This window comes from Microcaecilia unicolor, chromosome 3, assembly GCF_901765095.1.
Source record: "Microcaecilia unicolor chromosome 3, aMicUni1.1, whole genome shotgun sequence".
NCBI classification, from domain to species: domain Eukaryota; kingdom Metazoa; phylum Chordata; class Amphibia; order Gymnophiona; family Siphonopidae; genus Microcaecilia; species Microcaecilia unicolor.
The window spans coordinates 160475712-160619890 of NC_044033.1; positions in this window are offsets into that span (position 1 = coordinate 160475712).

A 144179-nucleotide genomic window follows, 5' to 3' on the forward strand; every position below is an offset into this window, starting at 1 on the left:
AAACAACTTTAAAAACTGCTGCACTATCTTTGACTGGCAGGGGTCGAGGGAGCAGGTGGTTGGTTGAAGGTCTCTTAGGATTTTGTCAAGGCTGTCCTCTGTCATTGGGTTAAAAGTGTCCCATCTGTCTCTGTCAGGAGGGGGTGAGTTTGTGCACTCCTGGTTAACTTATTGGAGACTGGGTGGCATTACCTATAGATCCTGGTGGAGACTTTACATACATTTTCATTCTTTGTAACCCCCTTTCCCCCAGTGATGTATATACAGCAAGACAAGTTGTATTAGAGCTGTTTACGTCACGTTAAGGTGCAAATATTGCAACTTAAGGCCCTAATGCAGCTTGATAACTTTCCACAAAGTAGGGTTACCATATTTGCCCTAAGAAAAGAGAGGACACATGCCCCGCCCCCTGTGTACCCCGCCCAGCCCCCCTGTCACACCCCACCCTGACCCCTGTTGTATCCTTCCTAACCCCACCCCTTCTTGGAATCCGAATTGTGTTTTGTGATATTACAACAGATAATGTCAACTCATGGTGATGATATTTCTGAATCACTTGTGGATTTCGAACAGAGATTTATATTTCAATGGGGCAGTGTGGATGCGGGGCGGGTGGGGGTTAAATAAAGAGGTTGAATGGCATAAACTGCAATAAAGGTTGGGAAAGCCTGCAATTTTTACATACACACTTATGGGGGTGGATTTAATCATATTGGTTGATGATGGGATGTCATTTAGCATTATAGAGCAGCGTAGTAAATGGTTTAAATGCGTATGCACGTACTGCTAGGTGAATGGGTGGTGGTAAGGGCTCAGGCAGTAAATATGCATGTGCTATGTTTAATTCTAGAGCACAGCCATTTTACTGCACCATTGAAAAAAGCTTTTTTTCCCAGTCATGGCAAAAAATGGCCCAGCGCACGCCAAAAACACGTGCCCACACTACCGCAGACCACCTTTTACCATGACTTAGTGAAAGGAACCCATAATAAATTATGTGCCTCACTTGATGCACCTAGGCATGCCAACTTATGCCTACAATTCACATGGCCTAAGAGGGCGCACCTAAACATGGGTGCATGTCAACGCCAACTCACACTAGTATTCTGTAACAGAATCTTGGTGCCAGGATGCAAATATAAAATTGGTACTAAGTGCAAGGTAATGGGGTGTCTAGGCTGAGGTGCCAGTTTAAAGAATTACCCTGTTAATGCACAGTTTATAGTATGATAACTGCTAGCAGTCGTATTAAAGGGCTTTGTGGAACTTTTGCAGCTGGAACACCTTTTGTGTCAGAAGTGTGGCATGGGCAGAGAGTGGGCACGGAAGACTTTGGCAGTAAACCAAGGGCGTAGCCAGACACCCAGTTTTGGGTGGGCCTGGGCCCAAGATGGATGGGCATAAGAACTCTGCCTTGTCCCACAAGTGATTTGGTCTCTTCCTCTCTCACCTGCATGCCATATGATCTCTCAAACATCCCCCCTCCTCTGCATACCTTTTAAATAGCAGATTTTCACCAGTGGCGAGCAGCAGTTAATACACACTGCTCATGTTGACCCTACATCCTTCCCTCTGATGCAACTTCCTGTTTCTGCATAGGCAGAAATACATCAGAGGGAAGGCTGTGGGGCCACTGCAGGTGAAGATCTGCTATTTACAAGGTATGCAGGAGAGACAATTGTTGGGAGTTTGACTGGTGGGGCTTGGGGATCCCTGCCAGCCACATCATAGGTGTGCTGCTACTGGGTGGGCCTGAGCCCAAAGTGGGTGGGCTCAGGCCCACTCGGTCCCACCCTTGGCTATGCTACTGCAGTAAACACACTGAACTTACTAGATACTAACTGCCTAACATAGTTAATGCTGGACCACTTACCACTTTCTAAATGTCTAAGTGCCAATGCTTTAACCAGGAACAGATACCACGTGTTAATCTGAATATGAATGTACAACCTGCAATACAAAATAATGGGACCACTCCCAATTGTTGCCACATTATCATTTGCAGCTACTGAAGGCTAAAGTTCCACGTTAAACTGTGGAAACTGCAAATTTTACTGTGCATTAGTAAAAGAGCTCCTATATTTGACGTTAGCCACACAAGTGGATCGAACAGTACTTATCTGAGACTAACTTGATGACAAAGTTGTCCAAAAGGGTCAGCTTCTCATCATGATAGTCTAATTTGGTTAAGGTCTGCTGAGAGAGTGTTGCTAGCTGGGAATCAAATGCCAAAAATAAAGATTCCATGTGTGTCAATTCTTTCCATATGTCTAGCATGGAAATATTTCTTTTCTGATGACATAAACAAGTCCCACTGATTATCAGTCTTCCCATGAGACAGCTGAACTACTCTAAGGAATGGGACCTTTTCTGGGGAAACATCTAAAAATAAAGCAGGATCAACATTCCTGTTTACCTCTCCAACATTTGTAGGGGGATCCTTCTCATTTCAATGCTGATAGAGGTAGAAGAGTTAAAACCTCTGGATTAAAAGAAGCACCTGAAACATGGGGGAACATCCAGCATCTACTTATTCTTCTAACAAAGCATTTGAAGATGTCATTCTTAAAGTCCCTAAGCCACAGACTGGCCCAAGGGCAGTGAACTGGAAATTCTTTTTCCTATTCCAATGGAACTCTTCTCAGGCCCTTCTTGGGTCCATCATTGGCACCTAAGGGGCACCACAGGGGTGTTCCCCTTTGGACATAACCCTTCAGGTAATACCTGTGGCCACACAACTACAACTATATGCCACTGCTGCACTGGTCTTCAGTCCGTGTGGTGATGATCGCCTGGCATTCCTCCTTGCCCTTGAACTGTGATGACTCTAGTTTGCATTCTGACATTCCTGCTCATGGGGCCACAAATAAGCACTCCATATTGCTGCCACACTAGTCTTATAAAATGGCTTACATGGGAAGATTACACCATAGAAGGTGGTTCTGGCAGTGATGATCTCCCAATGATCCTCCTCACCCTTTAAATCATGGTAACTCTAGGATGTGCTCTGATGTTCCTCTTCTCCCTCTCAGGATTATTTTATTTTTATTTGTAATTTTATTGGGGATGATATTTAAAAGCATTTATCCAGGTAGCAGCACCTGTAAAAAATTTAAAATGTCCTAAAAACTTATCTTTTTCAGTGTGCTTTTTTTTTTTTAGATTAAGGAGCTCTTTTACCAAGCAGAGATAAAATGTGGGGCCACAGTGGCATCGGCATGTGGGATTACCATGCGCTGAGGCCACCTTTTACTGCAGCGGGTAAAAGTGTGTGTGTGTGTGTGTGTGTGTGTGTTTTTAAGAGCAGTAAATGGCTGTGTGGTAGATAAAAAAAATTGCTGCACAGCCATTTACTGCTGGATCCCTGACCGTCTCACCGGTAACCCAGAGGTAATTGGGCAGTGCACGGCACTGCCCGATTACCACTGGGCATGCCCACACCCCAGCCATTAGTGTTAAAAAATAAAAAAAATATTTTCTAGCACTGAAAATGGCATGCAGCAGACCCAGAATTGTATCGCTTCATGGTGCGACCGCACCTCGAGTATTGTGTTCAATTCTGGTCGCCGCACCTCAAAAAAGATATAGTGGAATTGGAAAAGGTGCAGAGAAGGACGACAAAGATGATACAGATGATGGGACGACTTCCCTTCAGCTTTGAGAAGAGGCGGCTGAGGGGAGATATGATAGAGGTTTATAAGATAATGAGTGGAATGGAACGGGTCGATGTGGAGCGTCTGTTTACGCTTTGCAAAAATACTAGGACAAGGGGGCATGCGATGACGCTGCAGTGAGGTAAATTTAAAACGAATCAGAGGAAATTTTTCTTCACTCAATGCGCAGTTAAACTCTGGATTTCGCTGCCGGAAAAAGTGGTTAAGGCGGTTAACTTAACAGACTTCAAAAAAAGGTTGGACGGCTTCTTGGAGGAAAAGGCCATAGAATGTTATTGAATGGACGAGGGAATAATACACTATTTCTAGGAGGAGAGGGACAAATTGCTTGATCTTTTGGCTGCTGTCGGTGACAGGGTGCTGGGCTCGATGGACCCTTGGTATGTCCCAGCATGGCGATGCTTATGTACTTATGTAGAACTACCACATAGAGCCGATTTGCCATGCGTAAACCTGGCGTTAGCCCTTCCGCCTCTTTGTAAAAGGGCCCTTAAGTTTATGGCTTGTAAGTCTGTGATTTTGCCCTGATTTCTGACATATGATTTTAATGAAGATGCTATAATATAAGATTTCCTTTATGTACTTTATTATTTTGTATGTCTTTGTTGTAAACCACTGAGAATGGTAGACTGTGCAGTATATACGTACATTTTTGAAATAAATAAATAAATAAATATTCAGTGGCACTATTCAGATAGTACTATGGTGGTCCAGGGTTTAGTCACTAGCTATCCAGGATGAATTCGGATTGTAGAATGGCATTGATTGGCTGCCAGATGGGTGGAATTCACAATGCTGAGGGAACGCGAGAGCTAGAACCTATATATTTTTTATAACTTACCAAACCCATTGTGGTAAAAAAAAAAGAAAGAGGGAAAGCTATGTGTCTACTAACTAGACTGGGAAGTAAGGCCAGTGTCAAGTATAGTTCTACAATCTGTGTCCTAAAAATTGCAAGGACAGATCAAGATCAAGTATACTAATTTTATATTACATCATATCATATGCTATGAGTATATCTCAGAAGGGGAGGGGAAGATATCTTAAGACTGATACTGAGAAAAATGTAATCAATGTAAATCGCGCATTGTGCACAGCTCTAAACATGAATGCTGTTGGTCACACTGATTCAGAGTTTACATGCAATCGCAATTGTGTTTGTGATATTTTGTGTTTAATAAATTCTAATAAATTATTAAAATAAAATATTCTATTGAGCTTTTTATAATTAAAACATAGTAGACATTACCCTTAAGACAAGATTATATAGTAGGGAAAGTAATTACACATAATAATGATGCCTATAATATGAAAGAACTTGAAGCACATATAATAGTTTCAATTATTGTGGTTTGTCGGTAATGGGGATTTTGTGCATAATTTTATCAAAATGGAGATAAGAGTTCTATGGAATAAAAGGAAAGAACATTATATTGGATTTCCATGTTTAATTTCTTTTATGCAGCAATATTCTGTTCCAGTCACTGTTGTGGTAAGCAGTACATTCATTATGCTTGGAAACAAAGCTGGAATTTTGAATATTCTTTTTTTTTTAATTAAACTTAAGGACATTAAAAATCTATAGTGTCATATTTAGTTAAAAGGTAATTCTTCCTTGTTCTCCCATAAAAAAGGCATTCATATTTATTTGTTATTGTTTTCTTTTCCTTTAGTTCATGTTGAAGACAAAACAACTACTGGTGACTGGTATGTACTTTGTAGACTTGGGGTCACATTTGCTGAAGTTGGGCTGGCGGTACTTCTAGGTTGCCACGTGGCAAGCCTGTTGCTGCATAGCAACCTTTTAGTAAAAGAGCCCCTTGGAGAAGTCTGTCTCATTAAGACATAAAATACAATGCATTCCCTCACAAAATGGCAACCATGTCAGATAGTTTTATCCCTCTGCTATGTTTATATATTTTGTAAGGTGTCTAATGTTTGTCATTATGTTTGTAGCTTTTACTATATGAGACGTGGGGTAAGGAATAATATATTGTAGAGGAATATATTCGAGTTATTCCCCAAGTTTTCCACGTCATCACTGTGACCCCTGACGCAGGTGCTAGTCACCGAAACACGGCCCGTGTCGGGTCTTTTTGTCAAGGCTCATTCATTAAAGAACTGTGTTCCATTTTTAAAGGCCCGTGGTGCTGTTTTTTTTGTTTGTCATTATATTCTGAACATTTGTTTAACTGAGAGAAACATGTATGTGGATCTATTGGCTCTTTCATTAAGTACTATGCTCCTCCCAATAGAGAAAATATGGGGTGTTTCAGTGTATTGCGTGGACTGAACCATTCTCTAATGCACTCCCCTATAGGTGTTCTCACAATGATTCAATTGGGGGATATTGATCAGTGAAGTCAGAAAATATTGCAGTCCATTGAAGAGAAGTTGAGAAATGGAATCATTCAGTCTCCTTTTTCTGAGCTTGAGAAGAGAATTATACAGGGAGGAAGTCTTCTTTCCAATTTGGTATTCTTGCAATTTCCCTGTGGTGGTGCTTCTGATATTTCACCAAAGCAGCTGGTTCAGAAACATAGGAACATTGAAACATGACGGCAGTTAAAGGCCATATGACCCATCCAGTGTGCCCATCCTCTGTAACCCCTAATTCTTCCTGCTCCTAAGTGATCCCACATGCTTATCCCATGCCTTTTTAAATTCTGGAACAGTCCTTGACTCTACCACCTCCACCGGGAGGCCATTCCATGCCTTCACCACCCTTTCTGTGAAATAATACTTCCTTAGGTTACTCCTAAGCCTTGTCCCTCTTAACTTTGTCATATGCCCCCTCATTCCAGAGCTCTCCTTCATTTGGAAAATGCTCTCTTCCTGTACATAAATGCCCTTGAGATATTTAAACATTTCTATCATTTAAACTTCATATTCTGGGTTTCTCTATCAAGAGGAGAGAAGATATTGATTTAACAATGATCTTTGCAGGAGTGGCTATTAGTGGTGAATAGAACATAAAAGGGGCTCTAAAGTGAGAATAAAGGTGACATGGAGCGACCTTGCCGCATACTCCGACAAACCTGGAAAAGTTTGCACCCCATTCACAAGGAGATGTGTCATAGGATCAGAATATAACATTAAAACTGCATCCAAAAACAACCCCGTAGACCCACATGTAATATAACTTACTGGAGAAACTGCCAGTGCATCTGGTCAAACGCTTTTTCCGCATCAAGACTGACCACAAGGAGTGGCAGCTTCAATGACTGGCAGTAAGACATCACCAACAACATCTTCCTGACATTGATGACAGACTGCCCCATATGAACTCCACCTGGGCTGCTCCCACCATCTCAGGTAATAGAACCGCAAGACAGTCTGCTAATATCTGAGACAAAATTTTAACATTCACATTAAGTAAGGAAATGGGTCAATATGCCTCAGGTAATTTTGCCAGGTGCCCTGGTTTAGGTATCAGAGTAATAAGGGCAAGATTAGCATATAGGAGAAATCGATAACCCTGAATGACTTCAACATAATAGGACAGTAACGGGCCTAGCAGCTGGGACTGTAAAAACTTGTAAAATTCCCTAGAAAATCCATCCGGGCCTGGAGTCTTTAAAAAACTGGCAATGTCAGGCTCTGCTGCTTGGGAACCTACTGCATACAACTGCTGAAAATAGTCATTAAAATGTTTTGCAATATCTTCACACTCCAATTCACAAGCCACCCAGTACTGTCCTTAAGCACAGTGATTACATGCAGCCCTTTTCAAGCCTTCACAACCCATGTGAGGAGCATGCCTATCTTATTGCTGTAGCGATGAAACCTATGCTTATGGTACAATGTGCTCAGGAACCCACGATCATGCAAAAGAGTATTAAGGGCCACCTGAGTAGCCAACATAGCATCTTTATTACTCTTAATGGGTCTATGAAGATAGAGCTGTTTCTCTTTTTGCAACTGAGTATCCAAAGTTAATATTCCCCTGGCTAGCCATTTATTCCGGGTGCTTACAAAGAAATCAAATCTCTCCGGAGAGCTGCTTTTGCTGCCTGACAAAACAAAGCAGGATGGTCAATGTGCTGGCTACTGTTTTGTAAATAAAGTTCCCACCTCTGCTGTAAATATTTGGAAATCAGTATCCAGGCTTAAGTACACAGGGAACCACCATCACCCGGGAGCCACATAGTAATGAGAGGATTCCATCTCCACCCAAAGCAAAGTTTGGTGAGACACCTCTCCAGGACCAATCACAGTGGAGGAGATGTAAGGAAAAAAAAAGAAAGGCAGACAAAGATACAGTCAAGCCGAGACTAGGTGTCATGGGCCCTGGAGAGGTGTGTGTAATCCCACTCACCCGGATGAAGCACATGACAAGAGTCTGTCAAATCTAATTCCAAATGGAAAGTAGGGCACCCAGCCACCACCCCAGCCCTTCAAGAAAGGACAAATCACAAGGCCACAGACCCACAAAACTCACATCCAGAAAACACAGTCACCCACCATGCATACAACATAGCCAGCCATCTCAAAACAACAGTGAAAAAAAATCCCAGCCCAACTAAACCCTCACTATCACATCCAACCTAAACAACCCAACCCACCACCTGCCCCCTTCTCCGCCTACCTCTGACATTTCCCACAAACACTCCACTACACAAATGTGTGAGGAGAGAGATATCACCTTTGCATGCCCAGGTTCCCACACTCTAATTATAGCTAGCATATAGAACACAGCCCACATTAAAGATTCTGCAAGAGCATACTCAGAATGGACGAAAAGCAAATTCAGGGTAAAAACAATAACCAGTGGAGCTGTAGAAGCAAAGCAAGCACTACTGAAGCACTATGAGCACTATGCCTAGACCTGCAAGCTTCATATATGGCCATATATATGATATCATACATTCTGCCTTGCCTCACCCTATGCTTGGAACAACCTTCCTGAACCCTTACGCCAAGCCCCCTCCCTGCCCGTCTTCAAGTCTTTGCTTAAAGCCCACCTCTTCAATGCTGCGTTCGGCACCTAACCCTTACCGTTCAGTGAATTCAGACTGCCCCAATTTGACTGCCCCTATCGGACCGACCGGACACACCTATCGGACACACCCATGTCTATTAGATTGTAAGCTCTTTGAGCAGGGACTGTCTCTCTTTGTTAAATTGTACAGCGCTGCGTAACCCTAGTGGTGCTCTAGAAATGTTAAGTAGTAGTAGTAGATGGCACTATCCAGCATTAACAACTTGCTTACAATATGAAAACTCAGGCATTTCATCTATAAAGGCTCTAGAACAATGTGGAGACATCAAGTCTAACAGAAGCATAACAACTCTTGTGTTCTGTATTTGGAATCTGCTGATAAGGTCCACAATGGGCCGAGACAATCAGGCTGTTATAAGACTTGACATCATTGCAGGACTCTTAGAGATACTGTGGTGGATCAAGATGTACTTGTTTATGTTACTCCAAGGACAGAACGTACGCCAGCAGTACAGCTACAGCTTCTGATTTGTCTATAAAAAGGAGCTCTTACCAGAGATAGAGGCTGCTGTGTATACATCACACCTGAGGGGCAAGATCTGCTTTGTATCAGATGGACATCTGAGGGACACATTGACATCTGAAGGAGTACATCAGGTTGTATGGCTCTGTGGGTTAGAGTGACTCTGTACTTTAGAGTCTAGTTAGGGACTTCTATGCATTTACTCTAAGCTTTTGGGGTAATGGGATTGTCTTTGTCATTATTTCTGTCTTCCTTTGCTGCTATTGTAAATAAAATAATACCCTATTTTTATAATACTTGGTTGTAGAGTTAGTTCCTTCTATTATTTTGGTGCAGTGGGCTTGGATATAAGGATAAGGGAAATACATTTGCACCTGACACTTCACTCACTAATGTTGGTCTTGTCTGGGACCCAGTTCTTTCAGAATTTATACTAAGTATCAGGTACCCCAATAACACCCCCAAAAGAGTGCTATCTATATTGTGCCCACAGACTGCAGGTTCTACTAAGATTTAGATCCTTAGAACAGATCTAGATCCCTAAAAGGAGAACTAATTTGCACCTCAGTATTAAGTTCTTAGGGTCCAGGGTTGCAGTTCACTTGCTATTCTTCATTTGAGTGGTGTTAGCCAATCTACTAGAAGCCTTGGACTTCTTCCCAGAAGCTTGTTATCTTTGTTGATAGTTAATTGGGAACATATTTATAAATATTCATACTATTGGCAATCTGCCCAGACTTCCTGTCCATGAAGGGAATCCTTCAGCCTAAGAATTTGTCTTTAGAGTAGAGAGCTGCTTTTTAATACCTAGAGACAGTCTGTTTTATATGTTCATAGGCATGAGTGTCTGATCATTACATATGAACAGTAAACCATATTGCCAGTATTAAAGGCTGTTCCATAGAAGAGTAATTAGTGTGAACTAGAAATGCTGAATAATAAACACAGTAAATGCACATTAATTCCTTCTTTGTTATTGAAGCAGTGCTATACTTCCATATACTCTTCGCATACTTTGATAAGTGGCAAGCTCTATATTTAGAGGCCATAATCAAGGTGCAGAGTCTGCAGACTCTGTGGGACTTAAATATGTTACATATAGGTGACAGGTCAAGGGCTGCAGGGAAGAGAGATGTGTGTCCTGTTGATATAGGGATATTGGGTCCTCTGGGTGGACTAGATCTTTTGGGGTAAATATACAGTGAATATTATCACTAGGCATGTTAAAGGGATGGTGGTCAAATGCTTCTTATTTGACCCTTAAGAACCAGAGTGTAGGGTACAGCCTGAGGATCCTGGTTCCTCTACTTTGTTCCTCCTGAGGGAACTGTTCCTTAGCTTGGATCATGTTCAGAACACTGTTGTAGGGTCTGATTCCTTAACAGTAGTTGTGCTGGAGTGTCATGCTCAATCAAATATCTTTATTAGCAAGGAGCACAAGCAAGATTTATACCTAGACTCTTCCTTTAAAGAGGAAAGTTCTGGTATAATAACAGAACTGCTCGAGACCTCTGCTTGAGATAACAGCAGTGCTAACTTACCTCCAAAGCAGACTGACAGTGTTCATGAACAGAGAAGCTTTAATGTAATGTTAAGGCACGCTCTGTTGTTATCTAACACTCTCAGGGATGAATATAGGGCTAAGAATGAGAATCCAAGAAGCTGCTGTGTCTGTGCCTTTATCAGAATTTGACATAAGTGTGCCAGTTCCTCCCTCACCAATAACAGTTAGCAAATGATAGCTTTCGCTAGTCTGGATGAATCCAGAAAAGCAGCAATTATAACACTGCAAATGTTAGAGGGAGGAGGAGTTTTGCAGCCACCCCATATGCCCAGTGAGTTAAATTCTGGCTATGGCAGAGGCACTGAACTAGATTACAAGGTAGATAATTTTGTTCATAAGCCACATGCTTTGGTAAATACTAACAACTCTTGCTCTGTGTTAAATGCTGATTCTGTTTCAGACAGAAATTCTCATCCTGTCCCTTCAAGTAATAATGAGACTTTGTCCATTATATGTAACCACAGTTCCCCAACATGGAAAGCATTGATAATCCCTTATCTTTTTCTTTCAAGATAAAAGTAGCAGACACTCAGAGTGAACCCATTAGTCAGACCGTTCAGATTAAAAGTTCCTCAGGTGGTCGGGTTGGGAAAGGCAGCTAGAGAATGGTCAAAGAAAAACACCCACATACCAGCAGTACTCAAGGAAGGACATAGATATGTAATGGTCCAGATCCCAGTTTAAGCATAGTCCAGATGGAGGACTGGTCAAGTGCTCTAGACAGAAAGATTGGGATTATAAAATCAGCATCACAGAGACAAACAGGTATGGGAAAACTAAAAGCTTTATTTTTCATGCTATTACTGTTTGTCATGTGTGTGTCTGAAGTAGTAAAGCCTGAGGTAGTGAGATCTGGTCCTAAATCAGGTGTGGTTTTGCAGGAGAACCCTTCCAACAATTTAATAAAAAAGGATATAACAGGACACCTGTGGAAGACAAAATAAGTAACAGGGGAAGTGATGGGTGGCAGCATAGACCTTACAACACCTTACTACCAAGGCACCCATACAAACATGAGGTTACAGGGAAGATCCAGAAAGACATACAGTGGGGGAAATAAGTATTTGATCCCTTGCTGATTTTGTAAGTTTGCCCACTGACAAAGACATGAGCAGCCCATAATTGAAGGGTAGGTTATTGGTAACAGTGAGAGATAGCACATGACAAATTTAATCCGGAAAATCACATTGTGGAAAGTATATGAATTTATTTGCATTCTGCAGAGGGAAATAAGTATTTGATCCCCCACCAACCAGTAAGAGATCTGGCCCCTACAGACCAGGTAGATGCTCCAAATCAACTCGTTACCTGCATGACAGACAGCTGTCGGCAATGGTCACCTGTATGAAAGACACCTGTCCATAGACTCAGTGAATCAGTCAGACTCTAACCTCTACAAAATGGCCAAGAGCAAGGAGCTGTCTAAGGATGTCAGGGACAAGATCATACACCTGCACAAGGCTGGAATGGGCTACAAAACCATCAGTAAGACGCTGGGCGAGAAGGAGACAACTGTTGGTGCCATAGTAAGAAAATGGAAGAAGTACAAAATGACTGTCAATCGACAAAGATCTGGGGCTCCACGCAAAATCTCACCTCGTGGGGTATCCTTGATCATGAGGAAGGTTAGAAATCAGCCTACAACTACAAGGGGGGAACTTGTCAATGATCTCAAGGCAGCTGGGACCACTGTCACCACGAAAACCATTGGTAACACATTACGACATAACGGATTGCAATCCTGCAGTGCCCGCAAGGTCCCCCTGCTCCAGAAGGCACATGTGACGGCCCATCTGAAGTTTGCCAGTGAACACCTGGATGATGCCGAGAGTGATTGGGAGAAGGTGCTGTGGTCAGATGAGACAAAAATTGAGCTCTTTGGCATGAACTCAACTCGCCGTGTTTGGAGGAAGAGAAATGCTGCCTATGACCCAAAGAACACCGTCTCCACTGTCAAGCATGGAGGTGGAAATGTTATGTTTTGGGGGTGTTTCTCTGCTAAGGGCACAGGACTACTTCACCGCATCAATGGGAGAATGGATGGGGCCATGTACCGTACAATTCTGAGTGACAACCTCCTTCCCTCCGCCAGGGCCTTAAAAATGGGTCGTGGCTGGGTCTTCCAGCACGACAATGACCCAAAACATACAGCCAAGGCAACAAAGGAGTGGCTCAGGAAGAAGCACATTAGGGTCATGGAGTGGCCTAGCCAGTCACCAGACCTTAATCCCATTGAAAACTTATGGAGGGAGCTGAAGCTGCGAGTTGCCAAGCGACAGCCCAGAACTCTTAATGATTTAGAGATGATCTGCAAAGAGGAGTGGACCAAAATTCCTCCTGACATGTGTGCAAACCTCATCATCAACTACAGAAGACGTCTGACCGCTGTGCTTGCCAACAAGGGTTTTGCCACCAAGTATTAGGTCTTGTTTGCCAGAGGGATTAAATACTTATTTCCCTCTGCAGAATGCAAATAAATTCATATACTTTCCACAATGTGATTTTCCGGATTTAATTTGTGATGTGCTATCTCTCACTGTTACCAATAACCTACCCTTCAATTATGGGCTGCTCATGTCTTTGTCAGTGGGCAAACTTACAAAATCAGCAAGGGATCAAATACTTATTTCCCCCACTGTATATACCCAATGACCTCTGTACACGTTATCCGCAAACGGACACACATGCCTGGACAATATTGACAGACCCTTAAATGTTCAGGGCTTGCATAGCTGCCCAGATTATTGATGATCCTCTGATTTATTCTAGAGTTTCAAAAAGAAGTTGACACACATTGGATGTGGAACTGCCATGAAGCCGTTCTTGCTTTTGCCATTACATACCAATACTATGTGGTAATGGGATTCCCTGATTTCATCAATGAAAATCAGTCCTGAAGGTGGCATAAGGTACCAGGATGAGATATAGAAACATTCATGTCCAGGCAATAAGCATACCTCCTATAACAGGTGGCTTGGTGGCTCTGCTTTGCATGTATGTGGAAGTAAGTGGACAAAATTGAAGAATGACTCCATCACACCATCCTAAAATATTCTACAGTGGTGAGGTCTGCAATGAAGTGAGAACCTCTGGCCAATATATGGTAAGAACAGACACCGTGAATGGTATCATACACTGCTTTCCCACACCACTACCCAAAACACACATCACCGTTAGTGTCCAATAGAGGACTTGAGGGTGTTCCTCACCTATAGCTGATATGTGCTGCCAAAATAGCTGCACATAGTGTAATCTGGAGTAGGCAGTTCCCTGCTCCTTGTACAGTTAGGAGAGAAGTTAGTCAGGCCTTGGGAAAGGTAGATACACTTCACTCTACCTTACCTGAGTGAGCTTCTGTTTCTCAACCCCAGTTATGGGTACTCCCCCTCACTAAAGTTCACCCTCCAACAGGCTGGGCTCTCTGGTTGGCTGAGACCCTCGTCTCCACAGTCATGTAGGTGCCTGCCTAGTGCAGTTGCAGCCCCAAGTGCAATGTAGCGCCTTGTCCCTGGTTTTCCTCCCCACTCCTCATAAGCACATAAGCACTGCCATACTGGGAAAAGACCAAGGGTCCATCAAGCCCAGCATCCTGTCTCTGACAGCGGCCAATCCAGGCTTCAAGAACATGGCAACCCCCCCCCCCCCCCCCAAAAAAAAAAAAAATAATCATGTTCAATGGACTTTTCCTTCAGGAATCTGTCCAAACCCTCCTTAAACTCCGTAAGGCCAGCCGCTTCGACCACATTCTCCGGCAACGAGTTCCAGAGTCCAACTACACACAGAGTAAAGAAAAACTTTCTCCTATTTGTTTTAAATCTACCATATTCTAGCTTCACCTTGTGTCCCCTGGTTCTATTATTGTTTGAAAGTGTAAACAAATGCTTCATATCTGTCCGCTCTACTCTGCTCATTCTTTTGTAGACTTCTATCTTATCACCCCTCAGCCGCCTTTTCTCCAAGCTGAAGAGCCCTATCCTTCTTAGCCTTTCCTCATAGGGAAGTCGCTCCATCCTTTTTATCATTTTCGTCGCCCTTCTCTGCACCTTCTCCTATTCCGTTATATCTTTTTTGAGATGCGGCGAACAGACTTGGACACAATATTCGAGGTGTGGTCGCACCATGGAGCAATACAACGGCATTAAAACATCCTTGTGTTTCTTTTCAATCCCTTTCCTAATTATACTCAACATTCTGTGTGCTTTCTTGGCCGCTGCAGCACACTGAGCAGAAGTTTTCAAAGTCTTGTCAACAATGACTCCCAGATCCCTTTCTAGGTCTGTGACTCCTAACGCGGAACCTTGCATGACATAGCTGTAATTCGGGTTCCTCTTACCCACATGCATCACTTTCCACTTGACAACATTGAACTTCATCTGTTTAGTCTATAGTAGGAATCCAATTATTAATGATGGTGAGAAAACAATCCACTGAACATCTGTCCCTTCCTCCCACAGCAAAACTCCAAAGTTCATAACAGAGCCCAAATTCACATAGGTGTCCCCCAGCACCTCAGCTCCACCACCAATCAGAGCCCCTTGCTATATGGTTATTGTATGTATGGAACAGTGCTGTGGCTCTCAGCTTCAATCAGAGTTCATTTGTGGGCAGAACAGTTCTGCTGCATTCATTTCCAATCAAAGTTCATTTTTTAGGCAGAACAGTTGTCTTGCACCCAGCTTCAACCCTTGCACCAAGCCAGAGAGCAAGGCTGCTATGTGCCCTTTCAACTGTTGTCCTTTCACCTTGGCCAGAGATGAGACATCCATAGGTTCCTGATTCAACTCTGCCTCCTGAGGAATCCCCTGTCCTCCCTCTAAGAGTTGCCAGTCCATGGGTTCCTCCCTCTGCCTCTTCCCCAGCTACATGATATCCTTCTGATTACACCTCGCCAACCAATCACCCTCCTCCCCCTTAGAAGCCTGGGGATTGTAGTGCTGAACCCTCCTCCTAGCCGGGTCAGGTGCTCTATCCTGGGACTGCTGGGAACTGTAGTCTTCCAGCCTCTCAGATGAAGGGGGAAGACTGCTTTCCCTATAAGGGGAGGGCAATCTATGCCGGGGCCTCTGGGAACTGTAGTCTCCTGGGGCTTCCGGGTAAGATTTATCTGCCCTGCCCTTTTCCCTTCCTGCCTCTCTCCCCCATGCACCATATCCCCCTCCCCTCCATCTCTATATCCAACATGTCTCCTTTTCTTACCCCCTCCCCTCTCTATGCAGCATCTCCCCCTCCCTTCCACCCCAATATGCAAGACTTATCCCTTTCTTACCCCTCTCCACCTCTTTGCTGCATCTCTCCCTTCATTTCCTCCACTCCATGTCTAACAATTCTCCCTCTCCCATGCCTCTTCCCCGACGCATCCCTTCTTCCCTTCCCTCCCCCATATGCAAGTTGTTTCCCTTTCTCACCCCTCTTCACCCCTTTGTTATATCTCTACCTTCCTCCCCTCTACCACATGTCCAACAATTTTTCTTCTCTTGCCCACTCAGTCTTGCAGCATCACTCTTTCCCTTCCCCACTCACTCACAACTCTCCTTCTCGTTTCAGTGGGTCCTCGGCAGCAGCAGCAGCAGCAGCAGCAGCAGCAGCAGCGATTCTATACACTGCCTGCTACTAACCTAGAAGTCTCTCCTCTGCCACGACCCACCCAGGCAGAAACAGGAAGTTGTGACAGAGGAGGGAGGGATGCAGCAGAGGGAAGGCCTCTAGATTGGCAGCAGGCAGCGTGTGGAAATTGCTGCCACTGCCAGGGACCCGTTCAAGCAAGACCACAGTAGCCTAGTTTGCCCTGCAAGCTTGCCCTGCACTCCTTTTCAACACCAGCACTGTCAAGGATGTACCACTGCTGGGTGGGCCTGAGCCCAATTGCCTGGGCCCAATTATGTGAAACAGCACAGATACTGAGAGACAACAGGACACAACTCTCAGACACCACCTAACTTACACACAAATGCAGGCAGACTTCATGTGTGGCTAGGGAGTGAGATGCAGCTTTGCAGATGCCAACAGGGATGGGCTCAGATGAGTCGTGGTCATGAAAGTATGTGGAGGGGGCTCGCAGGTAAGTATGGCGCACGATGGCAGTGGGTTGTGGGGGCAGGAAAGGCATAGGGCTAAGAGCTGGGCGGTGGAGGGAAGGTGACATTGGTGGAACAGAAGAGATCAGACCTAGGTGGACAGTGATGGCAGTCAGGCTCACAGACTCTCTCTAAGCTCTTCTTCAGTTAGCAGCAATGCTAGTAGTCAAAGGGACATGCTGCAGCAGCACTTAGTCATCCTTTATAGGTGGTCTATCTCCTAACATTTACCTTGCATTGTCTGTACCAGGGACAGATGTCAAGAATGTTGCAATGCCCATGATGCACCCCAGTACCAACCCCGATATGCTCCAGCCATCTTAGATGTTTTGGCAATATAAACATTTAGCCCTGGCCTTTTCTAAAATGGCACAGTACATTTTAGGGATTTATGCATGATGTGATGGAACAGGAGCATTTGATATGCAAATAGCACTTCGAAATTGAGTGCTTTAATCTCTCCTGCCTTCTACCTCTTAATTTATTTATTTATTTTTACTAAATTGTGATAAGCACTAACATGTTTTTACCATAGCTAAAAATGCCTTACTGCAGGGCGTGGTCAGGCACCCCGTGGTAGTTTTGGGATTAGCCCATGCTACCCACGTACTAAAAATAAAATTTATTTTTTTAGCATTGGGGGTAGATGTGGGAGTGGAGAGTGGGCGTGTTCTCTGCTCATTGGTTAGCGCAGCCACATTGACATGTGCTAACCGATTAGCATGTGGTTAGCATGTGAGCCCTTAATGCCTACAAAATATGCCAATGGGAAAATTAGTGCATGGTCATTAATACTGGAAATGGAAAAATCAGCCATTTTACTCCTGCAATAAAAATGGCCTTAGCACACGAGAATGACCTGCATAAGGATGTGCTAAGGCCACTTTTTACTGCAGTTTGGTAAAATTACCCCATTGGCTTGTTTTTTTTTTAATGCATCAATAGCGTAAGTACAGAGTAGATATAAAGTATGGAATGCCATTGTATAAATTTTGGATCTTCCTTAAAAATTCAGACACTTTTATTGTCCTAGTTCTCCTGATGATTGTTTCTGCTCTAAACTATTCAATTAAAGTGGCATAATGCAATTCAGTTTTAATGAGGCATTTGTTTTTCCTGATTAGATTCTGCCAGATTGTATTATCTTGATCACCAATTGCACCACTGAAAAAGTGAAGGATCTTGGAAAACACTTTATATGTTCTTTGCTGTTTTGAAGAATGTCTTCTTATAGTTTGAATTCAATAATAGATAATCAATAAAAATTCCAAAATAACAACAGCATAATCTCTCTTAAAGAATAGCTCAGCACAGTGTGGCCCTTGGAAGAGATTGACAATGTTGTGTACAGAAATTCAGTAGGTTTCTGGTTTGATCCCTGCACTAGACAAACCCCCACCCTGAGTCAGCTGGGACAGAGGATAATATAGAAAAGAATTCCCACACCCATTGATGGGAGAAAGCTTTGGTCATTGCTTAATAGTGACATCTAGTGACTATATTATAGAAGAGGTCCTGATGCATAACCCTGGGCCAAGGTCTATCAGATTAACTGTGCTAGGATACGGAATATGAAAAAAAAAATCCTTGGTAGTTGCAATACTTGATGACACCAATATGTATAGCATAGCCCCAACAATATTTTTAAGTTCATAGGAGCTGCATAGCAATTTTAAAAGCAATTTCAGTTGTTAAGAGACATTATAATTGATATAATTTGGTAGTCTAAAAATTGTCCATCCTGTTTGTGGGTAAAAGGGTGCGTACATTTCCATATCATGCATACTTTTACCTGAATGTGGAGGCATTCTGGTGTGTGGGGGTGGGGGCAGAATAAGGAGAATAATTGAAATAACACAATGTACAAATTTCAAAATATGCACATTGTTTTAGTAGAAAAAAGGTATTTACTAGGGATAGGCTGTCATTTGCAAGAACTACATTTTGTAAGAACTTTTTATATATTTAACGGCTGGGGTATTATTTTACTACCACTCTTTTGTCTAAATGCTTTTATATATTTACTCTCTGTGCATCAGGTTTGTCTCAAAGTTTCAAACAGCTGTGTAATTTTATATTTATGCACATTTACTCATTTGTATTCACCAAATGTATTAATTATGTGTTGATGTTGTGTGATATGTATTGTAGTGACTGTTTATGCAGCTCAATCGTTTTACATGCATTTAGTTTTTTAACTTTCCTATAGACACACATGCTTTTTTATTGATGTAATCGTTCCATCTGTTAACTTGTTTCTTTTTATTTACTACTCAAACGCTCTTATTATAATGATCTGTCCATCTTAGAACTCATCTATTAAATTCTTTGCCTTGTTTTTTCACACCAACCTCTTATTTTCTCTTTTTCTACAGAATTGTCAGCCTTTACCATACCGATAAGATTTGATAAGGTACATTAGCTTATCTACTTGCTATATGCCTTTGGCAGTACATAATAGTACAGCGTGATCATTTTTTTTGTCTCCAGTCAATATCCTGCACATAATTTATTGTTGGAGTGCCCTGTTTATATTTTTCTTTATCCATCAAAAGTTTGTGTACTAAACTTGTTTGGAAGTGTAACACCATACACCAGGAAGCTATTCTAATGACGCTTATGTGACATCATTGACACTCTGTACATCAGACATTTAAATTTATTTCCCAAGATCGAGTTCACTTTCATTTTCACTTGAATTCAGCTATCAGCTATATCCAAGGTGTTGAAAGTAAGAAGAGATTTCTTTTTTTTAATGAACAACATATGTGATTGTTTTCTAAAGAACAATAGACTTGTAATAGCCAATTTCTGGGACAATCATCTGATCTAAGTTTGCTGATTTGATTTGGTAGCAATATTGCCTAGTGTTCTTATATTTTGGTTATATTGTTTTCAGAATCTTTTATGCTGTTTCTTTCACTGGATATACAACAGTTTACTATTTGGTGGGAGCTGGCACTTGCTGGTGTCCCTCATGGTATAAGTTCTTTCCATTGGGGCCACTTGTGGATATGATAGGCTTGTTCTGGAACTTCTTTTGTTGTGTAGCCTGATGGGTATAGAAAGCTTAATATACGTCCACGTTTGTTTTTTTCACTTTGCCATTTCATGCACTACTTGCACTGGGTATGACGGGTTGATATTTGAGAACCTCTGTTAGATCTATGTATCTGGGAAGCCTTATAGCATTTAAAGGTATGGACAAATGTGTGCTCACAGTTATTTTCTAATACTGTTATTTTGTCACTTTTTCAAGGCATGGTAAAATGTGCGTTTACATTTGGTCTTTGATACTCTCACATTTTTATGCATGGCCTGGGAGAGATATGACACTGAAAGTAATGCCTCTTTTAACTTAAGATATATCACTTTGTCACTGGCACTCAGCCTGGGGTTGTTCACATATCATTTCTTTCCTCTCATTAAGAATTTAAAGACAGTTTAGTCTTTATACAGAGCACTATATACATTTTTCCTACATTTTTCTTTTCTTTTTTCCGACAGTGATTTCCATTCTTGATTCTAAAGTTTTAAGACGTATCAAGTTGCAAACATCCCTTTGAAGTATTTTTCTGAGTTCTATACTCCATGTTATTAGCTTCTCTTTTAACTTTATTCTCAAGGTATATCGCATTTTTTCTTTAAATGTTTCTGATTCCTAATTTGGAATGTTATTCGCTCTATGGTTCATTGGCTAATATACATCATGATCTTACTGTCACCATTTTTCATTTGTATTTAGCACAATTATGCTGGTATAGCCGATTGATTAACACCAAGATTTATGACTGTGATATTAGCACTGAGGGGTGATCCCTCTAATAATGTGGTTCTATCACAGCTATAGCGTTCCTTTGAACCTTTTATGAATTGTATTATATTTTATTTTCATCCTATTGCTATTTACTAACTTCCTTTATGTTCTGTATTTTACCTTTTCCCTCTGGGTTAGTTTGTTGACTGCATTGTATATTTTTTGATTATGTTTAGACTCCTGATGCAGGCCTATCAGGCTGAAACATGGCCCGTGTCGAATCTTGGGTGTTAATAAATATTTGAACTTTTAGAGCATCATCTGGCCATTTCTTTAGTTACCTTCACTGTGTTTGTGTCTGTCATTTGCAAGGACACAGAAAATGTCAATGACATATCCCATGGTCAGTGGCCAAAAATGGTACTTAAGCAATTATAACCACCAAAGTCGGACAAAGCCAGTATTCAGTGGGTGATGGACAAGCAGATATTGCAGAGACCGGTTTCCGCAAACCGGCTAAGATTGGAGGCATGACTGGGCATGTCAGGGGCCTGTTTATGGGTTTGGCAGCTAAAGTGAGTTATTTTCCTTCTGAAATAAAATGGCATGCAGAGGAAGTTTTTGGAAAGCAGGAAAAAAGGTGCCAAAGTTCCAGTGCATATTGGATGAAAAAAAGCCCTGGCTGTTCCCCACAGAACTTTACCCTGCTGTGAATCTTTGAAATGTTCCCTTGTCTAAATTCTGCACTTTAGGTGATAGGGTGTACCCCCTAAAAAAGTGGCTGCTAACACCTGTGTGACATCCTCAGACACCCCAGGAGGAGCGCTACAATGATGTCACCAAAGGACACGCTCTAAAGTAGAGTGCAACTTTGGCCTATTCAATAGCAGATTTTGTTGCCTGGATAGGACAGGTGGTGACTTCCTGTACAGCCCTTAAAGGGTCTGTGCAATCTTTGCAGCTTGCTGCATATTACACAAAATGGCCACCCAAAGGGAATTTTGCCAGAACAGGACGTCATTGAAAACTATGACAGAGGTGCTACCTTCTGCCAGGATCCACCTGCACTCATCAGGAAACCAGCAGCTGCTACTGCAGCTGAAGCAGCCAGGCAGAGATTTATACAAGAGATGTTTTAGGTGAAAAGGTAAGATATATTTATTTACAAATGCTTTTGAGGGGCATTTTTGATATAGCATCTAAGCCCAACTTTGGACGTTTTGCTAAAAACATCCAAAATTCAAGTAGGGAATATAGCCATTTTCAAAACAGAAAAATGTCTATCTTTTTTTTTTTTTAATGTCTATTTGCTAGATGTGATTATCTTTTTGGTCCACTTTCAAAAAAAAAAAAAAAAAAAAAAGGTCCAAGTGAAAAACACTCAAAATCAAGCCATTAGGATGTAGGAGGGGCCAACATTCTTAGTAGCCTGGCAACACAGACATCCCAGGAGAGCAATGGGGCACCCAAGGGGTCACTGCAGTGGACTTCAAATATATGCCCCAGGTACACATCTCACCATTGCTCCCTTATTTTTCTGCTGAGCCCTCAACCCCCCCCCCCCCCACATACACACACAAAACCCACTACCCCCAACTCTATACCACTGCAATAGCTCTTATGGGTGAAAGGGGCACTTACATGTGGGTATAATGGGTTTCTGGAGAGTTTTAAAGGACTCACAGTTTCCTCCACAAGTGTTACAGGTAGGGGAAGGTATGGGATTGGGTCCACCTGTCTGTAGTGCACTGCATTCACTACTAGACTACTCCATGGACCTGTATGCTATTACTACTACTACTTATCATTTCTATAGCGCTACTAGACGCATGCAATGCTGAGGCTGGCAAGTAATGTTTTTAATCACATTTTCGGGGGATGGGAGGGAGATAGTGTCTACTAGGGGAGTAAGTAGAGGTCATCTGATCATTTAGGGCACTTTTTTGTGGCTTATTTGTTAATAAAACAGGTCTAGACCAAACGTCCGACTTATAGTAGCCCTGGGTGTTTTTCTTGTGTCCCATTATGGCAGAAAAAATGTCCAGATCCCACCCTTAACATGCCCCTGACATGACCCCTTGTGATTTGAGCGCACTTCTGATGACTTCATAGAAAAACATCTACACATTGGTTTCAAAAATATCAATTTGGATCTTTTGTGAGAAAAATGTCTAAATGCAGATTTATGCCACTTTTTGGACATTTTTCTCTTTTGAAAATGAGCCCCTTTATGAAAAAAGTGTGTGGGGAAGTAACAAAAAAGAGACGGAAGAAAACAAAAGGGCAGATAAGAAAACAGTAACCCACCCCCACCCCACCCCACCCCACCCCACCCCACCACTCCATATTGTGACCCACCCTATCTCCCTTCCTTTCCTCCCTCTACTATGAGCCCCGTTCTACCCACACCTAATGGCCCTTCTTCCCCTTTTGATGATCCCCCATCCTCTCTCCAAGCTCCTTTTAACAGTTTGTACACTGCAGCGCAAAGGTGAAGCTTCAGAAGCAGTACTGCCGTTCATTCTCTTCCTCTTGCCTGCCTTCCTCCTGCTGTAATGCAGCTGCTTGAGTCCTGAGTAATTGAGGTCTTTCTGTTGACCTTTCCTCCATGGAAGCAGCTTGCTCCATTGCTGGAGTCACAGTCTGCCTTTTCACCCTCACCAGCTCCCTCAGGGAGGCTGTAATGAAGGTCAGCGCTTTCTCCTGTCTCACTGCTGTGTTGGCCAGGCTCTCTAACACAGAAGACTGATGCTCATTATAGATGCAGGAACAAGTCATCTGCGCAGTACGTACATTACTCACAGATGAGCTCCCAATTTCACTGAAAGAAACTCCCCTTTTTATTAGGCTCAGAACTCAGGCTCAGCTAAGAAAAAATACAGAATGCTTCTCTGTTTAGGTAAACAAGCCATACTGTGGGAACTTGGTCACATGCTTTCCAAGTCCAGGTGGCCAGGCTAAACTCTGAAAGCAAGCACCACCCTCCACATACCAAATTAATTAGAGTTGTGTCTTATCTTTTTTACAAGAAAAGTTACTTTCGGTCAAAGACAGAAGATTTCAGAGTTCATTATCGATCAAAGTAGGGTTGAAAAGCAATCCTTTAAATCTTCCATTACAGGAGAGCAGGAGAAATGCTGGCCATGTATGGTGGAGAGGGAAGACAGGAAGGAGATGCACATGGAAGGAGGACAGGGGAGAAAGGAGAAATGCTGGACTGGACATGGAGTGGAGGAAAAACAGAGGAAGTAGATGCACATGGAGAGGAGAGGAGAAATGCTGGACATGGATGGAGGGGAGGGAAGACAGAGGAGGGGAGGGAAGACAGAGGAGGAGATGCACATGGATGGAGGGGAGAGAGGAGAAATGCTGGACATGGATGGAGGGGTAGAGGAAAAATGCTGGACGTGGATGGAGGAGAGGGAAGATAGAGGAAGGAGATGCATATGGATGGAGGGGAGGGAAGGGAAGGAAGAGGAAGGCAATGCATACTGACTGAGATGCGGGAAAGGGAAAAGAGGAGAAAAACTACACATGGATGGAGAAAATAGACGCTGGATGGAAAGGAGGAAGAGATGGAGCAGACGCTGGATGGAAAGGGGGAAGAGAAAGGGCAGATGCTGGATGGAAAGGGAAGAGAGAGGGGGTAGATGCTGAATGGAAACGGGGGAGAGTTAAGATCAAGGATCTTCCCCCATTCTCTATTTCTGTGGATAGCACTCTCATCAGCTCATAACCTTGGGGTCATCTTCGACTCCTCTCTCGCTTTCTCTGCACATATTCAGCAGACTGCTAAAACCTGTCATTTCTTTCTCTATAATATCACCAAAATTTGCCCTTTCTCTTCTAAGCACACTACCAGAACCCTTATCCACACTCTTATCACCTCTCTCTTAGACTATTGCAACTTGCTTCTCACAGGTCTCCCACTTATCCATCTCTCTCCTCTTCAAAATTCTGCCGCATGACTTATATTTCACCAGTGTCGTTATGCTCATATTAGTCCTCTCCTCAAGTCACTTCACTGGCTCCCTATTCAAACTCCTCTTATTGACTTATAAGTGCATTCACTCTGTAGCTCCTCAGTACCTCTACACTCTAATCTTTCCCTACACTCCTCCCCGGGAACTCCGTTCACTGGGTAAATCTCTCTTATCTGCACCCTTCTCCTCCACCGCTAACTCCAGACTCCATTTTTTTTAAATCTTGCTGCACCATATGACTGGAATAAACTTCCTGAGCTGGTCTGTCAAGCTCCATCTCTGGCCATCTTCAAATCTAGGCTAAAAGCCCACCTTTTTGATGCTGCTTTTAACTCCTAACCCTTACTCACTTGTTCAGTACCCTTATTTCATCATCCCCACCTCAGTAATTCCCTTACGTATCTCTTATTTGTCCTGTTTCTCTGTCCTAATTAGATTGTAAGTTCTGTCGAGCAGGAACTCTTCATGTTCAAGTGTACAGCGCTGCGTACATCTAGTAGCACTATAGAAATGATTAGTAGTAGTAGTAAAGAAGAAACAAGAGACTGAGACCAACACAATTAAAAACAGTAAACGGCCAGAAAACAAAGGTAAGAAAAAAATGAATTTTATTTTTAGTTTAATATAAAGTAGTGTGGTAGCTGTGTTAATAAATACAGAAAATGGAAATAAGGTAATATCTTTATTGGACTAAATTTAATACATTTTTGACTAATTTTTGGGGACCAAACCCTCCTTTCCCGTGTCAGAACAGAATACCGTAACAGCAGTATACTGTCCTGACCTGAGGAAAGAGGTTTTGGCCTTTGAAAGCTAATTGAAAAATGTATTTATTCCAATAAAATGATATTATATTTTCCATTTTTTGTTTTATTTGTATTTGTTAACCTATAGTATAGTGATTGAAATATGTCAGTTTTTGAAATTTGCATCTCCTTATATTTGCATAGTATAGGGGGACTGAGGGATGGGACTGTTCAGGGAAGAAGTCCTGGTGCAGGTTGCAGTCAGCCTTTGAGTGGCACTGCCACTGCCACTGCCCAGGTGACTGCAGCAGACAGGATGTTAAGGGGGGGGGGGGGGTGCACCACTTGTAAAAAATAAAAAAAAATTCAGCACTCCCAATCATTTTGACTCCTATGCAGATAGATAGATAGATAGATTACTACTACTACTACTAGTTAGCATTTTTATAGCGCTACAAGGCGTACGCTGCGCTGCACAAACATAGAAGAAAGACAGTCCCTGCTCAAAGAGCTTACAATCTAAGCTCTAGCAGATCACCAATTAAGGGTCCTTTTTACTAAGCAGCGGTAGGGCTAAAGCGCAGGGAGCACATGCCAAATTGATACTACTGCTGGAGTAGCGCGGGCACCTAGTGGTAATTTCGAATTTGGTGCATGCAGTTTCCCGCGGTTTAAAATATTTTTCTGTTTACTACCATGGAGGGCATTCGCTGTGGTAGTAATCAGCACAGCCACATTGGCACAAGTGGAAAGATTACTGTGCCGTTAGCACGTGAACCCTTACTGCTAGGTCAATGGGTGTTGGTAAGGACTCAGGCAGTAAATAGCCATGCACTACTTTTCATTTTAGCACACAGCCATTTACTGCCCCATAAAAAAGGCATTTTTGCCCAGCTGCGGTAAAAATTGGCACCAATTTCACCACTTGTTACTACAGCTTTGGTAAAAGGACCCCTAAGTGAAGCCTTTCACAACAGCAACTCTGGTCACTCTTTCAGGCTTATTTCACCTAGGCTTGCCTACCTTTACAGGGCACCTCAGTTCTCGTCAATCTCTTCACGCCTTAGCTGATGTGGCTCACTTTCACTGTGGCCCTTCACTGCAATGGCTGTACCACCTACACCTCCAGGAAGTGGGGAAAGTGCATATAGTAGTCCTTGGCAACGCAACCTTTACTATTATTTCTTCTGCTCTTTGAGCAGGGACTGTCTTTCTTCTATGTTTGTGAAGCGCTGCGTACGCCTTGTAGCGCTATAGAAATGCTAAATAGTAATAGTAGTAGTTCTAAATATTATGACAAAATTCTAATTAAAATTCAAACCTAATACTTCCTGTCCTATGTCTAGATTAAGTGTATCATTACTGATCATTCTTTTTAATAGCTCTTTATGCTCTGTATTTGACTACATACTTCAAGTTACTCATTGGTCTTTGCTTTCATTGGTTAAATATTTTCTCATAGGTTACAATGTCTAAACTTATGACTGCTCTTCTGCGTAAGTATATAAATCTCTCTATTATCTGACATAGATAGATAGATAGATAGATACACAGTGCTTTTTTGTTGGAAAAAAGGTACCGGTACTCATTATGGGTAACCTTAGGGGTGGGGTCACCATCTATGACTCAGCCCCTATGGTAGCCACACCCACAATAGCCACACCCCTTTTACCAGCCATGGCACATATAAACAGGCATCACTGAAAATATTATACCAGTATAGGAGAAAAAAATAATGTGATTTCTTTTTAATTATAAATAATTTCTGTAAGCTGTTACAGCTCCAGTATACCCAAAATGGCACAAACCAAATTTGCATACAGACCAGGAATTAGGAGAACAGTCTTGCCAAATCTGAAACACAATCAAACATATAAATGGCAAGTGACCGACTCACCTGCAAATGCGCAGTAGAGACTTCCCTCTCTGTCCCGCCCTCGCGTCAAGATGTGATGATGTCAGAGGGCGGAACAGAGAGGAAAATGGAGTCGGACTGTCGGACGCTGCCACTGCCGCTGGAGCCTGGAAACGAACATCGCGCACACTAACCTCCACCCTCCCCCTCATCCCCGCCGCTGCACCCGCCCCCCTCCGTATCGGGCCCCCTGCACTGACCTGACAGCACCTCTCACCTCCATTTAGAAGCGCTGCAGGCAGCAGCAGAGCGATCTGCTGCTGCCTGCAGCGCTTTCACACGAAGGTGAGAGGCGCTGTCAGGTCAGTGCAAGGGGCCTGGCACAGAGGGGGGTGGGAGCGGCGGCAAGGAGGGTAGCTGGCAATCTCACCTGTTTTAACTGGCTTAATGGCTAGTATGTTATAAAAATCTCAGACCCTAACAAACAGATCCCTATTCAGACACTTGGCCTTGCAATCACACATGCATAACAGAGAAAGCCCTCTTCAAATTATTCAAAAAGTAACCTGAAATCCTAAGAAGCTAGACTCTGCATGCAGCAAAATACCAGAAAAACAGAAAGGAACACGTTTCCTCCTATACAATGCAAAATAAGATGTAAATTCTCAAACTGGACATATTTCAAACACTAAATTGAAAATAAAATGATTTTTTTCTACCTTTGTTGACTGGTGACTGTTTTTCTGATGATGTTGGTTCCGGTCTCTGATTCTGTTGCTCTCTATCTATTCTCTTAACTCTATTTCCAGGGCTTCCTTTCCATTTATTTCTTTACTTTCCACCACTCTTCTTCATTTCTTGCCCTAGGGAGCAGCTTTTGCTTATTTTCTCCATCCATGAGCAATTTTTCTCCTCTCTTCCTTTCCCTCATCTCCATCCATGTGCATCTTCTTTTCTTTTTCCTCCCCTCCATCCATGTCCAGCATTTCTCCTCTCTAATATCCCTTGCGTCCATGTCCAGCATTTTCCCCTCCCCTCCATTCATTTCCAGCATTTCTCCTCTCTCTTCCGCCTCCTGTATCCATATCCAGCAATTCTTTTCTCTCTCCTCTCCTCCATTCTTGTCCAGCATTTCTCCTCTCTCCCCTGCCCTCCTCTCCATTCATCCATGTCCAGCAATTCTCCTCTCTCCCCTTGTCTCCTCTCCATCCATGTCCAGCAATATTCAGCTACCCCGTCCTTCCCTTCATCCATTTCCAGCAATTCTCCTCTCTCTTCCCTCCCCTGTATCCATATCCAGCAATTCTTTTCTCTCCCCTCTCCATCCAAGTCCAGCATTTCTCCTCTTTCCCCTGCTCACCCATCCACCCATTCATGTCCAGCAAGTCTCCTCTCTCTCCTGTTCTCCTCTCCATCCATGTCTAGCAATTCTCTTCTCTCTCCTACACTCCTCTCCATCCATATCCAGCATTTCTCCTCTCTCCCCGTCCACTCCTCCATCCATCCATGTCCAGCAATTCTCCTCTCTCTCCTGCTTTCCTCTCCATCCATGTCCAATATTCTTTTCTCTCTCTCTTGCCCTCCCCTCCCATCCATGTCCAGCAATTGTCCTCTGCCCCCTGTTCTCCCTTCCATCCATGTCCAGTGATTTTCCAGTCCTCTCCCCTTGTCCTGCCCTGCTATCCATGTCCAGTAATTCTCCCTCCCTTCCCCCTGCCTGCTCGAGAGTCTGGACCCCCCCAGCATCAGCCAGTAGAAGGCACAGCACCAGCGCTGATGAGCCTTTGCACCCAATGACATACACTCGGGAAGGCCCTGTTAGTTCCACCCTCTCTGACGCGCCACGTATGCATCAGATGGGCGGTACCAACAGGGCCTCCACGAGCAGATAGGCTCAAAGGTGTGCTGGTGCCGGCTGGGTCTTATACTGATTGATCAAGGACCTGGACTCTCAAGCAGACAGTGGGAGCGGTGAGAGGGGGAATCTAGAGGTAAAAAAAAAAGTAATTCTCTCTCTCTCTCTCTCTCTCTCTCTCTCTCTCTCTCTCTCTCTCTCTCTCTCTCTCTCTCTCTCTCTCTCTCTCTATATATATATATATATATATATGATGGATAATAGAGAGAGAGACTTACATAATTAAGCACAAGAGCAGATATACATATAGAGAGATTATATATATATATATATATAATTTTGTCAGCCTTCAAATAAACAACCACTTTTTATTTTTTGTTATTTATTATCATTTGAGACCATTTGTTTTCTGTGTACAGAGCCTTTGACTTTATTGGTTTTTCTAAATAAAAGTGAATTGCTTTTCAACAGTCTCTTTTAGGCAAATTCTGAAACCATTTAGGTGTTGCCTTGAAGCATTTTAGCCAGAACGGATTAGTTCTGCTTTATATCATAGCAGTAATAACCACAAGAGCTACATGAACACCATCAATCAGAAAGGACTACAGAATAATATGTTTTATGAGATATCCTCAATGAATATTCTTTTAGGGAGTAATTTTAAAGGCCAGATAGGTGCAATGTCTGCAGGATCTTTTTACTCGTGGATTTTGCACTTAATTTTCATAATGGAAGTGAATGTATCCTGTAAGAATTCCATAAGGAAAAGTTTTAATTTTATTTCAGCACTGATTGCAATACAATTACAGCACAATTCTGTAACTGCATGTGTGTAGTTACACTAACCATATATCACAACAAGGAACAGAGAGCACTAATACTATACAACACAACAATCTCTCTGAAATAGTGGCAATAGTACTTTCACAAGACTATGGTTCTGTGAAGTGCATAAAGTTTTAAATAAGAAGAAGGGGAAAAAGCCTCTGAAACAAGTCCAACCACAAACCCAAATAACTGTTTTCAAAAACAAAGGTTGAAGAAAATCAACGGGCTATTTATCATCACTGGCACAAAAAAAAACCCCTTATTTCTTTGAATAGAAAATGCTAAACTTCACAGAACTGACTTTGGATGGATCCACAAAAAGAAGTGAAAAACTACTTAACATATATTTAAAATGCAGTAAACAATGTGTAAGTGGTCGGTCCATCACACCGACTTTGGCCAGAGTTTCGCTGTGGATAGCTGTTTCAAGGCATGGGAGACCACTAATTTAAGACACGTTACCTTCAGGAAGGTTAAACACGTCTTAAATTACTGGTCTCCCATGCTAGAGACAACTATCCACAGCAAAACTCTGGTCAAAGTCGGTGTGATGGACTGACCACTTACACATTGTTTACTGCATTTGAAGTATGTTAAGTAGCTTTTCACTTCTTTTTGTGGATCCATCCGAAGTCAGTTCTGTGAAGTTTAGCATTTCCTATTCAAAGAAGTAAAGGACTTAAATACAAAACAACTTACAGTGTTTTCAAAAACAAGGGTTGAAGAAAATCAATGGGCTATTTTATTTCTTTATTTTTTACATTTGTACCCCACATTTTCGCACCTATTTGCAGGCTCAATGTGGCTTACATAGTACCGTCAAGGCCTTCGCCAAGTCGGTTGGGAATAAATACAAGGTCGTATAGTGATCGAATGAGGTAGTTGTGAAGGGTCAGGAGGGATGAAGATTGTATGTTGTCCAGTACGATCATTGGTCATGCTGTGTTATTGGGTGAAGAAGTTTACATAGGATCGTTGGACTAGGCCTTTTTGAATAGGTTGGTTTTTTTCTGAAGTTCAGGTGGTTATGGATTGTTTTCACAGCTTTCGGGAGTCCGTTCCATAGTTGTGCGCTTATGTAGGAGAAACCAGATGCGTAAGTTGTTTTGCCTCCTTCCACCAGCAACAGTAGTGGTAAAAATGAAAAAAGAAAAAAAAAACATGTGTGGAATCACTCTTTGCGTGCACTCTGTTTCCTGCTGGCTCTGCCTGTCCCACCACCTGTGATATAAACTGTTCCCCCAATATTCAGCCGAGAGCGGTCAGCTTTTTTTAAAACTCTTACTATTGCCTGTTGAATTAGCCACCAATATTCAGTGCCAGTGCCTGAACATGGTCCAGCACTGAATATTGGGGAACAAGTGGAGAAGAGACGGCTGAAGGGAGAAATGATAGAGGTCCATAAAATAATGAGTGGAGTTGAACGGGTAGATGTGAAGCGTCTGTTTACACATTCCAAAAAAAACTAGGACTAGGGGGCATGCAATGAAGCTACAAAGTAGTAAATTTAATATGAATCAGAGAAAGTTTTTCTTCACTCAATGTGTAATTAAACTCTGGAATTTGTTGCCAGAGAATGTGGTAAAGGCGGTTAGCTTAGGGGTTTTTAAAAAGGGTCTGGGTGGCTTCCTAAAGGAAAAGTCCATAGACCATTATTAAATTGACTTGGAGAAAGTCCACTGCTTATTTCTGGGATAAGCAGCATAAAATATATTCTGGGATCTTGGCAGGTTTTTGTGACCTGGATTGGCCACTGTTGGAAACAGGATGCTGGGCTTGATGGACTTCTGTCCCAGTGTGGCAATACTTATGTACTCATGTACTTAAGTATGGGTAGGAAGGCTTCCAGAACTTATGTGGGCCTGGACGATATTCAGCTGGACCCGCATAAGAGAGTTATGCTGGTCCCAGCTGAATATCAGCCGGGACCCACATAACTATTTTTTAAAAATAAATCTCTCTCAATCCCCCTCCCAGCCTCCTACCCATGCCATGATTCCCTAGATTCCTCTCCTATCCCCTAAACGATCCCCCTGCTCCTATCCCCCCACCCTGTCCCAATGTCTAAGTAAGTCCCCCGGGCCTACCTGTCTCCCTGTGGTCCAGCAGGGGTCGTTGGGGGCAGGAGTACAGCCCCCCACTCCTGCCCCCTCACTGCTACCTTTCAAAATGGCTGCCGTGATCTCTCACGGAGGCTCACAGTACTTCGAAGGAATGCTGAACAATGGAGTTAGGGCTGGCTGGAAGCCAAATGTTAAAGTATCGCTTGTAGTCTAGATGGGAGTGTGTGTGTGTGTGTATGTGTGTGTGTGTGTGTGTGTGTGTTGGTGGGGGGGGGAGTCACAGATGTGTCTTTCCTGCTATTTTTTTGGAATATTGAAAATACTAATCTGTTTAATATGTGATATTATTTTGGCATGCACTATTTTGATTTTTAGGGGGCATAATTCCCAGGTTTGTATTCAGTGTGCACAATATCGTCAGTAACAAAGGTATTAATGGGTAGCAACTGGTGAATCTGCACCAGAAACACAGTGAAGTGTCCTTTCATGCTGTGGTCAAAAATGCCCCCACTGTCTCTTTATTGCTGACTTACGTGTTTCCCCCACCCTTAAGATTTTAACTTGCTTTGCCATACTTCATCCCAGTCTCCTAGTACTGCCCCACCCTAGTTTCCCCAAACAACTGAGTTACCGAGTGCCTATGAGACAGGGTAGGAGTCTCTAAAACATGTAGATGCTAAAAATGGGTCCTCATATCCAAAAAAAAAAAAAAACCCCTGTAACTTGTGTGCTAGAAGCACTCTATTGCATCTATTAACATATAACTTTCAAAACAAGGTTGACTTTCCTGATGACAGACACTTTGCACTCATATAATCACTCCAAGAGAAATCAATGTTTCACCATATCTGGTACTGTCATGATCTTTCCCATCTGATCCTTTCTTAATTAATCCTGGCACTTGTAAAGATGCTGAGCACTCTGTATGGTAGCACACCATTATAGACTGAATTAAGCTTGGCAAACATTTTGATGAACAGAAGGAATGTGTGAGTGCACATGAGGATAATACGGGAAATGAATATGCAAAGCAAGAAAAAAAATCTCTTTAAATATTTGAACCAGTTCAGAGATTGATTATTGAAGCACAGGACAGTGATCTACAGGCAAGGTGGTTTAGTGCCAGCACAGAAAACAAACAAACAAACATAAACAAGTAAAACAGAAAAATGCAGATTCTGGAAGAGGTTATACATCCTACTGTTGTGTGTGGCGTGCTGATGTCAGAAGGCTCACATGCATAAAGCCCCAATAAGACAGCTCGGGCTAGATAACATTAGCACAATTTCCCACCCTCCATCACTTCTCCAAACCTCACATCCAAACCTCGGTGCAGGTATAATGCTGTTATCTAGATTTTATGAAGCAAGTGTGTATCACCCAGTGCTTTTTTTGAGGGAAAAAAGGTGTCAGTACTCATTATGGGCGGGGTCATCATCTATGACTCTGCCCCTATGGTAGCCACACCCATAGTAGCCACATCCCTTATACCAGCTATGGCGCATATAAACAGGTATCATTGAAAATACTATACCAGTATAGGAGAAAAAAATAACGGTGATTTTGTTTTTTCATTATAAATAATTTCTGTAAGCTGTTACAGCTCCAGTATAACCAGTGCAAAATAAGACAGCAGATGTAAATTCTCAAATTGGACATATTCCAAACGCTAAAATTAAAATAAAATGATTGTTTACTACCTTTGTTGTCTGGTGACTTTGTTTTTCTGATCATGTTGGTTCTCTATCTGTTCTCTTAACTCCATTTCCAGGGCTTCCTTTCCATTTATTTCTTTACTTTCCTCCTTTCTTCTTCATTCTTTACCCTATATCCATAAGTAAACTCTGAGTCCTCCTCCATGGAATTGACTGGAGGAGGTATAACATGGATCCAGCTTTGGCCTATTTTCTCCGTCCATGTGCAGTTTTTCTTCTCTCTTCCCTTTCCCTCATTTCCATCCATGTGCATCTTCTTCTTTTCTCTTTCCTCCCCTCCATCCATGTCCAGCATTTCTCCTCTCTCACATCCCTTGTGTCCATGTCCAGTATTTCTCCTCTCTCCTGCCCTCCATCCATGTCCAGCATTTCTCCTCTCTCTTCCCTTCCGTGTATCCATATCCAGCAATAATTCTCTCTCCTCTCTCTCTCTCTCTCTCCATCTAAGTCCAGCATTTCTCCTCTCTCCCATGTCCATTCCTCCACCCATCCATGTCCAGCAATTCTCCTCTGTCTCCTGCTCTCCTCTCCATCCTTTTTCAGCATTTTTCCTCTCTCCCCTGCCCTTCCCTCCCATCTATGTACAGTGATTCTCTCTTCCCTAACCTCCCCTCCCATCCATGTACAGCATGTCTCCTCTCTCCCCTGCCCTCCTCTTCCATCCCTGTCCAGCAATTGTCCTCTGTCCCCTGTCCTCCCCTGCCATCCATGTCCAGCAATTCTCCTCTCTCCCATGCTCTCCCCTTCGCAGAAAGCCTGCGAGGGAATCTGTGGGACCATTAGATCACGAAGCAGAAATAGGGTCACTCAGGGAGGACAAGACAATAGCAGAGAAACTGAATGAATTCTGTGCTTCAGTCTTTATGGAAGAAAATGTAAGAGATTTTCCTGTACCAGAAATGGTTTTCAAGGGATGCAGAGGAACTGGAAGAAATCTCGGTGAACCTTGAAGATGTACTGAGCCAAACTGACAAATTAAAGAGTAATAAATCACCTAGACCAGATGGCATACATCCAAGGGTACTCAAAGAACTCAAACATGAACTTGCTGATCTGCTGTTAGTAATATGAAATCTGTTGTTAAAATTATCCATAGTACCCGCCGATTTTTAAAAAGAGTTCTAGGGGTGATCCAGGAAATTACAGACTAGTAAGCCTGATTTCAGTGCAAGGCAAAATAGTGGAAAATATTATCAAGAATAAAATTACAGAACACATAGACAAACATGGTTTGATAGGACAGAGTCAGCATGGGTTCAGCCAAGGGAGGTCTTGACTCACAAATTTGCTTCATTTTTTTGACGGCAAGAATAAACTTGTTGATAACTGTTGATGTAGTGTATCTAGATTTTTATAAAGTACCTCATGAAAGACTTATATGTTGCTTAGCCCCTCCCAGTTCATCCCAGAATGCACCGGGCAGGGGCTGGTTGCTACCATTTTGAGAAGGCAGGCCCAGAGGCAGAAAGAAGGAGGCATTGCTCCTGTCCTCCTGCTTCCAACTCTAGAGGTAAGCTGAGGGGAGGAAGGGGTCATTAGATTACCAGGGATCCTTGGTTCAGGGAGGGTCATGGGGGTACCATGAGGGTTGGGAGGGGATTATTGGACCTCCAGGGTTTTTTCCTTGGGGGGAGGTCAGGGTCCACCGGACCACTAGGGATTTTCTGGAAGGGGAGGAGAGGGAGTCACTAGACCACTACAGAGTTTTTTTGAGCTGTGCAGGGGAGGAATTTTAGAAGAGGTCTGCTGGACTCCAGTGTACCCCCTCTCAAGCCCCCCCCCCCTGTGCAACTCAAAAAAACTCCATGGTGATCTAGTGTGAAATGCATTTGACAGCTTGAGTTGCAAACTGCAACCGATGCACAAAGGAGGAGTTGTGCATTTCACTTATACAGTATGTTATCCCCTTTGTGCATCAGCCACTATTTGTGACTCAGTAAGTTCTCCCGCAGCACCCATATTTATTGGATGCCTTTGTGCATCTGGCCCTGAATATCAAGTCCTTTGGATGGGGTCCTACAAAGATAGGAATACAAGTGTAACCCGGGTCTCACCCATACACTAGCTGTGGCCCCAGGTCACAAAACAGATTAGTCACTTTCAGAGCCACTCTCCCCTCACACATTAATTGTAGTACACATGCACCTGGGTTGCAGAAGAACAACTGGAGAATTCCTTAGTTGAAGTCAGCCAGTCATGTGAGCAGTGCAGACATCTGGACCTTCAGGTGGAAAAGCTGTGCTGCTACAAAGCCCAGCTTAAAGGAAAGTACCATATACTGGTGGAGGCATAGGCGGTCGGTGGCCCAACTGTTTGGGGAGGCTAAAGGGGGGGGAGGGGTTAGGGGTGGGGCCAGGGGTGGAGCTTAAATCCATAATTATCTGATAACACACAGAAAAAAAAAAAAATAAAAATAAAAGTCACAATTAATACCTTTTATTAAATTTAGATATTAGATATGTATCATATGTCAAAGAATAAAGTGGTTGCTCAAAGCATATTCTAACCACAGTCACTCAACTGCAAAACACTATGCACAACTTTGTGCAAAAACACACTCAGAACCTTACTGTACCATAAATATTACACTGGGCAGAACCTAATACACCAACATACCATGACCCATACGGAAAATGCAGACCGTCAACAATATGAAACAAGGGATCATATCATCACAATTCTCATGTAGAGCCACAAAACATCCTAATTCATGTTTAATGTGGGATAAAATGCCATACATAAGTAAATAAATAAATATAAACTTTTAATGTTGAGCACCTGATTCTCAAAGTTCACATATTCCAAACACTATAATGAAAATAAAATGATCTTTCAAATACTTTTAAAACTTATTTTTAGCACTTTTAAAATTTCAGGGGTCAGTGCAACTCTCTTTGGTATGAAGTGCTCATGTGCAGGAATTCAGCCTAGTTAAATATCTCCATGGCAACCCAGGACAAGTCCAGCCAACCCCCCCTGCTCTGCTCTCCCAGCAGGTAATCAAATTACAACTGGTTACAAAAGGCTACAGACTGCTTTCACTGCAGCTGCTGCTATTTAAGATTGGATTCACAGGAGAACTACTACTACTACTACTATTTAGCATTTCTATAGAAACAGCTGATCCATCCTGCTCCTCCCCAAGCCTCTTATACCGGGCGCCTATGGGTGGAGGAGAAAGCCAATTGTGCTAGACTGAAAGGAAGAAGGAACTGCAAGGACAGTGGAGAGGAGTGCCCCAGCTGACCAATTCAAAGAAATGAAGAAAATACTGATCAAAGAGGTAGCCATGAAAGTTAAGCTACTGGAAGCCAGAGATGAAGAGCTGGCATAGCACCAATAAGAAGTCCAGGAGTTGAAGGACCAAGATAGTCTTCAGTCTGGACTGTCAACAGGCTATCAGGCCAAAGCAGAAACTACAGAAGATGAAGTGGACCAGCTACAGCAATAGTGTGATGGTGGCAGCATACTGAGCTGCAAAGGCAGCTAACTGAAATCTTGTAGTGCCAGAAGAAACTACAAGCAAGAGCACAGGTGTTAAATGACCTGAATGCTATGCTCCAGGCTGGCAGAAGTGAATGGGTTGTTGACTCAGCAGCTGGTAGAAATAGAGAAAATGTGTATCGAGCATGCCAGTATATAGAAGCACCAAGAGAAAATGGCAGTGATGGAGAGTAGAGTGCAGACACTGCAAGGCTAGCTGACCCAGAGAGAAGCCCAGATGACCCATGCAGAAGTCTCCAGGGGTATTTCTTTCAATGAGTTGGAGGATATGTATACTCAGCTCAAGAAAGCTCATTGGACAAAGGTTTTGCTGGAGAACCAATTGAAAGAAGTCAAGAGAAGAGTGAGAGGGGTAACAGAAGCAAGGTACTGAAGTTCTGACCAAAACCATGGAGTTATCTATCCAAGTAGAAGATAAAAATGCAACTGGAGGATGAGTCAGAAATCATGAAAAGCATGGCAGATGTGTTACAGATTGCTAGCCAAGAGTTTGGGTGGACTCAGGAACATGAGTCTGAGACTAAGAGTGGATGCCAGAGGGTGCTAGTCTATGCAATTACTGAAATTGTTCAGTGCAGAACCAAAAATGTGCCAAATGGGCAATTGAAAGCAAAAATGCCACACTGAACAGAGAGAGACCTGACTAGTATTGCAAAGAAAGGCCAGTCCAGTGTTCTAGAGAACAGTCATAATAATATGAGTGGTTAGGTGAGCTACTGAAGGAATATGAGGATGTCACTGTGAAGCAGCTGAAGGACATTACATGAAGTTCTCAGAGAATGGGAAACCCATGAGCTTCATGTTGGAATTATACCCTGAAGCAGAGGACCAGGGTGCAGTCTCTTAAGAGACTGTGCAAGTACTTCCTTGGCTGAGGAGTGTGGAGACCCTCAATCAGTGCTAAGTAGCTTGGAAGAGGATGCAAGGAACATCCATCACATAGATATGTAGAGTAAATTAGTAGGATAAGAAGGAGCTCAACTGCCTCAGACAGGGATGCCTCAGGAAGAGAAGGTGTAGTCTCTGGGAGTGAAAGAGAGCAACTGCTGCCTGAGGATGTGGCTTCAGAATGGAGAAGAAATGGCAGAATCCAGATGGTGCAAGGCCATTGGTTACCTTGCCCTGTCTATGTGGTCCAGTGGGGGTGATGGGGGCAGGAGCGAGGCCCACTAGCTCCTGCCCCTAGCTGCAGCTACTTCAAAATGACTTTGAACTCTTGCAGTAGCCTCAAGGTACTAAGTATCCCCCACTTGACCACAAATGATAAGAGGTAGGCTAGGAGGGGAGGGAGCCTATTGAGTTCTTGGAGGATGTTCAGCAGCAATTAACCAATTAGTGAATATCAGCATTAACCGCTAAACTGAAGACCAGCTATTTTGTGGGTTGTCTTGGAGGCAGAGTTGGCACTTGTGCAAAGTGCTGATATTCAGTACTTAGTTGCCTGAGTTATACAGCCAAATCAGACCACATAACACAGAGCCCTATCTTTATGTGGTGTCGCTTAAATGGTTAAGTACTGAATATCACATATAACCACATAAGAGATAGCCACCACATAAACTCAAATATTCAATTCCAGTGTCCAGACCTGGCCCAGCATTGAAGATCCAGGGATAATGCTGGCAGAGGCTAAATAAATGCTCACCACCACAAGCTGAATATCTACCCCTCAGTTTTTTCATGTTTTTTCAGGGTAAAAATGAAATGAAAAGACATGACAAATGTAATTTCAAATGACTACACATTATTAATATTCATCACCAACTGTTAACCAGATATTGACATCGAATATACAGAATAGATTATAATGCCATGGACAGGATTTGCTTTGAAACACTCTTCAGTATAAATACTGACCTATAATCATTGATATGCAAGTAATTTGAAGAAAAGGATTGTTACAAAATTTGAAAAGAAAGAAAAGCATGACCAAAATGTTATTTTTTTCTTAAATGCCGATAGTTATCTGTTAATGCCTTGGTGATTTCCTTGTAGCAAACTTGTATGCTGGTACCTATACTAGTAAAGGGGAGGGGGAGATGCAACTGTAATATATTTTGGGCTCCTATTTATTAAATTGACTAAGTGAGACGAAAGACTGTGTCATACAACCACATGACTTCAAACCTGGTATAAACAAGAAAAGTTTAGATATATAAGTAGCTGGGGCAATAGATGGAATAAAAGCTAAACTTTAATAATGGGTCACATCTTTCTGTGACAGGAAAAAATATCCAAAGCAAGAAATATAAACAAAATGTAGCCAGGCATTGAAACTAGAGGAAGAGGATAGCAGCTGGATGATAATGCATTTGGGATGTCACCCCCAGCAAAAAAAAAAAAAAAAATGACAACAGTGGAAAAAAAATAAGGAAATGAAATCATCTTGATTTACTCATCAGCGATAAAGTAGAAGAGGAAATGAGAAATTAAACCAAACATCAAAAATTGCTGGAAGGCTATGAGCACAAATGTTTATAGTTTAAGCAATAAACTTTCAGATTATGAAGCTGTAATGGTAGAAGTGGACTTGGGCATTGTGGCTATTACAGAAAGAGTGCTCAATGAGTCCCATGAATGGAATACAGCCACAGTGGGCTATAATCTGTTTTAGGAAGGATAGAGAGAACGTAAAGGGAAGGGCATAGCTCTTATATCAAAAATAATATTGAAGCATTTGAAATGCAGGGAACAGAAGCGAAGCACTGTCTTGGAAAGTCATCTCTGTAGTCAACAGCCCTACAACTCAAACAAAAATACTGGACAGATATCTGATCAAACATATTAAAAAGGTAAGAATGAAAGGAGAGGTGTATTTCTGAGAAGTTCTGAGAGAAGAGGACATTTCTCTGGTAAGTGAACGCTACTTTGCTTGTGCTTTGGGAACTTAAAGATTGGGGTTTAAAGGAGGAATTGTAGGTTAGTGTTAGGCAAACTTAAAAAGCAAATTTCAACAGCTAACAGAAAACAGCTAATCTCCATAGTCTTTTCCACTTAGTTTTAAAAGCCTTGCACCACAGCATTAACAGATAGAATCTAACAGCCACTGCAGGATCTAATTTAGTATTCCCACCCACCCCTAGGACAACTCCTCATTTATAGTCAGTTATTGTAATTAGGGTAACAAGCAAGGAGTGCTCTTATAGAGTTTTAAATACATTTCATTACTATCTAAGAAGGAAATACTAAATAAATCATACAATACACTATATAAAGTAAAAGACACTTTTATATTAGGCTAATATCCTTAATACTGTAGCAAGTTTTAAAATATTGGAAAACTCAAAAACACTAAGATGGAGTCAGCAGTCCAGCAGCGAGAGGGGTGCTATCCAGTCTTTTGCATTGAGTGTCACATGTATGATTATCTTCCAGTTGGTGAGATGTCATATGTTTGCGCCCGATGCAAAGAGCTCCTAGCTCTTAGAGAACATGTCCGTTCTCTTGAGGCTAGAGTAGCATACTTGGTGGAGCTGAGGGAGACAGAGAGGTACATAGAGGAGACCTACAGGGATGTTGTAGAGAGGTCCCACCTCCAGTCTAGTAGCCCTTGTGCTACCTTGGAGGATGGAGGTCTCCTAGAAGGAGAGCATCACCCTGGTGAAGTAGGAAGTACTCCTGTAGCCAGGACCTGCCCACCAGGGGATGTACTATCCTCTCGCACTGAGGATATGTCTCCAAGTGCTGCCCGGGAGGGAAAGGTTAGGACAGCTGTTGTAGTTGGTGATTCGATCATTAGGCATATAGATAGCTGGGTGGCTGGTGGACGTGAGGATCGCCTGGTGACTTGCCTGCCTGGTGCGAAGGTGGCGGACCTCACGCGTCACCTAGATAGGATTTTAGATAGTGCTGGGGAGGAGTCTGCTGTCTTGGTACATGTGGGTACCAATGACATAGGAAAATGTGGGAGAGAGGTTCTGGAAGCCAAATTTAGGCTCTTAGGTAGAAAGCTCAAATCCAGATCCTCTAGGGTAGCATTTTCTGAAATGCTACCTGTTCCACGTGCAGGGCCCAAGAGACAGGCAGAGCTCCAGAGTCTCAATGCGTGGATGAGACGATGGTGCAGGGAGGAGGGTTTTAGATTTGTTAGGAACTGGGCAACATTCTGGGGAAGGGGGAGCCTATTCCGAAAGGATGGGCTCCACCTTAACCAGGGTGGGACCAGGCTGCTGGCGTCGGCATTTAAAAAGGAGATAGAGCAGCTTTTAAACTAGAAATGGGGGGAAGGCCGACAGTCGCTCAAAAGCGCATGGTTCGGGAAAAGGTATCTTGCAAAGATACCTCACAAACAGGGAAGATAGGGTTTCTGGATAGTGAGGTTACACAACAGACCGTGGTAGGCCGGGTGCCCTTAAATACAACTAAAGATCAGACAAAAGATGTCAAATCAATAGTGTCAGGTACTAAGCATCATGCAAATAAGAACAACAAACATACTCTGAAATGTCTATATGCAAATGCTAGGAGTCTAAGAAATAAGATGGGAGAGTTGGAATATATTGCACTAAATGGAAAATTGGATATAATAGGCATTACTGAGACCTGGTGGAAGGAGGATAACCAGTGGGACACTGTCATACCGGGGTACAAAGTATATCGTAATGATAGGGTGGACCGGACTGGTGGAGGGGTAGCATTGTATATTAACGAGAGCCTTGACTCAGATAGATCACAAATTCAGCAGGACACAAATCACACCTTTGAATCACTGTGGGTTGAAATTCCATGTATAAAAGGGAAAAAAATGGTGATAGGAGTGTACTACCGTCCGCCTCGCCAGGATGAGCAGGTAGACACAGAAATGATAAAAGAAATCAGAGACGCGAACAAAATGGGCAATGTGATAATAATGGGTGACTTCAATTATCCAAATATAGACTGGGTAAATGTAACATCGGGACACGCTACAGAGATACAATTCCTTGATGAAATCAAGGACAGCTTTATGGAGCAACTGGTGCAGGAGCCGACGAGAGAAGGAAAAATTCTAGACTTGGTCCTTAGTGGAGCGCATGATCTGGTGAGGGACGTTATGGTACTGGGGCCGCTTGATAACAGTGACCATAATATGATCAGTTTTGACATCGACCTTGAAGTAACTGTACACAGAAAGTCAAATACGTTAGCGTTTAAAAAAGGAGACTATGATAAAATGAGAAGAACGGTAAAAAAAAAACTTAGGGGGGCAACTGAGAGAGTAAAAACTGTACAACAGGCGTGGACGCTGTTCAAAAATACCATCCTGGAGGCCCAGGCCATACATATTCCGCAAATTAGAAAAGAAAGATGGAAGTCCAAAAGACACCCGGCCTGGTTGAAAAGTGAGGTGAAGGAAGCTATTAGGGCTAAAAGAAACGCCTTCAGAAAATGGAAGAAGGAACCGTCTGAAAATAACAAGAAACAGCATAAGGAGTGTCAAAGCAAATGCAAGGCGCAGATTAAGAAGGCCAAGAGGGAGTATGAAAAAAAGATAGCATTAGAGGCAAAAAAACATAGTAAAAATTTTTTTCGGTATATTAAAAGCAGGAAGCCGGCAAAAGAATCGGTTGGGCCGCTGGATGACCGAGGGGTAAAAGGGGCGATCAAGGAAGACAAAGACGTAGCGGAGAGACTGAATGAATTCTTTGCTTCGGTCTTCACCGAGGAAGATTTGGGTGGGTTACCGGTGTCGGAAATGGTATTTCAAGCGGACGAGTCGGAGAAACTTACTGACTTCACGGTAAACCTGGAGGACGTAATGGGGCAGTTTGGCAAACTGAAGAGTAGCAAATCTCCTGGACCGGATGGTATTCATCCTAGAGTACTGATAGAACTGAAAAACGAGCTTGCGGAGCTACTGCTAGTGATATGCAACTTATCCTTAAAATCGAGCGTGGTACTGGAAGATTGGAGGGTGGCCAATGTAACGCCCATTTTTAAAAAAGGCTCCAGGGGAGATCCAGGAAATTATAGACCGGTGAGTCTGACGTCGGTGCCTGGGAAAATGGTAGAGGCTATTATTAAAAACAAAATTACAGAGCACATCCAAGGACATGGATTACTGAGACCAAGTCAGCATGGCTTTTGTGTGGGGAAATCTTGCCTGACCAATTTACTTCAATTCTTTGAAGGAGTGAACAAACATGTGGACAAAGGGGAGTCGGTTGATATTGTGTATCTGGATTTTCAAAAGGCATTTGACAAGGTACCTCATGAAAGGCTACAGAGGAAATTGGAGGGTCATGGGATAGGAGGAAATGTCCTATTGTGGATTAAAAACTGGTTGAAGGATAGGAAACAGAGAGTGGGGTTAAATGGGCAGTATTCACAATGGAGAAGGGTAGTTAGTGGGGTTCCTCAGGGGTCCGTGCTAGGACCGCTGCTTTTTAATATATTTATAAATGATTTAGAGATGGGAGTAACTAGCGAGGTAATTAAATTTGCTGATGACACAAAGTTATTCAAAGTCGTTAAATCACGACAGGATTGTGAAAAATTACAAGAGGACCTTACGAGACTGGGAGACTGGGCGGCTAAATGGCAGATGATGTTTAATGTGAGCAAGTGCAAGGTGATGCATGTGGGAAAAAAGAACCCGAATTATAGCTACGTCATGCAAGGTTCCACGTTAGGAGTTACGGACCAAGAAAGGGATCTGGGTGTCGTCGTCGATAACACACTGAAACCTTCTGCTCAGTGTGCTGCTGCGGCTAAGAAAGCGAATAGAATGTTGGGTATTATTAGGAAAGGTATGGAAAACAGGTGTGAGGATGTTATAATGCCTTTGTATCGCTCCATGGTGCGACCGCACCTTGAGTATTGTGTTCAATTCTGGTCGCCGCATCTCAAGAAAGATATAGTAGAATTGGAAAAGGTGCAGCGAAGGGCGACTAAAATGATAGCGGGGATGGGACGACTTCCCTATGAAGAAAGACTAAGGAGGCTAGGGCTATACAGCTTGGAGAAGAGACGGCTGAGGGGAGACATGATAGAGGTATATAAAATAATGAGTGGAGTGGAACAGGTGGATGTGAAGCTTCTGTTCACGCTTTCCAAAAATACTAGGACTAGGGGGCATGCGATGAAACTACAGTGTAGTAAATTTAAAACAAATCGGAGAAAATTTTTCTTCACCCAACGTGTAATTAAACTCTGGAATTTGTTGCCGGAGAAAGTGGTGAAGGCGGTTAGCTTAGCAGAGTTTAAAAAGGGGTTGGACGGTTTCCTAAAGGACAAGTCCATAAACCGCTACTAAACGGACTTGGAAAAATCCGAAATTCCAGGAATAACATGTATAGAATGTTTGTACGTTTGGGAAGCTTGCCAGGTGCCCTTGGCCTGGATTGGCCGCTGTCGTGGACAGGATGCTGGGCTCGATGGACCCTTGGTCTTTTCCCAGTATGGCATTACTTATGTACTTATGTACTTATTTATTTCACTGGGAGACTTCAATCTCCCAGGTTTGGATAAGAGTATCCTGTCTCCAGAATGGGCCTATTGGGACTCTATTTTGCAAATGAAGTAGGCACCTACTTTTCTTTAATTTATTTATTTATTTATTGATCATTTATATCCCACATTTTCCCACTCATGCAGGCACAATGTGGCTTACAAAAATTAGGCAAATATACAACCAAGCCGAAATACAGTGCAGAGGAGACAGAGAATAACTGATTATATATGTATTGTATTGTATTGTAACATTTATAACCCGCGCTTTCCCACTTGTCAGCAGGCTCAAAGCAGCTTACATAATATAGCAAATTTACAATATAAAACAAAATGAGTAAAACATCTAAACATAGTATATAAAGAGGGGGACAATAAAAAGGATAAGGGAGGAAGGTGATACAGGTAGGGAACAGGGAGTGGGTGTAAGTTGGGGTAATGTGTGCATGTGTTTTTAAGCATGAGCCCTTATGTTAGTCATAAAGGTGGCGTACGTGCTCATACCTAGATTGGGAAGATATGTGCATAGCTTTAAATATTTTATGAATTACATGAACAAGTGTATGCTCAACCCGCATAAACACCCACCTGTAAAGCACACACTATCTAAGATATGCACCTACTTACAGAATAGTGTGTAGCCAGATTATTGTTATTTAGGCCTGCATATGTTCATATACATGCATAAATGACTAGAATACCTGCAGCTCCTTATAGCATTACTTCCACTATGTTTAATATCTGGGTGGATGACTACTTATGGACAGGGACCATCAGATGGTATGCTTTGATATACTGTAGCTATGGTGGATTCCAGACAATGCAGCACAAGGATCACCAGAATGGAGAAACAAATATTTACATAAGAATTCCACAGGGCGACAGAGAAATGGAGTGGTGGATCAGTCTTCCAGCTCAAGACAAATGTACAAAAGATGGTACACTTATCAGTCTGATTTGAGTGAAACTCTGGGACCTGCACTTCAGGCATAAGACAGCAATCGAACATTTCTCTGACACTGATCTTCAATGGACTATTTTCAGTCTTTCATATTACGAATGTAACCCTGGGCACACCTCTGGCTCAGCTCCACCTCAGGGTTTCGCTCCACACCACCCAGGACCAGAGTTGCATAAATAGAATACTTCTTCACTCACATTGCTCCTACTTGCTGGATTACTTAAGTTGGGTGCAGGCCGGGGGCGGTAGGCCGATGGTACTCTTACTCTGGGCGTGCTCACTCAAAGATTAGTCAGCAGTCTCAATGTTTATCTTCAACATGACTTACTAACAGTATGTCCTGCCCTTGTAAGCTAGGCTTTACTCTGGCAACAGAGTGGATGGTGAGAAGCGTGGAAGTGGACTGCTGACTCTGAGCCATGAAAATGGACCTGGAGAGTTTGGGGAATGTTGAATGTTGAATTTTTGTCAGAAATGCAAGTCTGTCACCATTAAGGATCAATCCTTTTGATTCGTGAGATATCCTCAAATAGAAAAGAAAGGTTTAAGCTTTGCAGGCACTTGTATTTATGCCATCCAATCTACAAAAATCAAAATGCTAACTGGAGCTCAGGATTCCTTTCTGTTATGGCTTGGGTCTTATTAAATATCTAATTGTCCATTTTCCTCATTGTATCACTTGAACTAACTCAGGCTCTTTAGTTTGCAAAGAGTGTCTGTTAAATAAATGCAGCCCAAATATTGTCATAAAAGGAACCAATGGAATTTTCCAGGGTCTACTAGCCGCACTGAGCAATGATAATACACAAACTTCTGTCAATCATGGAAGGGCAAAGCAGGGGGCATGTGAAGTTTGGATGGGGGTGGGATCAAAAGATTCAGTACTGTTTGGGCGGGGGAGTGTGAAGGAGTGGAGAATGGAGCTGTGGTGGGTTGGACTGCCACAGTGGCACTACTGTTCCTGGGACTGTAGCATTACAAGTAGTATCTGCTAGCACAGGTGCTCCTGCACTATCTGGCACTGCATTAAAGTGGTGCCTGTGTGTTAACCCTCTGTCCTGTGTGGTAAACACAGGGCAGATAATGGCCATGCCCTCTGCATTCACTGCATAGTCCTTGCAGTTACTGCAAGTTAATTTTTACAGTAAAAGCATGGTAACTGCAAAACCTACTACACTAGTAAAAGAGCCACTTTGTCCAAGAAAAATTAACATGTGTACAATTGATTTGCACATGTTAGAAAGTTCTAATATGCATTTTATAACATGGCAGTCAGTGTTTTTAAAATCAGCCCATAGGTTAAATATTGCCCTGTTTATATTAAAACAAATGTCAGGAATGAACAAAAAAAAAAAGCCCCAAAACTGAGAAAACAAACAAACAAACAAACCTGAAAATGAACCAAATCTGAAAACATTCAAACTATGCAGTATGCATGACCAGTCAGATTCTGATTTCCTGAACATATTACTATTGCTATTATCTGTAGGAAATAAAGAGGCCTTTTACTAAGCTGCATTAAACGCTGATCTACACTTAACACAGGAAAAATGGCCTTACACATGAAGTGCTACAGAGTTCTGCGTAAGTTTTGACATTTGTGTGCGCTAAGCACAAAGGGGAGTCCTTGTACGAAGTGGCAGTAAACCCAATTCGGGCTTACTGTTAGCTAAAAGGGAAGTACTGCCAGGCTACTGCAGCAGCCCAGCGGTAGTTCCCACCCTAAGCATGCACTATTTCCGGCGTTGCAAAAATATTTCAATTTTTGTAGTGCCGGTGTGCATCCGGCGGTAATCACTGCCTGGTTACTGCCAGGTCAGCACGGGCCCTTACCGCCACCTCAATGGGTGGCAATAAATAAACCACCCCACCCCACTCCCCAGAAATGGCCTGTGCGGCAAGTGCTTCACGTGCTGCACAGCCATTTCTTTAAGAAAAAGGAAACCTGCCTTTTACCCACTGCTGTAAAAGGGGGCCTTGGCGCATGTCAAAAACATGTGCCGATGCCAGCATAGTCCCCCTTTTCACGCAGCTTCATAAAAGGACCCCTATATATATATATATATTTTTTTTTTATTATTTTTTTTTTTTGGAGGTGGATGTCAGGGATGGAGAATGGGCATAGAAGCACTATTCAGCTAGCATGCTGAAATTACTGGCATGCTAATAGGTTACTGCATCCATAACACGGAATCCCTTAGCACATCCTTAGTAGGAAGTGGTAAGTGTTCCCATATTCATTTTGTTTTAAATTACTACGTGCTCAGGACCGGCGTTAGGGGGTGGCAAACAGGGCAATTGCCCTGGGCCCCTCATACCCTACAGGGCCCCAAACCTGCCTCAAGCTAAAGGAGGCCTAGGCTGAAGGCCAGCTTTTGGGCCCCCTCTCCAGTGTCTGTCCTGGGCCCCTGAATGTCTAATACCAGCCCTGAACATACTAATACTAACATTAGTACACGGCCAGAAATTCAACAAATAGAAAAAAGCTTATTTTACTGCCATGCGCATAAAAGTCCTGCGTTAGTGCGTGCTAAGCCCATTTAGTAGTGCAGCTTAATAAAAGGGCCCCAAAGTGAATTATAGAGTTATAAAGGAACCTGTAAACAGTAGGGATATGTGCTGGTAATACATTTTTTGTTTTGTGTTTTTCAAATTTTATGATGTAATTGAATATGTAGTTAACATGCGGCAGAGATGAGAAGAACTTGTGGGCTTGATCAGGGGCGTAGCCAGACAACAGATTTTAGGTGGACCTAGGCAAGAAGTGGGTGGGCACCAAGTGTTCTTCCTCCCACACACCACCACCAAGAAAATATCCCAGCTGGTGGGAAAACACTTCTTTCTACCTTGGCAGTCTGCAGCAGGCATGCGCTGAAAACTGAGCATGCGCAGGTGCCGGTATCGTGGAGAGTAGCATTTCTGTTACCGTCTTCAGCTGGCAGAGCTTGGGATCCCCACCAGCTACCGCTAAACGTGTGCTACTGTTGGGTGGGCCTGAGCCCTAAGTGGGTGGGCCCTGGCCCACCCAGGCCCACCTGTGGCTACGCCACTGGGCTTGTCAGACATAACATGCAGGCAGCCTAGAATAAGAAAAGATCTGGTATGATTGTAAGGCCCGAAATAGAAAGTTTTATGAGAGCCAGCAGGTACTTGTTTTAGTCCCAGTTCATCAGAATAAACTTCAAGCTAGTTGGGCGGGAACTTACAAGGTCATAAGGCACCTGAATGATACAAACTATGTTATATCTATGGATTCTCAAGACAGAAAGCAGCGTACCTTTCATGTAAATATGTTAAAGGCCTATGCAAATTGCACAGCTATGTTGCTAGCTGTGTGCAGCCTACCAAAAGAGTGTCAGTATAGTGAGCCCATATACTGGCTCTCCTCCTGGCAGAGACCTTACCAGAGAGATCTATACAACAAATTGCAGTGGGAGAGCAATTAACCCCCACCCAGAGACAGCAGTTGGAAGCAGTATTGCTAAAGTATGCTGATGTGTTTTCCACTAAACCAGGACTTACCCATTTGGCTAATCACAATGTAAACATGGGTGGCCATGACCCACTGAAGCAGGGTGCCTATCAAATATCTGCTGAGGTGAGGAGGCAAATAAAGCAGGAGATTGATGAGATGCTAGCCCTAGGTGTTATAAAGAAGTCTCATGGTCCCTGGGCTTCTCCTGTAGTTCTTGTTTACTAAAACGATGGTACAACCCACTTCTGCATGGATTACAGGAGACTTCATTAATGTACTGTGGCTTTTGCCTATCTGAGGCCCCAGATGGACGAGTTACTAGACCACTTAGCCGAGGGTACTGGCAGATTCCCTTAACAGCTGCTGCTCAGGAGCGATCAGCATTTATTACCGCATTTGATCTGTATGAGTTTACTGTAATGCCTTTTGGAATGAAATATGCCCCTGGTACATTTCAGTCCTTAGTGAATAGTCTGTTACAAGGACTCCAGGAGCATGCTAGGGCTTATCTTTATGATATTGCTGTGTACAGTCAGACTTGGGATGACTACCTGATCCATTGAGTAGAGTACTTGACCGGATCAGGGAGGCCCGCTTGACTACGATAGACAGCAAATGTCAGATGGGGATGGCAGAAGTGCAATATTTAGGGCACAGAGTGGGAGGCGGACAGCTGAAGCCTGAACCAGTTAAGGTGGAAGTTATTTAAAATCGGCCCACTTCCCAAACTAAAAAAGTAAGTATTGGTATTCCTTGGAACCGCAGGGTATTTCAGAAAGTTTTGCCACACTACAGCACTATAGCCAAGCCCCTGACTGACTTGACTAAAAAGAGACTACCCCGAATCATTACTTAGTCGCCAGAATGTGAAGCGGCCTTCCAAAACTTAAAAACAGCATTAGCTGCTTATCTAGTACTAGTTGCACCTGATTACCAGCAAAGATTTGTGGTATAGACTGATGCCTTGGCATATGGCATTGGGGCTGTACTCAGTCAAGTGAATAGCAGAGGGGAACAGCACCCCAGTGTGTATCTGAGTCACAAGCTCCTTGACAGAGAGGTAACCTATGTCACTATTGAAAAGGAGTGTCTGGCCTTAGTGTGGGCCCTCAAGAGGTTACAACCATACCTGTATGGGCGAGACTTTTACTGTCATCACAGACCACAGTCCATTGGTATGGGTTAAGAGAATCTTAGGAGAGAATGGGAAACTACTCTGGTGGAGCCTGTCCCTGCAAATGTACAACTTCACCATACATCTTCGGTAAGGCAGTGAACATGGTAACTCTGATGGCCTCTCCAGGAATGAAAAGCCAGAACCACCCTGACATTGGACTATCATAGAGGGGTCCTTTTACTAAGCTGTGGCAAAATGTTTTTGATGCACGCTGAAGCCCCACTTTATTGCAACAGGTAAAAGGCTGGGTTTTTTTTTTAAAGAAATAGCCATGCGGCAAGTGAAGCACTTGCCATGAGGCCATTTCATTGGGGGAGCACTTACCGTCACCCATTTGAGGTGGCGGTAAGGGCTCCCACGCTAATCCGGTGGTAACCAGGTAGCACGTGGCACTGCCCGATTACTGCCAGGTAAACACAGATGCTTCACAAATACACATATTTTTGTAGCGCTGGAAATGGCGCATGCAGGTGGTAGGAACTACCGCCGGGCTGCTGCGGTAGCCTGGTGGTATGTCCAGTTTAGCGAGTGGTAAGCCTGCATTGGGCTTACCGCCGCTTAGTAAAAAAAACCCTGAGGCAGGCCTTCTCATAAGTAAGGTCTTTCTGTGATACAGAATAATCATCAGATTTCCCCATCACCAAAGTATTATTTTTCTTGCTTGCTTCCGCAGTAAATATAAAAGGCTTAAATATCTTCTCAGCTTGCTGACCTGTATCGAATGTCAAGGAGCACACTTGGATTTCCTCTTTCCCTTCCGCAGCACTCAGCTTGGTGGCCATTATGTACCTGGAGAAATGCTGCCTCTGGTCTGGCCTGCTGAGGTTAAAAGCCTCCAATGGGCAGAATTTAACCATTCTGCTGTGCTTTCATTCCTTAATTTAGAAGCCTTTAGTACTTAGGGAGCTGTTCTAGTACTTCTGAAACCATATCTTGCAATCAAATGATCTTTATTAGTCTAAACAGAACATAAATGCATTACAGCATGTGCTTTTTGAAATGCCTGACCTTATTATCTCATGCTTGTTTCCCCCCACACAACACTATGCTAGAATCTGTAGTTCCCCTTCTCTTATGGTCCCCCAAGGGGCCATTCTCACTATAGTACTGTGTGGGCTGAGCAAAACTGTTTAAATACAATCAAGAAAATTATGTTAGAATCCCATATTTTATCTCTATCTTAATTTCTCCACTGAAAACTAAGGCTCAACTGTGATGATATCTTGGCATATCATTATGAACTGCATCTACTTTTCCAGTTCAGGACTTTATTCATATTCCAGTCTGGTACTTTTATTGTTTCCCTAATCATAATATGCAACATTTGAAATCTCAATCTGAATACAGATTCAATTAAAAAAAATAAAAAATTATTATACTGGTAACTTGTCACACAGACTCTGGAATTACAAATTAAGAAAAACAATTGAATAGATAAGACACAATAAATGTGTTCTGGAGGTGAAATAAAGTGACAAATTTTAGTGACTGTGTACAATTAATGTCATAAAACACACACTACCACTTACCTCGACTAAGATAAAAAGTGAGTGCATTATTAACTGCAAAAATGACAAAGAAGTATAATAAACTCTCAAATAAATCAAAGAATAGACATATGAAATACAACCGCCGGATAATTTTTTTCTGCTCAAGCTTGCTTCAGGGGACATGATCACTGTTCCCTCTAAGCTGAGTGGGAGTCCTCCAACTGCAGTGCTGCCAGTAGGGGGTGGTGCTTCAATATTGCATTTTAAACAAACAGATTCCCTGGAGTCCTGTAGAACTTGCCTGTCCCTCACTATTGAAAATGTGACGGTGAAACAGCACCCCCCACCCCACCCCACTAGTGGAACTGTAGGTAAAGGAGTCCTGCTCAGCTTTGAGCAGAAGTTTGGGATATTTGGAAGCCTTTCTGTGCTAACAATCAAAGTGGGTTACATATTATATGCAGGCAGTTATTTTGTACCTGAGCCAATGGTGGGTTAAGTAAGTTACCCTGAGTCACAATTACCTGAGTCACAAGGAGCTGTAGTGGGAATTGAACTCAGTTCCCTGGTTCTCAGGCTGTTCCACTAACCATAAGGCTACTCCTCCACTCCTGAAAACCCTGACTGGCTATGTGTGCCCTGAGGACTGGGTTGAAAACATCTGGCTTAGAGGAAACAGTGGGCATGGTATAGATAGGTAAACATAAGCACATAAGCACTGCCATACTGGGAAAAGACCAAGGGTCCATCAAGCCCAACATCCTGTCTATGACAGTGGCCAATCCAGGCTTCAAGAACCTGGCAACCCCCCCCCCCAAAAAAAAATAAAATGTTCAATGGACTTTTCCTTCAGGAATCTTTCCAAACGCCCTTAAACTCCGTAAGGCCAGCCGCTGCCATCACATTCTCCGGCAACGAGTTCCAGAGTCCAACTACATGCTGAGTAAAGAAAAACTTTCTCCTATTTGTTTTAAATCTACCATATTCTAGCTTCATCTTGTGTCCCCTGGTTCTATTATTGTTTGCAAGTGTAAACAAACGCTTCACATCTGTCTGCTCTACTTCGCTCATTATTTTGTAGACTTCTATTATATCACCCCTCAGCCGCCTTTTCTCCAAGCTGAAGAGCCCTAACCTTCTTAGCCTTTCCTCATAGGGAAGTCGTTCCATCCCTTTTATCATTTTCATTGCCCTTCTCTGCACCTTCTTCAATTGCTTTATATCTTTTTTGAGATGCGGCGACCAGACTTAGACACAATATTTGAGGTGCGGATGTGTGGATTGATAATTAGTAGGGTATTCACAGCTTAAAGTAGCCAGATAACATATCTGGCTAACGTTAATCAGATGTTCAGTCAGCCTATCCATCTCAGTCAGACCGCTGAATATGTGGTCCTACACTTAAACCAATAAGTTATCCATTTTAAGATAAGACTACTATTTATGTGGTCCACCTACATGAATAAGTTATGGAGATAGCAGTTAAATATAACTTCTATCTACACAAGTTGTGGTCCTTCTCCTTCTATAATTAAACAGATACATTTTGGCTATATGATGATTTGGATAGACAATGCTTATATATATGCCTATGGGAAGTTTTTGTTAGAAAGCTCTATTCCCCAGATTCCATATTTGGTGCCCAAATTTGGGTGTGCTGCTGAAATGTGTGTGCAAATTACTTGATTGATGAGCTCTTAACCATCAATAATTGGGTGCCAACAACCTGGGGTATCATCTGCCAAAAGATAAACCACATAACTTGTATAGGGTAAAGGGCCATAGATTTGATATGCCACCTTTCTGTGGTACAACCAAAGCGGTATACATTTATTATGGGCAGGTACTTTCTCTGTCCCTAGTGGACTCACAATCGAACTTATAATACCTAGGGCAACGGAGAGTTAAGTGACTTGCCAAGGGTCATAAGGAGCCACGGTGGGAATCAAACCCAGTTTCCCATAGCTTCAGTCCACTGCACTAACCATTACTACTTGTAAAGACCTTTTCTTCAGAGTAAGCTCCATTTACCACTACTCCTTGTCACCTTCCTCTCAACCAGTTACTAACCCAGTCAGTCACTTTAGGGTCATACCAAGGACATTCAGTTTATTTATGTCACCTAGGAAGAACTATGTAAAAGGCTTTGCTAAAATCTAAGTACACCACATTTACTTCTCTCCCTCCCTCTATCCAACTCTCTGAGCACCCAGACAAAGAAATTAATTACATATGTCTGACAAGACCTGCATCTAGTAAAACCATGCTGCAATCTAGAAACATCATTATTATCTGTTTTAGAAGCATTTCCATTAATTTGTTTACCACAGAGGTCAGACTAACTGGCCTGTAGTTCCAACCTCCTCCTCAACTTTTGATTTTGTTGAGAGGGACCATATTCATACTTCTCCAGCCTTCCATGACCAATCCTGACTCTAGAGAAGCAGTGAATCTGTCAGAACTTCTCTAAGTTACTTCAGTGCCCTTGAATGCTATCCTGCCCCATTGCTTTGTTTAGCTAGCTCCTCATGAACACAGTGCTCTGAAAATTGTTCAGAGTCTATCATACTTCCATTCCTGCATGTATTTGTCTTCTGTGGTCCTACTCCTGGCTCTTCATCAGTGAACACAGAACAGAAATATTTAAGCAATTCTACCTTATCCTTATCAGCTTCTAAATATTTTCTTCCCTTCACCCCTGCCTCTCACAATACTTCTTTTGAACTTTCTCCTATCATATCTAAAAAATGGGGGGGGGGGGGGGGGGGGGGGTTCTTCCATTTGAACCTTGGCTTTCCTGTTTACTTTATCAGTTTCTCTTAGTTTTCCGAGATATTGCTGTCTGTCTTACTCTTTTTTGTGATCTCCTCTAGTTTATAAAGACTAACTTCTTTTTCCTTATCTTTTCAGCCACTACTTTTGATAATTAAAGAGGCCTTCTTTTCTTCTTACTTATACTTACTTTACTTGCAAAAGAGTTGTTGCCAATAAAGTAGCTCTTTTTAGTCTTACCCACTGCTTTTCTACTTCTCCCAGATGATCACTTCCAGCTAACAACTCTTTGAGGTATTTCCCCATCTCAACAGTTAGTTTTTGTGAAGTCTAGAACCTTCACTTTTGAATAAACCCTCTCCATGCCTGTTTTAATATTAAAACCACATCATCCGGTGATCACTGCATGTCAGATGATCACTCCACTATAACATCAAAACTCTCTTTCCATTCATAAGAACTAAGTCCAATATCCCTATCCCATGTCATTTCTTTGGTATTTGTTTTTTCTTTGGGATTCGATATACCACATCATGAAGTCCTTGTCAGCTGCAACTGATATTCTGCAAGCTGAAAATGACTGCTATATTGGACACAATAATGGGAACTCAGTCAAAATTTCAGAGATTGGCTGATGATGTTAACTTGATAAGACAATGCAGCCACTAATCACAGCTTTGGCAAAAGGAATTGCTTCAAGGTTTGGTCCGGTATATTGCAATCATGCTTGTTCCAAAGTTAAAGTTGAGATATCTACCAGAACAAAAATGGTATGAGAAGATGCAGTTGCTCATTCGTGCTGTGGCTGCAACAGAGACTGAAGTCAGAACTAGTGGCATAGTTCCTCTCTTATTTACAGTCAGCCTCCAAGGAAAAGACTGCTATTGGAGATGAAGACTTCTTTGATATTCTGTCCGCTGCAAAGAACAACCTACCAGCAGATGAATCTGGAGCAAAGGAAGAGGTTGAGTGTTACATGGAATGTTCAAACACTTCCACAAACAGCTTGCTTGCATTCCCAAAGGTGAAAAAAGCTTTTATCAGGTTCAATGCTGAGAAATGGGATGTTTTACTCCGCAGTTTGTCTAAATTGCAAGGGGGTGTGTTGGAGGTGTGTTGTGGGTGGGACTTTGGCAGACTTAAATATGGACTTTTTCAGCAATATTGGAACAGAAATAAAGGTCCAGGCAAAAAAAGAAGCTTTTATCTAGACTTGTTGCGTCATAACTAGGTCAGATAAAGGTGTCCTAACTGATCAGCTGACCACTAGAGGGATTAAAGTATAACCCCCTCTTAATCCTCCAGTGTCACTGACCCCTCCCACTCCTAAAGATATGACAGTGACAGTAGATACCAGGCTCTGTGAAAGCTCCAGATATTATGACCATTCCTAAGATAGCAATAAACAAGTAGATGGTGTAGCCTAGTGGTCAGTGCAATTAACATTGACCAATGGGACCCAAGTTCTGTTCCCACTTTAACTCTTTAATTTAGGTGCAAATATGTGAGCACTCCTGAAACATAGAAATACCTCCTGTACACAAATATATGTGATCAGCAAGCCTGAGGGCTATTGCATTGATGATTAGCCCCTCTGCACTGCTGGGATGTCTACTAGAACATCTCGCCAGTTTACTACAAATGTTGTCAGACAGACCTCCCTATGACTTGTTTTTCTCTGTTTTTCAAAAATGGTACTTACAGATGGATGTGTTGAGCATGAAAACATCTAGCTTAAAGTCATAATCAAACCAGAAATGTAGACATTTTTCTGGTTTGATTATGGCTGTGAGCTAGATGTTTGGTTTTTTTTTAGATGTTTCCTGCAGAATGTCTCGATCTGGACTTAGACATATCTAAAATGCCCTCCACATGATCATATATTGTCAGCATCTATTGCAGAAATAGCTTAAAGACCATAAGTAGATATTTATCTATTATGTTTTGGAACATTACTTGGATTTCCCATTGGAAGAAGTGCTCCTCCTATTACTAACTATTGTGGTGTTAAGACTGGCTGCCTGAAATGCCAGATCATTGTGGTGTTTGAGACAAAAATTGGCCACTCCTCCTGGGCAAGGGCTCTTCTAGTTTGGAGCTCTTTTTAGCCTATTTTCCAGCTGTCCCAGAAATTTTATGTTTGCCTTTTCCATATTTTCTCATTTGCTGGGCAGCCATTCTGCTTCTCAAGTGTTCTCTACTGGGTCCTCCTATAAGTGTCTCCAGAAAGTTTTTGTTTTAGCTTTAGTATTTTCAGTGTACTAATGCTCTTTCCCAGTTCCCTGTACAATAGAACTGCTTTATGTTCTTAGTTTATTTTGATATCTCTCTTCTTTGGTTTTTTTTTTTTTTTATATCTCTGCAGTTTTTGTGTCTTACCTGTTACTTTCAATTTATTTTTGGAGTTTATGAATTTAACGTATTCATCCATTAATGCAGCATGTTTCAGTTTGATGGGCTAGATCCTTCTCATTATCTTTAGTGATCTTTATCCTTTTAGATACTCAAGCTATAGAGAACATGGGGTGAGCTTCCACCACTAAATCAGGATTAGGTCCAGGGCCGTGCTGATGCAGTAAGCGAGGTAAGCGCCGCAGGGGGGCGCTTGCCTTCGAGGGGCGCCACTGCCCTGCCGTCCGTCTGTCTGCTCACTTGCAAAATCTTTCACCTGAACTTGTGATTCTCCTATTTCCACTGCCCTCCCCTTTTCATGCAAAGGAGCAGTATTAATTGAGGCAGGCACGCTCTTCAAGTTACATGAGAATACAACCAGATTGCTATTTATGCTTCAGTTTGGGGCTAGCTCTACTACTACTACTACTACTATTTAGCATTTCTATAGTGCTACAAGGCATACGCAGCGCTGCACAAACATAGAAGAAAGACAGTCCCTGTCCAAAGAGCTTACAATCTAATAGACAAAAAATAAATAAAGTAAGCAAATCAAATCAATTAATGTGAACGGGAAGGAAGAGAGGAGGGTAGGTGGAGGCGAGTGGTTACAAGTGGTTACGAGTCAAAAGCAATGTTAAAGAGGTGGGCTTTCAGTCTAGATTTAAAGGTGGCCAAGGATGGGGCAAGACTTAGGGGCTCAGGAAGTTTATTCCAGGCGTAGGGTGCAGCGAGACAGAAGGCGCGAAGTCTGGAGTTGGCAGTAGTGGAGAAGGGAACAGATAAGAAGGATTTATCCATGGAGCGGAGTGCACGGGAAGGGGTGTAGGGAAGGACGAGTGTGGAGAGATACTGGGGAGCAGCAGAGTGAATACATTTATAGGCTAGTAGAAGAAGTTTGAACAGGATGCGAAAACGGATAGGGAGCCAGTGAAGGGTCTTGAGGAGAGGGGTAGTATGAGTAAAGCGACCCTGGCGGAAGATGAGACGGGCAGCAGAGTTTTGAACCGACTGGAGAGGGGAGAGGTGACTAAGTGGGAGGCCAGCAAGAAGCAGATTGCAGTAGTCTAAACGAGAGGTGACAAGGGTGTGGATGAGGGTTTGGTAGAGTGCTCGGAAAGAAAGGGGTGGATTTTACGGATGTTGTAAAGAAAGAAACGACAGGTCTTGGCGGTCTGCTGGATATGAGCAGAGAAGGAGAGAGAAGAGTCAAAGATGACCCCAAGGTTTCGAGCTGAGGAGACAGGGAGAATGAGAGAGCCATCAACAGAAATAGAAAACGGGGGGAGCGGGGAGGTGGGTTTGGGGGGGGAAATGAGAAGCTCGGTTTTGGTCATATTTAATTTCAGGTGGCGTTGAGACATCCAGGCAGCAATGTCAGACAAGCACGCTGAAACTTTGGTTTGGATGCAAGGTGAGATATCAGGGGTAGAAAGGTAGATTTGGGAGTCAGGGTGAGTTTCAGAACTTGAAACAGCATTCAAACTAAAGAGAACCTAAAATTTTAAAACTGCTAAAAATAAGTTTTAAAAGTATTTGCCTTAAATCTAATTGCAGAATTCAGGTGCTGGGAGTCTGTACTTGGTTGTCATATGCTCAGATTTGTTTAAATCATATGCAAATTAGTCCGGTGTTTTTCACTAAACATTCCCATGAGTGTCTGTATGTTAATCTGCATTCAAATAGAGCTCTCTGATTGGATGATCAGCTTCTGTTAAGAAATCTGCCCGGGAAGTGAACAGAGTGAGAGCTGTCCTTTGCCAAGAGAGACATCCAGCTGTGACTTCCTGTGTTTGTTGACTGAAGTTATAAAAGAGTGCCTGATTGTGGTAAATGAGAAAATATAAGTGAAAAGAGATTGGTGGCGATTGAAGTTTCTCTAGTGAGAAAAGGATCTGAATATTTCAGGATTACTTGAAGTTTATGAAGAATAGAAAAGGGTGAATTTCAGTTTAAGAGTGTTTAAATCCTATAAGCTATATAAAGGCTAGGTAGATTTAAGTGACTGTAAACAAGGAAACCTTAATATTTGATCTGAAATAAATATTTGATCTGAGATAGTTGATCAGAGATAAATGTTTGATCTGAATTATATCCTTTGGTGCAAAGGAGATTAGAATGCAATAGAGTATTTCTTTCTGTTTACCAGTACAGTCAAATAATTCCATTCCACTTAAATAATTTTTTGTTATATATATGAGGGAGTAGTATCTGGATTTATTGTAAATCAAATTGATTCCATTCACAGGAATTCATATTCACCTTCATGCATTCATCCGATATTATCTTTTAAGGATGAAGTTTTATTTTATGTTCACTCTGTCTCTTGTGAGCTGAGCACAGTTAGTTTCCTCGGTTGGCACGACTACATATTAGAGGTATTTTGATACTGTGTGAAGTTTTACCACAGACGGGTGACATATATAAAACATTCTCCTTGGATAGGATGTGATATGTGAAAATACATTTTGCTTTAATGAAATTGCTAAACTTTAGAGTCAGAGACTTATCAATGAGGGATACATACAGTGCTATTTTTTCCTGAGGTCCAGCTTACTTGCCTGCTCCCTTCTGTTCCTGCTCTGCTGGACGGGGGGGGGGGGGGGGGGGGGGCGCCAACCGATAGTCTGCAGGGTGCACCAGAGACCCTAGGCACGGCCCTGATTAGGTCAGGTTGTTGTCGCATATGATGGGGTTACTGAGGGTGGTGGAAACTGGGTGGAGGTAATAAAGAAGATCGTTCTGGTAGTGAAGAGTGCAGTCCATGTTCTTTGTGAGGGACTCTGCCTCTGAGTGGTGCAGAAATGCTGGGTTGACAGGCAACTGAGTGGCTTTAGCAAGGAGAAAATCATTGATCTTAGTAGTTGGAAATTTGAAGCCAAGGAACTTGCCTCTAGAGAGTCAAGCTCTGTGGGCAAACAATTTAAAATGTTAAAAATATTGGGAACATTTTTTTAAAATAAGAATTTATGAAGATAGATTCTCTTGAAACAATATAGCAGCAATCTGTATGTGACGCAGAGATGACAATGAGACTTGTGTATGAATGAGGAAAAAGGCTGGCTGAAGTGAAAACTGACTCAAGGTATGGATGTGAAAGAAAAATGCATTACTAACCAGACATGTAATGATAACAGTCTGCTGTTATTAATTCAGTTGTGAAAGCCTGTCTGCGATGGTGATAGTAAGAAACAATTAAGTTATCAGTCTTTTTCAGTCATTCTCAGACATGAAATAAATTCTGGCCCTAGGGGATAGGTGCCTGTCAATTGTTTTTAAAGTTACTCCTGGCTCAAAGTGTCCTGACTGAGTCTTTATTAGATGTATAAGTCTATTCTTTAATTAATGAAGAAATAAGTTTTCATGGGAAAAATCCCCATTGAGCAAAACTGAGACTACCATTGGAAGAGAAAAAAAAATCCTTCTGGTCACCATTGTGAGGAAAACCTTGCAAGATCTGACAGTTTATGAAAATGATGCAAGAGGACGTGTTTATTTTATGGTGGTTGGGGAAAAAAACACAGGGGCCTGTTTACTAAAGTATGGTAATTTATTTTTTACAGTTACCATTGTTAATTCTAAATATTAATGCACAGAACCTGGAAAACATCTGTGGTGACTGTTTAGGGCAATCGCCTATGCAGTTACTGCACTGCACATACTTTTACTTCATGGTTATTGGATTGCTGATAAGGCTGATGAATCTACGTTGATGGTTGTGCTCTTACCATTGCCCGATTAGGTTAAAAAACCCTTACCCCAATATCATAAATAGAACTTCCTCACACCTTACATAGATTCCCCTGTCATAACCACTAGGAATTTCCTACCTCCAACTTCCTGGATCTTAAAGGGGATTCTGTTGTATAGCAAACAGCATAAATAACCTCCAGTTGCTACAACACTGTGGAGTGCCTACACTTAAAATGGTTCCAAAGACCACTGGCAGTAGTCTTATGATACTGCCAAATAATTGTGCACCCTTATTTAGCAACTTGAACCCTAATGGTAGTAATGAAAGGCTACTGCCAATGGTCAGAGGAGCTATTTTGAACCCATGTGTTCAATGGAGTAGGCACAACTGGAAATTGTTTCTGCTCCCTGCTAAACATAAAATAAATCCCCAGTAAGAGCTAGGATAGGTTCATGGGGTGGAGGGTTTCTAGTTATGATGCTGGTAAGTGGGGAGTGTCAAGAGATAGGGGGTTCTATGTAATATGTTGGTGATGCATTAAGGGCATTGATAGTGCTGATGCACTTACAGTTATCATACATGCCAACATTTCCAAGTGATTAGGAGTGCTAAATACTACAAATTATTCCTTCCTGGATACAAGATGTTGCTCAATATTAGGGGTGCTCAGCACCCACTGGCACCCAACGTGCTGGCTTCTATGACAGGAAAGCACATTGTAAATGCGAGGTGCTATCTGCACTCATTTCCTGCCCCTTTTCAACAGCAAGCAAATGTGAATGTGAATTACCATGTAGTAAGTTCAATTGTCAAAGTACGATTCAAGAGGTGGAAGTGATGTCACCGCTGAGAGATGGCTCCTTAATCTTGGTGCTCCGTTGGAGCGGCATAGATAATTGCAAGATACACCCGGTCAAAGTGGTTTGCTGCTTCTTACGTTAACCTCCAACAATTCCTGGAGGCATGGTGGCTCAGAAGAAACTTGCAAAATTTAAATTTGGAGCTGAACAAAAGACTCCAGGATTGAGTGAAGCTCAGAGGGCGATAACGCGAGGTTCCAAAATGGCGGTGGAAAACTCAGACTCTGACCCGGACCATGAGGAGAGTATGAGAGTGATGTGAAGCTTAGCAAAACAGACGTGGCATGGTGGTTTAAAGATCTGAAATCTGAAATAATGGCGGTTCGCAGAGATATCAAAACGGCGGTATCAGAGCTCCGGGAGGAGGTCATTGAGATTGGCAACCGTCTGACAGAATCGGAGGAAGTGCATGGGCTGCAAGTGGACTTCAAGCGAGAAAGGCAGTTGAGGTCAGATCTGGAGCTGGTGTTAGAAGATCTGGAAAACAGATCGAGACGCTGTAACTTGCAATTTAAGGGAGTGCCTGAAGATGAGCATTTCAAGGATTGCATTAAGGTGGTTAAGGAAATATGTGAACAACTACTGCACCCAGGAGAGAAAGCACTTGAATACGCAAGACCAGCCACTGTGGCCATAGACAGAGTGCATCGCAATCTGGGACCTCAACAGGGTACGCTGCCCCGGGATATTATAGAATGCTATCATAATTTCTCTGTGAAAGAAGAGGTTTGGATGAAGGCGCTGTTTGGAAGAACTGTAAAGTGCAAGTTTATCAAGTCCTAGCCCGGTCCACTCTTCAACGGCGGAGGGATTTTAAAGAAGTGACTGGATATCTGCAAAATCTGGCCTGCGCTATTGCTGGCTCTTCCCCTTTGGGCTACAAATTACTGTTAGTGGTCAAATGAGGAGTCTCAGACCACGACGGGAGCTTGGAAAGTACTTTTGGAGTTGGGGTGTACTGACCTACCAGCTGCAGCTCAAAGGGACCAGGGATGGGGTCAGGGTTCATCTGGTACCCCCCGCAGAGATGGCAAAAGGTCCCAGGCAATAAGACACACACCCCAGCAGGACATCTGTATGATCAATCTGCAGCAACTTGACTGGGTTGGAGGCCTAACACTATTGATAAGCGGACCTGGGGTGTTCATCCTCGGGGTGATTAGATCAAGCACAACTACTTATGGAAGCAGCCTCAGGGATTTGACTGGCTGGAGGTGGAGGTGGTCGGTTGTTAGGGGAGTTGGGGAAGGGGGTGGGGGAAGTGGGAAGGGTATCAGGGTGGGATCATGGAATGTGAATAGTCTAAATAATCCTGGAAAGCAGAGTATTATTTTCAGAGAGCTGCAGCATCTTAAGTGGGATGTTGTTATGCTTCAGGAAACATATATTAGGAAAAACGATGCTTTACTACTACTACATCATAAAGATTATAGTGGGTGTTTTACTCTAGCAGATCCAGGGAGAGGAAAAACGGGTGGATTAGTAATATACGTGAAAGCGGGGGTGCCCTTTTCTAAGGAAAATGTGTATATTGGGGAACAGGGGCGATGCATAGTGGTTATGGGGCGTCTGTATAATCAACCGGTGACCTTTGTTAACATATACGCTCCCAATATAGGGCAGGAAATGTTTTTTACTTCCTTAAGGGAGGCCCTCTCACAATTTGTTGCAGGGCAGGTAGTCATGGGAGGTGACTTTAACATAACTTTCTCGGATATGGATCACTCTCGAGGAGGCGCAGGCTATAGCACAGCCCATAGAGATAAGTTATCACATTTGATAAACAATTTAGATTTATTAGATGTTTGGAGCTTGCAACATCTGGGGCAAAGATCTTACTCCTTTTACTCGCATGCATAGTGGACCTATACTAGATTAGATGCATTGTGGTGCAGTCGCTCCTTATGGGGGCAGGCGAGCAACATGGAAGTAGAGAATATACATGTATCTGATCATGCGTATGGATCTGCTTGCAGGGATTGGGAGTGATAAAAATCAACAAACCTTTTGGAGATTGAATGAGTCTATTTTAGGTGACAAAAAGATTTGTCAGGAATTGCGGGAGGGTATAAAGAATTATTTGGAAATTAATGATAATGGGGAAGTTTCAAATGGTATTCTATTGGATGCCCTTAAGACACTGATAAGATGCCACCTAATAAAGTGGGGGGCTATTCGTATGAGGGAGCGATGTGCCAAGGAGTTGGAGCTCCTCATGAATCTTGATCGTCTTGAAACATTGCATCAGAGGAGAGATGACTCCACAGTTCTCTCTCAGCTCCTAGCTTGCAGAATGGAGCTCCAGCAACTCCAGGTGGAGAAGATGGAATACAGTAGGCGCCTAGTTCAGCAGAAGTTCTTTGAATTTAGCAACAAGGCGAGTAGTACGTTGGCATGCTTTCTCCGAAAGCGTCAGTCCAAATGCACCAATGCAAAACTCAAGGGACCTAAAGATGTCCTCTACTATTCAGATGATGAGATTAGAGATCAGTTTGTGAAATTTTATTCAGATTTATACTCTAGAGGGGCAGATGTAGCAGTGTCCAGGATTCAGGACTATTTAGCGGGACTCTCGTTGGAGAAATTGTCAGAAAGAAATAGGAAGGAGTTGGAGGCCCCCATTACATTAGATGAGGTTTTGTGGGTAGTGAGAGGGCTTAAGGGTGGAAAAGCTCCCGGGCTGGATGGGTATACAGCTAAATTCTATAAGATTTATGCCTATAATGTAGCCACGTTGTTGAGAAGAGTAGGAAGTGCGTGTTTCATGGGCTTTGCTCTTCCTCCCAGTATGCTGGAAGTAGGAATATTGATCTTACTAAAACCTGGGAGAGATCCAACAATTTGTGGATCATATAGGCCAATCTCCCTCCTTGCCTTCCTATAATGACGTATTTCCTGTTTCCGTGAGGGTGGGACACTGTCTGTGAGAGAAGGGAAAGGCTGGAGGCAAGCCCACTTGCTGTTCTGTTCTTCACTGTCGTCACTGCTGAAAATAAAAGGTTTAAACGCACCGGGGGAGGGGGGTCAGGAAGGAACGGAGAGGAGGGTTGTTGGGAAGCGAGGCAAAATCACTAGATATGGAGGGGAGAACAGGGGCAGAGAAGAATCGCTGGACATGGAGGGCAGGGGAGGGGAGATAAATCGCTGGACATGGAGGGGAAGGCAGAGGAGTGAGGAGAATTGCTGGATGGATGGATGGAGGGGGCAGGGGAGAGGACATTTGCTGGATATGGATGAAGGAGGGCAGGGGAGAATGGAGAGTTGCTGGACATGGATGGAGAGGAGGGAACTAGAACTCGGGGACTGAAAAGGGGGAGCTGTGGAAGTCACTGGACATGGATGGGAGGGGAGGGTGGGGGTCAAAGGAGAATTGTTAGACATAGGGGGAGGGCAGAGGAGAATCGCTGGATATGGATGGGAGGGGATGGCAGGGGGAGAGAAGAGAAATCATTAGACATGGAGAGGAGGAGAGGGCAGGGGAGAGAGGATAATTGTTGGACATGGATGGAGGGGGCAGGGGAGAGAGGAAATTTTCTGGATATGGATGGATGAATGGAGGGCAGGGGAGCGAGGAGAATTGCTGGACATGGATGGAGGGGAGGAAAGACAGGAAGGTAGATGCACATGGATGGAGGGGAGGGCAGGGGCAGAGAAGAGAAATCACTGGACATGGAGGGGAAGGCAGGGGAGAGAGGAGAATTGCTGGACATGGATAGATGTATGGAGGGGGAAAGAGAGAGGAAATTTGCAGATCACAGCAGTGTACAATATCTAAAAACAAGCATGAGACAACAGAAATGAACTACAATATGAATAGGACAGGCTGGAAGGATCACTCTCACAAGGCAGAAGTAAGTTCAGGGAGAAATAAGGAAGGGATTAAAAGGATAGAAAGTGCGGGAGAAGAGAAAAAGAAAGCAGGTGAGAAATGAAGGATACCTCAGGACAGATCAAAAGCCTGATGAAATAGCCAGTTTTTTTAGGGTAGTTTTAAACTTTTTGAATGATAATTCTGCACAGATTGGGAGTGGCATAGAGTTCCATAAGAAAGGTGCTGCAAAAAAAGAAAGCCCAGTTTTTGGAAGACTCACAATTTCCAGCACAAGTGTACTAGTTAAAGAGGGATAAAGAACTGAATCCCTTTCTGCACTGATCACTATCCTACTCCCGGGACCAGTCTGTTCCTCTAATAGGAATGGCCATAATATCTGAAACAGTCATAGAGTCTGGTATGTATTGCCACTGTCATATCTTTGGGGTGTGGAAGGGGGTCAGTAACCACTGGGGGATCAAGGTGGGGTCATGCCTTAATCCCTCCAGTGCTTAACCTGGTCATTCAGGGCACCTTTTTGTGATTTAGATGTGATTGAAACAGGTTCAGATAAAAACATCCGGATTCTTACCCTAGACAATTTTATCTTGTTCCATTATCCCTGGAAAAACATCCAAATTTTAGGCCCGCCAATATCTCACCCAGAATACCCCCCAATACACCTCCTTGTGATATAGACAAACCGTGAAGAAACCCTTCCCAAATCTGAGTTTCAAAAATCGTGACTTGAAGGTTTTCCCATAAAAAAGAGTCCATCTGCCACCTTGTGCCACTTTTGAGACATTTTCTCTTTTGAAAATGAGCACCGTGATAGTGTGCTTTGATTTCTGAGAATGAAAAGAAATAGTCCAATATTCAAGTCCTGAAGTACTATTGGTATGATTACTTTTACTATTGTTATAATTGATTGGATTCAAACAATAGAGGCAATGGCACATACTGAAAGAGGGGTAATGCAAATACAGTAGGAACAAATGTATCAATACACAATACATTATGAAAGTAGCACAGTGTGTGCTGAAATCAAAACATTTGGTAGTTGTGCTGTTTAAAAATGTAGAATAAAATCAGTGTTGCCGATTACCCAGTCCCCAAACCCGCCCAAAAAGTCAGAAATTTCCCGCAGCGGGTCGCAGAAAACCGCCCAATTGGGCGGGAAAACCGCCCATCTGGCAACCATGATTAAAATTGTTATTTAAAGTTCATCAAAGGCAAAATACAGGATGAGAATGATAATCAGTAGGCTTTATAAGCATCATTGGCTCAAGGGTTTGTGGCCAAGTTTTGCTCTGGCCCCTCCCCTCATCTGCATTGGTGCCCTCCTCTCCCCACCTGCATCAGTGTCTCCCATCTGTATTGGTGTCCACCTCACATCTCCCCACTCCTTGCACCAGCATCAGGTCTACCTGCTCTTTCTACAGCAGTGAGAACATGTTACTGTGCTCTTGCTGCTATGTTCAGTTTCATGCTTGGTCACTGGCACCGCCCCAAGCTTAAACATGAGAACAGGGAATATCAATTCTCATGTTTAAACCTTTGGTAGTGCCGGTGCTGTGCAGAGAAGTAAGCACAATGATGAGAGCAAAACATGCTTTTGCCACTCTGCTGAGCCAGTGAGGCAAGCTTTTAGTGCCCTTGAGCTTTGATGCCCTGAGTCACTGCTTTGTCTGGCTCTTACCTTGAGCCAGCCTTGACCATAAGGAAATCCAAAAAGAATTTTGAAGACAGATTGTAAGAGGACTTTACATTATTAGAGTTAAATATATGGAATCTGTGCACTCTGCCCAGAAGATTCAACTAGATGATACAGTCATTTGAATCTGAATGGTGGATCCCCTGTTCCTTTTGGAATCTCTTCAATTTCTACTCCAGGAACCTGACTAAAGGGGTGCTTTGTTGAAACTCAGGGTCTTTGTGTCACCTGAAAAATTTGAGAATGGAACCCAAAATGTATTTTAAAATACACTCATGAAAATATTGAATGAGGTTGGTAGTGAGAAACACAATAACAAGAGTCAAAATCACAGCAGAAGGCAGCAACAAAATGGAAAGATAGCAAGAACAGTGGTGTCAACATCCAAGACACTGAGTGAAGAGCAAGGCAGGAAGAATAGAGGTATTAGCAGCCCAAGACAGTGATTTAATGAGATTTTTTCCCCTTTCTTCTTCTTTCAGTTTATAAGAAGAAAAAAAAACACAGAGAAAGCAAGAGATAAGTAGGGGAACAAGGTCAGTGTCATGTTTCAGGATGAGTGAGCCCTTGGACCACAATGGAACACTATTGCCTGTATGCCCAGGGGGGGGACAGACAGACTGGAGCAAGCGGTGGGCGAGTTCCCGCAGAAGGGATTGCTCCACTAGAGGCATTGAAGGAAGCTGTATCCAGAACTGGAAGCTGAAGCTGTGCTGGAAGCAGAAGCAGTGCTGGAGCTGGAACCAGGACTGGAAGCAGGAGCTGTGCTGAAGCTGGAACCAGGACTGGAAACGGAAACTGTACCAGGACTGGAATCAGGAGCTGTGCTGGAAGCGGAACCAGGAGTGGAAGCTGAAGCTGAGCTGGAAGCCGGAACCAGGGCTGGAAGCTGAAGCTGAGCTGGAACCAGGGCTGGAAGCTGAAGCTTAGCTTGAAGCTGTGCTGAAGGCTGGAACCAAGATGACTTGTTGCAAGGCAAAGAGGCAGAGAGCAGCGACTGCAGAAGAAGGCCCAAGGTAATGACGTTAGTGACGGGCAGCCGCAGCATCAACTCAAATCCTTCCTCCCCCAAATGAGCGTGCACTGCTGTCGGCAGGCCGGAGGAGGGAGCAATACAGAGGCAGTATACTGTGTCACACAGGGCTCTGATGAGGATTAAGGGAATGTTGGGGTGACCGTGACAGGCAGGTCTTGTAGATTGTTTTAAGAACATAAGAATAGCCATACTAGGTCAGACCAATGCTCCATCTAACCCAGTATCCTGTTTCCAACAGTGGCCAAGCTAGGTCACAAGTACCTGGCAGAAACCCAAATTGTAGCAACATTCCATGCTACCAATCCCAGGGCAAGCAGTAGCTTCCCTATGTTTATCTCAATAGCAGATTATGGACCTTTCATCCAGGAACTTGTCCAAACCTTTTTTAAAGCCAGATACACTAACCACTCTTACCACATCCACTGGCAATGAATCAAGGGATTTGTTGATTGAAAAAATATTTAATCCTATTTTTTAAAAGTGTTTCCATGTAACTTCATTGAGTGTTCCCTATCTTTGTACTTTTTAAATGGGACAATACAGTAAAACACACTGTTTCTGGTGGATTCTATGGTGGTATTTCTGGGGAAAGAGATATGCAGTATATGGGATAAAAAGGGAAAAAAGGAAGGAAGGGGTACCATGATGAAGGGCCTTGAAGGTAAGAATAATAATCTTGAATTGTATACTGTAAGTGAATGGGAGCCAATGATAAAGAATAAATAGTGGTCTTATATGATCAAAGCATTTGGCTCTGGCCAGGACTCCAAGCACAGTGTTTTGTATCATTTGAAGATAGTGCAAAGAAGATACTGTTAGCCCTAAGTAAATAGTATTACAGTAGCCTAAGTGGAAAATAATGAGTGTGTAAAGTGTCTGCTGAGAAGACTTATCAGGAAAAATCTGAATAGTATGAAATTGATGACGAAAGTAGAAAGAATCATGGTCTAAAATAATAATAATACTTCTCAAATAGGGACACAAATAGAACTGCTGGAGTCAACCTGAATATTAAATACAAACTTGCTCCAGTCTATTATTACCAATATCTTTATTGAAAAAATATGCTCCAACACTAAGCACATATCATATTTAAAAACAATAATAACAAAATACTCACTCATTCACTCATTACCCATTCATTCATGATACCTGTCTAATAACATCTCTTTTTATATACTGATAGTTTTTATATACAAACAAATGCTCATATTAGTCTCATTTATAAGTATTTGAGATTTTATGTTCTACTACAGTATCAGACTATTAATATCCTCTTACATATCTTGTCCCAACTATTAGCCCTTGTCTAAATACATCGATATTTTGCTTAATCCCATGGTCAAAAAAGCAGATTCGTATGTGAGGGATTCCATGCATTATATACAAATGCTTGAACATTTGGAACCTCAATTGAAAGAAAAGAACTTTTATATGGTGGGTTTGGATGTAGTTGCTTTATACACAAATATCCCCCAGGACAGTGCTATACGGATAGCATGTGACCAATTTGAGACCCTGCACATACCGCAACCAAAAATTAAGGTGTTGAAACAGTTGTTGACGTGGGTGGTATGTCACAATTACTTTGAATTTGAGGAACGATTTTATAAACAAGTTAAAGGGGTAGCCATGGGGGCGAGTGTTGCGCCCTCATTAGCATGCCTCTATATGATTCAATTTGAGAAAAGACATGTGTATGAGTCTCAGTGGTCTAAATATATTGTGTCTTGGAAACGCTACATCGATGATGTAATACTATTTTGGCAGGGTTCTGTCGCAGAATTGAGGGTCTTCTTGGGGTATTTGAATACCATGGACTCTAATATTAAATTCACTTCTAGGATATCTCAGAATGAATTGGAGTTTCTTGATATTAAAATAAGTAGAACAACTGAGGGAGGGTTTACTACTACCATTTTTCGTAAGCCTACCGACCGTAATACTCTCTTACACTATCAAAGCTTTCATCATCATGGTTTAAAAAGAGGGATACCGGCCGGGCAATTGTTGCGTTTAAGACGCTTGTGTTCCTCTACTTTTGAATTCAAGGTACAGGCTAAAGGTATGATTGAAAGGTTTAGAGCCCGTGGTTACCCGATGGGGATCCTCAAAAATGCGTATAAAAGAGCCCTTTATGCCCACCGGCCGTGGTTATTGTTACCAAAGTCAAGACCTCCTTCAAAAGCTTTGGCATGTGTCATTCCATTTTCACAAAAAGCATCCACTATTTGTGGAATTATACATAAATACTGGCATGTACTCTCAGTACACCCTGAATTCAGGGAACATCCTAAGGTAGCCTACAGGCGTCAAGCAAATGTAGGTGAATTGTTGAAGAGACCAAGAAGGATAATGGAGGAGGGCAGACATTCCCCTTGTGGGAAATGTGTATACTGCCGTTACTCCCTAAACACTGGGACAATTCCTATACCCCACAGCAATAAGGAATTCACATTGCGGCAAAATACTAACTGTATTAGCTCCCAGGTGGTATACTGTATTATATGCCCCTGTGGGCTTTACTATATAGGACATACCAAACGCCCATTAAAGAACAGACTAGCAGAACATGTCAGTAATTTACGACTGAAGAAAATGATGAATCCCCTTGTGGCTCATTGGTATGAATATAACCACACTATTGAACAACTAAGATGCGTGGTACTGACACAGATCCCCCTAAATAGCAGTAAGGGGGCGATGTCAGTACTCGCTTGCTAACTATTGAACAACGGTATATCTACATATGGGGCACAGTGGCACCTGCGGGCCTTAATCAGGAAGTAGAATGGGTTTGAGGGTATGTTCCCTTTAAATTTAATAGGTGGGGCAGTGCATGATGGGAGTATTTAAACATGGCGTTTTTACTTCCCCATTAATCTCAGAGACACGGCAGTTGGCTCCCGAGCTGAGAAGTCTCTTCCAGGCATGCAGCCGATTTGAATCGATTAAAGTAGGTGAATTTAGATGAAGATGGCATTGTAATTTAATGTGTATAAATTGAATTTTCAGTATTTGAATTGGTGGAGTGATAATAGGATTGTGTTGTTATAGATGATGTGGTGGTTCCTCCTGACGAAGTGAGCGAAATGCGGTCCTGCATAGGGGAACCGACGTTGGTATAAGGAACAAGCTGACATCAAATGTGGGAGTGATAAACTCATTCCGTTCATCAAGTACCTGGGAATTACTGAAAGTTGATTTACTTACGTAGAGAACTGTGTCAGAGACTATTACAACAACTCCACGGAGATAATCTTGATACTGTGAAATAACAAGTACCCATACTAATAGTTGGGACAAGATATTTAAGAGGATATTAATAGTCTGATACTGTAGTAGAACATAAAATCTCAAATACTTATAAATGAGACTAATATGAGCATTTGTTTGTATATAAAAACTATCAGTATATAAAAAGAGATGTTATTAGACAGGTATCATGAATGAATGGGTAATGAGTGAATGAGTGAGTATTTTGTTATTATTGTTTTTAAATATGATACTGTATGTGCTTAGTGTTGGAGCACATTTTTTCAATAAAGATATTGGTAATAATAGACTGGAGCAAGTTTGTATTTACTAAAATAATAATACCAAGATATTTCAAGACTAACAGTATTCTCTGATCATTGATTGTGGAAACTAAAGAAGGAACACTGGGTTTACCTGTAATCCAGGTAACCACTGTGTTGTAAAGATATTGAGAGAGATTTAATAGTTATCACCTCTATCTTCTCAAAGTGAGCTTACCTATTAGGCAGCACTTACTGCTTTATAAAATATTCTCTTCATTTTCACATTTTAAAATTCAAGCAAAGGAATTTATTTGCAGATGTTTACATTATGGGTGTTCTGTATCTCTCCTTAAGAAAGCACATACAGTAAGAGAGTTAAATATGCCCATTGTGAGTTGCTACTTAACTATCAGAAGAAAAGAAATCTGATAGACTCACTTGTGTGCTACCCTTATATGGCAGCTTGAACCATTGCTATAGTACTATGAAATTACTGCTGAGGTTTGCATGCACCATTTTGAACCTGGCACTGGCAAGACAGGAGTGACTTGGGATTGCTCCTTCCCTGAACCCACTAGACCCATGGATTTTTCAGCATAGTCCCTGGGAAGGGGGTACTATGGCAGGGTGGAGGGAGTGTTGGTGAAAACAGCCATGTAAGTTTAAGTTGAAAGAGGGGTCTTTGGGAGTATGTTCAAGGCTGAGCATTGGGAAAAGGGATGTGTTGAAAGAAGAAAATAGTAAAAGCCCAACTTTTACCACACCTTACCCCCCTAAATTTTCATAAACTATATTGACTACATACTTTGGGATATGTTCACCCTGAAGGCTTAAATGAGATCTTAAATGGCTGACATTGCTTTGAAATATCTAACTGGATAAGACTATTGTATGATCTGAAGATTTTATATCTGATTGTTTACAAAATGTCTGCATACATGCATGTCTCTGATGACATGTTTTGTCTTAAAATAGCAAATAGCACAGGACATTCTCAGACCACAAATATTTCTCCACTGGCTACGTTAAACTGATTTTGATGAAGATTTTCTCAGAAGAAGAACTGAAGCTCAAAACATGGTCATGTCAGGACATTGGCATACTTTATGAATACCAACTTTCAAATTTGAAGCTAAGTATTTGTTTACACACCTAAGCATTGAGTGGTGACCACGGGTAGAATTTTTTAATGAAATATCTGGAGCCTGGCACTGAACATCCAGCTCTTTGGTTGTGCCTAAAAATGATGCAGTTACAGCCGATATTCAGTGCCATACCCGCATAGCTACCAGGCAAAGTTACAATTGCTATTTATTTGGTCATCCTTGCTTGGTAAGCTACACAGGCACCAGTTTTAAATTTTGCCAGTGCTCATATAAGTCCTGGGTCCGCCAAGGCTCTACCCCTGGACCACTTTGACAGTAACCTGAGGGGGGAGGGGCTGCTGTAGTGCTCACTAATCCTGACCTATTCAGTATGATTTAAGTGGGTAGAATCCTTTAATATCAAGCTATTTCTATGTTATTTCTTTATAACACTCTTTTTGACTTATTGACATTTGTGCTACATGAATCTGATATTCTAGGCTTTTGTCAGTTCTGATAAGTAATATTTGGGATACTCTGATCACTTGACACCACATCAAAATTATCACAGTAGTTTTGAGTGGCAGTCATTAAAGAGAAGGATGCTATTTTTCATGCTTTATATATAGTTTCGGTGCACAGTCATTTTATTTTGTTCTCTACTTGAAAAGACTAAAATATTCATGCAGAAGTCTAGTATATAGACAATATGACAACGATCAGTGGCTTTTCCATTTGTACTTGCTTACTCTGTTATTTTCAGTAATGTATATCATAACTTATCTCTTCTCTGTAAGAAAGAGTGGAAACAGATTGTGCATTTTTGAGGCATTGTTATAGTGTAATATTTATGGGCAAGACTCCAGATCTCCATCACTGTAAGCATATCACTTACAATTCAAAAATACAAACTAGTTCCCTTTGCTTTTTACAATCAAATGGCCCATTAAAAAAGCTGTCAAATGTTAGAACTTCTTCAATCAAAGACTTTTGTTTCAGATTACTTTAACTCAATATGTATATTTTTTATGTTAGTTTGGTAAAGGATGGCCTATTATGCACTTATTAGGGATTTGCTTTTAAATGAATGCTAAAATGAGATGACTGAGGTCATTTTGGGGTCGTTTTATGTGAATCAAATGATAGCAGAGCCATGTGAAGGAGTGTGAGCAAGCCCGGGTAACCTTAATTGCATGTTCTCACTGGGCCACCTTAAGGGAGGCAGAACTAGCCACCAGCAGGGTAAGGCTCAGGTAGAGAGAAAGTTAAAGTCCCTAGAGTGGGAACAGAAGGAGGCCCAGAACAGGTAGGAAGAATTCTCCATGGAATTCTAAGGCAAGGCTACAGTGTCTGAAGATGGGCCTGGGGAAGAAGGGACTGCTCCTCCATATGTGTAAAAGAATAGAAAACTGCTAAAGCAGGAATGGTCTTTTCCATATGAGTCCTGATCCAATATGTCCAGGCCAAAGTTAGGCCTGAAACTGTATAAAGCTGATTTTGATCTGTTGTATACTAGATTTGAGCCAAATGCCAACCTGAGGAGGACTTTCACTGATCCACAAAAGACTTTAATTGCAAGATAGCCAGACTGCGCAGTAACAGGGTTTTGGTATATTTGGTCGAAGCAATAGAGATTTGGTTTACCTTTATCCCTTTGTTTGGCTGTTTCAAGGAGCTGCAATAAGGCCAGATAAGGTCTGGATCTTCCCACCATATTTTAATGTACTGGCACCTGAGTGCCTCAAATTCCTTGTGGATGCCGAATCTCCTACAAATCAAAAGTTGGTGGTCAGGGTTCAGATGATGAGCCTTTTTGGTGTCACATACATTATCTTTTTTTTTAATGATATACTGTGCAATGCTCTTCTCACATACCCTGTGATAGGTGGCTACAGCTGGATGAAGTGGTGAGGGGATGGGTATGTAGTACACAGGCACAAGTGCTGTGTGAGCTGAGGTAGTTATGGGGACAGAAAGTGGCATGGTTGCCTTTTGTGAAATATGTGCACTATTGCTGCCCAGTAGTGTGGTAAACAAGGTGTGCCTTGGGGTGGTTCAATGTACTTTGGTGAGTTGCTGCCAACATTCCCATGAGTATATAGGTGTGGGGAAGAATATGTGTAGCCCCTAATTTCTGCATTGATGAGTCCCATAGTTACTTGTCATTGGATATTCTGGAGAAACTTTCAATAATATGTATTACAACAACAAAGGGACCTCACTGTACTTGACCCTGTCTAAGAATGGTGCTTGGATTCCAAGATGGCCGCACGCTAACGTGCCTTGCTGCTGCAATAGCGTTTTGAAAGATGCCTAAGCATCATGGAAGGGCTGCTGCTCGAGTCTCCCAGACCCCTTCCCAAGTGCCTGAACCATTGGATCGGTTTCTGCAGCGGAGGACCGGCGTTGAACTCGGGGCAGATTCGAGGCGAGACGCTGGCGTTATGGAGGAATTCTCGGCGTCCCTCGAGCTCGAAACAACTCTCAGCCCCGAGCAGAGAGTTTCACCCCCACAGCCAATAGGAGCGAGCTCTCCGCTTCCTGATTCACCGACGCCCACCCTGAGTAGTGAGGGAGCTTCGGCAAAGGAGACCCAGCAACAGCTTCGAGTAGCGGAAGAAGGGAGGTTTTTACCTCCGGAAGAAGCTCGCGACTTAGAAGGAGCAGGGGATCTACAAGCGGCTGGTGAAGGGAGATCTGAACAAGAATTTTCATTTCCTTTAGAGCTCACTACCAAGCCTAAGGAGGTAACTATGGATTCATTGTGGGACCTTATGTCCCATTTGGGACAAATGTTTCTAGCAAATACAAATAAACAATCCTTAAAATTAACTTGCTGGAGGAAAAGATTGAAAAGCAGAAAGCTGTGGTTGAGAAAATTACCCCAAGACTGGAACAAATTGAACAATCAATTAAAAAATTGGAGGACACTCAATTTTTGCTTCTAAAAGATATATCCAGTCTAAGAATTAAATCCAAAAATTTAGAGAACCATGCCAGGAATTTAAACTTGCGTTTCATTAATTTTCCATGTGTTCCGATGGTAAAACCTGGCGATATGTTGAAGAGATATTTGATGGAGAATGTATCTATACCGGAAACTAATTTACCAACATTTTCAAAGGTTTTCTATCTTCCTCAAAAAGCCTTAGATCAAAATGTACAACAAATATCGGACATTTCTACTCTCCTTGAAACTTCGGATACTCAATTGGCCACACCAGCAACCTTGGTTGCTACAGTGGCCTTACTACCTGACAAGCAATGGCTCTTCCAGATGTTTTTCAGACATCGGGAGAAGCCATTTCTTGGTCTTCGGATTTCCTTGTTTCCGGATTTTTCTAGGGAGACCCAGAAAAGAAGGAAACAATTTCTCATAATGAAAACACCAGTTATTCAAGCAGGGGGTACCTTTTTTTTTTTTTTAGGTACCCCTGCAAGTGTATTATTAAGCATGAAAATGTAAAATATACTTTTACTGATCCACTTCAGCTCTCCAAACTAATCGCTTCTAAGTCAACAACTGGACCAAAATGAGATTATCGCCATAATCCTGTGCGTTTAGCTATTTCCTTATTGATTTCCTGATTTGATTCCTCTGTTTTAAATCTTGGAATCCTTAACTGTAGGACTTCAGTGAAATCTGTAATACCTTTGGTATATTTTGATTTACCTTTATTTTTATGTATTGAGGAATATGTTTCACTTTCTTTCAAGATGTTATGCTTGAAAATATATTGTAAAAGCAATAAATATTATAAATAAATAAATAAATAAAAAAATAAGAATGGTGCTTGCACATTAGTGGGCATTGCTTCACACTCATCTTTCCAGGCTGCCTCTATTTTATTTATTTATTTATTTATTAGGATTTATTTACCGCCTTTTTGAAGGAATTCACTCAAGGCGGTGTACAGTAAGAATAGATCAAACATGAGCAGTAGGCAATTAGATCAGTAAAAATATTCAAACAACAATACAAAGTATGGCATAATATATTACTTACAATGTCAACACAATATGTACTAGTGCATTCTAATTGGTAGTGAAGGGTAAGGCAAAGTTGTAACATATAGATGAGTAAGAAAGTAGGAAGAATTAGAAAGTAAGGTGATCGATTTGAAGAAAGTTGCACGTGAGGTCAGAGAGATGGTTAAATATTATGTCAGCTAGGGTAGGAGTGGATAAACATGTCCCACTGCAGTATGTGCAGCCTGAGTCAATCCTTGTGTGTGTGAGTGAGACTAACAAGTTAGTTACTTCTTCCATTAAAGGCTTGGTTGAAGAGCCAAGCTTTCACCTGCTTCCTGAAGTAGAGGTAGTCTTGTGTTAAGCGGAGCCTTTCCAGCAATGCATTCCAGAGTGTGGGGGCTACTCCGGAGAAGGCTCGCTTGCAGGTATCACATCTATTCAATCTCCATGCCCTCATTGAGAGATTGTGGGGTAGAAGCGGTGGTGGCATTTGAAAATTTCTCTCCTATGCCTGAGGCATAGGAGGACTGGGAGCTCTATCTCTTGCACCAAAAAGTTAGGTTCCCTGTGAAGAGACATGACCAGGCACACTGAGGAATGGTCCTCCATGTGCAGGAGGTATACATGCATGTTTGCTACATGGAGGAAATGTGCAGTCATTGCCATGGACATTTTCTTCATGTGGGGACCAGTACCACCATTGCACGTTTTGCGTAGTGTATTTCTTTTTTTAAATTTTATTTATCGTTTTTATACATAGTAAACAAGTACAAACTTGTAAAGCAAAATCCACTATTACAATTAAATCTAAAGATATTATTCATAACACAAATTAAGTATTATAGCTTCATTTAAAGTCCACAACAGGAGTCCAAGATTCCTAAATAGGAGAAAACAGGTAATAAACTTTATAAATCAAATTTTGAGATACAGACAAGTTTCTATTCGACTTTACTTAACTAGGAGTTCTCTTAGATGTTAAAAAAGATGACAATTGGTCAGGATCAAAATAAACATATTTCACGGCTTGATAAGAGATTAAACATTTACAAGGATATTTAAGGTAAAAAGTTGCGCCAAATTGAAGTGTCTCCTGTCTCATCTGTAAAAACTTTTGTTGTCGCCTTTGCGTTTCCATCGCTAGATCTGTAAAAACACGAGTTTGCAAACCATAAAAGGTTTTTTCTTTATTCTGAAGAAACTTCTTTAAAATCCAGATCTTGTCCGAAGGTAACGCTACTGTGGCCAACATAGTAGTGGTGTTATCTGTTCTGAATCTGACATTTCAAGAAGGGCAGAAACATCCAATGGTTGCACATTCTGAATATTATTCCTTTGTAAAGGATCCAAACCCTTCACAGGTATATAAGAAACCTGTGAAAAGGGTGGCATATCTTTATCTTCTATCTCTAGAATTTCTCTGAGGTAATTTGTTTGCATCTCCCTTGCTTAGTGTATTTCTGATTAGTGGAGATGTTTATCTCAAAATGTCTGTGATGTTTGCAGAGCAAACCCTTTCTAAATGGTTTTCTTGAGTATTTTTGAATGTTGGAACACATTTATTTATTTCTTCCTTTATAGACTTACATTTTTAATCGTTTTCCTGTAAATGGATATCAAATCGAAAATGTCCCACTTAGTCTTTCTGCTATAACCTTTCTGAATACCCTTCTTACCCTTTGATCATCTAATGGTCCAATTGATTCCCTTAGAGGCTTCTTGCTTCAAATACAACTGAGTTTTTGCTTCTGGCACACCTCTTTTCAAATTCTCTTTTTACTTTTTAACAAATGTTTTGCATCTAACTTTCCAGTACTTTTTTCAGTTTATTATTTTATTCATTTGGATCTTTTTTTCCCCATTTTTTGAAAGATGCGTTTTAGCAATTCTATAAACTAGGCATATAAATTATTAGAAAAATAACATCAACACTTGCATCTGTGTACATACATGTATGTGTAAATGCCAATATACTACCTAAGTGCTATTCTGCAAATACCCACTTAACAACTTACATAGTATGTATTTGCAAGAAGGCATACACATGAGTGGAGCATGGGTGGTAGTATGAGTCTATAAATTTTAGGTGTTGATAGTGGATCACATTAATGTTCTATAATGGAATCTAGGTGTCTAAGTTCTGTTATAGAAAAGGCTGCTACCATATGGCTTCAGGGCTCTTAAAGGGAGGGGACAAGTTCTAGAATCACTCCCATAGTATATGTTTACCATCTCCTGCTAAATGTATAGTTTCCTTTGAAAATGAACAGTCACATCCTAAGAAATGTAGCATGAAAATGTTTTCTTTTATTATTGTCGCATTTTGTTTTTATTACTGTTAACATGCTGATGGAAGGGAATAGGAGTGAATGTAAGTATATATTGATTACATGTCTTAGGACTCTTGTCATTAATAAGCAACACATGCAATATTAAAATCTATGGGGATGTTTTGATTGGGTTCATTTAGAACATTGAGTGCTGTTGTGCACAGTCTGTAAGAATCCAAATTTAGAAAAAACGGCTTTGTTGCCAGATGCAGCACTGTAGCTATGCATTTAAGTTTCATGTCAGCCTTTTTCCAAAACCTAGATGACATCTCACTTGACTTGAATAACATGTTCAGATGTGAAACAATTGTACAGGACTGAATGCAAGGAGCATACTGGTTTTCTTAGAGGCATATTTTCAAAGCACTTAGCCTTCCAAAGTTCCATAGGTTTACAGTGTGTTTCTTTTAATGTTTTAGGGAAACAAATTCATGAATGCATAAGCGTGTAAGGTACTTCTGGGGAAGATAAAAAAGAAAAGATGGGGGAATAAAAAGACAATTTATTTTAAAAATGTACACTTACTGTGTGAAAAAGAACTGAATGTTATGCCTCTTGATCTCTAGACTCTATAACTATATATAAATGTACTGATAACCTGCTCATTTACTGTTATCCAAGATACAAGAAAATGTTTTCTGTCAAAATGTTAGAAGATCATATTCTGCATTTAGCACTCACACACACACACTCACATACAAAGAACCAATATGTAATTATTGAAACTGAATTTTAATAAGCTGGTAAAATTCATTAAAATGACTAATCATTTGCTGAAGAACCTAAAGTGATTTCCCCTCTGGCAATTAATCTTCCATTGTAATATTCCCCATGTGGAAACTTTTAAGTGCCACAGTAAAAGCAAAGAAGAACTGACCAAAGCATTTGCTAGCTGGCATGAGTTCCACATTTTTGAAGAGCAGGTCTTATCGGGCTTATACTGAATTTCACTCTCTATGGTTTATATCTTACCACCCAAATAAAAGAATTAAAGACTGAAAACAATAAGATCATTTTTTTTCCTGGAATGAAGGAGAATTAGAAATAGTCCTAAAGGAGACACCAAATTTATTATTATTTCAACTGTCTTCATGGAAAAAGAAAAGACAACAAAGCTCTCTTTATGCGTGAGTTTATTATATTTCCAGTAACGACCTTCCTACTCCTCACATACTGAAGTGATTATGTCTTTGCCATGAGGGATTATGATAAAACATATTTTTCATGCCTTGAATCGCTTAAAGCATCACTGTTGTGAGGCAGTCTCCAAACCTGACAGCTGTACTGCACTAAATAGGAGAGCATGCACGAAACAGCAGAGTTGACTCCATTTCAGTGTATTGCAAATTTGGTGCGCCTTTTACAAAGTGGTGCAACTGATTAGCGGATCGCTGAATGAGTGGCATAGTTTATTTTTGTTGAAATTTATTTTTGAACTAATCTACATAAGTACATAAGTATTACTATACTGGGACAGACCAAAGGTCCATCAAGCTCAGCATCCTGTTTCCAACAGAGGCCAATGCAGGTCACAAATACCTGGCAAGATCCCTAAAAAAGTGCAAAATATTTTATGCTGCTTATCCCAGAAATAGTGCATTTCCTCAAGTCCAAGTGAAGAATCAAGCAAGACCCCTAATACTCTGGTTCAGATTCAACAGTAAAGCTTTGACCATTGGTCAAAGATATTGATGATGGGACCTCAACTCCCTGATTTCAGAACCACAAGACCTTGTTTTTTTGTGCATTCAGTTTCAGTTTATTAGTCAGGGCCCAGGTGCTAACAGCAGTCATACCATTTGCTATAGACTGAGTTGGATCTCTGTTTGATGCTGTTACTGGTAAGGGACAAAATTTCTATTTTTGTTGAAGAGCACCCTCAGATATTCCCACCATGATAAGCACATAGTATATCTCCGTAGCTTAGTGGTGTAGCACTTCATTCATTGGGTTGCTCTGTTTTTTTGTATATTATTATTTTTATTTTGTTAGAAGCATCATGTCCCAATAAAAGTGCTATCAGACTGGTGCAAATATTTTTATATATATATATTTGTTTTTCTTTTTTCTTTTTAAATAAAATTTCTTATACCCCACCAGTCCAAAAATACGTGTTCACTATTCACGTGCTCACTGCCTCATTAATAAATGCTGTTATCTCAACATATGTACTGGCATCAAGCAGCTACTATTTAAGCATAAACAATCACTTATCTGAGTCGTGCCTCTGGAACTGCTCATCATGGCTGCATTGTTGTCACAGTATGTATCTCCTTATTCCACCATATAACTGGGAATCACATTCTAATCCTTCGCCTTCCCCTGAACACGCCCGACGCCGCGGGTTTCACTCTTCTTTCTTCAGAGACTAGGGTTAAGGCCCTGAAGAAAGAAGAGTGAAACCCGCGGCACCGGGCATGTTCAGGGGAAGGCGAAGGATTAGAATGTGATCCCTAGTTATATGGTGGAATAAGGAGATACATACTGTGACAACAATGCAGCCATGATGAGCAGTTCCAGAGGCACCACTCAGATAAGTGATTGTTTATGCTTAAATAGTAGCTGCTTGATTACCAGTACATATGTTGAGATAACAGCATTTATTAATGAGGCAGTGAGCACGTGAATAGTGAACACGTATTTTTGGACTGGTGGGGTATAAGAAATTTTATTTAAAAAGAAAAAAGAAATATATATATATATATATATATATATATATATATATATATATATATATATATATTTGCACCAGTCTGATTGCACTTTTATTGGGACATGATGCTTCTAACAAAATAAAAATAATAATATACAAAAAAACAGAGCAACCCGATGAATGAAGTGCTACACCACTAAGCTACGGAGATATACTGTGTGCTTATCATAGTGGGAATATCTGAGGGTGCTCTTCAACAAAAATAGAAATTTTGTACTATACTAGCGGTAGGCTAATGTTTTCCTGGTTTTGATGAGGTAATTGTTACTGGTAAGGGAAGCAGGATGTCATCCGCATAAGATAATAGTAGTTCATTAAGACCTAGGTGTATTGAGGCAAGGAAAGACATAAAGAAGTTGAACAGGATCAGTGAGAGGGGAGATCCCTGTGGGACCCCGCAGTTAGTAGACCAGTATTTGGAAAGTTGGTTGTTTTGCTTGACAAGATAGCTTCAATTTGAAAGGAATTCCATCAACCATTTGAGCATAGTCCCTGTTATTCCTATCAGGCATTTGAATATCAATGTGTGGTGAACCACATTGAATGCTGCTGATATATCGAATAGGAGAAGAATTACTTGGTCATCTTTGCATAGGTTTTGTTTGACATATGTAGTTAGAACTAGCAGTAATGTTTCCGTACTATGTGATGATCTGAAGCCAAATTGTGACCAGTCTATAATAGAATTTTTTTCCAGATAAAAAGAGAGTTATTTATTAATGTAGGTTTCTAATGCTTTAGTGAAAAGGGGTATGCTTGCCACTGGACAGTAGTTTGCCGGCGATGTTACGTCTAGCTCAGATCCCTTCAGTAGTGGAGTGAGAACAATTTTGTCCATTTCAGGAGGAAGATAACCAGTTTTTAACAGCTCATTGAGATCTTCGAGTAACCAGTTTACTGCTTCCATAAGGATGGATTTGAGTAGGTGTTTTGTGCATTGATTCTGGGAGCAGCTGGCTCAGGAGCATTTCAACAGTATTGATCTTACATCTTCAGCTGTTAGTGGCTGAAAAGATTCCCAGTTTTGGTCATTTTGAGTCCTTGGGTTGTAGGATCTCTGGTGATTAAAGCTGAACTATAGATCGGGCTATTTTCCTCTGCTGGAGTAGCCTTAGATAGTTCGGACCTAATTTGGAGGATCTTATTAGCAAAATGATCAGCAAGGTCTTGGGCAGTGGGACATGTTTTCTGTGAATGTTCATCCTTATTAGTGGAAACTAGTGTTTTAACTAAGGAGAAAAGTTTTTTGTTGTCAAGATCATCTTGGCCTATTAGGTTGCTATAATATTGGTGTTTTGAGTCAGCTACCTTCTTTTTGTAGTGTCGGAAGGCTGACTTTCATTTGGATTTATCAGTAGTATTTTTGTTCTTTCTCCATTGTTTTTCAAGGTGTCAACATTTTTTAGGATGGATAGTTCCTCTGTAAACCATGGCAAATTTCCAGATGTCTTGACCTTTTTAGTGGTAACTAGAACAATTTTGTTAGAAAGTAAGACAGTAAGGTGAATGATTTAAAGAAAGTTGCATGTGAGGTCAGAGAGATGATTAAATATTATCTCAGCTAGGGTAGGAGTGGATAAACTTGTCCCGCTGCAATATTTACAGCCTGAGTCAATCCTTGTGTATGTGAATTGAGACTAACAAGTTAGTTACTTCTTCCATTAAAGGCTTGGTTGAAGAGCCAAGCTTTCACCTGCTTCCTGAAAAGTAGAGGTAGTCTTGTGTTAAGCAGAGCCTTTCCAGCAATGCATTCCAGAGTGTGGGGGCTACTCCATAGAAGGCTCACTTGCGGGTATTATCAATTTAGTTTAGGTCTGCAGGATAGCAGGTCTAAACTAAAACAGATAATGTCAGCATGGTCACCACAGTACATATAGATTCACTGCCACTACCTCTACAAACAGTAGCACTGAATATGTATTAATTTAAGCACCGGTGCCTGTGCCTAAATTAATGCAGTGACCATACTGGCTGAATATTGATCAGTAGTATGTCTGAATTTCAAACAGAGAAGACTAATTTAAGGTTTAGCCAGCAAGACAGATATTTGTACATATCCTGGAATATGAATACACAATGTTAGCATATGGGAGCTGGCTAAGATCCAAACAGTTAATATGGAAAATATGATTTCTGCACACTGTGCACGGAAATGATCCTAGAAGCAGTAAACAACTGGTGTTTGATTACATTAGAAATCCAATCTGAAACCATGATATTAGGTAATTAAATCAATTCTACCTAAGCAGATGTAAAACATGCAAGATCTGTACATTTCTTAATCAAATCCTCCATACGCTCATGTTCTCAGAGAAGTTGTTTCTTTTAGGCGCAGTGGATGCCTTGAGGGACATGTTATTATGGAAGACTTCCTGCAGAAGTTCACACAAGGTGGTGCGCAAGGGAGCACACAGGAGTTTGCTCTGTGGAAAGCAGAAGGAGACAGAAATAAACAAAAGCTGATAAAGCATATGCAATGCATGCCAGATTTTAAGAGTTTGCAAATGTAACTGTTACATTGCTTTTAAAAGGCTTCTAATGTGATCCACAATGCAAACAAATAGAATTCATTTAACAATTAATTTTAAAACAATAACGGTTGCTCTGTTTTAAAGATAAATGGTAAAGTCATAAAGGAAACATTTTTTTCTGATTTGTATATAATTCTAAATTAATGTATTTTTAATACAACACAGTATTATTATTATTTTTTTGTTTGTATTTTATTGTTGCTGTTGTTTAGACCTTAACCCAGTGTTATGTAGTGAGTATGGGATCCTTTTACTAAGCCAAGGTAAAAAGTGGCCTGCGATAGAGTAGCCACGTGTTTTCGGTACATGCTGGGCCATTTTTAACATGGCTGGGAAAAAGGGCTTTTTTTAATGGGCCGGGAAATGGGCATGTGCTGAAATTAAAACTAGCACGTGCCTATTTATGGCCTGAGCCCTAACTGCCACCCATTGACCTAGAGGTAAGGGCTCACATCCTACCCACGCGGTAACCATGCAGCATGCACTAACTGCTGATTACCACCAGGAATGCCTGCAAAGGTAGAAAATAGAAATTATTTTCTACCATGGGATTCGGAGTGATGTACACTTGAACATGAAGAGAGAGTCCCTGCTCGACAGAGCTTGCAATCTAATTAGGACAGACAAACAAGACAAACAAGAGATAAGGGAATATTAAAGTGAGGATGATAAAATAAGGGTTCTGAACAAGTGAATAAGGTATTAGGAGTTAAAAGCAGCATCAAAAAGGTGGGCTTTTAGCTTAGATTTGAAGACGGCCAGAGATGAAGCTTGACGTACCGGCTCAGGAAGTCTATTCCAGGCATGTGGTGCAGCAAGATAAAAGGAACGGAGTATGGAGTTAGCGGTGGAGGAGAAGGGTGCAGATAAGAGAGATTTACCCAGTGAATGGAGTTCCCGGGGAGGAATGTAGGGAGAGATGAAAGTGGAGAGGTACTGAGGAGCTGCAGAGTGAATGCACTTATAGGTCAATAAGAGGAGTTTGAACTGTATGCGGAAACGGATAGGAAGCCAGTGAAGTGACTTGAGGAGAGGGCTAATATGAGCATAACGACACTGGAGGAATATTAGTTGTGCAGCAGAATTTTGAACAGATTGAAGAGGAGAAAGATGGCTAAGTGGGAGACCTGTGAGAAGCAAGTTGCAATAGTCTAAGCGAGAGGTGATAAGAGTGTGGATGAGGGTTCTTGTAGTGTGCTCAGAAAGGAAAGGGCGAATTTTGCTGATATTATAGAGAAAGAAACGACAGGTTTTAGCAGTCTGCTGAATATGTGCAGAGAAGGAGAGGGAGGAGTCGAAGATGACCCCAAGGTTACGAGCTGATGAGACAGGAAGGATGAGAGTGTTATCCACAGAAATAGAGAATGGGGGATGAGGAGAGGTTAGTTTAGGGGGAAAGATAAGAAGCTCAGTCTTGGTCATGTTTAGTTTCAGATGGCGCTGAGACATCCAGGCAGCAATGTCAGACAGGCAGGCTGATACTTTGGCCTGGATTTCGGCTGGGCGCACATGCTAGCTCAGCAATAGTGCCAATTTGGCACATGTTATCTGTGCATTAGCCCTCCTGTACCTTAGTAAAAAGGACCCTATGTTCCTTAACTTAGAGGCCATTTTACTAAAAGGTGATAGGGTTACTGCTGGGGTTGTGCTGGTAGTTTTATGTCTGCTGTGCTCCATTTCTGGTGCTAGAAAATAGATTTTATTTTCTAGCACCAATGGGTAGGAGTAGGCACTGGGTTAGTGCCAGAGCCCTCACCACCTCCTAAATAGAAAGTAGAGAGGGATCCAGCAGTAAATGGCTATGTAACTCTTTTTTAAGTAATGCACAGTACTTTCTGCTTCCTGGGAGAAAGAAACCTTTTACCTGCTGTGGTAAAATTTGGCCTCAGAGCATGGAAATCCCACGTGCTGATGCCACCAAGGGACACCTTTCATTGGCACTTGGTAAAAGGCCTCCTTAGTGTTATGTACTGAGTGTGTTCAGAGAAATAAACTTGTGGTTGCTTGTTACCAAGAGTAGACTCCAATCCTCAATCAAATTCTTTAATACAGTTGATGACAAGAAAAAACAAATCAATCACTTATAGTTGTGTTGAGATAGATTAAGAATTTTGTGCATAGAGTGAGTTCATTTCTGTGATTAGCCCCTCTTCCAGAGAGAAGAAACTGTCAGTAGCTGGAAAATATGAAATACTCGAGAAACAATTACCTCTTTACAGTGGCGTAGCCACAGGTGGGCCTGGGTGGGCCAGGGCCCACCCACATAGGGTTCAGGCCCACCCCACAGTAGCACACGTTTAGTGGTCACTGGTGAGGATCCCCAGCTCCACCAGCTGAAGACCTCCCCCTGATGGTAATGAAAATGCTACTCTCCTTGATACTGGCACCTGCGCATGCCTGCTACAGACTGTCAAGGTGGAAAGAAGCGTTTTCTCGCCAGCTAAGATATTTTTTTTTGTGGTGGTGCGGGGAGGGGGACACTTGGTGCTCACCCACTTCTTGCCTAGGCCCACCCAGAATCTGTTGTCTGGCTACGCCCCTTCCTCTTCAGCCACTGTAGCATATCAGCAGCAGCCACAACTGGTGAAAATCACTATGGATTGTTATCTTGAGAGGAAAAAAAGAAGCAGCAGTTTACTGCCCCAGCATGGAGAGTTCAAACCCTCTACATATTGGATCTATGACCTAGGTACAGCTACCCTCTCTCTCAATTTACCTCATGAGAGCAATTGGAGGAAGGGGAGAATTGTGCTCCTCCCAGCATGCTCAGATGCAGACAGTAACAACAAAACTCCAAAAGGCACTGAGAGCACAACACTTGTGGTTATAAAGGTTAAATCACAGAGGACTGCAAAAATGCAGGGACCTTGTTCATTATACACAACTTAATAAATATGCAGACATGCAACTTGTTACACACGGACATAATAAACTGCCCACACAATGATGGCAGACAGTTGTTGTTGTTGCTATGTATTGCAGCTTAAGATAACCATTTCAATTACCATGATTAGTCCTTACACATATACCAATTCACTGTCTTTTTTGATGCCATGGAACAGTTCATTTCTGATTTACTTCAAAACGAATCACAAACACAATTTTTGTGCTACAGTTGATGTGGAGGGGCATAATCAAATGGGGATGACCAGCTCCAAGGGCGCCCATCATAGGCGCCCCATATAAGAGGCTTGGGGAGGCTAAACCTCCCCAGCCCAATCGTCGACTTCCGCTTGTGATGCAGCCCACCCTCCCGCCCCGCGCATTTTTATCTTTTATTTCCGTGGCAGCGACGTCAATGAAGAAAAAGACTACAGGCTCGCCGCCAGCTTCTCCCTTCTCTCTGCTCTCGCGGAAACAGGAAATGCATCACGGGACACTGTGTGCAGAGAGAAGGGAGAAGCTGGCGGCGAGCCTGTAGTCTTTTTCTTCATTGACGTCGCTGCCACGGAGCGTATGGAGGTAAGCTCCGCCCCCTTTAGCCTCCCCAAACAGTTGGGCTACCGACCGTCTATGGCGCCCATCTCTAAGGACGTCCCGGAAAAGGGGCGAGGAAACCTGTATTATCGAAACAAGATGGGCGTCTATCTTTCGTTTCGATAATATGGTCGGGGATGCCCAAATCCCAACATTTAGGTCGACCTTAGAGATGGTCATCCTTAGGTCGTCCTTAGAGATGGTCATCCCCGGTTTTCGGCGATAATGGAAATGGAGAACGCCCATCTCAGAAACAACCAAATCCAAGCCATTTGGTCATGGGAGGAGCCAGCATTCGTAGTGCACTAGTCCCCCTCACATGCCAGGACATCAACTGGGCACCCTAGGGGCACTGCAGTGGACTTCACAAATTGCTCCCAGGTGCATAGCTCCCTTACCTTTTTTTTTTGTTACATTTGTACCCCGCGCTTTCCCACTCATGGCAGGCTCAATGCGACTTACATGGGGCAATGGAGGGTTAAGTGACTTGCCCAGAGTCACAAGGAGCTGCCTGTGCCTGAAGTGGGAATCGAACTCAGTTCCTCAGGACCAGAGTTCACTACCCTAACCACTAGGCCACTCCTCCACAACCCCCCCCCCAAAAAAAAAATCCACTCCCCACAACTGTACAACACTACCATAGCCCTAAGGAGTGAAGGGGGGCACCTACATATGGGTACAGTGGGTTTTTTGGTGGGTTTTGAAGGGCTCCCATTTACCACCACAAGTGTAACAGGTAGGGGTGGGGGTGGGCCTGGGTCTGCCTGGCTGAAGTGCACTGCACCCACTAAAACTGCTCCATGGACCTGCATACTGCTGTGATGGAGCTGGATATGACATTTGCGGCTGGCATAGAGGCTGCCAAAAAATATTTTTAAAGGTTTTTTAGGGTGGGAGGGGGTTGGTGACCACTGGGGAAGTAAGGGGAGGTCATCCCCGATGCCCTCCAATGGTCATCTGGTCAGTTCAGGCACCTTTTTGAGGCTTGGTCATAAAAAAAAAAATGGACCAAGTAAAGTTGGCCAAGTGCTCATCAGGGACGCCCTTCTTTTTTCCATTATTGGCCAAGGACGCCCATGTGTTAGGCACGCCCCAGTCCTGCCTTTGCTACACTTCCAACACACCCTGTGAACTTTAGTCGTCCCCACAACGGAAAGCAGTTGAGGATGCCCAAAATCGGCTTTCGATTATTCCGATTTGGGCGACCCTGGGAGAAGGACGCCCATCTCCCGATTTGTGTCGAAAGATGGGCGCCCTTCTCTTTCAAAAATAAGCCTGATAGTAGAACACACAAAAATTACAACAAAGAATCACCAAGGGTTTTTTTTTACAAAGTCACGCTAGCATTTTTAATGCGCACTAATGTTTAGTACACGCTAAATGCTAGAGACACCCATAGAAATATTTGGACATCACTAATGTTTAGCATGAGCTTATTTTTAGTGTGCACTAAAAATGCTAGCGCACCTTTGTGAAAGGACCCCCAAATGAACTCCCCTTACCATGACTAGAAATGTGTTGCTGTAAGCCTAATACTCAAGCTAAACTGAAAAGGCCTGGGCAAAAGGAAATGATTTTAACTGTTTCCTAAACTGAAGGATCAAAGTTATAATATGTAAGTTCACAGGCAAAGAATTTCAAAGAGATACGACTGCAATCTGAAGCATTCCTGAACGTTTAGCTTCAAGTCTACTACACTTAATGGAAGGAATGTCCAACAAAAGTATATCTGCAGAATGTAAAGTATGAACTGGCTGATACAATATTAAAGATGCATGATTACTCAGGGCCTTAAATATCAAGGTCAACACCTTAAACTTAATCCTGAAGCACAGGAAGCCAGTATAAATTCTTCAAGACTGATGTAATGTGATCAGATTTCGACAATCCTGTCAGAAGTGAAGCACCAGAATTTTGCACAATTTGAAAAGAATAAATCATCGATTACAGAGGCCCAAGTCAGTGTTACGTAATCCAGAGCAGATAACTTGCAAAGCTGTCTGGAAATTTACCTCAGATAACACATTCTTCAAACTTTTTAATAATCTTAACCTCAAGAAGGCTTTCTGAATAACATTCCTTATTTGAAATATGCAAGTTATCTTAGAATCTAATAGAACTCCAAGATACTTACATTTGGTGGTGAAAACTACTACTACTCCTGCTAATCGTTTCTATAGTGCTACCAGATGTAGGCAGTGCTGTACACGTTATATGCAGGTACTTTCTGCGTCCATAGAGGGCTCACAATCAAAGTTTATGTACCTGGGGCAATGGAGGGTTAATTGACTTGCCCAAGGACACAAGGAACTGTTGTGGGAATTGAACCCAAGTTACCAGGATCAAAGCCTGGAAACAATTTCACTATCTGCAAACCTGGATGCACTGGGCCAGCTCTCAGGAAGTGAATGATTCAACAATAACAATATCTATAACAGTGAGAAAATGACAAATTGGAATCAAGTAGATATTACATAGAACAGGTGAAAGAGCAATATACATCTTTAGGGCACCTAAATGGAGGCTCCCAGTTGTAGAATTGCCCCTATAGTGCTACTATAAATTATTATAGACCAACTCTGCACTATTCAGATAACACTGGTGTGAAGCTGAGGCAGAGCATGGACATTCCACTGAAGTCTATGGATATCCAACAATATTCAGCCACTATCAAAATAGTTATACTGATTCTGGCATGTGGATATTGTCCTCATAAGTTTTGTACCTGAGGCAATGGAGGGTTAAGAGACTTAGATATAAGCTTTTGAAACAAGTGAAAATGATAAATGTGACTGCTAAGAACATTATGCTCAAAATCAATTTCCATACAAAAAGTTGCTGAATTTTGAAATGTCTTTACATTGAGTAGGTCTGTGGAGTAGCCTCCTGATCCTGACTTAATAACAACTTGGTCAATGATATTGCAGGTGTATACTCTTCAAGGTCAACTGTTACTAAAGCAGCATTTTAAGTAGAGGAGTGTGGTAGCCATGTTAGTCCACTCTTAAGGTTATCAATAGAAATCAAACAAAATAAAACATGGAAAAGAAAATAAGATGATACCTTTTTTATTGGACATAACTTATTACATTTCTTGATTAGCTTTCGAAGGTTGCCCTTTTTTGTCAGATCGGAAATAAGCAAATGTGCTAGCTGACAGTGTATATAAGTGAAAACATTCAAGCATTACTATGACAGTCTGACAGGGTGGAAGGATGGGGGTGGGTACGAGGGTTCCTAGCCCATTATAAACCATAAAGCTGTATTTCTTTGTTGATCACCCCACCCCTCAATTATCCACACCCATCCTGTTAGAATATCAATGATATGCTTTGATGTCCCCATGCATACCTCATACCCGTCCCCATGCATACCTCGTACCCACCCCCATCCTCCCACCCTGTCAGACTGTCATAGTAATGCTTGAATGTTTTCACTTATATACACTATCAGCTAGCACATTTGCTTATTTCCGATCTGACGAAGAAGGGCAACCTTCGAAAGCTAATCAAGAAATGTATTAAGTTATGTCCAATAAAAAAGGTATCATCTTATTTTCTTTTCCATGTTTTATTTTGTTTGATTTCTATTGATAAAGCAGCATTTGAAATCACAGGTAATATCAATTTTGTGAATAAGTTTCTTGAGTCCACAAATTAACCATTGTTTTTCAGGAAACATCTTGAGAAACTTTTTCACTCTATATTTTGTTTTTCTTAGAAATTTTACTATGTGTTTATCTTCTAATGAAAAACCCACGTTGACCAACTGTAAATAATGATGTCATAATGTCATCATTACTTACAAAGAATATTTATCACACAACATATCTGTTGCATGATCATGATCATAGGCCTATTGGAGAGCCCAGTTTTATTATTGTACATCTAGCCACTTATTTGTTACAGAACCAAATAAAAGGCCTCCAGGTGTTCCCTCCAAACTGTGCAGGGGTCCTTCAAGTGTATTCCTTCTAGTAGGAGGTGATGCTTCAATATTGTGTTTTTAATCACTAGGGACAGGTAGGTCTTCTGGAATTATGTAGAATTTGCCTGTCTCTCACTATTGAAAATGTGATATTGAAACAGCACCGCCACTGGCAGGAATGCAAGTGGAGGATTCCTACATAGCTTAGAGGGAACATAGGTCTCAACTGCCATTTTGAACCGGGAGCTGATATGGGCAGGAGTCTTACTCTAGGCCACAAGGGCATAGTTAAGGTAGTTCCTAGCAGTGGCGTAGCCACAGGTGGGCTTGGGTGGGCTGGGGCCCACCCAATTAGGACTCAGGCCCACCCAACAGTAGCACATGTTTAGTGGTAGCTGGTGGGGATCCCATGCTCCGCCGGCTGAAGACTTCCCCCGATGGTAATGAAAACGCTATTCTCCACGATACCGGCACCTGTGCATGCTCGGTTTTCAGCGCATGCCTGCTGCAGACTGCCAAGGTGGAAAGAAGTGTTTTCCCACCAGCTGAGATTTTTTTTGGGTGGTAGGTCAAGGGGATAACACTTGGGGCCCACCCACTTCTTGCCTAGGCCCACCTAAAATCTGTTGTCTGGCTACGCCCCTGGTTCCTAGGGAGTCTATTGGGAAAGGGTGGATCCTTTTGAGGGGTCTTCAGGAGCTGGGTGGTTGCAGGGTAGGAAAAGGGTTTCTTTTGGGGATGGTCTTTTGGAGGGGATGGTTTGGGGAAGGGATCTGGCAGGGGAAACTGTAAAACTAATCTCTCCTCCCTCCTCCCCCATATCCTACCTGGTTAGATAACCTGATAGTGGGCTGAATATTGTCACTATTTTGTTAACTGCCCAGTTGGTATTGCAGCGGTCAGTGGGGCTATTCAGCTGCATTATCCAGGCAGCTATTAAAAATGCAATTAGCTGTGATTACAATTTTTTAATTAGGCAATTAAAAGAGATTACATTTTTTCCCAACAAATAGATATTAGATAGATAGATCGGGCTTAGGAAATCCTTAGCCAGTGACCTTAAGTTTAGTAGCCTAGTGGTTAGTGCAGCGGACTTTGATCCTGGAGAACTGGGCTCAATTCCCACTGCAGCTCCTTGTGACTGTGGGCAAGTCACTTAACCTTCCATTGCCCCAGGTACAAAATAAGTACCTGTATATATGTAAACCGCTTTGAATGTAGTTGCAAAATACCACAGAAAGGCGGTATATCAAGTCCCATTTCCCTTTCCCCTTTCCAGCATAAAAATTAATGTATGAGAGGAAGCTGATTTTGATGAAAGAGATTCAATTCTATCTCACGAGTTCTCAAACAGTGTAATTTTAAAGTAACGCAAACAAAATCATTCATTACTCGTGTCAGTAGACTTGAGTGCTTGAAAAAAATACGCTTCTTTAAATTTTTCAAAACATGTCACATGAATTATTCATTACGCATGTGGGAGAAACTGATGCTTGCAACATAGTTTTGTGCTAAATTGTGTTTTTTCCTATGGGGCTCATTTACAATGGGGTGCTTTTGGAAATGTTTAACTGAGTAATTTCAGGCATTAATAACAAAGAGCAGACCAACAATTTGAAGAGTAATGCAGTTTATTAAAACAAACACTGAACGTGGCCACGTTTCATTCAAAGGCTGTGTCAGAGGTAAAGCTGAAAGGGAACATAAAACAGTCTTTTCCCGAACAGGCAATTTTTTTCTCTCAAAACAGCCTGAGGTAGTGAGTGACCTCAGGCTGTTTTGAGAGAATAAAATGACTAATAGGGGAAAGACTGTTTTATATTCCCCTTTAGCTTTACCCCTGATGCAGCCTTTGGGTGAAATGTGGCTATTACTCTTCATATTGTTGGTCTTTTCCTCAGAGGTGTAGCTAGGTTTTGATGTCTGGGGGAGCAGACTTTTGTAAAATACTACTACTACTACTAACTAGCATTTCTAAAGCGCTACTAGGGTTACGCAGCGCTGTACAATTTAAACATAGAAGGACAGTCCCTGCTCAAAGAGCTTACAATCTAAAAGACAAGAGAACAATCTAAAGACAAGTGAACAATCTAGAGGACGAGTGGACAGTTAATCTGATAGGGTGGATAGATTGGGCCATTTCATATTTCTAGAGCGGTTAGGCGCCGAAGGCAGCATTGAAAAGGTGAGTTTTAAGCAGAGATTTGAAGATGGGTAGGGAGGGGGCATGGCGTATGGGTGAGGGAAGATTGTTCCAGGCATAGGGAGAGGCAAGGCAGAATGAGCGGAGCCTTGAGTTGGCAGTAGTGGAGAAGGGTACTGAGAGAAGGGCTTTGTCCTGTGAGCGGAGGTTGCGGGCAGGAACATAGGGGGAGATGAGAGTGGAGAGGTAGTGAGGAGCCGCAGACTGAGTGCATTTGTAGGTAAGGAGGAGGAGCTTGAATTGTATGCGATATCTGATCGGAAGCCAATGAAGTGATTTGAGGAGAGGGGTGATATGAGTATATCGGTTTTGGCGGAATATAAGACGTGCAGCAGCATGCTGAACGGATTGAAGGGGGGATAGGTGGCCGAGTGGGAGGCCGGTGAGGAGTAAGTTGCAGTAATCAAGGCGAGAGGTAATTAGAGCGTGGACGAGAGTTCTGGTGGTATGCTCAGAGAGGAAAGGGCGAATTTTGCTGATGTTGAAGAGGAAGAAGCGACAGGTCTTGGCAGTCTGTTGGATATGCGCAGAGAAGGAGAGGGAGGAGTCGAAGATGACTCCGAGGTTGCGGGCTGATGGGACGGGGAGGATGAGGGTGTTATCAACAGAGATAGAGAGTGGAGGAAAAGGAGAGGTGGGTTTAGGAGGAAAGACGAGGAGCTCGGTCTTGGACATGTTCAGCTTCAGGTGGCGGTTGGACATCCATGCCGCAATGTCGGATAAACAGGCCGATACCTTGGCCTGGGTCTCCGCGGTGACGTCAGGCATGGAGAGGTATAGCTGGGTGTCATCAGCATAAAGATGATATTGAAAACCATGAGACGAGATCAGCGAGCCCAGGGAAGCGGTGTAGATTGAGAAGAGAAGGGGTCCAAGGACAGATCCCTGGGGAACTCCAACGGATAGTGGGATGGGAGTGGAGGAAGATCCATGGGAGTGTACCCTGAAGGTGCGGTGGGAGAGATAAGAGGAGAACCAGGAGAGGACAGGGCCTTGGAACCCAAAAGAGGACAGCGTGGCAAGAAGTAAATCATGATTGACAGTGTCAAACGCGGCGGAAAGATCGAGGAGGATGAGGATGGAGTAGTGACCTCTGGATTTGGCCAGGAGCAGGTCATTGCAAACTTTAGAGAGTGCCGTTTCAGTCGAGTGCAGGGGGCGAAAACCGGATTGAAGTGGATCGAGGATGGCATGAGAGGAGAGAAAATCAAGGCAGCGGCTATGAACAGCACGCTCAAGTAATTTGGAAAGGAAGGGTAAAAGAGAGATGGGGCAGTAGTTGGAAGGGCAGGTAGGGTCAAGTGAAGGTTTTTTGAGGAGAGGTGTGACAACGGCGTGCTTGAAGGTGTCAGGGACAGTTGCAGTGGAGAGAGAGAGGTTGAGGATGCGACAGATGGCGGGGGTGACAGTATGGGAGATGGTGTTGAGTAGGTTGGTGGGGATGGGATCAGAGGAACAGGTGGTGCATTTCGAGGAGGAAAGAAGGCGGGAAGTTTCATCCTCGGTGATCTCAGGAAAAGAGGAGAAAGAGACCTGGGTAGGTTGGTTGAGGGAGAGGGTTAAAGGGTGAGGAGGTGGTGGTGGCTTGGTCGTGAACTCAAGGTTGATCTTATGCACTTTGTCGTGGAAATAGTCGGCCAGTGATTGAGGAGAGAGAGAAGGGGGAGTAGGAGCGGGGGGCACTTTTAGGAGGGAGTTAAGGGTGGTGAAGAGACGACGAGGGTTGGAGCTGAGAGAATTGGTCAGTTGGGTGTAGTAGTCCTGTTTTGCACGGAATAGGGAGGAGTGGAGGGAGGATAGCATGAATTTGTAGTGGAGGAAGTCTGAAAGGGTACGAGATTTCCTCCAGAGGCGCTCAGCGGATCGGGTGCAGGAGCGAAGGTAATGGATGCAAGGAGTCAGCCAGGGCTGGGGATTGGTGAGTTTTGTGGGACGGGAGATGGATGGCGCGAGGGTGTCCAAAGAAGAGGAGAGAGTGGTATTGTAAGCGGAGACCGCTTTGTCGACAGATGCGGAGGACGTGATGGAGGGGAGGAGATTAGAGATAGTAGATGATAAGGTGGAGGGGTCAATAGCCTGGAGGTTCCTGGAGGTGGTGGTTAAAGTTGGACGGGGTGGAGGGGGGGGTGAAGAAGTGTGAATGTAATCAGGTGATGGTCGGAGAGAGGAAGAGCTGAGATGTGGAAATTGGAGGGTGAGCCGGAGGAGGAGAGGACGAGGTCAAGACAATGGCCGTCGCGGTGAGTAGGGGTGGTGGAGCACAGCTGGAGGTTGAAGGAGGATGTTAGGGTGAGGAATTTAGAAGCATGGGAGTCGGATAGGTTGTCAGCATGTACGTTAAAGTCTCCAAGAATGAGGGATGGAGATGAGGGGTCAAGAAAGACAGAGAGCCAAGCATCAAAGTCGGTAAGGAAGGAAGGGAAGGATTTATCAGGGGGGCGGTAAATGACTGCCACTCTGAGTGGTAGCGGGTAGAATAGCTGGATGGAATGGGCTTCAAAGGATGAGAAGCAGTGAGACTGCGGAAGGTGGAGGGGTTGGAAACTACAGGAGGGTGAGAGTAGTAGCCCAACGCCTCCGCCATGGCCAACTGGGCGGGGCGTGTGGGAGAAGAGATAGCCTCCATGGCAGAGGGCTGCAACTGAGGCAGAGTCTTCCGGGGAGATCCAGGTTTCGGTTAGGGCGAGCAGTTGAAGGGAGCGAGAGATAAAGAGATCGTGGGACGGGATAGGCGCCAGACATGGGCATAGTTTGACTGTTTCATTTTGGGGGGCAAAGGGTGTAGCTTGGCACATTTGCATATTCATTTGCATATGTACATCTCATACATAGTCGTTAAGGCTATTAAAAAAAAAAAACCAACACACGCACACCATATCAAAAACAATAAGGCCAGACACTTTATGAAATAACACAAAACCCTACAAAAAAAAGACACTCAAAATCTATACAGAAAACTTAACACACAAGAGCCCTAACCCACCTATGAAAAGACACTGGACCCTAGAGCACCAATATACTTGCTACTGGAAAATGGAACATGCTGGACTGTTACACATTCTTACACAAAACAATACACGCTAGCAGAATCTGTCACTTCAGTCACATTTGTAGAACACGGACAGACCCTCATGTGATACAAAATAGGGAACCACAAAAAACATGCCCACAAAAATGAAATATAGATTTCTTCAAGAAAGCCAGACTCTGTAAGCAGTGCAAATACTGATAAAAGAGAAACAGAAATTTATTTTCTCCTGTACTCTGCAAAATACAATACAAAAAAAAATGTACATTTCACAAAGCAGGCACATCTTAGTCCTTAAAAAGCATTAAATAAAAAGAATGTATTGTTTTCTACCTTTGTTGTCTGAGCATTCTAGTCTTCTAGTTGGGCTGGTCCCAGTCTCTTTTCATGTGTCAGTCTTCTCCTAAATTCTTTTCCATCCCAGTCTCTTTTCATGTGTCAGTCTTCTCCTAAATTCTTTTCCAGGTTGGCTTTTCCATTTCTTTGCTCTTCTCTTGTCTTCTTCCTGTCCTTCTCTGCATCTGTCTGCCACTGATCTTTCATTTTATGTCCCCCCCCCCCACACTTTTCTCTCACTCTTTAGTCCTTAGTATCCATCTACCTACTGGCTTTGACCATTTCCCTCTCATTCCCTTTCCAGCACTCCTGTCCCCCCCCTCTATCTCTCCCTTACCCAGTCTCCTAAGTTCCTCTCTCATCTTTCACCCACTTCATTAGTCCCCAGTTCCCATCCTCTGTACTCAATCTCTTTGCCATCATCTACCCTCCACTGCATCTCATCGCCCTATTGGTCCCAGCTCCATCCATGTCTCCTTCCCTCCCTTGCCTCCAAGGTCACTCTTCTGTTACCCTATACCCCATGCCCAATAGCTTCACTTTCACCATCTTTTTAACCCCTTTCTACCCTAACTCAACTCCCTTCAGAAACTCATCCCCTTTTCCTATACCCCTCACCAGTACCCCAATCCCTTTTCAATGCCTCTTATCTTCTTTCCAGTCTTCCAGGTCATTCACATTATTTCTCAACCTTTCCCTACATCATCCCCCTTTCTTGCCCTTCTTCTTATATCCCTATTTTCACATCCTGCTTCTTCCCCTCTCCCACCCCCAGTCCCATCCATCTCCTGCTCCTTCCCTCTGCCCCACCTCTCCCAGTCCCATCCATCTACTGCTTTTTCCCTGTGCTCACCACCCCTCCCAGTCCCATCAATCTCCTGCTCCTTCCCTCTGCCAGTCCCATCCATCTTCTGCTCCTTCCCTCTGCCTGGATCCAGCATCTCCTCATTCCTCCCCTTGTCCCCCCTCCAAAGGTCTGGTATCTCCTCCTTGTTTCCCTTGCCTCCTTCCAATCCCATCAAGTCTGACATCAAGAAGGTTGAAGAAAACAGGAGATGGGACGATGACATCAAAAAGTTGAAGCCAATTAAGTTAGTCTATGTTTTCCCTTTCCCCGCGCAGCAATCATCTAGTACGTTCAAAACAAAGCAAGCAAACCTTTGAGATGCTACATCCTTGTTGTCATTCTTTATTGTTGGTAGCATTTTTATTTAATCTCACTTATTTTCAAACATGCTGGCTTGTGCAGCATATGGATGTACACAGAGGAAGTATTGGTTTCATAGATTAGAGTACTAATTTGTTCTACATTTTAAATCAGTGTCATTTGGAGGGGCTGGCTACAGGGACGCCCCCTGTATTCATTCAGAGATGTTAGTAAAGGGCCACCAAGTGACCAAAACAAACATCAGATGCAGATGTGATTCCATGTGCCCCAATGGAAAGAGAGTTTAATTCTATTTCCATTTAATTTCAATATATCCCATCTTTATAACACTAGACAAAGGCAGATTACAGAAACAGGTGAACAATTAAAATCAAGATCAAGAAACCGGATATTCTCACTGAAATTTCTACATCTGTATTGTATAGAAGAGTGCAGAAAATGAGCACAAAATACAGAGATAACTGCTTGTTTCTACCAGCTTCCCATGTCTAGATTTAAATATCATGAAATAAAAATTGAACATCACTAAAAGCTGTTTTAGTGATGTTCAATTTTTATTTCATGGTATTTAAATCTAGACATGGGAAGCTTTCAAAATAAATTGAAAAGCTGTAAAAAAAAAAAAATAAATAATATATATATATATATATATATATATATATATATATTTTGTCCTCTACCTTTTAAAGCACCCATCCAACTAGAACAGCTCTAGACTTTTTACATATGGACGACCACATACAGGCAACCCCTTATTGCTAACAATCTTTTTGCTATTGTTTTCAATAGCATTTACTATTTTGGGTCAAAGTCTAGGTAGCCTCCCCAGTCTCCTGCTTTATCTAAACTCCTTGCCTTCAACCGCCCTAGCCGAATCCAGCACCACTCCTTCTCTCCCCCCCCCCCCCCCAGTCCAGCACTGCTTTGTTTCCTTCTTCCCCCCCCCCCCCCCGGGAATCAAGCACCGCTTTGTTTCAACCCTCTCTTTCTCCCCCCAAGTCCAGTGCCGCTTTCTGGCCCCCCAACCGGGACTGTCATCAAACATGCTTCATTTAGCCCCTACAGCGATAGCGGCGTCAGACTCAGATCCTTCCCTCTACCATCCACGTGACTGACGTCTCGCTCCTCTCAGACACTTCCTGTGCGCGAGGGAGGGACTCGTTCGTGACGGAAGCAGTGCAACGAATCTGGGATCCCTACCAGCTATACAGCAAGGGTCAGAACTGGTGTTAGACATGCTAGGGCCCCCCCCTCCCTGATCCCCTCTCCACCCTGCCTTCCCTTCGATTTCCCCACCTGCCATTACTGTCACACCAACAGACCCTCACCAAATACAGAACAAGGGATCACAAATCAGAAATAAAAATATTTAGACAAAAATTGAACTGGGAACCCCCAAAAGTTAAACTTAGCATGAACTGCAACACCAGAGAAATAAAAATAGAAATGTATTTCCTTTCTTCTGACCACAATACAAACACATTTGCTATGCAGATTTCCCAAAGTCAACATATTCCATTTAAAACATTCAAAATAAATAGATTTTTTTCTACCTTTGTGGTCTGGACATTGTATTTTTCCATCATGTTGATAGCAGTTTCTCTTCTGCTTTCCTGTCTGTCGTCTTCTGTCAACTCAAATTTCACCCTCTCAAGGTTCTCCTCCGTTTTAGTTTACAGCTACCTATCAGATTTACATCTTCTTCAGTCACCCAGCACTTTTCCATTCCCCTCTTCCGCAGCCCTCCATTCCCTTCTTTACCTTACATTTATCCTCTGTAATCACTATCCTTTCATTCAGTTCCTTGCCACCACCTTTCTCCCCCTCCTGGCCTCTCCCACATGGTTCCACCATTTCCAGCAGCTTGCTCCCTCCGCCTTTTTAGCCCAGCATCTGCTCTCTCTTTCTCCCTTCCCCATTCTTGAAGCCTTACACCTCTCTGTCCCTTCTCTCTTGCCCTCTCCCCCATCCTTCTCTCTTCACTCACGCCCACTGTCTGGCATCTCTCCATCACTTCCTTCTGTTCCTGGATCCAACATCTCCTCCTTTCTCCCCTCTCCACTTCCTGTGTATCTCTCTCACCCTCTCATCCACTCCCAGGTCTAACATATCTTCTTCTGACATGGGTCCAACACTTCTCTCCCCCCATTAAGCATTCTCTACCTTCCTCCCTTCTATTGCCATGTCCAACATTTCTGCCTCTCTCCCACTGTCCACCATGCCTCTCTTTCCCTCCCTTGTGCCCTACCCAACATCTCTCACTTCCCCCTAATCTCTTCCTTCCCTCCACCATCATGTCCAACATTTCACCATTGCCTCCTCCTGACCACCTCATGCCCAACATTTACCATCTCTCCATCCCCACTACCCTATGTCTAATATTTCTCCCTCTCTTGTCCCTCTCCCCTCCCCATGCAGCATGTCCCTCTCCCCTCCACTACCACTACCATATGCAAACTTTTTTTCCTTTCTTACCCCACTCCACCCTATGTCCCACAATTCTCTCTCTTTTTTTCCCTTCCCCACCTCATGCCCCCCCCCCCCCTATGCAGCATCTCTCTGTTGGAAGGAGACCTCCCCCCAACTCTCCCTCTCACTTCAGTGGAACAGCACACTTAAGAGCGCCGGTATTAGAGGAAGCAAGTTGAGCTCCCATGATCCTGCATCTGCCTCCCTCACTAAATGGCAGCAGTAGCGATTCCCACACACACTGCCTACCGCTGCTAACCCGGACATGTCTACTCTGTCATGTCCTGCCAAAGCAGGAACAGGAAGTTAGAAGAAATGGGACGGGATGCAGCAGAGGAGATGCTTCCGGGTTAGTGGTGGTAGGCAGCATGTAGGAATTACTATCATTGCCACTGAGAGAGAGAGGCAGATGCAGGATCATGGGAGTTCAGCCTGCTCTGTCCGCTGCCAGTGCTGGTAAAGGTGCTCCACTGCTGGTGCTGTTAAGGGTGCTGCACTGCTGGGTGAGCCTGAGCCCAAATTGCCCACACGTGGACAGGGCCACAGAGAGACTGGGCCAGGCTGCACCCGGGGTCCCCCCACCGCCCCCCCAAGGTCATTGTCATCGCCGTCCCCTCCGTCAGACGAGAGCGGGACACAGGAAGGGAAGGCCCAAAGGGAGGCGATCTGCAGACTGCTGCTGCTGCGCTTCTTTCACACAGAGCGAGGTCAAGGTGAGGCGCTATGATTTGAATTCAGGGGGGCCCCGGCTTGGTGGTGGACAGAGGGGGGGGGGGTGGGTGAAGGGGACTGCAGCGCCGGGCCCCCCTTGGAGGCCCGGGGAATTTTGTCCCCCCTGCCCCCCCAGCGGCCCTGCACGTGGATACACCCCTGGAGAGAGAGGGGGGGGGGCACCAGACTCCAAAGGCAGCAGTCTTGATCTGCAATTCAGATGGACAGCCCAAGCATTATATTTCATGCTGTTTCCTGTGTCTTTTTGCATCATTGTTTGGTTTGGTTTGGTTAGTCTTAATTCTCATTTTTGGGGTAATGTCACTAAGAATGTGGGCTATTAAAAAACTATTAGAGCTAAAAGAAAATCCTTCAGAAAATGGAAGAAGGAACTGATTGAAAATAATAAACAGCATAAGGAATGAGAAGTCAAATTCAAAGCACGTATAAGGAAGGCAAAAAGAGAATTTGAAAAAAAGATTGCATTGGAGGCAAAAACACATAGAGCGGCATAATCGAAAGGGGTGCACAGGTTTTCCTGGGGAAGCCCTCGCAGGACGTCCTGGCGAAGGGGCGGGGAAACCCGTATTATCGAAACAAGATGGGCATCTATCTTTCGTTTCGATAATACGATCAGGGATGCCCAAATCACGAAATTTAGATTTGGGCGTCCCTGAACTTAGAGATGGTCGTCCCCGATTTTCGGCCATAATGGAAACCGAGGACGCCCATCTCAGAAACAATCAAATCCAAGCCATTTGGTCATGGGAAGAGCCAGCATTCGTAGTGCACTGGTCCCCCTGACATGCCAAGACACATACCAGGCACCCTAGGCGGCACTGCAGTGGACTTCACAAATTGCTCCCAGGTGCATAGCTCCCTTACCTTGGGTGCTGAGCCCCCAACCCCCCCAAAACCCACTCCCCACAACTGTACACCACTACCATAGACTTAAGGGGTGAAGGGGGCACCTACATGTGGGTACAGTGGGTTTCTGGTGGGTTTTGAAGGGCTCACATTTACCACTACAAGTGTAACAGGTAGGGGGGGATGGGCCTGGGTCCGCCTGGCTGAAGTGCACTGCACCCACTAAAACTGCTCCAGGGACCTGCACACTGCTGTCATGAAGCTGGGTATGACATTTGAGGCTGGCAAAAAATATTTTTAAAGTTTTTTTGAGGGTGGGAGGGGGTTAGTGACCACTGGGGGAGTAAGGGGAGGTCATCCCAAATTCTCTCCGGTGGTCATCTGGTCAGTTTGGGCATCTTTTTGAGGCTTGGTCGTGAAAACAAATGGACCAAGTAAAGTCGCCCAAGCACTCGTCAGAGACACCCTTCTTTTTTCCATTATCAGCCGAGGACGCCCATGTGTTAGGCACGCCCCAGTTCCGCCTTCGCTGCATTTCTGACACGCCCCCAGGAACTTTGGTCATCCCCGCGACGGAAAGCAGTTGGGGACGCCCAAAATCGGCTTTCGATTATGCCGATTTGGGCGACCCAGGGAGAAGGACGCCCATCTCCTGATTTGTGTCGAAAGATGGGCACCCTTCTCTTTCGAAAATAAGCCTGATAGTAAAAATGTTTTTTAGGTATATTAAAAGCAAGAAGCCAGCAAAACAAGCGGTTGGACTGCTAGATGATGGAGGGGTAAAAGGGGCAATCAGGGAAGACAAAGCAATAGTATTCACTGAGGAAGATTTGGTAGAGATGCCGGTGCCAGAAATGGTATTCAAAGCTGACGAGTCAGGGCTACAGACCAAAATCTCTATAAACCCTGAGGATATAATGGAGTAATTTGACAAATTAAAGAGCAGTATTTTTGGTCTTATTCACCATCCCTTTCCTAGTAGTTCCTAGCATCCTGTTTGCTTTTTTGGCCTCTGCCACACACTGAGCAGAACATATAGTAACATCATAAATGATGGCAGATTAAGACCTGTACGGTCCATCCAGTCTGCCCAACAAGATAAACTCATTTTAAATAGTATGTGATACTTTATATGTATACCCGAGTTTGATTTGTCCTTGCCTTTCAGCATATTATCTACAACAACACCTAGATCTTTTTCTTGAGTGCTGATCCCCAAAGTGGACCCTAGCAATCAGGTAACTATGATTAGGATTATTCTTTCCAATGTGCATCACCTTGCATTTGTCCACATTAAATTTCATCTGCCATTTGGATGCCCAGTCTTCCAATTCCCTAAGATTTTCTGCAATATTTCACAGTTTGCACATGTTTTAACAACCTTGAATAGTTTTGTGTCATCAGCAAATTTAAATTACCTCACACATCGTTCCGATTTCCATATCATTTATAAATGTGTTAAATAGCATCGGTCCCAATACTGATCCCTGTGGCACTCCACTGTTCAACCTCCTCCATTGAAACTCCCTTTCTTTCCACATGGACTGATGGGTCTACTGCTTCCTAAGCAGAATTAAACCATCTACAACCTGTTCAATGAAGACTATCTTGACTATGCCCTGCTCTGGTTCTCCCCTTCAGTTGTAGCCACTTTCAAGTTCAATATTTTTATTGACAAATTTAACAAAATGGTGGGTGTATGGGAGAAGAAGGAAGAAAATAAGTGAAACAGATGGAACAAAATAAAAATATATACATTGTAATAACTGTATCCCGGTAGCAAACCTTCAGGGGGTGGTAGGCTCCCTTCAGCAGTCCACACACAAAGTCCTTCCAGACAACACAGCTTTTAGTTCCAAACAGTTTATTTCCCCTCCTCCACAAATCTCAGTTCAAGGGGGTTAAAGTCCCATTCAGTTTCCAAAACAAAGCAACAAGAAAAAACTTCCCTTTAAATCCAAGTTCTCCCCCAGTTCAACAGCCTGGGTTTCAGTTTTAAAAGTCTTTCCGCTTGGGTGGTTGCAGAATGGTAGTACACCGCCCCAACACAGCTAATTGACTCCTGTGACCACCCACTGCCTTCAGTCCCTGCAACTCTGCCCCAAAGTACAATTACAGTCCATGTCAACCGGCTCCTCCAAACCTGGTGTGCTGGTCCCTCCAGACTCTCCTTCCTTCCAAGCACTCCATTAACTCTACTTCTCTGCTAGGCTGTTGGTTGGAGACCTCCTCCCCCTCCCAGGTGGAAGGAAGCTTGTACTGATTTCTAACCCAAGGGAATTGAGCTTTGTCATCCCTGCTCCCCCTTCTGGCCCTCGTCTGCCATAGCAGCTGCTCTTTCCAGTCTTTTTCCCCCTCCCTTCCACATGGGAGCCATACCGGGTTTTGGGACATACCCCCCCCCCCCATCCCTTCTCTCAGGGCCTTGTGGGGAATGTAGTCTGGCCCCATACCTCCTCCTGACCTGCTTAGACCCTCCAACCTCCTTACAACATATAATACATTTGTAATGATATTATCACTTAAACCATCTTTAAGAGAAACAAAAACATAAGAGGTATAAAACATATCAATCTAGTAGGAAGAAACAGAAAGAAAAAGACAGCATTAATGCATTTGAAAATAAGAAAATGGTCAATTTTATTTTTTACATAAAAGAGTCAATAGGATAGCAAAGTTGGCGTACAACGTGTAGTGATAAAGTTCTCAGTAGCACAGAGTTTGTATTGTTTATATAGCCAAACTATTCCACCCGAAGATATAATTTAGAAGGTTGGCATTTTTCCAGTTTTTAAAATGTGTTGTATGCCTGTTGCTGTAAGGGTATCAATCAGTTTCGGTTTGCAGTTGGAATTTGCAAAGCAAGGGTAGGGAAAATGTAAAAGCACAATGTGATAGGAAATGTCAGTAGAACTCTTAGTGTTTAATTTGATTGTGGACCATATTTTGTTCCAGAAAGCCAAGATGGTTGGGCAGTCACATAACATTTGACTCATATTTCCTGAAGAAGATTGACAGTGCCACCAGAGATTAATTCTTTGAGTTTGGCTCTCTACATTTTCCTGGGGGTGCAGTAAGCATTGTGCATGAAGAAATAAAGAGATTGAGTCATACTTGTGGAAAGTAAAGGTCTGTTAACTTTATTCCACAGGAGAGACCAGTCAGGTTGAATGAAGGTATTAACAAGTTAAGAGCACCAAGTATTATGCAAGTCAATAGAATGCCAAAAGCTTTGTCTCTAAAACTTTTGTAAGTGGTGGATACAACTTTGCCTTCAGTAAGGATTAAATAACACCAAGCATGAATTGAAGCTAAATCAGATAAAGAGACTATAAAATTAACATCTGAGGATATAGCATTAACTAAAGTTGACCATTTATTTTTGAGTGATGACAATGCTGGAAACTTATCTACAAACTCTGAACATGACATTAAGGTATTGGTCTAAAGACCATAAATTGTGTTTTTTTGCAAAGTTTTCCAGCATAAGTAACGTTTCTTAATCATGATCCTAGGATTATTCCAAAGACACGTGTTTTTGAGATAATAAAGAAATATTAGATATTTTGTAAAGCAGGTTGATTTGCAGCTAATAAACCAAATTTCTTAAGACTGGAGGGTAAGCACAGAGAGCGGAATAATCGAACGGCGCCGGTCATCTCTATGGGCGGCCATCTCCGGGGCCGGCTCCATAAGTGGGCGGAGCCAACCGTATTTTCAAAAAACATGGCTGGCCATCTTTTTCTTCGCTAATACGGTTGGGCCCGGCCAAATATCAGAGATGGCCGGGTTTGAGATGGCCGGCATCAGTTTTCACAGATAATGGAAACTAATGCCGGCGATCTCAAACCCGGCCAAATCCAAGGCATTTGGCATGGGAGGAGCCAGCATTTGTAGTGCATTGGCCCCCCTCACATGCCAGGACACCAACCGGGCACCCTAGGGGGCACTTCTAAAAATTAAAAAAATAAATAAAAATAACTTCCAGGTGCATAGCTCCCTTCCCTTGGGTACTGAGCCTCCAACCCCCCCCCCCCCAAACCCACTCCCCACAACTCTACACCACTACCACAGCCCTAAGGGGTGAAGGGGGCACCTACATGTGGGTACAGTGGGTTTTGGGGAGGGTTTGGAGGGCTCCCATTTACCACCACAAGTGTAACAGGTAGGGGGGATGGGCCTGGGTCCACCTGTCTGAAGTGCACAGCACCCACTAAAAACTGCTCCAGGGACTTGCATACTACTATCAGGGAGCTGGGTATGACATTTGAGGCTGGCATAGAGGCTGGAAAAAAGTTTTTTTTTTTTTTTTTGGGTGGGAGGGGGTTGGTGACCACTGGGGGAGTAAGGAGAGGTGATCCCCGATTCCCTCTGGTGGTCATTTGATCAATTGGGGCTCCTTTTTGAAGCTTGGTCGTGAAAAAAAAGGGACCAAGTAAAGCCGGCGAAATGCTCGTCAAGCCCGTCTTTTTTTTTCCATTATCGGGAGAAGCCGGCCATCTCGTAACCACGCCCCCACATCACCCTGTCCTGCCTTATATACCCTGCCTTGAAGTTTGGCCGGCTCCGCGATGGAAAACAGCTGGCGCCAGTCAAAATCAATTATACCAATTTGGCCGGGTTCAGAAGATGGCCGGCTATCTCCCGATTTGTGTTGGAAGATGGCCGGCGATCACTTTTGAAAATGAGCTGGATAGTATCAAAAGCCGCATTGAGCCTGCCATGAGTGGGACAGCGTGGGGTACAAATGTAACAAAAAAAAAACATAGGTCCCCTTTTACCAAGATGTGGCAAAAGGGGGCCTGTGCTGGCATCGACATGTGTTTTTGACGCACGCTAAGGCCCCCTTTTGCCACAGCGGGTAAAAGGTAGGTCTTTCTGTTTTTTAAGAAATGGCCATGTGGCAAGTGAAGCACTTGCCATGAAGCCATTTTGGTGGGGAGCCCTTACCACCACCCATTGAGGTGACGGTAAGGGTTCCTACGCTAACCTGGCGGTAACTGGATGACACACGGCTTTGCCTGATTACCGCCAGGTATACACCGGTGCTACAAAAATGAATATATATTTTTGTAGCACCGAATATGATGGCGCACTGGAAGTGGGAAGTACTGCCGGACTGCTATGGTAGCACAGTGGTACTTCCTTTTTAGCAAGCAGTAAGCCTGCATTGGACTTACCACTGCTTTGTAAAAGGGGCCCATAGAGAGTGAGATATGGTTACATATCATTTCCTCAGCCTTCATCTAGGGAGGAATATATAATTTAGAGTCATAATTTTGTTAATGCAATATGAGGCCTTTTGCGTAACCATAAGAATGTATTAAGTTTCTAGTCTAGCCAAGAATAGAAGAGTTTAGGGCATTATGATGGTAGCATGGAAAGAATATAGTTAATTTTTGGGACTAAGGTCATCTTGAATGAGGAAATTCTACCCAGCCAGGAAAGTTTTAAGGGTTACCAGGTAGAGACATCTTGATCCTGAGTTTATACTAATCTTTGAACAGTATAAACTCAGGATCTGCTCAAAATCTTTAAGGATAAAGATACCTAAGAACATAAGAACAAAAGGTTTTTGCCATAGTGGGACAGACCGAAGGTCCAGAGAGAGAGAGAGAACCAGAGAGAAAGAGCAAAAACTTACTGCCATTGGGGAATGGCAATCACAAGCTACAGATTGTATTTTTGCTCTGTCAGCCATGGCCCTGGTTAAGACTTTGTTCTCTGAAGTAAAGAGACTTTACCTTTGTTCCTGGGCCTGTGAATTTCAGATTGAAATTTAATAAAGCACTTATTTCATGTTTACAACCTTGTCCAGCTGTGTTGTTGTGAAGGCCCACTCTCAACCCTTGTTCACATTATCACATGTTGTGGTAGCAGTGAGATTTGGAGCTTATCCTGCCCAAGGAAGCCGGATCCTTGATATCCCGGGCTCTGGGCTTATCAATGATACTATGCTGGGACATCGGACAAAAGTGGTTAGCCTCCCAAATATCTTTAGAAGCCCAGGAGAGCCCCTTGATCCAGGTGACAAAAGCCTTGCAGTCTCCCAGGTTTCACTCTTCGGTTCCAGTGTTACCAAAGATGATACTAGAGGATGATCCGGACTATTTCATGACCAATTTTGAATGAAGCAGAATAGGGACAGTAGGCTCTTTCCAAACAGTGGAGGAGACAGATGGTTGAAAGTATTAAATAACATCAAAAGCAACTCGACACAGCTGCTGTGTTTCGGCGCCAAACGCCTGCCTCAGGAATCTACAAAATACACATAGATAAAAAAATATGTAAAACTACAGATATAAAAATATATCAAACACAATGAAATCATACATGCATAGGAAAGATAAAAAGTGTTGTAAAATTGTATAAAAGCAAGCATAATTATAAGTAAGCATTATGTGCGTAAAGAGACACTATGTTTATGGTGAGAGTTATCGTGGAAACACATACATGAAACAAACAACATGTAAGAAATATTGAGCGCCATGACGAATGAGAGGGGGAGGGGTGGAGGGGTTGAGGAGTAAAGGGGAAGGGAGGGAGGGGAGGGAAGGGGGGTCTATATGGGAATAAAAAGAAATCATGAGATACAGGGGGCTGTTGAGGGAAAGATTTTTATGTATTTACTGTTGCGATGTTGTTGATGATAATGATGATGTTGTTGTTTACGATGTCTGCACCTGAACTCGTGAGATAATAAAAACAGTTTATAATAAAGGAAGGGAAAAAGCTGTTATCGTCAAAAAAAAAAAAAAAGAAGTCAGAAGGGAAGTATAAAGTTCATTTGAGGGCATAAGACTTGACTCCATACTTGAAGGAAGATGATCAAAAGCCCTCGCTGTTCCAAACAGCGCTCTAAAAATAGCACTGGAACAGCGCGGGCGTTATTAGACCTATGATCAGAGATAATTACATATAAATTTAAGTACGTAATTCTCTCTGATCATGGGGTGGAAGTGTGTGAGGATTGTGCCTGAGCATACGTTCAGGCACAATCCTCCTGCACTTGTTTGACAGGTCTGGCCTGTCAAAATCCCTGACCTGTCAAACACAGGGGCTGAAGGTTCATGGGACCACCAGATCCCCAACTACCCCTGCCCCGAGCAAGGCAAAACAGGGGCTGGAAGTCAGCCGACCTCTGGTCCTCCTGACACCCCCCTGACACAGCCTACTTAACCCCACCCCCAACATTGTATGAAATACCTGGTGGCCCAGTGGGTGACCGATGACCACTCTCCCCAGCGACAGGGGGTCGGAGGTCTGGCAGACCTCCGGTCCCCCGACCCACCCCGACACAGGTTCAGGGGGGGCTGGAGATCCAGTGGGTCTTCAGCCCCCCCTAACCCCCCCCCCCAGCATTGAAAAGAAGTCCCTGGTGGCCCAGTGGGCCGTGGTCAATCCCCCCAGCTCCCCTACCTTGGGTTGGAGGAGAGAAGTGGCCTCACTCCGCTTCCTTCGATGCCGCCTGCAAAATGGTGGAGCCCAGCCCTGCCCAGTGTATCCTGGGATGCACTGGGTGGGGCTTCACACCATATAAGAGAGAAAATTCTACATTAAAAGGGCTGTATCTACTTCATGAGCCATGTCTCAGTTGTCCCAAGTCAATGATCTCTGGAAATTTTTATTACATCATCTAGGGGCCCTTTTACTAAGCCTTATAAGCGCCTACGTGCGCCCAATGCATGCCAGTTCTGAGGTAACTGCATGGCTACCGTGTGGCCCTTGTGGTATTTTCATTTTTGGCATGAGTCCGTTACGCGCGTCCTAAAAATATTTTTTATTTTCTGGCACGTATCAGCTACACGCATCAAGTGGCATTTGACGTGCGTAGGTCATTACCGCCCAGTTACCACGTGAAACTTAACCGCTAGGTCAATGGCCATGCAGCAATTTTCACTTTGCTGCACATCCATTTTTGGCAAAACTTTTTTAAAAAGTCATTTTTTACAGGTGTTCTAAAAAATGATTCTGTGCACACCCAAAACACGCTTCTACATTACCGCTGGCCATTTTTCAGCGCACCTTAGTAAAAAGACCCCCTAGAGTTTAAAATGGAGGGCCTAATATTCAGCCTGCAGCAGTCAGTAATTTTTAAGGCGCTGATAATAGTGGGCTGAATTAAGACCGGATATTTAATATTGGACTATGTCTAGACTCCAGCACTGAATATCCAGGTATGTGCAGTGAGCCGGAAGTTAACTGAGTGCTGCCTGATATTCAGAATGGTACTTGGTTAATTTGGTAGATAAAATTAGGATAGTAACTATCCACTTACTTAACTGGTTAGTGGACTGAATATCATCACTAACCGGTTAAGTGCTGGCTCCATTTTATCTCTGTCCCTGGACCACCCCTGTACTAACCAAAGAGTGCCTAGGTGGTCACAAGCAATATTCAGAGGCAATATCCACTTATGTCATGCTAAATATTGTCAGATGGCCAATTCAGCAGGATTTAACTAGGCAGGAATCTCTCTGGTCTGGTGAAACCCTTTTGAACATTGACCCCAAAAGCTTTAATATTTATGACCATCTCTGGGAAAAAGTAACTATAGTCACCAGAAACAAAAAAATTAGGTTTTAATGAATTCTTTTAGCGCAAACAATTTGTAATACAGTCCAAACCCCATCCTTTTATGTGAAAAAAAAGAAAAAAAATTGCAGAAGTTCAAGCATGTAACTTTGCAGACTGCTTATGGACCCATGACATGAAAAATTGATGATTCTAAACATTTTGGATCTGCTACTTTAACCCCCCCCCCCCCCCCCCCCCCCCCCCGTATATTAAGCCGCGCTAGAGGCTGCTTTGAGCTAATGCCGACACAACAGCCTATTCACTTTCAATGGGCTGTGTCAGCCTTTCAGTGTGGCTTAGTAAACAGGTGAGTTAGTCACCTTTTCCCAGAGACAATCACATTTTTACTTTCACATTTAACATTAACAGGGAACAAATGTGCAGTTCATGGTATGGGCATAAATACTGAGGGACCCTGATGAAAACAGTATTTGTGCATCTGTATCATCTGTACCCATTAACCATTTGAATGAGCTGTAGGGCCAAATTACACTAAAATTAGATAAACCCTTGCCACATAACTAGCCACCCGAATTGCTACTCAAAGGAGTGAGCAGTTGAACTTATCCTTTGTCACACCCCTTCATCAGTGCATAAGGTCAGTTGATGATGTCACCAGTAACTCCTGGTCATTTAAAATACACAGTACATACATTTAATGATGAATCGATACCCAAATTGATGGCACAGTTCAAAGAAAGAGGCACAGAGGCATATTTTCAAAGCACTTAGCCTTCCAAAGTTCCATAGAAACCTATGGAACTTTGGAAGGCTAAGTGCTTTGAAAATATGCCTCACAGTCTCTTCCAGATTACTTCACAGCTAACAGACTCATCACTCTCAGTGTGTAGGGCTAGCAGTGTTTTTTTTATATGATCAGTTTGGCAAATGATGACATCACCAGAGGCACAACTCACTGACCCCCCTGGTGACTTGAAGTCCAGAGTACATACATTTAATGATGAATCGATACCCAAATTGATCGCACAGTCCACAAAACAAGAGCAGGCTCCTCTAAACAATCTAATACTGGGTCCTCCTAACCCAGACATTGGTTCAGGATCTCAGTTCTGGCAGCCCTTATCTAAACTTTCAGCCATAGGCATCTCAACTAGAAACAAAATATTGTAACTTGTTCTTGAAAAACCTGGATGAACTGGTTTCTTTTAAATTCTGACACCAGGTCTGATAAATATAACATACTACTGTGAGAACTGAGAAACGAGTTTGTGAATTCCACTATGGAAAAAAAAATCCTCAAACAACTCATCTCATTGAACTTCACTCTCGTTATTCCATTAGAAACTCCTGGAGCAGTATGCTCTTCATACCCAGGTAGTCAGTGACAGTTTTATTGCCAGCTTCAGCAGTACATCAAGATTAACAACTATGATCATAAAAACTTCTACATGATCAGTGCTGAGATGATTTTTTAGCCAGGATCTTATAGTGGAGAAGCTTCCTTCACAGGAACGTTGTGTTTTTGAGAGAGTTAGCAGCACTTTAAAGACATGATAATGATTTCGGCATGCAAACTGTAACATTTTGGAATGTGGTAGAAGCAGCTTTGGGATTGCAGCAGTTTTATCATTTACTCTTGCACTGCTTCAGATGATCTTTCTCTGTATCTGGTTCCATGGCATTATCAACACCATCACAACCATAGGGAAATTATCTGCCTCTGGCAATATGATTTTATATTTTTCCTGCTTAGAATCAAATGGCCCAATATTGAAAGGAACTTAGGGAGGACATTATTAATGTGGGCTATAGTTAAGACGTGTTATTTTACTGTTAACCACAGTTATTAGTAATTAGGCCTCATTACATAAAATGGCACCTGTGCTAAAATGAAAATTTAAAAAAAAACACAAAACAAAATGAATAATACTACAAACAGCATAGAGACTAAAGAAAATAAATTATTTTCATTGCATGCCCCTAATATCTCTATAAAGTTCCTTACCTCTTTGCAATGCAGTTGGAGAACATCTGCTTAGCTCAGAGGGAACAGTGCATGCAGCAAAATACCATGAAGACAGAAACATGTTTCCTCCTGTACTGTGCAAAATAAAGACAGTAGATGTAAATTCTCAAATTGGACATTTTCCAAACACTAAAATGAAAATAAGATTCCTCTTAATATATTAATTCAAAAGGAGTGACGCTTGTGAAACTGGGATCACCTTAATCAGTGGGAATTGGTTTAGAGATTCAAGTGTTTGTATTGTTAGATAGTTTCTGGTTTTAAAAGAGAAAAAAATGAAATCAGGTGTATTATTTCCACTAATATTGGACAATAATTATGTTTCCAATGAAATTGGTTGACTATACACTGTCTTGGGTTTGAGGAAGCCAACCAGACGATCAATGTGGACTATTGATTCAGATAAATAATAACTGGGGATAATCAGGTTAATGCCACATTTTCTTTGTTTACTGTTGTTTAATTGATCTCCTTGTCTTGTTTCACTGTCCCTGTTTATTTTGTGCTCTAAGAAAGAGAAAGATTGTATATAATCCTTTTATCTAGTTGAGATTGTTTTTTTCTAGTGTTGTATTAATGTACAGTCACCTCTGTATTACTGTTTGCAGGTGACCCTTGTAAAATGAAAAATTATAAATAAACTAGTAAAAAAAGGCCCGTTTCTTAATGCAATGAAACGGGCGCTAGCAATGTAATGAGTTCCTGCCATTAATGTTTCCACGGTTGTATTCCAAATATAATTGTTGTTTACATGTGTAAGATTTCTTTATATATAATATTTTTTGTGTAAACTGGGTTACAATGTGGTAAAAGTTTTCCTTGTTCAGGACCTTCAATCAGTTTAACAATCATATCAGAAGAGCTCCTCACTCGTGAGAATGCTACATACAGTTGCCCATGTGAGAGACTGAGAGTGACAGTGTGTTTTACAGACAGTGTAAGAGAGAGATACACAGAGTGATTGAGTGTGTGTGTGTGATGTCTGTGTGTGTGTGTGTTTGTGATGTGTGTGAGTGACAAAGTGATTAAATGTTTGTCTTCCCTTCCGTTCTGTGCACTTGCCTCCACTGATGTTCGTACCTCCCTGTATATGATTGTTTGTTAGAGATTCAATCCACTCCACTTTCTTCCTCAGAGTTCCGTTCTGTCTGATTGGTTCTTCGTTGACAGTGAGAGCCAATGAAATGCTGAACTACAGACTTATGAACCCTACACTGCCACAGTGCCATGGAGTCAGCTTCAGAATGTTGGAGGTGCTTTTTATTATATAGGATGGTTGTAAAAAAATGAAAATAAAACTATTTTTCTACCTTTGTTGTCTGATGATTTTGTTTTTCTGAGCAAGCCAGTCCCAGTCTCTGGTTCAGCTTCTCTCTATCTGTGCTCTTAACTCGGTTTCCAGGGCCTCCTTCCATTTGCTATTTCTTTTCTCTCCTCCTTTCCTCTTCACTTCCTGCTGTTCGTGTATCTTTATTAGCACTGATCTTTCACATTCAGCTTTCTTGTTTTTCTGTCTGTTTCTCAATTTTAGTTTTCCATTTGTTCCTTTCACCCTATCCATGTGCAGCATATCCTCCCTCTCTCTTCCCTTCCCCTCTCACCCATCCATGTGCGACATATTCCCCCTCTCTGTTTCCTTCCATTTCCCTTCATCTATACCTTCTACAGTGGGGTCTGCGAAAGATCCAGCTGTTACTTATGTGCTGCCACAGATTCTCTGCTGCCTTGGACAAGGGACTCTAATTTGTCCTGTTCTGTTTGGGATCCTCTGCTGCTTTGGTCTGACCTGGATCCTGTGCTGCCTCAGCTGGATCTTATGGCTGCCCTAGATTCTGTGCTGCCTCAGTCTACCCCGGATTCAGTGCCTACTGTGGCCACTTCTCCACCCTGCACTGCTCAGATTCAGCAAGAGTTACATTGTCCAGGAAATTCAGGGTTGTTATTTTTTTTTCAGAGGTCTCCTCTGAATCCAACTTTTTAGCAATAAAGTCAGATCCAGAGGAGACTACCTATTCAACTTTAATATTAAGGGGGAAAAATCACAAATTTAAAGACACAACCAGGGCAGGTACAGGATCCAGGGCAAATGGAGGCAGCAGTGGTTCTTGGGCAAAGCAGGGCAAGTTGGGGCCCCATGTCCGAGGCAGTAGAAGATCTATGACATTATAAGTGGAGACTATTTCTGATGATCTTTCTGGGAACATGTAGTATTTGATTAAATTCCTAGTCCCTTGATGCAGGCCAGTAGGGCTGAAACACGAGTCGTATCAGGTCTCCTTTACTGCTCTTGAAGTTTGCTGAAATAAAGAAGTTGGTTGGACACCATCTGTGAGAGGTTTTCCTTTTTTCTTCTACTGTTTTTCTTCATGTGTAACTTTTCCCATCTCTTCCATTCCCCTCCTCTCCATCCATGTGCATATTGTCCCTCTCTTTCCTTTCATTCATGTGCATCTCCTTCCTATCTCTCCCTTTCTTCTCCTATCGATGATGTGTATCTCCTCCCTTTCTTTCCTTCTATTCCCCTCCATCCATATGCATCTCATTCCTCTTTTCCCTTCCTCTCCATCTATGTGCATGTCTTCCCTTTTTCTTCAGTTCCCCTTCCCCTCTCTTCATTTATGTGCTCTTCCTCCTTTTTTCTTCCCTTCTGCTCCATCAATGTGAAGTATTTCCTCTTTCTTCCCTTCCCCTCCATCCATGTCCAGTATTTCTCCTCTCTCATCCTCCCCTACTCTCTTACCTCCTTCTCTCACATCCAGCATCACCCATTCTCTCTATCTCCCCACCTTCCTCAGTCCAACATTGCCCGCTCCCGCTCTCTCTCTCACCACCCTCCCAAGTCCAGTTTTTCTCAAGGAGCTGCAGTAAGCTTTTCTGGTTCTCAGGCTACTGCTCTAACCATTAGGTACAGCTAACATAGACAATATATATTTCATGTTTGATAACAACAATAAAATAAAGGCTAGTTGGCAATTTACCAAAACAATAGGCAAATCATTTTGTGTTTGCTAATAACCACAGTATTTCTGGTAAACTGCTGCTGAACACCACATGGCCTACAGGAAAATGCTGGACTTGGGGGGGGGGGGGGGGGGCAGGGGCTCACTGTGAGAGACTGAATGAATTCTTTGCTTCGGTCTTCACCGAGGAAGATTTGGGTGGGATACCGGTGTCGGAAATGGTATTTCAAGCGGACGAGTCGGAGAAACTTACTGACTTCACGGTAAACCTGGAGGACGTAATGGGGCAGTTCGGCAAACTGAAGAGTAGCAAATCTCCTGGACCGGATGGTATTCATCCTAGAGTACTGATAGAACTGAAAAACGAGCTTGCGGAGCTACTGCTAGTGATATGCAACTTATCCTTAAAATCGAGCATGGTACCGGAAGATTGGAGGGTGGCCAATGTAACGCCCATTTTTTAAAAAGGCTCCAGGGGAGATCCGGGAAATTATAGACCGGTGAGTCTGACGTCGGTGCCTGGGAAAATGGTAGAGGCTATTATTAAAAACAAAATTACAGAGCACATCCGAGGACATGGATTACTGAGACCAAGTCAGCATGGCTTTTGTGTGGGGAAATCTTGCCTGACCAATTTATTTCAATTCTTTGAAGGAGTGAACAAACATGTGGACAAAGGGGAGTCGGTTGATATTGTGTATCTGGATTTTCAAAAGGCGTTTGACAAGGTACCTCATGAAAGGCTACAGAGGAAATTGGAGGGTCATGGGATAGGAGGAAATGTCCTATTGTGGATTAAAAACTGGTTGAAGGATAGGAAACAGAGAGTGGGGTTAAATGGGCAGTATTCACAATGGAGAAGGGTAGTTAGTGGGGTTCCTCAGGGGTCCGTGCTAGGACCGCTGCTTTTTAATATATTTATAAATGATTTAGAGATGGGAGTAACTAGCGAGGTAATTAAATTTGCTGATGACACAAAGTTATTCGAAGTCGTTAACTCGCGAGAGGATTGTGAAAAATTACAAGAGGACCTTACGAGACTGGGAGACTGGGCAGCTAAATGGCAGATGATGTTTAGTGTGAGCAAGTGCAAGGTGATGCATGTGGGAAAAAAGAACCCGAATTATAGCTACGTCATGCAAGGTTCCACTTTAGGAGTTACGGACCAAGAAAGGGATCTGGGTGTCGTCGTCGATAACACACTGAAACCTTCTGCTCAGTGTGCTGCTGCGGCTAAGAAAGCAAATAGAATGTTGGGTATTATTAAGAAAGGTATGGAAAACAGGTGTGAGGATGTTATAATGTCGTTGTATCGCTCCATGGTGCGACCGCACCTTGAGTATTGTGTTCAATTCTGGTCGCCGCATCTCAAGAAAGATATAGTAGAATTGGAAAAGGTGCAGCGAAGGGCGACTAAAATGATAGCGGGGATGGGACGACTTCCCTATGAAGAAAGACTAAGGAGGCTAGGGCTATACAGCTTGGAGAAGAGACGGCTGAGGGGAGACATGATAGAGGTATATAAAATAATGAGTGGAGTGGAACAGGTGGATGTGAAGTCTGTTCACGCTTTCCAAAAATACTAGGACTAGGGGGGCATGCGATGAAACTACAGTGTAGTAAATGTAAAACAAATCGGAGAAAAGTTTTCTTCACCCAACGTGTAATTAAACTCTGGAATTCGTTGCCGGAGAAAGTGGTGAAGACGGTTAGCTTAGCAGAGTTTAAAAATGGGTTGGACGGTTTCCTAAAGGACAAGTCCATAAACCGCTACTAAACGGACTTGGAAAAATCCAAAATTCCAGGAATAACATGTATAGAATGTTTGTACGTTTGGGAAGCTTGCCAGGTGCCCTTGGCCTGGATTGGCCGCTGTCGTGGACAGGATGCTGGGCTCGATGGACCCTTGGTCTTTTCCCAGTATGGCATTACTTATGTACTTATGTACTTATAATGGGTTTTTCTGTTTGTTTTTTTAATGGCAAATGATATCCTGGAGTGTGTTCAGTGATTATATTACCATCAATAGAAAAGGCACATGAGTGGAGGAGGGGGGAGGGGGAGACAGCAATACAGAGCTGGGATCTTCCCTGCTGTATTCAAAAGTTAGTACATAAGTACATACCAAAGGTCCATCAAGCCCAGCATCCTGTTTCTAACAGTGGCCAATCCAGGTAACAAATACCTGGCAAGATCCCCAAAAAGTACAAAACATTTTATTCTGCTTATCCCAGAAATAAGCAGTGGATTTTGCCCAAGTCCATTTTAATAATGGTCTATGGACTTTTCCTTTAGGAAGCCGTCCATACCTTTTTAAAAACCTGCTAAGCTAACTGCCTTTACCACATTCTCTGGCAACGAATTCCAGAGTTCCCTCACTACTACTGATGAAGTGTTGCCCCTCCACACCTCATCCCGCCCTGACTTAGCCCTGTCCCAGCCCAGCCCTGCCACACTTTAGCCTCTCAAAACATCTGAGTCACCAATCACCTATGTGGACATTGGTCTCCTGCATTTGTTTTGAATTATTTACTTATTGGGAATAAAGATTTATACTTTCAAGCTGCTTTTTGAGCTGCTTTTGTTTTGGATTATATAAACTGTGCAGACTACTTTGCCTCTTTGGTTTGGTAATGGGATTGAGTAGCACACAGCCACTAGGCCTCAATCACTTACTGTAGTGGGTGTCACACAGCACTATGGGAGGAGAGAGAAAGCAGGGAGAAAGGCTGACAGGGAGCAGGAATAGAGTTGTAATGGGGGGGGGGGGGGGGGGGGGGGAAGCCAGGTTCTGATGTTGCTGATTATAATGATTACTAGCCAATTTCTTATCTTTTATTTTTCAGTAAGGTAATTGAGCAGTCTGTTCTCCCTCAGTTTCAGGGTTTTCAAAATAAATATTCAATTCTTGATAAACATCAACATGATTTCTGTATGACGCAAACTTTGCTCATTTCCATGCTTGGCTCTTTGCTGTGCAATTTAGAGAAACCGTGAACTGCATATATTTTATGCTTCTAGATATATCTGCCACTTTAGACAGAGTGCATCACTCAGTTTTATTAAGAAGATTACAGGATATTGGGATCAGTGGATTAGTACTTACATGGTTTACATCATTCTGTCTGAGTGATCACAGCTGGTATGGGTCAGCTTTGAGAGCTCCAAATGGAGAAATTTGCCATTTAGAGCTCGGCCCTTTCCACTGGAATGTTTAATACATATTTCTGTCCTTTAGGTAACCTGTCAGGTGAACTGTATTGTGACTTCAGTATCCGTGCTGGTGATAGCCAAGTTTTTGCCTATTTTATTCTTGATGCTAATAGTTACTCTATTACATTTCAATGGAAATTTAGGGCCCCTTTTACTAAGGTGCACCAAGAATTGGGCTTAGAGCATTTTAATGCGGGACTTTCCCGTACACTAAGCCCATTTCTAGAGGGTCTCTAAAATAGGGCTTGTTCAGTTTTTTTTTTCTTTTTGCAGGTCCTGTGGTAACTTTTCCATTAGCTTGCGAGACCTGCAAATATTTTAATACGGGAGCACTTACCACCTCCTATTAGGAGGCATTTACCCCCAGATTCTATATAGGACATTCAAATTTAGGAACAGATCCCAGATCTGCCCTATGCCCAACTTTATAACCTGCACACCTAAATTTCATAGGTATTTTTATTTTATTTGTACCCCACACTTTCCCAGTCATGGCAGGCTCAATGCGGCTTACATGGGGCAATGGAAGGTTAAGTGACTTGCCCAGAGTCACAAGGAGCTGCCTGTGCCTGAAGTGGGAATTCCTCAGTTCCCCAGGACCAAAGTCCACCACCCTAACCACTAGGCCACTCCTAGGGGCATAGGTGGGTCAGCGGTATTCCTGGAAATTAGGCACAATGTTAAAAAGTACCAGCATTTGCATGCCTAACTGCCATCAGTTGGACGTGAGCATTTACATCAGCCTTTGGCAGACATAAATTCTTGTGCCCAAAGTTAGGTACAAAGGGCCAGATTCTACATATGTTGTCTAAAAACTCCACATGGAAGAAATTTCCACTTAAGCATATTCTATAAGCAGTGCCTATATTTAGGCACGGTATATAGAATACGCTTAGTTGATATCACAGCGCTAAAAACTACGTGCATGCATTTACACCAAGGAAAATATGACATAAATGCTGGCACAAAGATTTAGGTGCACACAGGCATATTATAGAACAGTGTGCATAAATTTTAGAACATCCTTGAAACGCCCATTTCCCTACCCATAACCACACCTCTTTTTGGCTGCACACATTAGAATTTAGGTGCAGTGCGTTACAGAATATACATAGTGAGTTGTGCGCGTAAATTCTAATTATTGCCAATTAGTGCCCATTAGGATCTGTTTTCAACTCTGATTAGCTTGTTAAGCCAATTAAGTTATGCACATTGTTATACAATACGCTTGGATTTCAGCACGGAACACTAGGAGCTCTGTATAGAATCCAGGGGGAAATACATGCTAAGCTAGTCCTATATAATAATTTGCACCTCCAACATTCCATCGCTGTCTGGCTGCCTGGCTGCCTGGCTTTGTAACATCTCATGACGTCCCTCTCACTGCCCCGCCCTCGCGTCAAAAAGTAATGACGTCAGAGGGCGGAACAGTGAGAGGGAAGGGAACGCTGGAGGCGAGCTGACATCAGGATGTTACCAACGGAAGGGAAGCCAGCCAGGCCAGCCAGAAAACGATGAGTTACAAAGGAAGAGAGAATCGCGGCACATTGAAGGGAGGGCAGGGCAGAAGAATCGATGGACATGGATGGGATAGGATGGGATGGGATGGGAGGAGAGGACAGGAGAGAAGAGAATCGCGGGACACGGATGGGAGGGCAGGGAAGAGGAGAATCGCTGGACATGGAGGGGATGGGATTGGAGGGAAGGGAAGGGAAGAATCGCTGGACATGGAGGGGAGGGAGGGGAGGGCAGGGGAGAGACAAAAAATCGCTTACAAGAGAGCCTTTCTAGGGCCCGTTTCATTGTTGAAAAAAAGGGCTGGGTTCCACTAGTATTCTATAAAGAATACTCTGCGCAGAGCACCCTTTACAGAATACTAGCTTAGCATGGATCATCCCAACACCTAACTTTGGTTACCATTTATTGAAACTAGCCCTATGTTCTCCCACGTTAAGTCAGTGTTATCCAGTTAGCATGTGTTAGTGAATGCACTAGCTGGACAATGCTTCCACACCCATTCTCCATCAATGACATGTATGCTCCTCCCCCCAAAATAAAAAAAAATATGTAGTGCACAATTACCACATGCTGACAGACAAATTAGCATAAAACACTAACACATTTTGTGGGAAGCCTTTTTTCCCTTATCAAGGGGCCCTTTTAATAAAGCTTAGCTAGCATTAGTTCTGTAAGGGACCTTTTTACAGAACGGCAGTAAGCCCAATGTGGCTTACTGCTTGCTCTTCTGGGACTACCGCCGGCTCAACGCGGTCACCAGAGGTAGTCCCACCCCAAGTACGCACCATTTCCAGGGGAAAAGGAAAACCCCAGGAAATGACTTGTGCGGTGATAACCTGGCAGTAATTGGGTATCACCATGCACTGCCCGGTTACCACCTGGTTAGCATGGGAGCCCTTATCACCACCTCAGTGGGTGACAGTAAGGGCTCCCTACCACATGGCCATGCAGTAAGAGTCATGAGATGTTACAAAGCCAGGCAGCCAGGCAGCCAGACAGCGATGGAATGTTGGAGGTGCAAATTATTATATAGGACTAGCTTAGCATGTATTTCCCCCTGGATTCTATACAGAGCTCCTAGTGTTCCGTGCTGAAATCCAAGCGTATTACCTCATGGCCATGTGTGCTGGGGGCATTTTTTACCCCGAAAGAACAACAAAGATTGCAGTATTGACTAGAGTCAAAAAGCTTGTAATGTAATACAAAATATACAGAGACTCCAGGAAGCAAACCTTCAAAGAAAGTGCATTAAAGTGGAGAAAAACCTTCAGAAACCTGGGACAGACTGTCGCAGGTTTAGAGCGAGGTTACTAATAGCAGGAGTAACACATGCCCAGATTCTATCACTGGGTCTAAAAAACTCCACAAAATAATTTTTAAAGATTTTTTTAAACATTAAGCTACCTTATGTGTTAGCATAATTATCTTGCTTTAACAAAAAATGTGATTCATTTTGAATTGTTTGGTGCTCCGTTTAGCTATTTTCTGCATCGTGTTTTAGCGCTCTGTTCCTGATGAAGCCTTGATGTCAGGGTGAAACGGAGGTGGCCCCTGTCAAACATAAAGATAAGAGTGCTTTATTCATATTATCAAGTTAAGTGTTCTCACTTTTTTTTGATGCTGTAAATTTAACAGTTCAGCAATTAAGAATCACATTTTTTGTTAAAGCAAGATAATTATGCTAACACATAAGGTAGCTTAATGTTTAAAAAATCTTTAAAAATTATTTTGTGGAGTTTTTTAGACCCAGTGATAGAATCTGGGCATGTGTTACTCCTGCTATTAGTAACCTCGCTCTAAACCTGCGACAGTCTGTCCCAGGTTTCTGAGCATTTTTTTACCCACTGCAGTAAAAAGGGCCTTGGCATGTGGGAAAAACGGCCCCGGCCACTAGCGCAGGACCCTTTTTCCTTCAGCTTGAGTACTCCGTAGTGCCTACTAAGTGCTAAGAAGCCCATAGGTATAAAATTGGCATTTAATACTTGCTAACAGAATTAATGAGCACTAAGCATTAGTACAAGGGCTCCTAAGTGCACATTATTACTTAACACAGTTTTGTAAAAGAGTCTACTTAGTAAGATATGAAATGGTTTGCGGAAAATGATTTGGTATTAAATCTTACTTTAAACTTACTTTAAAAAAAAGAGGCCTTGTTTGGTTGTACTTATCCTATTTATAATTTCTTTCCAGTATTTGTGCTGATGGCAAAATACCTCAGTATTATTTTGGATTTTGTGCATCTGTAGGTTAGAGTGACAGTGCATAAAATGTTATCAGATCAGCTGAATCTTCCGTCTTCTCATTTCAATCAGTGTGCCTCCACTCATGTACATTTTGGTAACACACACACACAAACCTGGAATAGTTTTTCACGTTTAAGAGCCAAATGGCATCTATTATGTTTTAGGAAAAATATGGGGGGGGGGGGGGGGGGGAGGAGCCTGGTGGTCAACTTAGTTGGACACGTGAGAGCTGAGTTCCATGAGCACACCTGTTGTTAAATTATTTTTTTTCACCCTACTGACTTCCTTTTCATGCTGTTACGGTTCTGAAGATGTATCAATCTAAAGTCAACAAAATCGAAGCAGCTACACACACCAGAAAATATTTTTATATTTTATTTATTTATTTATTTGCTGCATTTGTATCCTACATTTTCCCACCTATTTGCAGGCTCAATGTGGCTTACATTCTATACCAATGGCATCACCATTAACAGAGTAAGAGGTTCAGTATATTGTTACAATTAATGTACAAGAATAACAGGTAGGTAGGGTAAATAAAATGATAATACATATTCTGGTGTGCGGGCAGTAATCAGACGGTAATCGAGATTTTACGCGCGTAGACCATCACCGACTGGTTACCGCCTGAGACCTTACCCGAAATGGATGCACTTCATTTTTCATTTTGCCGCACGTCCGTTGTCGGCAAAAATTTTAAAAAGGCAGTTTTTTCAGGTGTGCTAAAAAATGATTCTGCGTGTGCCCAAAACACGCATCTACACTACTGCAGGCCATTTTTCAGCGCACCTTTGTAAAAGGGCCCCTTAGTGCAATAATGATGGAGTGTAAGTCAAGATAAGTTCGCTCCTGTTAGGTCGGTCATGAGCCCTTGTGCCTAGGCCGAGGCCTAGGGCAGACCAAGCTCATGCCACACAGTAACAACGGCCATGAAGCCCAGCACACTCAGGATGACCAGTGAGCACCACCAGGAATGGGACTAGACCACTCATACGGGCGCAAGGCCGAACTGGAACCCATATGTACAGAGACCAAGTGTATGGACCGCAAGGCCGAAATGGAACCCAAACACGCACAAGGGAAGGGAAAAGAACAGAGAGAAATCCCGGAAGGGACTAGTACTCGGGCCGCGCACACAGCGCCAAACACAGACACCAACGAAAGCAACACAGCTAGATAAGGAGCAGTCCGCAAACAGCAGGTAAAGAGTAAGGCAGAGTACAGAGAGAGACTGCTTCTAGTTATACAGTTCAGATGAGGAGCAGTGCTCACAAGAACTAAGCAACAGATACAGCAGGTAAAGGGTTAATAGGGAAATCCAATGTAAGCTCTTACCAAGGACTCAGCTAGCATACACAGCAGAAAAGGAAAGGCACGGCACACAGAAGCAATGGACGAGGAGAGCTGAACACAACTGCATAGCAGTAAAATAATCAGGGAAGAAGCTGGCTGCTACAGACTCACAGAACAAACATAGACCAAAGGAAAAGATGGCAACCAAATAACAGAGAATTCACCCTGTGCCACAGTGGAAACAAGGTATGCTCACAGCTGAAGGAGGTAACACTAGAGCGTCCCACAGGCAGAGGTATGTTTAAAGAGGGTCTGGCATCTGACGTTAGCTGCCTCAGACGTCAGTCTAATCCCTGAAATGGCCAAACAGGAATGAGTCCCAGTCACTATCCTGCCTGTTCCAGAAGGATCATAACAGCTCCTTTCTGTTCTTTCATTTCTGGTGCTTTGTTGGTTTAGTTTTTGGACACATATATTTTTGATTAAGTTCTTCAGTCAACTGATGGGGAATTTTTGCTTGTACGGATTCCCATTGAATTTTTCACAACCCTGATTTATTATAATAAAATATAAGTAAAATATGTGTTTGATAAAAAAGCAATAAATTAAGGGATATAATATATTGGGAGTATTAATGATGTATACAGCTTTCAAGTGAACTGACTTCTGCTAATCTCACTGAAATTAAGCCCGTCTGTGGTCTCAGCCTATACTGAATTCTCCCTGTGTACCTTTTTAAATAAAAGTTTTTTGGGTGGTGTAATTCACTGGGCATCTGATACGATCATATGTTGGGATTGACTGTATTTGATTTTTATCCATCTGGAACAGCTTTTGACTCTGGGTTAAAGTCAGCAGTAGTGTTTGAGTCCTACACCTCGATGCACTAAAGTCCTGTTAAAGCACCGATCGCTATTTTCAACTGAGCGATGCTCAGAAGAAATGGGATTCAAATGAGCTGCTCTCAAAAACAGTGAGCAGTTCAGTGCGGGGGCTAATCCCTAAGCGTGGCTGCTCTGTGCATACTACAGACTACTTTCATATCTTCATACAAACTGCGTGTATGAAAGCAGTTTGTAACCATTTGTTTTGTTTTCCACAATTTCTGACCCATAAGGAGCTTGCAAAGGTCCAGAAGCATCTCATTTGTCTTCCACTAATTTGTCATGTTGTTACTATATTTTGGGGATTTTAGGAATTAGTACAAACATTGTAGCTGGTTAGAGGCTGAGGACTTGGCATCATGCCATTGTGATCTAGTCTCCCCTTACTCCTGGCCATTGAGAACTGACAGCCATTGAGAACTTGAAAACCTTTATTTCTAACTACCGTACTGATTCCAGATATGAGTCATTGCTTCAAACTACTCAGCAAATTTGTCATGAAGTTGAGGGGGAGCCAGAGTTCAAAGCCACTGCTCAAATCTATCGGAGGAAAAAGAAAATACAGTTCCAGTATGAACAAGAAGATGAATCACCTCAATCACCTGAAAATAAATTTTGTGTAAGTTTTGTCTTTACAGTTTTGGATGTTGCAATGACTTCCCTCAATGGAAGATTTAATCAGTTAGAACAACACTACAATCAATTCAAATCGCTGTACAACATAAATAAACTTGCCAAAACTGATCATGAACAGCTCCAACAGCATTGCAATGATTTGCAACTTTATTTATTAGATGGTGATGAACTGACTGTTTAAGACCAAATTGTGCCATTTTCATAATCCTTTTAACACTCTCAAATTTGTTCTACCAAACAACCTCCTATTCCCAAATTTGAGCATCATTTTAAGAATATTGCTGGCAAGTGGTAAGCGATCATTTTCATGGTTAAAAATAATAAAAAATTATTTGTGATCAAGTATTTGTCAAGAAAGGCTTGTAAGCTTTGCCATGATTGCTATTGAGAATGATATATGTGCCCAGTTAGATATCAATAATTTAATTGCTAATTTTGTGAACACGAAAGCACGAAAAGCTAAGTGGTTGTAACCTTTTCTAAACCCTCTATTTGTTCAGCAATGCTACTATTTAATAAAAAAAACAATGCTAATAAAGATACTCTAGAAAAAGGGTGTGTGTGATCTACAATTTATGTTAATAAGGGCGCCAATTTATAGGTTCACATGAGAGCGCCATAACCCCTTGCATTGGCCCTGTATTACCATTTTAGAATCTAAGTAAATGGAGGTTATTTGATTTCCTTTCTACTGACCAGGAGCACTTGCTGTTTCTCCTTCTGTTCGCCCTTACTGTGGAGCCCCTAGCAGCTAGGATTTGGATGGATCCCTCCATTCATGGTATGAGAGTGGGCTGTGAAGAATTTAAGGTCTCCTTATTCGCTGATGACATTTTGTCAACATTGACAGACCCTGACCAACCACTACCTCATGTAGTACAAACTGTTTATTTTCTCCGAATCTGCCTTTGCTAATCCAGCAGCGGAAGCAGTGGCCCGTCTCATCTCTCTGGGCAAAGTTACATATGCCCTCCAAATATCTAGCTTTCCCAACCTTGAATCTGCTCATGACAGGCTTACACCGTCAGGCAGTATGGACTCTTGTAATTAGAAAGGAACCCAGTATGTAGTAGATATAATAAGATAGTTTATTACAATCTTACCAATGGTAATACAGGTAGGTTAAGCATTCACATAATGGAACCGCATATCATGGCACGTCCTCTCTCTCTCTAGCCTTCTGGAGTCTCCCTTCTCTGGTCTTCTTCTCCTCTCATCTCCTTCTTCTTCTCGTCTCCTCGTCTCGTCTGAACTAATACTCCTCAAACTGCTGCTTATATACAATTTTGGCCCTATTCATTTCAATGGACCCCAGCTGTCTCAACTGGGCTCCTAGTCCTTATCAGTTGATCAGAATGACTTCATATGTTCCCAAACCTTCCTGTAGCCCCCCCTTTGGATGTTCTCACCTGGGGTGCAGCTGACCCAGCACTATCTCTATGTAACCATAGCAACTCTTGCTTATGACGTCTTGCAGGTGCCAATCTCAGGATTGTTTATAGAGTAGATTGCCCCCACCCTTGCCAGTTCAGCACTTGCCACAGTGAAATGTAACTGTGTCAAAGGTGATCTCTGATTTTTACAAGCTAGCTCTCTTTTGTATCAGAGATGATTCTGATTTTAAGAAGCCTAGCTCTTATTATGAGCCATTGGCCTGTATGTTACTGAGAGCAAGGGCTAGCATAACTCTTCAAAACCCTGGGGGGTTATGGGTCCCTGTTGGGTTTTAAAATGAGGTGCATAATATCTTCCTGGACCCAGCAAGAGCATATCATGTTTGTTTGTTTTTTAAGTGCTTCCTTTTTGCTGGGCCCAGGGTTACATAAAATACTTGGGAATCAATATCATCCCTCAATATGAAGATCTTTATGGGTTGGCAGAGTGCTCTGAGATTTATCTTTGGAGTTTGATCAGTGACATAGGCTCAGTCATACTTGGTTGGGGCATATCACCACAAGTAAAATGATGGCACTGCTAGGTATTTAAATGTTTCTATCATATCTCCACTTTAGTAGCCGCCGACTGGTCCGATTCAATCCAATTTATATCTGTTTGAAGATATGGTCTCCAGAATTATACATAATATTCTAAATGCAGTCTCACCAGTGTCTTATATAGGGGGAATCATCACCTTTCTTCTACTGGTCATTCCTCTCCCTGTGTACCCAATCATCCTTCTAGCTTTCACTGACACTTTTTCTATCTGTTTGGCCACCTTAAGATCATCACATACAATCACATTCAAATCCCACTCCTCTTTATCAGCTTAACCCCCTAAACTGTACCATTCCCTCAGGTTTTTTCATCCGAAATGCATGACTCTGCATTTTTAGCATTATATCTTAACTGCCAAATTCCAGAACATTCATCTAGCTTTGCTAAGTCCTTCCTCATGCTATCCATGGGCGTAGTTTGACTGTTTCATTAGGGGGGGGGGGGGCAAAGGATGGGGAGGAGCATATTAGCATATTCATTTGCATATGTATATTCAAATGAATATGCTAATATGGAGGAAGGAAGGGAAAAAACCTGGCTTTTTATTCTGTAAGAAACAAGGACCCCATTTTAGTAGTAGGGCTGCATACAGTTTCATTCTTTCATGCACATGAGGTCTATAATAAGTAGCATGAAGACAACATATACAGACCAAATGTGTAAACAGCAAACATATTACCAAAAAAATAAAAGTGTAAAGGTCCAGCAACTCTCCATTCTCCAGCAAATTTCCTCTCTCCCCTGTCCCCTCCATCAATCCCAGTTGTCCAACAATTCTCCTCTCTCCCCTGCCCATCCTGTTTCTTTCCATCCCATTCTATCCATCGTCCCCCTCCCCCCTCTCTCCCCCTTCGCAGCATCTACCAAGAACGACAACGTGGATGCAGCAGCTCACACGTTTGCTTGCTGTGTTTTAAGTGAACGGTGATGGCTGCGCAGGGGAGTGGAAATCGAGATTAACTAAATGGCTCCTTACTTACAGTGGACGATAGGCTGGCTCACTCCACTCCCGAAGTTGCAGCGGCAAAAGGGCGGGCGTAAAAGCAGCAGCAAGCAGCCACGCTCGACTCCGTTCTTCGCTTCCTGCCCTCTCTGCGTCCCGCCTTCCTCTGATGTCATTTCCTTTCGGGCAGGCGGGAATCTGAGAGAGGGCAGGAAGCAAAGGACGGAGTCCAGGCTAGCTGCTTGCTGCTGCCTTTACGCCCGCCCATTCGCCGCTGCAGGCAAGAAGATTAAGTCGTCGTAGTTTGGGGGGGGCAAAGTTTGGGGGGGGGGGGTTTGGAACCAAGCAGTACCCGTACTTAGTGAACTCCCTTGTAGGTTGCCCTTATTAACCACATGGGTAGGTCTCTAGTTTGCCTTGCAACAGAGGTCCTTAGAGGTGTTTCCTTTGGTGAGAGTTGTTGCAGTACGTCTGTGCTATTTTTTCCCTTTTATGTCTTTGATCCTGCTTGTCTCCTGGATTATTCTCCTGCCTGCTGCCTGCCCAGACCCGTCTTGTTTCTAGACTATTCTTCTGCCTGCTGCCTGCCCAGGCCCGGCTTGTTGTTGGATTATTCTCCTGCCTGCTGCCTGCCCAGACCCGGCTTGTTTCTGGACTATTCGTCTGCTTGCTGCCTACTTGGGACCCCAGCATGTTTCTAGTGTGACCTGCTGTTTGTCAGCCGGCTGCTGTGTCCTGCAGTTCCGCTTTCCTGTCCTGTCTGGTAAGTCCTGCCGGCCGCTTGCAGCCAGGAGCTCAACTCCTGGTGAAGGGCGGCTAAGTGTAGGTGAAGTCTTGCTCCAGTCCACTGTGTTCCAGTTCCGTTTTGCCTTGTCTTGTGTTTGGGTGATTCTCCTGCTGCTGCCGCCTCTTGGCAGTGGTCCAAGGGCTCACTATCCAGAGGTTCGCCGGGAAACCTGACAGATTGCAAGGCCATGAGCTCGGAAGAGTCACCCGTTGTTAGGGAGCTACAGAGACAAATTGCTTATTGTTGCAAACTTTTTGATGACTTGAACCCATGTATAGAGGGACCCGCCAGGGACATGACTCTCCAGATGGATCGATTACAGAGATATGTGCAGGACAAGTGCCCGGGACCGGGAACGCTGCAAGGTTTGGCGCTGCCCCTTGCAGATGCGGTACTGGCTAGGGGTTCGGTCACGACAGGTATCCATCTTAAGTCACCACTGAGATATAACGGTAATCCCAGAGACTGTAGAGGGTTTCTCAACCAGTGTGAAATCATTTTTTAGCTCCAGTCCCAAGATTTTCCCACGGAGAGAACCCGGATAGCTTACATTATGTCTCTGTTGTTCGGTCAAGCATTAGCTTGGGTGTCCCCTCTTTGGGAGAAGGACGATCCGGTGCTTCATGACCTCCAAGCGTTCCTGGATCAGTTTAGACGAGTTTTTGAAGAACCTGGGAAGGTTACTTCTGCAACTTCTGCACTCTTGAGACTCAAGCAAGGTACACAGACCCTGGGTGACTATGCGATTAGGTTCTGCCCTTTAGCCTCTGTATTAGCTTGAAACAATGAAAGTTTGATCGCGACATTTTGGCAGGGGTTGGCACTGCAGATTAAGGATGAACTGGTGGGATGTGAACTCCCTACCAGGTTGGATGAGCTAATCAAGATCTGTACTATGATTGATATTTGATTCCAGGAGCGTGGCAAAGAACAGTGCTCCATAGAAAAGATAGATATGAAGACGCCGAGCCATCAAGTTTTACCACCGACTTCTCGTCCGCGGGAGGTTTCCCCGCAACCACCAGCAGAACCCATGCAATTAGGTAATACCCCTCTCACGATTCAAGAAAAACAGAGGCATCAGACTCTCAATCTCTGCTTGTATTGTGGTGAGATGGGACACTACGCGGTCAACTGTCCACAGAAACCCGGATCCTTAGGGCCAGGTTTGACTGCAGGCACAGTAATAAGCCAATCTTCTAACCTCCTGCGTACCCAGTTCCTAATGCCAGCGGTACTCGACCTAGGTCACAGACAGGAGCATACTGAGGTCTTTCTGGACTCTGGGGTGGGTGGAAGCTTTATAACCGCGTCTCTGATCCATCAACTTAACATTCCCACACAAGAACTACCTAAGACCATCCCGCTCTTTTCAGTGTATGGAAGTATTCAAGGATATGTAAACACTCAAACGTTTCCCGTGAGCTTACAGATTGGCGATCACAGGAAGGATATCTCTATATGTCCTTCCCTCAGCAGTACAGCCCATTGTTTTGGGTCTTCTCTGGCTATAGAGACACAATCCGGTCCTGGACTGGGGAAAGGGTGAGATCGTGGACTGGGGCAAGTCGTGCCGAAAACTTTGTTTATTCCCTGACACCGATAATGTGGCCGGTGAACAGCCGGACCAGGACTCAGATGCATGGACGGATATTAGTGACTCCCAGGACTCTACAACTGTTACGAGGGGAATGACCTGCACATGTGCATTACCCCCAATCAGCCAGTGCCAAGCGGAACTTGGTAATGTGCCCGGGCCCCAGGGTCCGGCCAACAGGAGTTCTAAGACAATGCCTTGGGGCCGGTGGTCCTGCACCTTACGTAAGAAGCCAACCTCAGGCCCTAAGCTTCAGGACAATCCGGAGAATCAGAGATCTAAGAATCAGAGGACCATGTCCCCCCTTCAGTCCATTCAGAACTCTGCTGCACGTCTTATCTTCCGCCTGGACCGTTATACTCACATCACCCCTCTCCTCAAATCACTTCACTGGCTTCCGATCAGGTACCGCATACAGTTCAAGCTTCTCCTTCTAACCTACAAATGCACTCGATCTGCTGCCCCTCCTTACCTCTCTACCCTCATCTCCCCTTACGTTCCTACCTGTAACCTCCGCTCTCAAGACAAATCCCTCCTTTCAGTACCCTTCTCCACCACCGCCAACTCCAGGCTCCGCCCTTTCTGCCTCGCCTCACCCCATGCCTGGAATAAACTCCCTGAGCCTATACACCAGGCCCCCCCCCCTGCCCATCTTCAAATCCTTGCTCAAAGCCCATCTCTTCAATGTCGCCTTTGGCACCTAACCACTATTCAAGAAATCTAGACTGCCCCAACTTGTCATTTCGTCCTTTAGATTGTAAGCTCCTTTGAGCAGGGACTGTCCTTTTTGTTAAACTGTACAGCGCTGCATAAACCTAGTAGTGCTATAGAAATGTCAAGTAGTAGTAGTAGTAACAAATTTTGTAAAAAAAAAAAAAAGGTGTACTTTATTACAAAATATATTCTGTAAAGACTATTTTTTGTGTATATAAATTAACTATGCATAAATATTTAATGAGCTGTTTTGCATGTTTTTGAATTTCAGCAGTTCATTAACCATTGATTCACATAGAATTTATGCACAAATCTATAAACAGGATTTTACTATATAAACCTAGCAAACATGGCTTACTGCACTATTTCCTAGTTGTCATTATCCTGCTGTGAGCAGACCAATGAGTTGAGTCCCTCTGCCAGCAAATGGAGCCAGGGATGTTTAACTATTCCAGCGACATATGTAAAGATTCATGCAGCCTGGAATTCTCCAATATCTCTTTACCTCCAGGAGAGGCCAGGCTGCAGCAGCTCCCAGAGGATCGCCCTCGTGCAGTGGCTCATTCTTCAGGCTATTTTCACCTTTTCAAGGAGCCCAGTCAGGGTCAGCCAGGCATCCGCACCGCCGCATGTAGGAACAGCTGGGCGGTGGTGGTGCCAAAGAGACGTGTGCTGCGCTCAGGAAGCCAGCAGCAGCGCATGCGCATAGGCACCGCCACCGACTCGCCGATGCGCCGATGCGGTAAGTTTTATTTTTTTTTAATTTGGATTTTGAAAAAGAACTGGAAGGCAGTGCTGGGCATGGTGCCCTTGTAGGCAGGCGCCCCCCTGCCGTGCTTACCCCACTTACCGAGTTGGCACGGCCCTGATTCTCTCCCACCTACAGTGATCCTATTTCCAAGTGCTGGCTTTCAATGCTGATCTGACTCTGATGATGAACATGAGGATGGAATCTTCAGGAGGTTGTTGAAATGTGCTCTAATGCCAAAGCTGTGGAAATTAAGGAGCCCTTTTACAAAGGCATGCCAAAAAGTGGGCTGTGGTAGTGTAGGTTCGTATATTGGATGTGCGCTGAACCATTTCTCCAGCACTTCTAGAAAAAAAGTTGTTTTGTGGGGGGGGGGGGGGGGCAGGAAATGGATGTGCGGCAGAATGAAAACCAGTTTGCATCTATTTATGACCTAAGCCCTTAATGCCACCCATCGCCTTATGGAAAGGGCTCACATGTTACCTGTGCGGTAAACGTCCAGCACATGGCAACTACTGATTACCACCGGGAATGCCCCCACAGTAGAAAATAGATTATTTTCTACCCTGTGTTTTTGATGCGTGGCAAGCTTAGAACTACTGATAGATACACACACTAGCCAGGTCGTAATACCAATTTGAAGCATACTGCACATGTGTAGGCTCTTACAAGCTTTTATAAAAGGGCCCTTAAGTGGGGGAACAGAGACTTTAAAATTTTTAGAGCATTGTTACAGAGTAGTATGCTTGTCAAAGATCTCAGTGTTTTGCCAAGTTAGTCCTTTGGGGTCTTTGATCAATATTACAGGTTTAGAAATTCTAATGGTTCTTTTAGAATAAAGAAATTGATATGTATATTGTGATGGGAAGAACTCCCAATCCCAATTAGAATCTCTCAAAGTCCCCTATAAGCTGAATACTTAGGTATAGTCCACCCTAGGTTAATCAGGGTATTGACGAAGACTGGCTTGGATGGTAGTAGCCTATCAGGTAAGATTACATGGGAGGTGGCCGGTTAAGTCAGGCCCATTTGTAAAGTGTAGAACTTGTTTTTCCCTGAACATTGAGGGCTTGAAAGTGAACTTAAGAGGGTAAATTGCATATGATTTGCATGGCCCAAAGAACTTAATTTTTGGCCCTGTCTTTGACCCTGGGAGAGGGCAGAGGTCCAAGATAGAAGCCTGGGACTTTGTAGGCTAGACAGGATCCAAGGGGGGAGAGAAGTTAGGACTCCCCTAACTCATCCTGAGGCAAGTAGGAGGGCCTGACCAGGACTTTACAGCCAGGGAGTTCTGGAAGTTAGAGACTGGTCTCTTTTTTCTGGGAGGAGAGAGGTTTTGGGGGCAATAATTGGATGTTTAGAAACTTATCAGTAAGCAGTAGAATTGCTTGTATATACTCAGTCTATTTGTCTATAGGGGGTAGAATTAGGCAGGCAAATTGTTGGAGGAATTTTAGTTAATGGTGTTATTAAGCAACAGCTTCTTCATTTTTGATGGTAGTGATGGGATCCTTAGAACTGCTGGTGGCCAGACAGTCTGGATTAGTTGTTTCCTTGGGGAAGGCACTTCCACTTAGCGAGAGAAGGTAAAGAGTACCTGGGCTGGGGGAAGTGTGCTTGAGGGATTCTAGGTTGAGAAATTTCTATATAAGAAGATACATGGAAACCCTAAGAGAATTGGAAGGGGGTTTGAGAAGAAAGAGGAAAACCCCAGGAAGGAAGATATGAAATGACCCCGGTGAGGGTAGTAAAGCCCAAGGGGAAGATAAAGGGGGTGGATATAGAACCGAGCTTAAACCTCTGTTAGGTGTTTTCAGTGTGGAGTGGTAGGACATTTCAAGAAAGAATGTCCCCTCATGGAATGTTCCTTTTCAGGGATAAGTGTTGGACCTGTCCCAGGGAGGGAAGGGGGAGACCAAGCCCTTAAAAGGGACATAAGGGTGACTAATTTGGATTTAGTGGCACTTTTAGACACCAGAAGTAATCAATCCCTAATTTCAGGCCCTTTAGCCTGGAAGATATGGATAGGAAACAAGAGGTGACGTTTCTAGGTACCATACATGTTCAATGCATCCATGGGGACATTAAGATGGAAACAGTATATGAAATAAGACTCACCTGGGAGGGTAAGATCTTTGTCCTGAGGGTAGCCGTGGTAGAGCATTTACCCTTCCCGCTTATATTAAGTAGGGATTGGGAAGGAATGATAGATGCACTAGCTCGAGAGACAGTTGGGTAACAACCCAAGATAAGAACTACTCTGGTGAGGAAGGAAGTGTGCCTCAGTTGGGGGGGGGGGGATCTTTCCCTTCACAGAGCCTGGAGTAATTGATGAGCCTGAGAAATCCAGAAAACCCAAAGCACAAATGAAAATGGAAAGGGTTGGTGTTTCCCCAGGGAGAGTGGAGGTCCTGGAAGAAGAAGTAAAGCAGAAATTCTGGCTATTTCCCTTAGAGCAGAAGAAGGACCCAGCCTTACTGGGAGAAGGCAGGAGATCCCCAGGCCCAGGGAAGAGATGCATACCTAGTGTACAAAATCATTAAAAACATATTTTACTGGATCCTAGCAGGTGAGGAGGGAGAAAGAGTGAAGGCGGGTGCTGTTACTCGAGGTGTTTAGAAAACATTTTTCTTTGGCTGGAAATATATCAGGATGTGAGACAGTACTGCCAATCTTGCTTTGAGTGCCAGAGGGTAACGCAAAGACTGCCTGAGAAAGGTGGCAGTAGAAGTGGTAGGACCACTAGATCTCAGTGTACATGGGTTCCTGTACATCCTAGTGATCATGGATTTAGCCATTTGATACCCTTGAGCTATTCCCATGAGGAAAACTACAGTCCAGGGTATAGTCAAGGAACTGATGGGTATATTATGCCAGTTTGGATTTCCTTGAGAAGTACTAACTGACCAAGGACTAACTTCCTGTCATGGACCTAGAAGAGATACTGAAACTGTTTGGGGTGAGACATATTAAAACAGCAGCTTATCACTCTCAGACAGACAGTCTGGTGGAAAGATTCAACCAGAGCCTAGTACGTAAGTTAAAGAAATGTGGGGAAGAACTATCAATGAGTGGGATGTGTTCCTTCCATATATTCTATCTGCATATCATGAGATGGCCCAGGCATCAGTAGGGTTCCCCCATTTGAAGTAATGATTGGCCAATGTCCCAGAACTTATTAGATGTAATTAGAGATACCTGGGTGGGGAAAGAATGGGAGATGGTATTCATACCCGAGTAAGTACAAGAATTAAGTAAGAAACTGGTATGGGTAGGAAAATTGGCCAAAGAAAACCTCAAAAAGTCCCAGATAAGAAGATAAGACAGAAAGCTTATTATGACCACAAGGCCATGGGAAGAGAATTTTTGCCCCAAGGTAAAGTCTTGGTATTTATTCACACTTCAGCTAACAAGTTATTAGCCCAGTGGAAAACACCTTTTGTGATATCACGAAAGGTGGGGCCCTTGACATACAAAGTGACCTAGGATAGAGGGAAGACTTGAACCTTCCATGTCCACTTGTTAAAACCATGGGTCAAGAGAGAGAGCATGTTGGGAGAGATCGTCGAGGAAGAGGAGGACGACATAGGGCCGAGGATAGGAGAGGCAGCAGAGGAACCCTTAGTTAAAATAGGTGACTCATGACAGCCTAATCAGAAGGTACAATTGCAGCCCTAATATACCAGTTTCAAGATGTGTTCTCTCCAATACCTGGGCGTACCCAAGTAGGAACTCACAGAATAACAACCCTGCAAGGAAATGTAATTAGGCAGAGACCCTACCGTCTGACCCAGGCCAAGAAAGTAAAAGTAGAATGATAAGTAAACTGAGATACTAAAACTTGGGATTACTGAAGAATCTAACAATGAATGGGCTAACCCCATTGTTTTGATTCCTGAGGCAGACAGAAGTATGTGTTTCTGTGTAGATTTTCAAGGGGTAAATGGAGTGTCCTAGTTTGATGCATACTACTACTAATTATCATTTCTATAGTGCTACTAGACATACAGAGCTCTTTACACTTGAACATGAAGAGACAGTCCCTGCTCAAAAGAGCTATGCTTACCTGATACCATGGGTCAATGACCTAGTGGAAATTTAGGGGCGGGGAGACTTATTTGTTCACCATCAAGCTCATCAAGGGTTACTATAAAATTCCCTTGTAGAAGGATTCCAGAGAAAAAAATGGCCTTTATAACCCACCAAAGGCTTTATCATTTACAGTCCTGCCTTTTGGATTGCTTGGAACCCCAGCTACATTCTAAAGAATCATTAACCAAATATTGAAGCCCCATTTAAACTATGGCTTAGTTTTGACTGATATGTGTGAATACTGGCATTAATGTGTACTCAAATGCTTCCATGCACTACCACAACCAAGCATTATAACAAGAAAAGTGACTGATGACAAAATATTGTCCACAGCTTTATTAACACAATAGAAAAAAAATTGCAAGCAGCAAACATGAACCAAATTCTTTACTCCAACCCCAGTTCAGCCTTCCCAACCCTTCCCTTCACATCGTCCATCCTGAGTGGAAAACATCGTCCATCCCCAGTGGCGCTCAGCTATTAGTGATAAACTAGCTGAAGTATGGTTCCATGATACGTCATCATGGGACCCTATTACTAAACTACATTAAGCACTAACGTATGCTTAATGCAGAAAAAATGGCCTTATGCAGGACACACAAAAGCATTTTGCATTAGGTTTGCCATTTGCATGTACTAAGCACACAGTATTTCTTTTTTAAACATTTCTTGGAGGAGAAATATCAGGGGCAGAGAAGAGGAATGTAAGCAGTGGCGTTCCTAGGGTGGCTGGCACCCGGGGCGGATCGCTGATGCGCCCCCCCCCCCCCATGGGTGCAGCGCCCCCCCCCCCGGCAAAATGACGGCCCCCCCCCCCCCGGGTGCATCTTTACCTGCTGGGGGGTGCCACGCGTCTGTTGGCAATACTCGTTCCCTGCTCCCTCTGCCCCGGAACGGGTTACTTCCTGTTCCGGGGCAGAGGGAGCAGGGAACGAGCGTTGCCGACAGATGCACGGCACCCCCCCCAGCAGCAAAAGGACGGACACCTCCCCCTGGAGAAACGATACCACCCCCGGGTGCATCTTTACCTGCTGGGGGGGGGGGGTGCCGAGCGCCTGTCGGCTTCGCTCATTCCCTGCTCCCTCTGCCCCGGAACAGGAAGTAACCCGTTCCGGGGCAGAGGGAGCAGGGAACAAGCGTTGCCGACAGACGCGCGGCACACCCCCCCCAGCGGCGTGCACCCTGGGCAGACCGCCCCCACCACCTCCCCCCTTGGTAAGCCACTGAATGTAAGCACTATTCAGCTAGCACACTGACATTTTACCGCCATGCTAATTGATTAACATATCCTTAACATGGGAGTCCTTAGCACTCCTAAATAGGAGATGGTAAATGCTCCCACATTAAGGGCCTCTTTTACTAAACCACACCAGTGATTCTTGTGTGGCAAGTGTGACACAACCCAATGGGCTGTGGTGCATTTGCCTAGCCGGGAATCCCTAGCGTGGTTTAGTAAGAGGCCCTAATTTTTTTAAGTGGTAGCACACTAATGCTAACATTAGCATATGGCCAGAAAAAGATACAATTGAAAAAATGTCTGTTTTACTGCCACCTTAGAAATAGGCTTATCACTCGGGAAAGTCCCATTTTAGATTGTGCATTTACTAGTGCAGTATAAAGGGCCTCTATATTAGCTATTAAATAAATATAAGCTCTGAATTCAAAAAAGGTCTTCCCTGGTTCTTTACATTACTGAACGTTTACTGAAATAACTCATTTTATTAAGGATGGAGCACAATGGAATCTTGGCAAAGTGACTGATAATAATGCCACAGGATTATTCAGCTGTAGCTAAATGTAAAATAAAAAAAAAATACAGAAAATACCTTTTAGACATGGTACCTAATTTCATGCATCAATACTTCAATTGCATAATGTTATTTTCATAGTGCTTATTTGATAAAATGCAAATTTACTATTGCAAAATTCAATGTAAGGAATTTACCATCAACTTAATATGCAGAGGTGGCTTTGTACATATTTCTGTAGTGCTGAATTATAAACTGAGTTGGAATTCTGTTTACAAAGGGTAAAATTGTTTTACTTGTGCAATTGTGTTTTACCGTGTTTAGTAGATGGATTGTAGAGTCCTAACTATAATTGCATGCACAAGTGATTTTTTTTACAATAACTAATTATAGTATTAAAGGGCAGTGATTCTATTTTTGTTTTATAAAGTCTGCTGGGAGTGGACACTGGAGATCAGCTGAATCTTTTCCAGTCACAAGGAGGGATCTGTGACCAAATCATTCCCCCAGATATTCAGCCGGCATTGGGCTGCGCAGTGACTGCCAGTCATATCTGGTGACTGGCATTGAATATCCGGTTTCACTTTTGACCACGGCAAATTAACCGGTTAAGCTGATATTCAGCGCTAGCTGGTTAAGTGCTTAGCGGTTAAAGATAGTTCTGCTATTTATGCAGCCTATTTTCACTGCTAAATATAGGTGGCTTGGCGATGAATATCCCCACCTAATCGGCTATGTCACACAATATAGCCAGTTAGCAGCTAGCCACTAACTGTGGTTATCTCCTGCTGAATATCCAGTTAGGTTCTAAAACACTATTTAATCAGCTAGGCCATTCCTGGATAATTAAATAGTTTTGAATATTAACAAGATGGTATATAATTTTTCCTTGCTTTTCAGTTGCTCCTAATCAGGACTTCTTTTAGTTTCGAGTTTTGCTTCATTTCCAAGTCTAATGTTCCCTCCTTTATTTCGTAAAGCTTGAAATCTCTCCAAGATTTCTTGGTTTCTGCATCGCTCTCTAGAATGACTTTGCATAATCAAAGTACGGTTGAGCTGCAGCATAATAAACTACATGCATTTTTCTTTGAAAGAGCTAGTGCTTAACATGCTTGACAAAAACAGTCAAGCAAACATTGCAGGTTCAATTTACTCAAATTATTTGTAGCCTCTGGAGGCAAATAGTGTGAAATATTTGGATTTTAGCAAATAGAAACTGTCACAAGAGAACCGTTTTTCAAGCTGTCCACTTTGATATAGAAGTGTGGTACAGAGACATGCATTTCAGAAAGCTTTACTTCATTTTATTTCATTTTCAAATAAACCAAAACACCCTCTTAAATTGTATTTTTGTCTTTTCATTTTGGAAATAAATAATGAAAGCAAGGGCTGCCCACTGACTCCTCACCTTCAATCCTTCTTCATACCATCCCCTCTCCTTCTGGAAATCACTCATTCCACTGTCATCTTTGAAAGGAGCAGGAGTGATCCTAACTGGCTTCTGCCCCACTGACCTGGACCAGGTCACTGCTATACTTGCAGTGGGACAGAAGTGATCCCCAGGTACAGGGTGGGTCTCCCGACTACTTAAAATGAGGCTGGAGTAACTGGAGATTGTAGGAAGAGGGGACTACCTTTAGATGGTCCTTTAACCTGGCCAAACATATCACACATGCGTTTTATTCATCTGTGAAAGCCTTCAAATGCCAAGGCACAAGCAACTAAAGCTCAGAGCATTGATACAGATACATGGCTCTGATATTTTCTATATATATAACTTTGATACATTTAAACATTTTTGTTTGTTTCACTTTTTGAGAAGTAGGCAAAATAATAATAATAAAAAACCTGATCTCTCCTCTATTATTCCATAATTTATCTAACAAATATTTTCTTAATCTTAACCCAATCGAGTTTTTCAAATATTTTTTAGGGCTAGTATTACTTTTACGTTCAGGTTGGAACTGTGTATATCTTTAAAAATGGCTTTAGTTTACCTTCACTCTTAAATTCAAACTCTCTTCATATCCTCATTTTCCTTTCATTTACACCTTTACATATTGAAGCTGAAGATTTTTTTTAATTCAATTTCAAATTTATTTATTTGTTACATTTGTACCCCACATTTTCCCACCTCTTTTTTTAGGTTCAATGTGGCTTACATAGTGCCGGAGACCAGTTGCAGACTCCGGTGTATACAAATACAAAGTGAAGTTGTGATAGGGTAAGGTTCATGTAGTAGGACCACATAGAGGAATCGTTCAACGGGAGAGTTCGGTGATGGCCATTACGAACTTTAGTGTTGTTGTGTCGCAGAGATCAGGCATTTACGTTGGATCTGTAGGGTATGCCTTTTTAAACAGGTGGGTCTTGAGTGTCTTTCTGAAGTGTAGATGGTCGTATATGGTTTTCATGTCTTTTGGTAGTGCGTTCCACAGTTGTGTGCTGATGTAGGAAAAACTGGATGCGTAAGTTGATTTGTATTTGAGTCCTTTGCAGCTTGGGTAGTGTAGATTTAGGTATGTTCGTGTTGATACGGATGAGTTTCTGGCTGGTAGGTTGATTAAGTCTGTCATGCAATCCGGTGCTTCACCGTATATAATTTTGTGAACCATAGTACAGATTTTGAAGGCAATGCATTCTTTGATTGGGAGCCAGTGTAGTTTTTCGCGAAGGGGTTTTGCGCTTTTAAATCGTGTTTCTCCAAAGATGAGTCTTGCAGCCGTGTTTTGTGAGGTCTGAAGTTTCTTTAGGATTTGTTCTTTGCATCCTGCGTAGATTCCATTGCAGTAGTCAGCATGGCTCAGTACTATCGATTGTATCAGGTTGCAAAATGTTTTCCTCGGGAAGTATTGTTTCACGCGTTTGAGTTTCCACATTGAGTAGAACATTTTCTTTGTTGTGGATTTTGCTTGGCTTTCTAGTATAATGTTGTGGCCCAGTGTAACACTGAGGATTTTCAGGCTGTCTGAGACAGGGAGGTTGTGGTCTGGGGTGCTGATAGTTGCGGGATTATCCGTGGTGTGTTGGGATGAAAGGATAAGACAGTGGGATTTTCTTTATTGAGTTTTAGTTGAAATGCATTTGCCCAAGAGTCCATGGTATTCAAGCCATAGTCAAATAAATAGGTGTCCTATTACTAAGCTGCATTAAGCACTACTGTGCGCTTACCATGGATTAAAAAATCTTAACGCAGGACGTATTTAAGTGTCCTGTGATAAGTTTTGGATTTGCGAGAGCAAATCACACACTAAAGAATATATTTTAATTTTTCTGGGTGAGGGCGTGTCTGGGGGGGTGGAGCATGGGTGTTTCTACACTTATCAATTAGCACATCTACATTTCCATGTACTAACTGATTAGCACAGGATTTGTGCATAAGACCTTACCCCTATAAAATAGGTGTCCATAAGTGCTCAAGCACTAATTTTTTATGGCCGAACGCACTACCAACAGCTGTGAAAACAATATATGACCACCTAAACTTCCGGAAATCACTAAAAACTAACCTGTTCAAAAAGGCATACCCTACCGACCCAACTTAAATGCCTGAACCCTGCAACACGACGAAACCAAAGCTCATAATGGACATAAACTATCTCTTCCTCACTATGATTCCCCAATGCGTCTGTCACACCTGAACCTTATTCTACCACAACATAACTTTGTATTTGTTCATACCGGAATAGGCGATTGCCTTTACGGTACAATGTAAGCCACATTGAGCCTGCAAATAGGTGGGAAAATGTGGGATACAAATGCAACAAATAAATAAATAAATGTAACCCTAAGGAGTTAAAATAATCTTAACTGGGCTCTTCCAGAGGAAAAAATGATGGTTCTATAGTGACATCACTATGGGACAACTGCTGAGCAAGCAGAGACCTGGTTGTCCTGGCAACGGGCATGCTGGCAGTTGAGGAGAAGGAGCTGAAGCAGAAGAAGGAGAGGGTGTGTGCTGCAGTGTGTCTGAGATTGACTGACAACTGTGGTGAAATTCAAGTCTTTAATAGAAAGTATGAGGAGTTGAGAGAGACAGGGAGGGAAAGGAATTGTTGAGTGAGTGTGAATCCTGTTCCCTGAGAGCTAGAGATCATTCTCTCTTTGGGATTGAGGTTTAGGAATATTAGGTTCTGTGTGTCTGAGGATTACAGGATACAAATGTTGGAAGGGGTTGAATGTGAATTAGTGGTGTATTAAGTGTACAGGGGTAAAATCCTGGCTCAGACATAATTAAAGGATGAACCAGTACTAAAGTGTCTGTGAATGGGAGAAGGTCTGGAGAATAGAATGTTAGAAGAAGAACAAGAATGCAGAGAGAGAGTGCTGCAGCAGGGACAAGTGTGAGGGCGCTTCAAGGCTGCTCCTGTTAGAATAGGGTAACCAAGTGAGGTTAGTATCTAAAAGAGAGGACCCTTTATTTGAATTTCATTTTGATTAGCAAAAAGGCCACAGTTTTGATCAGATAAATATAATGTCACACATAGGAAAGTGCTGCCTAAGGATAGGGAGAGAGGGTATTGCCTCCTGTTCATTTTGTTAAGGTAGGTTTAGGAAGAAGAAAGGAGTCCTGCAGTGCTGGCGTTTGGAGAAGTTCTGGGCCCCCACACAAGAAAGGTTTTCATCTATACCGTGGAAGAGACTCAGTTAAGTGTGCTTCACAGCTAAGAGACATTTGCATCACCACTAAAAAGGAAAAAAAGAAATACTTACCTGATGCTCTAGCCAGGGAATAAATTTCCGTTGTCTGAAGTGAATGGTCCTGTAAATAGGTTGCCAAAGAATCAAATTCTTCATGCATTAACAATAAAAAAACAACTACAGAATTCACTGACAGTAAAGGTTTACAAAGTTAAGAGGTCTGTGAGTTCCATAGACTACATCTGCCAGACGGTAAAAACTCTCATAGCACTGACATCCATTGGCCTCCAGATAGGCCCGCACGGTGTTGAGACTCTCCAGCGCTCTTGCAAAAGTAACAGGAGGAGGTTGTTGAATTTCATCAGCATGTGCCTCGCTGCGCATTTCTTCATCTTTTCCATCATCAGTCATTGTTGCCTGCATGTAGGAGCATATCTCAACATCAGTGCTGTCTTCAGCTGTTTGTAGATCGTAATCAACAGCTACGTAGCGATAGAATTCCTCTTCAGTAAAACTGGCTGGGATGTCAATAACCTCTTCATCTAACACGTTTGCAACAGCTGCATCTGTTTTATCTCTCTACACATCCTTAAGAAAGCTTACCTGCTTGTAGCAGTTCACAATGGTTGCCTGTGTAACATGATTCCAGGCTTCTTTCTGCATATGTAGGGAATCCAAAAGTGATAGATTACGTCACTCAACATAACTTTTTTGTTTTCTAACCACTCTAGATTGGCATGTAGTTTTCTGGCTTCATGTATCAATTCTATGTCTTTTAGCTTGACAGCAGTGGTGAGTGCCTTGAGGCTTCCCGCAAAGCACAAGTTATTTTTCAAGTTGGTTAGATCTACTAAATGTCTTCTTTTTTCCCAATAATGTGGCTATCGAGAACACTTTGTAAAGATCTGTTACAACCCCCTCTGTTTCTGATAACCATCACAATGAGATACATGTTCTCATTGATGTGTATTTCTCTGAAACTGCAGAAAATTACTGACCTGTTCTAAGAAAAGCCCCATTTCGCTCCCTCCCAGTCACTGACTTCTAGAATACAAGGAATTATATAAACCCCCAGGCATAAATCTTACTTGTAAATAATCCTCAGGTATCTAAAGCTTGTTGGATACCCTGTTGTATAGTGTTTTGAACATCGCTGAACGATCTTATAGTATTAACAAAATGAAAACGGTCTGAGACGCTCACACCATTAAACCTCAGTGAGGGCCTAGTCCACCTGTTCACAAACTATATATCTCACCAGTTCAGGGTCCATTGTAACATTTTCTGACGCATTGTCTATAACAGGCCCAATCACAGTTTCAGAATCATTACCAGCCTCATAATCGCTACCGTTGGTGTCAACGTACGAAGAT